The sequence below is a fragment of the Cnephaeus nilssonii genome (assembly GCF_951640355.1).
Source record: "Cnephaeus nilssonii genome assembly, chromosome: 13".
NCBI lineage: Eukaryota > Metazoa > Chordata > Mammalia > Chiroptera > Vespertilionidae > Cnephaeus > Cnephaeus nilssonii.
This window is the reverse complement of record NC_137084.1, coordinates 33,220,088-33,364,266: the sequence shown is the minus strand read 5'-3', so window position 1 is coordinate 33,364,266 and position 144,179 is coordinate 33,220,088. Positions and strand designations below refer to the sequence as shown.

General features: G+C 42.5%; 2 protein-coding genes across 3 annotated transcripts in view; one reads left to right on the top strand and one right to left on the bottom strand.

Moving 5' to 3' along the window:
- SPON1 (spondin 1) overlaps positions 1-48,206 on the top strand; it is a 261,366-nt gene extending 213,160 nt beyond the window's left edge. Inside the window, exons 7-16 of the mRNA XM_079787932.1 lie at positions 20,001-20,065; positions 30,919-31,120; positions 32,161-32,301; positions 32,679-32,754; positions 35,062-35,244; positions 41,752-41,922; positions 42,015-42,182; positions 43,030-43,194; positions 44,557-44,817; positions 46,510-48,206. Coding sequence (XP_079644058.1) covers positions 20,001-20,065; positions 30,919-31,120; positions 32,161-32,301; positions 32,679-32,754; positions 35,062-35,244; positions 41,752-41,922; positions 42,015-42,182; positions 43,030-43,194; positions 44,557-44,817; positions 46,510-46,673 — 1,596 coding nt within the window. The 3' untranslated portion in view covers positions 46,674-48,206. The remainder of the gene's footprint in view (positions 1-20,000; positions 20,066-30,918; positions 31,121-32,160; positions 32,302-32,678; positions 32,755-35,061; positions 35,245-41,751; positions 41,923-42,014; positions 42,183-43,029; positions 43,195-44,556; positions 44,818-46,509) is intronic.
- An 8,352-nt stretch (positions 48,207-56,558) lies between these two features.
- Positions 56,559-133,212, bottom strand: RRAS2 (RAS related 2). Of its 2 annotated transcripts, none has more exons than XM_079789474.1 (6): positions 132,801-133,212; positions 73,997-74,084; positions 72,400-72,502; positions 71,825-71,933; positions 60,171-60,289; positions 56,559-58,058 (listed from the first exon to the last, which is right to left on the bottom strand). In XM_079789474.1, exons 1-6 carry the CDS (start codon positions 132,906-132,908, stop codon positions 57,971-57,973), a joined length of 615 nt encoding a protein of 204 aa, XP_079645600.1. In that variant the 5' UTR covers positions 132,909-133,212; the 3' UTR covers positions 56,559-57,970. The 2 variants fall into 2 exon arrangements, with proteins under 2 accessions (XP_079645600.1, XP_079645601.1); XM_079789475.1 differs by lacking the exon at positions 132,801-133,212 and adding an exon at positions 132,246-132,709.
- Between the last annotated feature and the right edge of the window lie 10,967 nt (positions 133,213-144,179).

The window sequence follows — 144,179 nt, the reverse complement described above, 5'->3', positions numbered from 1 at the left end:
ACCTACCAACCTTCTGGTCACTCCCAGTCTTCACTTGCATATTTTGGGGTAGCATATTCTGTTACCCTTCACCTGCCACTGGACCTTTTATGGATCACAAAATAGCCAATTACAAGAGTTAAAGTTTTAAAAAAAAAAATCAGGTCCCTGGCTGGGTGGCTTAGTTGATTGGAGCATCATCCATCCACCAAAAGATTTTGGGTTTGATTCCCAGTCAGAGCACATGCCTAGATTGTGGGTTCAACCCCTGGTTGGGGCACATACAGGAGGCAACCAATCATTGTTTCTCTGCTCTCTTGTTCTCTCTCTCTCTCTCTCTCTCTCTCTCTCTCTCTTCCTTCCTCTCTCTAGAAATCAATAAAAGCATATCCTCAAATGAATTTTAAAAAAAAATCAGAGAGTCCACCACTGAGGCTCAACAGTTAGTTACAAATGATGGGCTCTTTCATCTGGCTCCAGCCTGGCAAGGAATCTGGTGGAAAAGAATTCTGAGTTTCATTTTCCTTATTTCTCTGAGCCACTTCTGGCAAGAACATTATAAGCAAATCAAGTTTTGATTAGTTGAAGCCTATTTGAGGGCTCTAGGAAATGCTGCTCATTCATTCATTTATTAAACAAACATTTATTCATTATCTTTCTTGTGCCAAATCCTGTGCTGAACAGTGGGGAGGAGGGATATAGAGATGAATATGACATAGTTGCCCACCTTGAGGCACTCACAGTGGGGGAGGGGAGGGGATACTTGATATGTAAGAGGGTAACCGCCGTTCATGACTCAAGTCAGCATAGGGTACCATGGAAGCACAGGGGAGGGGATACACTAAACTGAAGGCTCGAGCTGCATTCTGAAGGACCAGGAGGCATTATCTGGGTGAGAAATTGTTAAAAGGCACCTCAGGGAGATGGTGGTTTATGCAAATGTACAGAAGCTTAAAGAAAGCATATCTGGCTCAAGAACTGCAAGCAGTTCAGCAGGAAGGCAGGCACCCTAATGGTTGTGCTTAGACATCAAGGACCCTGGGCTCAGATTCTGACACTTGTGCTTTTAGCCCAGTGAGGGGAATGAACAGTTGGGTTTCTCTGAGCCTCAGTTTCCTCATCCATAAATTCCTCCTTATAGGACTGTAGGTATTCTGGCACATAGACCATACCAGCTACTTGGTAGCTGGTTTGGTGAGGAGGAGGAAGTTCAGGATGGTGGTGACGAGAATAAAGAGTACATCTACGTGGAGGCAGATATGGAGGCCAAAGAGTGGGTCCTTCATGTTCCATGCTAAAGACTTTGGACTTTATCCCTAAAGCCAAAGGAAGAATTTTAAGAAGTGGAGTGACCTTGACAAATGTATGCTGTAGAAAGATCCCCGTGAAGGTTTGGATTGGGGAGTGGGAGGGTGATAGTGGAGGCAGGAATGGAGTTAGGCGGGCTCTTGCACTAATATAAGGCAGGATGGGGCAGCCTCTCCAGAGTGCAGCTGATGGAAGTCGGAAGCTGGAAGCCATTCCTATGATTTTTCCAACTTCGGTAGTGACTTTCCCTAGGCCAGGCCACTCACTCACCGCAGGGCCCACCTACACAAAGGAATAGAGAGAATCCTGGCTCCTGTTATCATTGGGATTAAGCTGCATTGGTGACTCCATAAAAGTCACACTCAGGCACACTGAAGGGTCTGTTTTTCAGTTTAAAATGTAAAAAGTTACAGTGATTATCTGCGGGTGATATACAGGTTGTCGATATATTACTCTTTTTGGCCTATCTCTATTATCTGAATGTTCTACAGTGAACACATTTTTGTAATAAGGAAAAATCTACTGCAAAAATGTTTTGTAAAATAACAAAACTACACGTAGTTTGAATCAAAACAGCAATTCTTTTCTTACTACCAGAGTAAAGAAATGCTCAGTTGAATTACAAAATTGGGGGGGGGGGAATTGTCGATAGGCTCCAGCTTCAAACTTCTAAGCTATTTATTTCTCCCTTTTGCTTTGGGAGATGGTGCTGTGCCAACGAAGACAGGCTGGAGACATGTGAACAGCCTTGCGTTTGAAAAATCATAGTCGTCTTTATTGTTATAGCTTCAAGCATGGATTGTTTCCATGATTTATACTTCAGGAATCTTCAAGTGCAGGAAAATTGCCCAATAGTTAGAGATGATTGGATTGCTGATATTCTCTTCTTCAGGAAAATAAAATATCTCATCAGAGAGAAGCCCGAGTGACAACAACATCGTCACACTCGGCCTGGGTTGTAAAAGTAAGAAATTGCAGGAGAGCCCTGGGGTCAGTTTAGTGAAGTTCAATAGGAACTAGATAGGAGTCTAAGAACTGAGATTTTTTGGTAGTGTGCCCCAAAACATTGAGTCAGCATGCCCAAATTCAGCGTTGTGAATTCTCATTACATACACATTTATGCTTCATTAGGCCATCTTCCTATGAGGTGGGATCTTGATTAAAATTTTTAATTAAAAAAAAAGCAGTAATCTACACTAATAAAAGAGAAAGATGCAAATTGACCATACCTTTGTGACGCCTACCAGCCAATCAGGAGTGAGTATGCAAATCAACCCAACAAAGTTGGTGGGTTAATTTGCATATACATGCACCAAGCAGCCAGGGGCAGGGCAGGATGCAGGTGTTCCGCACCGCCCCAGCCACTCTGGGCCTCTGGGCAGTGTGGGAAGGTGGAAAGGCGGCTCTGGGCTGGAGCGAAGGCGGTGCCGGCAGCCACCCACGGGAAGGAAGGCCCATTCTTGCACGAATCTTCGTGCATTGGGCCTCTAACAATAATAATAATAATGAGAATAGTTCACATAATTTTATGGTTCCTAAGATGTTCCAACATTTAACCCTCACAACCCCATGACTGAACTTTAGTCCCATTTTAGAGAGGAAGAAAGTGAGGCTCAAAAAGCTGACTGACAGGCCTGAGGCCACACAGCTGGAGAGTGAAGAGACCAGGATTCAGACCAGCTCTTCAGACTCTAACAACCAAGACCTTTCACTCTCCCTTCTCACAATTGCTCTTTGTTATTTTACAGGATGGGGCAAAAGTAGGTTTACAGTTGTTTGTATTGAAAATAATACAATAATTAATAAATGATGATACAAGAAAAAACTGCATTTTGCATACTCACAGCTGAAACCCTTCTTTGCCCCACTCCGTATTTTCACTAAACACACTAATTGAAAGGGCGAATAGGGCCCATAGGAATTGTATTAGTTCTTGTTACTGTTATCATAAATTGAGTGGCTTAAGGAAACACAAATTAATTTTCTCACAGTTCTGGAGGTCAGCGTTTCCAAATGAGTTTTGCAGGCTAAAATCAAGATGTTGGCCAGGCTGATTCCCTCAGGGAGTTCCAGGATGCTTTCTGCTTCTTCCGGAATGTGGCTGCTGGCATTCTTTGGCTTGTGCCCACATCACTCCAATCTCTGCTTCCATCCTCAGTTGCCTTCTCATCTTCTGTAGTCAAATCTCCCTGTGCATCCCTGTACTAAAGATAGCTACATTTGAGGCCCACCCAGATAATCCGGGATAATCTCTCTGTCTCAAGATCCTTAATTTATCACATCTGCAAAGTCCTTTTGGACATAAAAGGTTCCATTCACAGGTTCCAGGAATTAGTATATGGATAACTTGCGGGCTGTTATTCAGCCTGCCACAGTAATATTTATCTCATTTAAATTCAGAGAATTTAAATGTAAAATTCTCTGAATTTAAATTTAGGCCATAGATCTTCTTAGTTTTCTATTTTTAACCTTTCACTTTTGAGGGCCTTGAGGCTTTAGTGCTTGCTTGCTGCTAGCTTTTAAGCCAATTTGACTCGTAACTCCTTTTGGAAGTAACTTACCTAAAACTTGGTCCTTCTACTGTCTTCAGAGATGGAGGCAGACCGCAGAGTTTTTCCAGGTTAGGAAAGAGCATGCAGAGAGGTGCATGTTTTACTGTTAGGCCTCTCCTGCCTGTGGCAATGTGTTGATCACTTACTATGTGTCAGCAACTGTTCAAGCATTCTACATTCATTCATAGCTCGTTTACATTTTGCCACAAGCCTGTATTGTAGATATCATTATCCCCATTTCACTGATGAGAACATCAAGGCTCAGAATTAAGTAACATGTCCAAGGTTACACAATTAAGCCACAGAGCCTCTCAAACCCAAGCTCTTAATACTATGCCGTTGCACTGGATAATTCCCAGACCTGAGTAAGGTATGGACTTCTTTTAAAGGGCATGTATAAGCTCACAAACCCCAGGGTTGAGTTGTACTTTTATCATATTATTATTTAAATATGTGCAAAGATAAGTAGATATTAACCCTTTATGCTTATAGCTCTCATCCTATATAATAAAGAGGTAATATGCAAATTGACCCTCAAGCCATAATGCCATCACAAGATGGCTGCCCTGCCCAGCCCCTCCCCTGGCCTCACTCCTGATCAGCCTCTCCCACCCCAATTGAGGGTGGGGTGGCTAGTCAACCCTCCCACCCCCCACGACCCCTCACCCAGGCCGGCCACGCCCCCATGCTTTCCCGGGGCTGGGGGTACCCCAGGTAGGCTGCAGGCACAGTGTTGGGCAGAGACAAAGGTCCTGGCTGTCCCTGGCCTAGAGGGTCCAGAAAACCTCAGCAGTGACCAAAGACCAAGACCGAATGGAAAGATCCCTGCCGGCACTTATGGCTCAAAATGCCAGGGGGAGGCAGAGCATCTTGAACCCTGGCATCTGCACACCAAGCCTTGGGGCACATCACGCTGGTGGCACTTGTGGATGAAAGGGGGAGATCAGGGAGCTGAAGTTTGGAGCTGGGAGGGGCCTAGAGTCTTCAGGAGCAGTCCGCCTGCCAAGGTTGCTGTGACCCCCCCCCCCCCCCCAGGCTTGGTCAAAGCTCCTGGTCAGCTCTGCCACTTGCCTTCCAGGTGTGGCTAGCCCTGAGCCGGCTGGCCTTGCGCTCAGAGAAGCAGCTGTCACTGGGCTCAGTTAAATAAGAGAAATCAAAGAGCCGAGAGTAAATATCCTCCCAGCCCCTTCCTATGCCCCAGGGCGAGGAGGGCTGGGGATGGGGGTAATGGAAAACGTCTGCTGCTTTGCGTTTTATAATGAAAAGATTCCTCCTATGTAGAGAGGAGAGCTGATTTGTTTCCTGCAACATCTGGCGTGTTCCCTGCCCCAGCCCTGAAGCCTGACAGCACCTAGCAAAGGTGTGTCCGCACAGCCATGTTGGCCTGGCTCCTGGAACATTAGGAGCAAGTTTGAGCAGCATTGATTTAATAATAAAAAAAAAGGTAAAGATTGAAAAACACCTCTTTGTACTCAAATGGCATTATAAAAAGCAGATTACAGCATCTGATTTTGTCTTCTGTGTTGATTTTGAGGCAGAGCACAGATAGGTTCATGGGAAAAGCAGAAAAAAACAAAAGGAAAGGGAGAGGATTCTGCCGTCCACAGCACTGAACGTTGTTTTTTGTTTTGTTATTTTTTTCTTCTGTTCTTCAAGTCAGTATATGCCATTTAAACCAATTTATGGTGTTAGGTAATGAGCTAATGCTTCCTCTGTTAAGAGCAAGCAGCAGTGCCTTTCATATGAGTCACATACATTTAATCCATTCAAATGGAGCATACTGAGTGGAGAGAATGGTATGTGTCATTATATAAAGAACTTGGCATTATGATGCTGTCTGGCTGAAGATCTTATTTATTTTGCAATTTAGAGAATGTAGACAAATCAGACATTGAAAATGAATGTGCATGTTTCAGTGCATGACTTTATTTTCATCCGTAACGACCAAACGACTAGTCACCATTGATGGGTCTCGCGGCACGGCTGGTCTGGTTGAGGCTGTGTGGCTCAGGCCAGGGCCGGGGAACCTGAGGCTACACCCACCCCCCTCCCCCTCCACCGGCGGGGCTTGACGGGGGTGGTCCAGCCAGGTCTTGGTGTCGCCCAATGGGGGTGGGGCTAGCCGGACACTTCTATTATAGAGAAAGGGCAAATAGCAATATTAAAATATTTCCTCTAATTAATTCCCTTTTAATGTGCATGAATTTCATGCACCGGGCCACTAGTATGACTCTAAAAGCAAAATATCAATAATAACAACACAAACAAAACTAAAAGCCTTTAAAATGCTCATTAGTAACATTGTTTTAATGTGGTGGGTGATACCGGGTCAATAAGTGACTGCTCACAACCTACATGCAACACTGACTGTCTGGACCCAGGTCCTTTGGAGTTTGGCAAACCTGTACACCAGGGTCCCCAAGTCACTTCTCCCACTCCTTTCCCAGCCGTGGACATCACAATGTCATTCAGGCTTTACCTGGTATAATAAGAATGCCATTGATTTGTTAACTCTGCCTCTCTTTTTTTTCCACTCACTGTAGCAGCTGGGTTCTCTGGGCAGCAGATTGAGTCAACATTAACTGCAGGAAGCTATCAGGGAATGAATGCTCTTGGGAACCACACCTGTGAAAAGGTGGGGGTGGAAGCAGAAACAGACAGATGGAGAAGTTGAGCTGGGTTGCAGGCCCAAAGAAAGCCTCTGCCTATCCAGTGGGTCCATCCCACTAGCCCACAATAAAGTTGTGCAGAGCAACAACAGGATGTAAACACAAATGTATCCTGGCCGCTGAAACTGCCTGGTGGTGCTTGCCTATGTGATCTTTGAGATCATCCATATTATACTTTTAATTGATTTTTAAAAATTATCATCTATATATAAAAGGCTAAGCAACCATCCGACCATTCAACCAGCTGGTAGGTGTGATGCACACTGACCATCAAGGGGCAAATGCTCAACACAGGAGCTGCTGAGCTGCAGTGACTTGGCAGCGGCAGTTCTTGGGTGACGCACCCCAGAGCCAGAGAGAAGGTAGCCTGATTCCAGGGTGCATCACTCAAGAACTGCCCTCTCACAATCCGGGACCCCTCAGGGGATGTCGGAGAGCCGGTTTCGGCCCAATCCCCATAGGCCAGGCCGAGGGAGCCCACCTGCCAGGGGGACCCCACTTACTCCACAGATGCCCTTCGAGCCGCGGCGCTGCCCCAGGTGCGGCCAGCCGTGGAGGGACCGTGGGAGGTTGGCTCCAGGGCATGTTCGGCTCGTCTCACCCAGTCCCACCCTGCCCACCACCTTCTAATTAATTTCCTTTCAATGTGCACAAATCCATGCACCAGGCCACTAGTAAAATATAAAATGTTTAAATTCCATAGAGAACTAAGAGACACTAACCATGAATTCACAGACCCCTGGAGTTCCTCAGACCTTACTCTGAGAAAGAAGAACATTAGGAGGCAGCTGGTTAGCTCTGCTGTGAATTACTATAAAAATCCTGTGATGTCTCCATGGTGTGAAAATCGCAACGTTTTACAAATGCTTTTTTGGGTGACAGTAATAATCATTTCCAAATCCTCTCTTAATTCACATGTAACATTTGGGAATAGGAACTTCCATTTATTGAACATTCATTCAATATATTTGGTCAAGCACCTACTATGAAACCGTCCGGTAGGAAAGAAACATTAAGTGAACAATAATGCAACATGATTGAGATCATAGGAAAGGATGGTTTGAGAGTAGGGGGCATCAAGAAGGTGTTACCAGATGCAGGAGGTGGGGAAAATGGGAAGATATTGGACAGAGGGTACAAAGTTTCAGTTAAGCAGGATGAGTAAGTCTGGAGACCTGATGTACAGCATTGTGAGTATAGTTAATAATAATGATTGTATATGGGAAATTTGCTAGGAGAGTAGATTTCACCACACACATAAAAAAGTCAACTATGTGGGGATCTCAATATGTTAATTAGCTTGGCTATAGTATCATTTTACTATATATATATATATCTATATATATATATATATATATAGATATATATATATATCAAAAAACCATGTTGTATACCTTAAATGTAGTAGTCCCCCGCTTATCCTTGTTTCACTTTCCACAGTTTCAATTACCATGTCAACCATGGTCCAAAAATGTTAAATAGAAAATTCCAGAAATAAACAATTCGTAAGTTTTCTATTGAATGCACTTTTGAGTAGTGTGATGAAATCTAGTGCCACCCCACTCCATCCCACCTGAGACATGAATTATCCCATTGCCAAGTATATCCACTCTATACACTCCCCACCAGCTAGTCGCTTAGTAATTATATAGGTTATCAGATCCACTGCCGTGGTATCTCAGTACTGTGTTCAAATAACCCTTATTTTACCTAATAATGGCCCCAAACTACTAGAGTAGTGATGTTGGCAGTTCTGATATGCCAAAGAGAAGCCGTAAAGTGCTTCCTTTAAGTGAAAAGTTGAGTATATACAATAAGATATTTTGAGAGAGAGCACATTCACATAACTTTTATTATAGTACTAAAGGCCCGGTGCACAAAATTCGTGCACGGGAGGGGGGGTTTCCCCTCAGCCCAGCCTGCACCCTCTCCAATCCGGGACCCCTCGTGGGCTGTCCGACTGCCGGTTTAGGCCCGATCCCCAGGGAGGATGAGCGACTTCCCCAAATTTACCCAGGGATCGGGCCTAAACCGGCAGTCGGACATCCCTCTCACAATCCGGGAATGCTGGCTCCTAACTGCTCACCTGCCTGCCTGCCTGCCTGATCACCCCTAACTGCCCCCCTGCCAGCCTGATCACCCCTAACCGCCTCTGCCTGCCAGCCTGATCACCCCCAACTGCCCCCCTGCTGGCCTGGTCGCCCCCAACTGCCCCCCTGCCATCCTGGTGGCCCCCAACTGTCCCCCCCACCGGCCTGGTCGCCCCACGTAGTCTGCTATTCAGTCGTTTGGTCATCCCTCACTAATCCCCCTGCCAGCCTTGTCGCCCCACGCAACCTGCTTTTCATTTGTTACTGTGATGGCATCCTGGACAATTTGCATATTCCTCTATTATTAGTATAGCTATTATTATAATTGTTCTTCTTATTGTTAATTATTGGTTAACCTCTTACTGTGCCTCATTTATAAATTAAGCATTATCATAGGTATATATGTATAGGAAAAAACATAGTGTACAAAGGGTTCAAAAGTATCCATGGTTTCAGACATCCACTGGGGGTCTTGGAACATATCCCCAGAGGATAATGGACAACTATATATAAATTTTTATTTAAAAAGAAGAAGAAGAAGTCAGCTTTTTAGAGGAGGAGTTGCTTAAGAAGAAAGAGATAAGGACATTCCAGGCAAAGGAACTCACAGCCTTGAGCCAACCTTGACATGACACTAAATGTAGGAGATTTAGGCTGAAAGGTAGGTTGGCAGAAGTGGGAGATCACAGTGAGAGAAGGCAGAGTGGAGTGATATAAATACATCTAAGTGATCATAGTTACCTTTTCATTACCATTCACCTTACATGGACCCTTTTTTGTTACATTATCTCATTCAACCTTCATGTGTTATTATTAACCCACAAGAGGACATATCCCACAAGAGCAGGGACTGTCAGCTTGTCCATGCCCCATGCCCAGTACAGTCTCTGACTGTACCCCTCCACAAAGGGAGCTCAATAAGAATGTTTTACACATGAGGAATCCTTTCAGCGAGGATGAGCGACTTCCCCAAATTTACATAGCACATAAGTGGCTGAGCCAAGATGTGAACTTCAGTCTGCCTTACTCCACCACGCTGCTCTTTAACTCCTGCTCCGTGGTGCCACAATAATAATGAGAAGGGGGTTTTCACGTCGGGGAACCTACTGTTACCATGGGAAGCCCAGCAGAGGCCAGCCGTGTATGTGTGATCTTAAATCCTTGGTAGGGACATCCCTTTAGTGACAGCCAGCAACACAGTTTCTCCTATTACCTCGATGATGATCTGAGTATATGGGGTCTCAGGAATGAGAAGAGTTAAGCTTTTGAAGCTTATCAAGTTGCTCCTTTGCATTTAAATAGCACATTTAAGAAAGCAGCCTTTCTGGAACCTTTTTGAAGCTGCGGTGCTGCACACCGTAGGGTCTGCTTATTTCTCCCCCATCCAGGTCATTTAGAGCTTCATTACTTAATAATTTGAAAGCTTTTTGTGAAAATCAGTGGATGAAGGGAGATGATGAAGTGAAATATTATATTTAAGGACCCAGCAAAACAGGCTGACAGTATGATACCTGGGCCAGAAGCTACTTAAGAGAGAAGGAGAGGGAGATCTTAGTGTACAAATAAGTTCTCATTTCCTTTTGAAATTGCTTTTATTTTAAAGATAATAAAGCCTTCCCTACTCTCTTCTCTGTCTCCACTCACTCCCAGGCCCTGTGGCTTTAACTACCACCTTTATGCTGATGACTTTCAAATGCATACCTCTAGCCTGACCTCTCTCTCCAACTCCAGCCTCAGATCTCCAACTGCCTACATAATACCTCCCCTTGGAGTCAGCATGGACCCTTTTTTGTTTGACACCCCACATCCAATCCATTAACAGATCTTGTTGCTTCTCCATTTAAAATAATGTCTTGACCCTGGTCGGTGTGGCTCAGTTGGTCGCAGTGGCGTCCGGTAATATATTGAAAGATCTCAGGTTCCATTCCCAGTCAGGGCACATGCCCAGGTTGTGGGGTCAATCCCCAGTTGGGGCACATGCAGGAGGCAGCCAGCCAGCTGATATCTCTCTCTCTCTCTCTCTCTCTCTCTCTCTCTCTCTCTCTCTCTCTCTCTCTTCCTCCCTCCCTCCCTGTCTCTGAAATAAATAAACATATCTTCGGGGGAGGGTAAGAAATAATAATAATGTCTTGTACCCAACATCACCTCACCCTCTCCATTCCTCTCTCCTGGTCCAGTCTCTACCTGACTGACCTCCCTGCTCCCCCTCGCCCTGTGACAGCATACTCCCCCACCCCTGCAGTCAGCAGAATCCGCTAAACGCGAGAGTCAGGCCACAGCCCTCCTGCTCACCAACCTTTCAGCAGCATCCCCATCCCAGAGCACTCGCAAAAAGTGCCCCTAAGGCCCCCTGGGAGGGCAGCCAAGGCCGGAGGCTTCCTCTAGCTTGTCATTAATTAATTGTTTAATTAACTAATCCATTATTCATCCCTTAATCATTCCCTGCATACCTCCCCCAAGCCAGGCCGGTGCTGGGGACACAGGGAGGATACAGCCCAGGCCCTGCTCTAACACTGGCTTCCGGGACTGGACAGGAGCTGTGGGGCGGGGAGACAGGGAAGAGGAGCGAGGACTGTGGAAGGCTGTGCCTTTAAGACCACCGGAGACGGACAAGATTGGGGTACTGCCCTTACAGGTTGCCTGGGGCACCTTCAGCCAGAGCCTCTCCAGGCTCCCGGGCTCCTTTGCAGCCAGGCCTGTTTGAAAGCAGACAGCCCCCGCTTCGCCCGCTCTCTCCTGGGTGATGGCAGAGTCTCGCCGGTCCTGGCCCCTTTCCTACTTCTCTGCCTGGCCCCGGCACTAATGCTTTTCTAATTGCTGGACATAGAGAAGGAGGTGGGGAGAAGGGCCTGGGAAGTCAGTCCTGGGGGGCGGGCGGGATGGGAGAGACGGACATGCCCCACTGACCTGTTCAGCTCCCTGCGTAACTCAGACGAGAGGTGGGCTTCCGCGAGCATTAGGAAGGACACATTGAAAATCCAGAAAATGAGGGTAAGCCCGGGATTGGCAGTTCGGTCACCGAAGGCTGAGCTAAATCGATGCCTGTGGCTAATAGAGGCGCAGGGAAGGACGGCCCTCTCGCTCAGGTCGTGGAGTGATGCCCGTGCTCAGAGCTCTCCGCCCGCCCCAGACCGACAGACAGCCGGGCGGAGGGCAGTGGGGCGCTCTGATGGGCCCTTTCCCTCGCGCTTCGGAAATGCCAAGCTGCTTTCACAAAAACTGTCTCTCGGGAAAATTGTTATCTACAAGCATTATGCAATTTCCCCATCAGAATTACAGGCTGTGTTGGGAAAGAAATTGAATTTGAAATGCTTCTGTGCAGCCGCATCACCTTCTTGTGGATCTGTGAATGGGTTTCAGATACCTTCTCCGGCTTCGAAATAGCTGATGAGACAGCGGCTTGTGACGGCAGCCGCTTCCCAGGGGACAAGGCGAGCTATGGGCACTTCCAAACAGCCAACCCCGGTTTCCGGGGGCCGACTCAGGAACTGGGAGCTCCAACCACGGTTCCTAAAGTGACCTCCGTGTCCTGTCCCTCATCCCTCCCTCTCCCACCTGCAGTCCCAGCAGAGTGTTCGGGCTGGCGCTCTCCTCCTGCTCGTCCAGTGCCCACCACCTCCACACCCAGGTCTCCCGTGTCACCTCACACAGCTCCAGCTCCACCCTAGGCTGAGGGGGTGCTGGTGGAATGGGACTCAGAGGACACCGGCCCCTTCCTCATCACAGCCTCTCATTCATTCAGCACACATTCATTGAGCATGCTCAGAGCATGGTTCTGAACTGATAGTACAGCAGTGAGCAAAACAGACCCTGTCTTCATGGAACCTTTATTCAGCAGGGGAGACAGATGACAAAAAGTAAATAAGTGGCCCGGCCGGCATGACTCAGCGGTTGAGCATCAACCTACGAACCAGGAGGTCAAGGTTCCATTCCTGGTCAGGGCACATTCCCCGGGTGGCAGGCTCGCTCCCCAGTGTGGGGTGTGCAAGAGGCAGCAGATCAATGATTCTCTCTCATCATTGATGTTTCTATCTCTCCCTCTCCTTTCCTCTCTGAAACCAACAAAAAATATTTTTAAAAAATAAATAAGCAAAATATATAGTACCTAGGACAGTGACAAGTGTTATAGAGAGAAGGTAGTGAAGTGATGGGGGGGGGCATGCTGGGGGGTCGGGAGGGGCTGGGAATTGCTGTTGTGAATAGTGTGGTCAGCAGAGGCTTCACTGAGAGGTGACATGTGAGCACACTGGAGGCGGCAGAGGAATGAGTGTTCTGACAGCGGGAGGACACATTCCTGACACGGGAACTGCCTGGCATGTTGAGGAAAAGCAGCAGGTCCAGGACGGCTGGAAACAGGGTGAGCGAAGGGAAGAGTCGTAAGGGATGGGGTTAGTGAGGTAACAGGGGACGGGGAGATCACGAAGGCCCCCACTTGCTGTGAGATGTGAGGCCATTGGAAGATTTTGACCGGAGGAATGGCATGGCCCCTGTGGAGCGCGAAGGAAGGTGAGGAAAGAGGCTGAGCGATCAGCCAGGTGGCAGCTGCCGTGAGTGACGATGCTGGGTTAGACCAGGATGGTGGCAGGGCAGGTGACGAAAAGCCATTGGCTCATAAAGACGTTTTAGAAGTGGAGTTGACAGGAAGTGCGGACGGATCAGATGTGTAATATGGGAGAAAGAAGCATCGAGGATGAGAAACTGGAAGGATGACTTTGCCATTTCGTGGAGGGGAAGGAGGGGGGCCAGGTTTGGGGAGGGGACGATCAGGAGTACGATTTTAGACACGTTGAGTTTGAGATGCCAATTGGACATCAGATGAAAACGTTTGACCGTTGATACAAGCCCGGAGTTCAGAGGCCGGGCGGAGGTAGAAGATTTACTTCAGTGGGCATCGGTGTACATTTAGCTAGTATTTCATGGCATGGGACAAGATGACATCCCCAAGGCAGTGTGGACAGAAAAGAGAAGAGGACCAAAGGCTTGAACCCAGGGCGCTTCAGTGTTTGGAGGAAGGCGAAGAAGGGCCATCAAAGGACACTGGGGAGGGGTGGCCAGTGAGGAGACAGCAAGCGCCAGAGCCAGGCAGACCGAGCTTCAGGCAGAGGGAGTGACCAGCTGTGTCAAGTGCTACGGAGGCATCATAGAAGCTAAGAGCTGGGCCGTGGAGAGCTCATTGGTGCCCTTGACCAGAGCAGGTTCAGAGGAGAGAGGTGAGTCTCAGTTACTTCATCTGAGAAATGGGACCATTCGCCTGCTTACTCCAGAGGGTGACAGCGGAAACCAATGAGACCAGGGGCAAGCTATAAAGCACCAAGAAATATGAGGTGTCTGTTTTTATTTATGACCCCATAAACCTAGAGGCTGTTGAAATGATGGGAGGGACCGTTGGGCACAATTGACTTTAAAGATGCTTATAGCTCCATTATCACCTCATAAAATGGCTCATTTCCTGCTGCTCATCCCCAGGACACTCACAGAGGGATGACTTTCCACTTCCCTTCGGAGGTGGAAGCCATCAGAATAAATGTTATGGGTGGTAAGTGGGCATTCTGGGAAAGGGTAGAAGAAAAAAAAAAAATGGGGCCAAACACTGCTCATTCGGGTCTTAACGCAGAATGATGGACGCTGCCCTCCCAGAGGAAACCTGGTGACCCTGCGCCTCCTGGGAGAAAACTGTCAGCCAGGGCAGCCACACTCTTGCTGGGGAAAACACACACACACACACACACAGCAAGCAAAATGGGGGAGGGATGAGAGGGAGATAGAGAAAAAGAATAGTCAGGCGAGGTGGGAAGAGCCTGAGTTGATTCCTGGTGATTTTCAACAAGCCATGTGACTTCTCTGAACCTCAGTTTCCTCATCTGCAAAATGGGATCATAGCTATTCCCCCAAAGGTTTTCATAGGAAACAAGCTGATAAATGCACCAAGACGCACGATGGGGCAGGGCTGTCGGTGCGCATGCACGGGTATCACTGCGCGTGCATTTGGTGTCATTGGGTTTCCCGGTCTTTGGTAGCCGACAGTTTCTCCCCAACTCAAGGCCCCTGTGCCTCCCCCCCCCCCCCCCCCCCTGCTTCAAACCCAGGGCAGCACTCCCGGTGACGGTATTGTGAACACGGACAGTCCTCCGAGTGTGGCTGCAATGTTCAGCTCTCAGATATGCTCTCACAGGCGCAGAGGCATGGGCCAGCGCTGGGCTGACCTTTCACCCGGACCCTGCACCGCAGCTTCCCCACTCCTAGCTGCCCTCTGCCTGGGTTCCCAGAGCCGTGGGTGTGGTCTCCCTAGGAACCCCGGCTGAGGTCTAAACTCTGCCATTGACTGAGTAACTAATTTGACCAAATAAATGCGTTTCTGAACATTAAAAAAGCATATGCCTACCTTGGAATGTGTTGTAAAGATTAAATAAGATACTATATGAATGTAATTAGCAAGGTGCCTCGCACAGAAAAACAATAGATCACTATTATTGTTGCTTCTCCCTGTTTCAATTGCTTTCCCTGTCTAATTATGGATTGTATCCATTTCTCTTGCTGGGGGGAGGAGGCAGGTAGGGTGGGGGGCTCAGACTGCAGGTGTGGGGCAGGACCTGCAATGGGGGGAGAGCTTGGCCTCAGTGCTTCCCGGAGCAAAGGGGCCTTGGATTGGAACAGGTGTGGTTCAGGACTAGAAGGTGAAGGCAGAAGGGCAGGACCCAGGACAATACCAGCAGAGGAGGAGGTGAGGAGCAAGGCAGGGAGGGCACGGGAGGGTCCGTGTGGGGTAAGGTTGGTTCAAACACCAGCCCCTGCCCTGACCCCCTCAGACTCACATTCTTGCTGTCTGCTCTGCTCAGTCTTGGCATCTCCTGACATCGATGTGATTTCTGCCTCCAACCAGTCCCAGCCTGTCTTCACTCCACACGAACCCTCCCTCCTCTGGCTCTGACCTCAGCCCCTGGCCTGTGTGGGGCCGTGTGATTCCGACTTGGTCCCAGTAACTAAGAAGTCTTGAGTACAGCTGTCACATCTTCCCAATATGTTTATCAAAAGCAAAATGAAAGCACGCGTCCCTGTGAAGATGGACACGAGTGACCTGTAGTTTTGGGGTGTTTTTTTTTTTTTAATTGGCATATCTCTGGAAAACTGCTAACGTCATGCAAATGAGGCATGAACTGTGAATGCCTTGAAACACTTTGTTTGAAAGGGGTCCTAGGAGAGATGTGTGAGGGCTCTAAGGATCGTTGAAAGATCCTTTCTGTGCCTTAGAGACTTGTGAAATGGCTTTGCATTTAAATCTGAAGTTTGGATTGCTTGCTCTGAATGTTAAATCCTCCGTTCTTTAAAATGTAAAACGCCTAGTGCCCCAGTGGCCCCATCCAGGGCGCACCGAGTCACGGAAACCTCCCGTCATTTGCTCCCTGAGTTTCCCGGTTCTCCTGAGGCTTTGTCGGTTTGGAGATGCAACTACATGCCCCACTTTCTGTGCTCAGGCCGTGCACATCGATTCCAATATCAGCGTGGCCAGAATGTAAATAAGAATGAGAACAGCAGCTAATATTTGTGCTGATAGAGGCACTGTATTAGCACATTATATGAATTGTGTTATTTAATCCCCCTGACAATCCAATGCAGTAGATACTCTTGTTAACCCCATTTCACAGGTGAGAAAACTAAGAGAGGTCAAGAGACTTGTCAAAGGACATAGAACTAGTAAATGGTGAAACCAGGATTTGAACTTGGGTATGACTCCTGCGCTTGGGCTCTCAGCCATACGACATGCCTGCCTTCTGGATGAGTCACCAGGCATCCTCAAACTACGGCCCGCGGGCCACATGCGGGTGTTTTGGCCGTTTTGTTTTTTTTTTACTTCAAAATAAGATATGTGCAGTGTGCATAGGAATTTGTTCATAGTTTTTTTTAAAACTATAGTCCAGCCCTCCAATGGTCTGAGGGACAGTGAACTGGCCCCCTGTTTAAAAAGTTTGAGGACCCCTGGATACTAACGAGAATTATAGTATCCAGGGTGCCAAGGTTGTGACGACATGGGCACATACACATTCTTGCTGGAGCATAAAATGATACAGACATTTGAGGACAAATTGGTAGACTCTGCCAAAATTTTCCATGTGCTTCATCTTTTATTAGTAATCATTCCTGGGAATCTATGACACAGGAACACTTGGATTTGTAAATACAGAAATACATGCACAAATGTTCATCATAGTATCATTTATGGCAACAGTTAAATATATGCCAATAATGTTGGTTAAAAAACATGCAAGAACATCCATGCTATGGAATTCTACACATATATAGAATACATGATGTGGCTTTGCTTTTTCAGAAATTCACTCATCACCCGTCCATAGCATTTAGATATGGCCATGAACACGCCAGGCACTCTCCAATCCTGTAAGACTTAGGTGCTGCCAGAGAATTTTGATGCAGCAACAAAAATATTTCGCTTTTAAAGTGAATGTTGCAGAACGCCCGTGCATTCTTGCTTCATTGGATGACACGAATGATCGCAAACAAGGAACAATAAGCAGTTGATCCTGCAGATGGTGTGGCACCACCAGATGAAACAAATTCCAGCAGCAAGCTGTTCTAATGCCCACACGCACGGACCCACCATCCTCCGGGCCTCCATAGCTCTGAAAACTAGACAGAATTTCATCACCATAAATAAACACTAATGATGGTTCCAAACAATTTTTGTTGAGTTATTCTGCAAAAAAACAAAATCAATATGTCATTAGTTAGGACTCAAAAACCAAGATTGAATTGCAATGCAAAGCCACTGTAACTCCACCCACACTGATTATTTTCTTTTTAGTAAAGCATTTCTTTGAGGGCAAAATGATCATCATCAGACAGTATCTCATCTCCTGGATTTCTTTCTTATTAGTCTTGACCAAGCTTACCATAATTTGAAGATCTTCTAAAATGCTGTAGCTACTGACATGGAAAGGTCCCCGTGATATAATATTTAAGGGGAAAATGTAAAAATCATGGTGCAGAATAAGATATCCAGTACGAAAGCTGTATCTAATGTATGCACACACACACACCTAGTTGCATATGCGTAGTAGAAGGCCTGGAATGATACACACCAAAGCTGTAACATTCTGGAGAAGGAGGCAGAAGGCAGGGTAGATGCTAAAGTGGAAAGAGCTCAACATTTACATTGTGTGCTTCTGTGGTGCTAATTTTGTCTACAATAAGCATGGATTATTCTGGAATTAAAAATCAAAAACCTATACCAGGAATTTAAAAATTATGGAAGCTGTGGGGAGCTGCTGCAGGGTTTAGGCAAGGAACGGATAGGTTGGGGGAGGGTGGGCTGGGGGAAAGCAAGAAGGTACAGGAGACTGAGAGACCAGTGAGGAGGCTGTGGAGGGGCTCACAGGCGGTGAACACAGTGGGTCTTGGGGCCGGACCGCCGTGAAGGGATGGGAGAAAGAGGAATGCTGGCAATGCCTGGTGTCTGGTTCAGGCAGCGGGTGGATGTGCCTTTAGCCCAGATGGCGCCGGCTGGAGGAGGAGCAGGGCTCCGGGGTCAGATGAAGAGTTCAGTGTGGGACGCGGAATATATGATGACCACAGGAAACCCAGGTCATGGGAGACCCAGCGCTGGCATTCGGGAGATAGGTTAGGTCTCACAAGTGACTTCATGATAAGCAGCTTCTCTCAGTTATTCAACAGGTATTTATTAGGAAAGAATCAGGGAGACATTCTCAACAAATCAGAATGTCTCTCATGAGAAGTGTAAACCTCTCAGGACTTAGACATGCTCTCCCTGAGGATGTGAATGTGGGGTGTTTATGCACCCAGTGAATCTTTCCTCTGATTAAAAGAGGGAACCCCAGGGAGGCCTGAGTTCAGGAGAGGCTGCAAGGTTCCCCGGGATGGCGGTGGGTGGGGTGCTTCTGTGGCTTGTCCCTCTAGCACCCAGGCCAACCTGGATCTGGCTGATCTCCTTCCTCTCAGGCCCACCACCCACCTACTCCTTCCTGGGCTGCAGGCAAGGCATCCAGACCAAAGGCCTTTTCTAATCTTTGGGCCTGATCCTGGAGACACCTCTGACCTCCTCCGAGTTTCCTCAGGGCTGTGGGATTTTCTGGGCAAGGTACCCAACTAAGAAGAAATCCGCCAACTCATTCCAAATATGTTCTAGGCAGCCCAGCTGGTGTGGCTCAGTGGTTGAGTGTCAACCTATGAACCAGGTGGTCATGGTTCGATTCCCAGTAAGGGCACATGCCCAGGTTGTGGGCTCTATCCCCAGTAGGGGGTGTGCAGGAGGCAGCCAATCAATGATTCCCTCTCATCATTGATGTTTCTATCTCTCTCTCCCTCTTCCTTCCTCTCTGAAATCAATAAAAATATATTTAAAAAAAATTACTGGGGCAGAGCCGTGAGCCAACCAAGCAAGTCTCTGCCCTCCTGGAACTCAGGGACCTGTTCAGTCAACAACAAAACTCTTGCTTCCCAGCTGATGACATTCTGGGCTTTTCGGTGTGTAATGGGCAGTGGTGTCTGAACACTGCTGAGCCCAGGCCAAAGGAAGGGGAGGTAGATCCAGAACCAGCTGAATCCATTCTGGGGAACGTCCCCAGCCAGAGCCAAATTTGGACTATGGAAGTATTAAGCCTTGAAAAGAGTGTGATACCCCCTCACTCCCAGTGTGTAATTGAAAATAAAAACCGAAACAAACCTTAGAGTTTAGCAAGATCAGCAAAGTTCTGATTTTCCCCCCACAATGATGACTTAATGCTTGCCTTCAAAATGTTAACTGTTAGGTTCTTCCCAAAAAAATATTTTAGGTTCCTACACTTTAAGGGTGCTCTACACACTGTCCAAAGCAAAATGGAGCATAATAACATGAGTGGCACAGGGGTGTGGGCCCCCAGCTTTATTCTGGCCGCCTCAACCCAAGGAGTCTAATCCAGTACCTGAGTCTCAACAGCAGGAAAGGCCTTGGGTGTGACAATCATTGGGGCTGGTTGTTGGCTGCGTTGCAGCTCCTGCTACAGTCCAGGCCCAGTCAGTATCTGGACAGAGCACACAGTCTTCCCTCCAGGCTAGACACAATATGGAAGTCTGGCCATCCAAGGAGGAGTCCAGGTCAGAGCCTGGCTCCAGAGGGGAAGAGATGGGCTGAGCTTCAAACCAAAGGTGTGGCTCAGTGGACCCATTGGTGCCCAGGACGCACCAGGCACACTGGACACTCAGCCCCACCTCCTGGGATTACTGGGGCCCCAGGGCTTGCCCACCCTGGGGCTGGATGGCCCCCACACCTGGGCAGGTAGAGCCTCAAAGGCAGGTAAGTGAGGGGCGGTAGACAGTGTGACCATGTCAAAGCCCTTATGTTCCCATGAGCCCAGCTCTCCTCACTAAGTGTCTGTGGTCCTCTTTTGCAGAGCGATGAGGTCCTCACCGTCATCAAAGCCAAAGCTCAGTGGCCAGCCTGGCAGCCTCTCAACGTGTAAGTAACAGACAGACCCTGGCTCTGCCCTGCCCTGGTCCTGGCCTTGTCCTCGGAGCCACCCACCTAACAGCCACCCATGCCAAGTGGGTCATTAAAGTCAGCAATACCTCTTAGATGGACAAACAGGTGCGGTGCACTGCCCATGGGTGGAGTATCACAGGTGCCCCTATCTTCTCAGGAATGCAGGCTTGGCCTCTGTTTCCTCCAATGGCTCTAACACCGCAGAGGACACAACTCAGAATAAGGGTTAACCAGGAGGTATTCACTTACGTTCTCAGCCTCAAATACGTGTGCTCACTCTAAGCAAATCTGCCTCATGGAAAGCCAGGTTTACCCCAGGTTCCACTCTCAGTCTCCATCTTTTTGTTCTATTCTGTCTCTTGGAGATTTCATTCTCCCATGCATTTGGTGACTACCGGTATGCTGATGGCTCCCAAAACTACCACTCCCCCAGGTAGGTATGTAGGTAGGAAGCTAAATCCATCCATCAATTTCTTGGACACTTCTCTGTGGGTGGCCCACATGGACCTTGAATTCATCATATCCAAAAGTGAGCCTGGCCGGTGTGGCTCAGTGGTCGAGCATCGACCTATGAAACAGGATGTCAAAGCACATGCCTGCGTTGTGGGCTCAGTCTCTAGTTGGGGGCGTGCAGGAGGCAGCTGATCAAGGATTCGCTCTCATCGGTGATGTTTCTATCTCTCTCTCCCTCTCCCTTCCTTTCTGAAATTAATAAAAATATTTTTTACAAAAAAACAAAATGGAACCCATCACTGATTCCTATTGATGTTTCCTTCTGAGTATCTCACAAATCAGTCCTCACCTGGCCATTCTCCCACTGTTAGTTTCTCACCTAGTCTACTCCAATTCTCCTCTCTTCTATGGTCTTGCCATCTGATCCCTCATCCACACAGTTACCAGAGTGATCTTTAAGAATTCAAATCTGATTTCCTGGCTTAGAATCCCTCCGTGACCTCCAGGATCAAGTCTGCTCTCCTCAGTTCACCTGTGAGACACAGCGAGCATCACACGCTTCAGCCCCTGCCTCCTTTTTTTTTTTTTTTCAGGGCCCATGTCTTATTGCTCCCCACTCTGCACCTCACTGCGGCCACTCTGAATCCCATGAAATTCTTTGAACAAAGCTTGATTTCATTTATCCTTTATGGGTGCAAGGCCTGGAGCAGACAAAGTTCCGAGTCAAGCAACAGAAAATGGTTTATGGGAATGGCTTGGCTAGCCCCTCTGTGGAGCAATCTGCTTCCACTAATGATGACATTGATGAAGATGGCAACAACATGGGGAGAGGGGGTGGGAAGTGTGTGAGATACTCAGTGGGAGAAAAGGCAAACACAAAATGGTAGGAAAGGAAGTACAAGGAAGACTCCAGCAGGAGCGGAGGGAAGAGGAGCACTCACTCACACATGACCAGCTGGTGGCAGGGAAGCTGTTGCCAGGCGCCTGGTGCCCACCTGTTTAACCACTCAGGAAACTAATGGCTCATCCCCTACTATGTGCCAGCCCTATACACAGTCCCCGCCCTTTGGAATGGCCAGCCAAGAGGGAGACAGACAATACACAGAGTTCTGCCACTCCAGGTCTGCTCTGCGCAAGTCCAAGTGGCACCATATGCACAGAATATGAATACTATAATGGCACTGTGGTAGCCCTGTGCGCTCCAGGGGATACGTGTCATGGTGAGGATATGAGTGGCTCTGGGAACCCAGAGATGGAGCACACACCAGCCCAGGTCGGAGAGAGGTCAGGAAGTCTTTGGGCCGGAGGCACCACGGGGCTGAGTCTGAAAGGCTGCTCCTTGCCCTGGAGTGACCCCGGTCTGGTGGGACTGAGGCCCTGAGTGGGGCCTGAAACCAGCTAACCACGGGCAGCCCAGCTGGCTGCAGTGGAGGCTTCTTCTAGCTTGCTGTGACCTCCACGCCTTGCTCTGGATCTCCTCTGAGGAAGTTGAGACCAGAGTAAGCTAGCCCTTAAACAACACGGGATAGGAGTGCCAACCCCTCGCACAGCTGATAGTCCACATATAACTTTTGACTCCCCCAAAAACTTACCTACTGATAGCCTTCTGTTGACCAGAAGCCTTACCATTAACATAACAGTCGATTGCCACATAGTTACATGCTTTATTTATTATACACCGTATTCTTACAATAAAGTAAGCTAGAAAAAAGAAACCGTTATGAAGAAAATCATCAGGAAGAGAAAATACATGTAGGACAGGACTGTATGTATTTACTGAAAAAAATTCCCCATATACAGGGTAAAAGTAGGCTTACAGTTGTGAGTACATGAAAAACTAAGCTTATTCCTGTATTATTGACTATTGTGTTATTTTCCATAGGAACAACTGTAAACCTACTTTGCCCCACCCTGTTAAGTGGACCCAGGCACTTGTTGTTCAAGGGTTGACTGTAGTTGAAAACCTGCCCAGGCTTGGAAGTGCCTTTCCGTCAAGAAGCAATAGCTGCAGTGCCTGCTGCCCTGTGCTCTCTACCAGTGAGCGGGCATTTGCCTGTCTCATGCTAGTCCCACCAAACAACACTGATGTGAATTCACAAAAGCCCTCAGCCCTCTTTGCATAAATCACATCAATCAGAAAAAAATGTCCACTCTGAATCCTGTTTGCTCAGGCTCTCTCCTCAGCTTCTCCCAGCCCCCAGGCTCCCAGAACCTAGATGTGAAGAGTTCCTCACCTCTGGTTCTCTGAACAAGCAGGGGCTCAAATACAGGAAGGGGCTGGAGCCATCTGGGCCACAGAATTTGTGGATGACAAATTACACCAGTTAGGAAACCTTACACCATTTTCCCTTAAGGAGCCTGGGTTTAGAAAGACATAAACTGTAAAGCAAGATGCTTCAGGAAGGAAAGAGGGAGGAGGGGAGAGAAGAAAGGAAGCAGAGAGAAATCCTTTTACCCTGAGCACCTACTATTTGCCAGATACCCTACGAGGCACTTACCTTCCTTATTCCACTTAATCCTTGGACTGCCCTAACTGGTTTGGCTCAGTGGATAGAGCGTCGGCCTGCGGACTGAGAGGTCCCAGGTTTGATTCCGGTCAAGGGCATGTACCTGGGTTGCGGGCACATCCCCAGTAGGAGGTGTGCAGGAGGCAGCTGATCGATGTTTCTCTCTCATCGATGTTTCTAACTCTCTCTCTGTAAAAAAACAACAAAACATATTTTTTTTTTTAAATCCTTGCACTGGGATGAGGACAACTATGTGATACCATATTCAATAAAAAAATTTTTTAAAAAAAGTCCTTGCATTATCCCCCATAATAAACCCCGTAAGGATTATGACCCTCACTTTTACTGATGATGGGACTAAGGCTCGGAGGTGGTATGACAGGTCCAATCTCAGCATCCAGCTCCATCAGCGGAGGAACTGGAATTCAAACAGTATCCAGCTGACTCCAGTGCCTACGCTCTTCACTACAATTAAGTAACCATTCATTATCCATTTCTTAATCAATCAAAACATATATGTCAATTGGACTTCTGAGCAGCATGAAATAGCAGTGTGACCACCAAATTGTCTTACTCCCACCAAAAACAAACAAAAAACAGTATGAACTTACACTTACCCTGTGTCCTATCAAGGATGACTGAGCCTGGCAGGTGTAGCTCAGTTAGTTGAGCATCATCCCGTGCACCAGGAGGTCTCAGTTCAATTCCTGGTCAAAGCACATGCCGGGTTGCAGGCTCCATCCCCAGTAGGAAGCATGCAGGAGGCAGCTGATCAATGTTTCTCTCTCATCAATGTTTCTATCTCTCTCTACCTCTGTCTGAAATCAATTTTTTTAAAACTTAAAAAGAAAAGGATGACTGAAACATTTAGTTACCTCAACAAACATTTTATGGGGGGGTCTCCAAAGGAAAGTCCTGTGAAAGGTCCTTAGGGACCCAGGGGTGAGCAGAGCAGAGGTTCTCATGGAGCTTACAGTTTAATGGGGGAGAGACATTCACCAATGATGACAGATGTGATGTGTCTGTGAAATAAAGACATAAGCTGCCATCAGAGTGTGTGATTGGAACCTCAACCCAGCCTGGGGGGAGGGGAGGGTCAAAGGAATCTTCCTTAAGGAAATGAGAATTGAGCTAAGAGTTCAGGAATCAATAGGAGTTAACTAGGTAAAGAAGCAAAGCAAGGGGAGAACATTCTAGAAAGTCTAGAGAGACCATTATGTGCAAAAGCCCTGAGCAGGGAGCAGAGCATAAAGTACTAACAGGGTATGGTATGACTATATCCATAAATCAAAGATGAGTTTGGTGTGGGGCCAACCCACGCAACATTAGGGATTTTGATTTTTACATTATGAGTAATGGGAAATCATTGAAGGGTTTTGAGCGGAATGACATGATCAGATTTAGGTGAAAGCAATAACAACACTCTGGCTCCAATATGAAAAGGGTAAGAGTAGATGAGGTGACACCAGTGAGGAGGCTGTTGCAGAGGTTCAGGGAGAATTAATAGTGACTTTGACTAGGGTGGTGGTAGTGGAGATGGAGAGGCGCAGAGACCTGAGAGATTGACAGGCCATGGCGATCAGTTAGGTAAGGAGGATGAGAGAGGCAGACAGGTCAAGATGCATAATTAATGAGTTGGTGGGGCCTCTCATAAGATGTGGAACATCAGATGACGTTCAATGGGAAGATCGTGAGTTCGGTTCTGGATGGGATGTGTTGGAAATGGCTTCAAGATATCCAGTTGGAGGCGATCCGTACACAGTTAACTGCGGAGCTCTGAAGGTCCTGGGGAGTATACACTGAGTCAACAAGGAATGGGAGACAGCGACATGGTTTGGATGAGAGAGAGCTTGAGACTAAGTCAAGGACTTTAGAGTGAGACCCAAGGAGCTCCAACATTTAATGCTGAGGAGGACTCACCTGCAAAGGAAACAGGAAAGGAATAGGCAAGAAATTGGGAGAGGAAGCTTGGTGTCAGGGAGGCCATGTGAAGAAAGCATTTGAGGAGAGAGTGGTCAGCCTGCGTCCAGTGCAGATGAGAAATCAAGTGAGATTAGAGCTGCAAAATGCCCATTGGGTTTATCCACATAAAGATCCATTGGTGACCTCATTGGGACTCCTTTCTGCAGAGTGAAGGGGGGAGAGGTAAACAGCCTGGAACAGGGCGAAATGTGCACAGGAAACGAGGTTATGGAGTCAGTGAGTACAGACAGTCAGTGACGCTTGCTGTGAAAGAAGAGACTGGGCAGGAGCTCCAAGGGGATGAAAGAATCAATGGACCTTTTTTCTTCTTTGCTTTTCTTTCTTCCTTTCTTTCTTTTTTAAGATTGGAGAGACTTTTGAAAAATTGGAAAAAAATATTTGTGGACCCTTCACCCATCCCTCAGACGTCCTAAGACCCCAGTGAAACAGAATTAATTGATGGCAAACACTCAGACCTCCCCAACACCCAAACCCTCTCCGCTCTGGGCTATCAGCTTGTGAAGGGACAGCTACTTTCCTTTGATATTACCCAATACATACCCATGGTCCCCTTCCCCCTTCCACATCTCATTAGGAAGTCAAATGAGAAGCCTCCACGCAGCCAAGTTTTGTTTTGCAGACACAGCCCTGCCCCTCCTCACCGAGCCCGCTCGATTGAGGTTAATGGGATTCCAGCCTCCCTCGGGCCAGTGGAAAGCCAGGGTGACCTACTTTGCCAGGTCCTGCCCGTGGAAACTGACTTGTTTTTCAATGATCTTCATCTTTATCCACAGGACCACTTCTCAAAGGACAGCCACGAATGAACAAATTAGCTGCTGACTTGTTTAGCTCAATAAATCAAGCTGTGGCTCCCACAGCCCAGAGCGCAGGTAGAGACAGGAAAGACAAATTCTCAACGAAACCCACATCCGTCACTAGTTCCTCTGGCACCGGCATAGAAAATGCCCAAGGTTCCTGCAAATCAATTCTGAGGGTCCACCACCCAGTTCCTCTGGTCTAGTCCGGATGCCAGGAATTACTGAGACTTTTAAAAAGAAATTTCAGTTCTTAAAAAAATAAAATAGTAGAGATTTTATTTTAAAGAATTTATGTTCCTTTTCACATAATGAGTCCCCTTAACTATTCCGGCCACCCTGTTTTAATTAACATTTGATTAGACAACGTCCGTGTTTTAGAGACAGATGGTGAGGCGAGTGTATTGGAGACACGGTCACCCTCACCAGAAATCCGGCCTCTGGAGTTCTGTGCCCCATAATCACCCAAGCCATAAGGTCAGAGGTATCTTTCTCCAGGGCTGAAGGCACAGCACCCTCCCTGCTCCCTATAGCACTTGCTCAGACCCATTGATGTCCTCAGGATTGTAAAGGAAGACTGGGCTAGAGGATCTAATCAGCCAGATGGACCCGGAGTCCTCGATGCCTCCAGGTTATATACAGTTTTCCAAGTCAGGAAACCTTCCTCCATGCACCCAGGATTTCAGCCTAGAGCATGGATAGAGCGCCCTCTAGTGGCATTATTGAGTTTCTGCAACACCAAAAGCTCGCTATTGGGGATTATTTGAAATACATGAGGAGACAGAACTCATCCTATGAGTGACCTGAGTCACCAGTGACCTGAATCCCATAAAATTCTTGATTGCCTCTTTTCTTTTGTGGTGTTTTTGGAAGTTCTGTTTTGAAATGTTTCCTCTTATCTTTTGAGATTGTGCTATTTTCTTATGGATTTGGATTAGCTCTGGAGATGCAATAGATATTAACATTTGTCAGTCACACTAGTGGGAGACCTTTTGGCCAACATGTTATTATTTATCTCTAATTCAGTACTGCTGTTTTCATGACACAGATGTTTTTAGTTGGTGTCTAATTTAATTAGTTACCTCTGTGATTGCTTTTACTGTTGCAAAGCTGAAAAATTAACTTTTCTCTAACAGAGTCTAACAGATCAGAAAACTTGACATTTTTTTCTCTGCTCTGGTTGTTTTATGTTTAACACTGTGTGTGTGATATTAGATGTGACTATGATATTTTTTAATTGCAATTAAGTTAGCCGAACCCCACTTGTTGTGCAATCTTTTCTTGCCCCCTAATTTTGAATAAGTCTTCTCTAAAGTTCATGGGAACTCCAGTCTGTGCCACTAATTTATATTTATTTCTTATCCTGAATATTACATCATTTTAATTATCATGCTTTAGAACATATTCAGTATATGATATGACCACATCTTGGCTAGAAAGCTGATTAAAATTTAAATCCCACATAGAAAACTGAAACCAATATGGGGAAATGTGGCATATAAGAAAGCATGAGTAAGAATTTTAATTATGCTTTGGACAAATTAAAGAACTCCAGTCATATCTAGCATTTCCTAAGGAAAATTTACGTATATTTTTATCCATTTCATTATTTTAAATAGCATTTTTATTATCGAAGTAATAAATACGTTGAGGTGATTTTTAAATTAAATTTGAAGGTCAAAGGAAGTACAAGAGCTTCACATTCACTTCTTAGATTAATCCATTTATTTCAACAACTATTTGAGGAGAATCCACTGCACGCCGAGTCCTAAGCCAGGCACTGGGATATAGCGTTGCCCAAGACAAAAATGGCCCCTCCTCTCTAGGAGCCCAGGAGGGAAGGTGGAAATCAAACAAGACGCTCCATGGAAACACTGAGTTCACCATGCTCTGAGAAGGGGCACTGGGGTCCTTAGCAATTGAGGGGAAGTCAGGAAGCACGTCCCGCAGGACACAGCATGTAAGCTAGCGGTCGGTCAGGGGGTGAATTTCCCAGTCAAGGGTGCAAGAAAGGGCGTAACCGAAGATTAGAACATCACTCCTAGGCCCGTATAGATTCAAATGCACCATGTTACCCAACCTGAGGGCAGGTGTGTGTGCAGGGATCGGTTGCTGCCCGTTTCCTGCCTCCTGAAATGCGTACCAAGGGTTATAGGACCCCTCACTCAGATTGCAGATGGGGCCAAAACGCATTTGCAGAGAACAGTTTGCGTAAGTCCTTATCAAACCCAAGGTTCTCAGATGGTGGCACCCATCACTGGGCAGTGTAGCCAGCGGGTGTTGGGTGGGGTTGGTTTGGTTTCTCCAGCTCTGGATTCCTCAGTAGAGCTGCTTTTGTCCCCTTGGGTTATCATGGCGAAGAGTGTGACCAGTGGGGTACGAGACATGAGCCACTAACCTGACCCAAAGCCACCTGCTTAGGGAGACGCGAAGGTAATAGGTGGAGAGGTTGGTCTCTCTGGCAATGGAGGAGGAAGGCTGCTCTCCAAGGCACTGCTGGGCTCCAGGGGCCAAGGGTCAGGAAGGGCTGGGGCGAACAGAAGCCCCCCCCCCCCCAGATGCCAGTGTTCTCTGTCGGCCACTTCATGGAAGGCAGGCCCCAAACTGTGTCCTCTTAGTCCCTAGGTGAGCAATGCTGCAGCTCCCCAGGCTGCAGGTCTTCCAGAAACCAGGTCTTTAAGGAAGCTGCTAAAACCACTGACCTGCCTGCGAGGACACGCGGGCATGGGGGAGGAAACGGGCATTGTGAGAACAGCCCCTGGGCTGAGTACTGTGAGCACATTATCTCCCTGAGCACTCCTAGTCACCCACGTGGGGATCCCCATGTTATAGATTTGGACACTGAGGCACAGGAAGGTTTGGAAATGTGTCCAAGGATACGCAGCTACGAGAGGCAGTGCCAGGATGCACCTGGGCTTCCCTCTCTGCAATGCCCCTTGTTTGATCCCATCTGGCCTGCCGGGGCCCAAGGCGTCCAGTGCCGTGGCGCCTGACCAGGCGGGAGTCCATGCTTTCCGGGGACAGGTGAGGGCAGCCAGAAGCAGCTGGTCCCCACAGAGGGACACAGGGACTCCCAAACAGCTGAGGTGGCCCAGCTGCCAGCTGGACTGAGCAGACGAGCTGGTCCCCAGCCGAGGATTCCCCGCTGCTCCCTGCAGCACTTGCTCAGACCCCTTGGGGGTGCGGCGGAGCGGCCTTCCAACCCCGGCCGCTGTTGTCGCTCAGTTCACGAACCTCCAGACGCTTTGCTTTCTTCTCTACGAAGCAATATAATCATGCTGACCCCGCAGGATTGTCCTGGGGGTAGGGAAATAAAATAGCGCAGGTCTGCCACGCAGGGTGTGTGCCGACTGACTCTAATCCTGCGCCAGGCCCCTCGGTGGGCCGCCTCCCTGATCTCTACAGCCCTGGCCACTCCTAAGACTCCTTGGCAGCACGAGGAGACGGGTTGAAGAATTGCCACCTGTAGCTCAGGGGTTGTCAGCCAGAGGCCCTGGCTCCGTAGCCGGTCCCTGCTGGCCGACTGGAGAACACGGCTATGAGTCGGTGCCCGGGCGGGGCCATGGCAGCAGCAGGATCTGATGTAGATCTCCGCACAGGGAGGAAGGGGCAGGGTGCAGGGCTCAGAAATGGATGATGAAAAGGATGCCTACCTTGTATGGACTTGGGCTGCGGTCTCCGGTCTACCACTTCACTTGGTGACTTTGGACAAATTACATAACCCTTCTGAGCCTAGGTTTCCACATCCACAAATTGGAGTCGGGTACCCTGTTCTGAGGATTCAGTGAGAATTGTATAAGAAAGGGCTTCGGGCATTGTTAGCCAGTTTTTATTGGTAAAGCTCATCTCACATCCAGCACAGCTGGGCTCACATGTAGCACAAAGTATTTGTTCATTCATTTATCCAGAAACATTTACAGAGCATCTACTCCGTGCCAGGCACTGTTTACAGGAACTGGAATTAAAGCCATGAAGAAGGCAGACAAAAGCCCTCCTTTCCCAGTCAATAACAGCAAAACAAATAAAGTAACAGTAAGCGCTGTGTACACACTAAAAGTGGATAGGCCCTAGCCGGATCGGCTCAGTGGATAGAGGATTGGCCTGCGGACTGAAGGGTCCCAGGTTCGATTCTGGTCAAGGGCACGGGCTCTGGCCAGGGCGCGTGCAGGAGGCAACCAATCGATGTGTTTCTCTCACATCGATATTTCTCTCTGTCTTTCCCTCTCTCTAAAAATCAATGGAAAAATATCCTCGAGTGAGGATTTTTTTAAAAAAGATAAGATGGCAGCATATGGTTCTCTCTACGTGTGGCCAAAGGATAAAGTCAGGAGAGAGAATGGTGTAAACCACTCATGGCCAAAGGCACGGGGAGACCGAGAATCCGCCTTCCTCCTTTACACCGAGCATGTCAAACTCAAAGGCTAACACGGGCCAAATAAACAAGGTTTAAGTTTATGTGGGCCACAAAAACACAAAAGCTTCAATTTTCATAGAAACGTAGGTTTATTTCCATAGAGACATGCCAAATACAAAGGGCTGAAGTAAATGAGTAATCGTTAACATAAAATAATAAAACATTTTAATAAAAATTAATATTTTTTCTTGAACATTAACTTATCAGACACTGAATAACTGCACAAATTAGTAAGTGTAGCGCAAATAAACCAATTTTTCTTGTTCTCCAAAAGCGAAATATTTCCTGTTGCACACACCAAGCAAGTCAGTACAAGACTAATGATGTGGCAATTGGCTGCTAAAATATTCGCTGCTAGTATTAGTGGAGAGAAATGGTGCGCCTGCGCATAAGGCATGTAAGGGAAATGAATGCAACACGATTATAGTAATCAGTCATTAGCCAATGTTGAGGTTCGTTATTAATAATTATGTATAACAGGATATTGTAAAAATTAAGTTACAAAATTTTTATTAAAACGTTTCTTACATACCATTATACTGGCTGGGCCGCAAAATTATTCGCCGTGGGCCACATGCAGGAGTTTGACATGCTTGCTTTACATGGTCCTGCCAGATGTCCCTCAGAGTGCGCACCCCTGGCCCCCCTAATGTAATGGCCTCTGTGTTTGCTTTCCAGGAGAGCAGCACCCTCGGCTGAGTTTTCCGTGGACAGGACACGCCACTTAATGTCCTTCCTGACCATGATGGGCCCCAGCCCGGACTGGAACGTGGGCCTGTCTGCCGAGGACCTGTGCACCAAGGAGTGCGGCTGGGTGCAGAAGGTGGTGCAGGACCTGATCCCTTGGGACGCGGGCACTGACAGCGGGGTGACCTATGAGGTAGGTGTGTGCCTGGAGTGGTGAGTGACAAACCTTGCCCACCTCTGTCCTGGCGTCCTGGACACAGAGGTGAATCTGGCCCAGGCAGGGCCCTAGACGAACTCACAGTGTGGCAGGGGAGGCCAGCATGGTCTCATCACCACATCCTCACACACAGTCTGATTTGGACTCTGGACAGTGCCCATGCAGCCGGTCAGGAGGGCACAGAGAGGGGATCTGCTAAAAAGCTGCTCATGGGGGAGCAAGGGAACAGCAGGTGAAAGGCACTGCATGGAGGAAGCGGGGAGGGAGGAGGAAGAGGGGGAGAGAGGGAAGAAAGTGGGAACTGGACCATATGCCAAAGGTTTCTGGACAGCCAGGCTAAGGAGTTTGGCATCTCTCCTGAATGCCAATATTTCTCAGATATGGTCAATATACCAACAACATCAAAATGGAGCCATCAGAAAACCAGTGGTAGAACAATCGAGAACAGGTGATGGTGACTATAGTTTATGGGATAAATCCGGCCTACCACCTCATTTGAAAATAAAATATTTGAACCCAGCCTCACATATTCAGTTACATGTTGTCTGGGGCTGTTTTCTCACTATAACAGCTGAGTTCAGTCCTTGCGACAGACACGGTTTGGCCCACAAAGCCTAAAATATCTACCATCTGACCCTCTGCAGACAAAGGTTTGCCAACGCCTGGGCTAGTAGGAAGAGCTCTGGATTCAGGCCAGCCCAGCTCAGCCATTTCCGAGCTGTGGTGACCTCTCTGAAATTTGGCTTCTTCATCTGTGCATAATCCCACCGTGTACGTGGGAGAATCTGAAAGTACAGACCTACAAATTTCCATGCACAACACATGGCGTGAATAGAATTCCATAATATAAATAGTAGTTAAACTTGTTAAATTCCTATCAAGGATTTTGTTCTGATCATATTACAATCAAATTGCTTTGCGAGCAAACAAAAAAAATTTTTTTTGCTTTTGTGGTTCTTAACCAATTCTATTTCCCACTCTGTGTCTGTTTTTTGTTGTTGTTTTCCCCGTTGCAGTCACCCAACAGGCCCACAATTCCCCAGGAGAAAATCCGGCCCCTGACCAGTCTGGACCATCCTCAGAGTCCTTTTTACGATCCAGAGGGCGGGTCCATCGCTCAAGTAGCCAGAGTTGTCATCGAGAGAATCGCCCGGAAGGTACTGGGTTAGAGCTCACCCGGGCATAGACCTTTCCCACCAAGGGTTCGAGGAGACAGTCCCCCTTTCTGCCCTAGAATCATGGGGTCCCTGGCATATTCCGGGATGTAGGATTCCTGGGCCTCCCAAGGTTTCTAATATACAAATTACTCAAGTTTCATGAGGAGTCCCACAATCAATTAGTAATATCTGCCCCGGGTCAGGAATTGGAAGCTGTGACTTTATTGCCATTTTTTTTTCCCAGTCAGACTGTAAATGTTGGCCCAGAACTCCGCCTTGTATACACAGGGTGGGCATTATATTTTACATCCTCCTTCATCTTCACCCCGCCCGTTCCGTTCTTTAATGTGAGCCTTCTGAGTAAAGCTCTCTTGCAGGGGGAACAATGCAATATCGTACCGGACAACGTGGATGATATAGTAGCAGACCTGGCTCCGGAAGAGAAAGATGAAGGTATGTTGTTTCCCTTTGTTGCCCGTGGCAACATAAATTGGCACCATCTTTTGGGAAAGCAATTTGCTCACATGCTTTAAAAGCCACAAATGATTGTATCCTTTGACTTGGTCATCTCATCTTTGAGGATTTCTGCTTGAGAGATATAATCCAAAGCAAGGCCAAGACTAAGCACAAAGATTCAGGGAATTGGTGAAGGTGTGATACTAGAATATGCATTCAACAGCATCAGGCCTTTAAAATGATCGTGCAAATGGCATTTGCATAGGCTTCACAGTACTCACGTCACTCTCTGCTTTGATTCTCATACTGGCCTGTGAGGCAGACATGGGTGATTCCACACCCCCAGCAAGAAGAGTGAGGCCCAGATCCCACAATCAGGAGGGAGTGGCAGAGCCGTAGCCGCAGCTCAAGTTTTCTCATGGGATCTCACTTACCTTTCTATCACAGTTTCCTCACCTGTAAAATGGGGATAATAACAGAACTTGCCTCAGAGAGAGTTGTTAAGTCTCCAATGGGATAAAACATGTTTGGTTCTTAGAATGACGTTGGCTCATAATAGGTGCTCAGTGAACATCGGCTGCTCTTATTCTTATCATGACACCCGAGTATGTATCATGATCACTGGGAAGATGGAGCAGTAACACAAAAAAAACCTGTGCTTCCCCACATTGCCTGTGATATGCCCACACCTGTGTGGAAACAATGTCTGCCATGGTGAGGGAAATGAAAAGACGTTAATTTGTTGAGGGGAAGGGATAGTAGAAGAATCTTTACTTGTTATTAGGTTATTTAGCTACCCGTGGAATCCTAATATATAAAAACTCAGGGTCCATAACATCCAAAACAACCAAAGATTCGACTGACCAGAGGTCAGTCCTGTAGTCAGTGCTGGGTTGGCCTGGAGACCCAGCACTGACTGCTGCTGCTGCAGGCACGGTGACCCAGCACTGACTGCCAAGGGGGCTGCGGATCAGGCCCGGAGAGAGGCCTGGAGAGAGAAGCAGGGTCTGATCCGTAGCCTCCATGGCAGCTGTTGATCAGCCCTTGCCCCTCTCTCTCTGGGCCTGGCCAGCAGGTATGCCTCTCCTTTTCTCCGGGCCTCCACCTCTCTGATCAGGCGTGGAGATAGGCCCGGAGATGCTGATTGGCATAGAAACCAACCAATCAGAACCATATCTGAGTGAACTGTGAGGAGCCAATGGCAGCCTAAGAGGCGGAGCTTTTGATGCTGTCATAGAAACCAACCAATCAGAACCAAATCTGGGTGAAGTGCAAGGAGTCAATGGCTGCCTAGGAGACAGAGCTTTTGACGCTGACTGGCATACAAACTAACCAATCAGAACCTAATCTGAGTGAACTGTGAAGGCAGAACCTAAGATAGGGGCTGAGGAGGGGTTTTACGGGCAACAGCTGTTTAGTGTAAGGTGTAAGAAGGCGGTTCAATTTTTTAATGACCGGTTTGGCAGTATAGTGCATAAGGCTGGCTGTCAGTCCAGATATAGGGATTATGTATTTTTGTCTGCCAAGAGCATCTCCTCCTGCTGAAAAAGGCTTTTCTCTCCCATTTAATCCTATTCTATATAATCTATCTATACTAATAAAAGGCTAATATGCTAATTAGACCGGGTCGACCAGCCATCTTCTGGACATCCGACTTTTTTCCGGACAAAGCCATGGTGGCAGGGGCCAAGGCAGAGGCAGTTAGGGGAGATCAGGCCAACAGGGGAGGGTAGTTGGGGGTGAGATCAGGCCAGCAGGGGAGGCCAGTTGGGGGCGAGATCAGGCTGGCAGGGGAGGGCCGTTGGGGCGAGATCAGGCCAGCAGGGGAGGGCAGTTAGGGACGATCAGGCAGGCAGGCAGGCAGGCAGAGAGGTTAGGGGCAATCAGGCAGGCAGGCAGGCAGAGGCAGTTAGGAGTGATCAGGCAGGCAGGCAGGTGAGCGGTTAGGAGCCAGCGGTCCCAGAATGTGAGAGGAGTGTCCGACTGCCGGTTTAGGCCCGATCCTTGTGGGATCGGACCTAAACTGGCAGTCGGACATCCCCCAAGGGGTCCCTGATTGGAGAGGGTGCAGGCTGGGCTGAGGGGACCCCCCCCCATACACAAATTTCATGCACCAGGCCACTAGTGCTAAAATAAAGGTTTTAAAGGGAAGGGACTGGCTTGCTCCCATCCCAGGAGTACCAGGCTCACAGAGGCCAGCCAGGCAGCAGGGATTTTGTTGTCTCCCAATGAGCTTGTCTGGGGAGAGAGCCAGTCTCGGCAGCCACAGGCTCCCAGGGAAAACCTGTCACCTACTCTTCCCAGATGACACCCCGGAAACCTGCATCTACTCCAACTGGTCCCCGTGGTCCGCCTGCAGCTCCTCCACCTGCGACAAAGGCAAGAGGATGCGGCAGCGCATGCTGAAGGCACAGCTAGACCTCAGTGTCCCCTGCCCCGACACCCAGGACTTCCAGCCCTGCATGGGCCCGGGCTGCAGCGATGAAGGTGAGGAGGCAACCCAGGCCAGCAGGTGGCGGGCTGAAGCTCAGGAGAAAACAATTCTGCCTGGTGATGCCAGCCCCTCATATCTACTCAGGCCAGGTCCATAGTGGGGCACCAGGACCCTGACTGCAGTTGTCAGTGGGGTCCACCTAGGGCAGTTCCCCATCTCCAACAGTGTCTCCAGGCCTCTGAACACCGAACAAGTTTTATGACATCAAATGAATTCTTGAGATTGACTGACCACCTGCCTCCTTCCCCAGCCACAGAAGAAAATACACAAGTTACTGAAGAGCTAGCAAACATCTCATGACAAATTACATATAACAAGCAGCCTGTTCTGGGCCTTAACTCCAGCCTATTTTAAAGAAGCAGATGAACAGGTTGGGCAAGATTGCATCTAGATCCATGGCCCTGATTCTGGGTCAGGACCCTCTTGCTCTCTGTCCTGCCTGAGCCTGAGGCAGAGCACTGGCTTCCTTGTGTCAGGGCCTGGGCGGGGGGGTGATTGCAGGAATTCTCTCTCTCTCTCTCTCTCTCTCTCTCTCTCTCTCTCTCTCTAACTGCTCAAAGGTCAAGCTAGAACTATGAGCTTGCGCCCCCTATGTCAGGATGGCTCAGGCTTCCAGATGGCGCTAAACTGATTGCTGTGCAAAGGTCAGCTGCCTCCTTTCCAGAATACGATTCCTCTCTCTGTCTGGGCAGATCTATACTCGGTGCTCTGTGATTTTAACCATCCAGAGGGGCAGTGAGGCAGTGGGAAGGGATAAGACTGAGCTGGTTTATGGAGGAAGAAAACTACTTCCAAGCTGAGGATGGCTGAAGAAAGCTTACCCCACTGCACGTCATTCACTAGCTGGCTCCTCCTGGGGGACAGTCTTAAGCACCTCTCCTGGCTGCACTTCCACGGTGGTCTCTTGTCAACTGTGCCCATGATAAGACTCTTCAGAGAGGAGTGAATTTTAGGATATGCTTTTCTATTTCTGCAAGTATGCCTGCTCTTTGTACCTGGGGTCCATGTTCCCAGAGGCTACTTGATCCAAAGTCAAATAAGGTTCTCTTGTGCCCACATCAGGCTCCCCTCTGCGCTGGTTATTTGGGGAGCATTTAGAGTAGGAAGGAAGCAAGGACCCCTTTGCACATTTGGGAGTCATTATATGACCTCATGAGTGTACATTTTATTGTGCAACCACGATAAAATAATCTTAGAGTTTCTTCCTAATTATCGGAGCCAGCCCTTTATCCCAGGCCTTATCGTCTCTGCCCACTTCCAGGAACCACTAGAAGGGTCCTTAGCAAACGAAGATCTGGTCGTGTCACTCCTTAGCTGAAAACTCTGTGGCTCCTTATTGCCCAGTGTGCAAACTCCTCCGCTTAATTTACTGGCAAAATAGTTCTGCAGAGAACCAAGGTGGAGGCCTGGTGAAAATGAGCACTTGGACACTCACCCAACGCAGTGAACATTGTACTGCGATACTGAAAGCACGTTGTCAGTTAAGGCACCCGAGAAAGTCTCGGGGACGCCTCTCGACTCCAACCTCTTCCTCTCACAAGACGCTCGGGTTGGTGGTGAGGGTATTCTTCCTGATCAGGGTAACGTCTTGCCAGGTTATGGGCAGCCTGAATTGGGGCTTGCCAAGACCCGAACCTCCACCCATATCACACCGGAACATAATGATCTTATTTGGTTATACATGCACCCCTAGTTAGCTTTGTCCCTGGATCTAACGTGGGTTCCAGCTATGATTACTTGCTGCACCACCAGTATCGTGTAGCTACACTGTCCAAAGATTAAATGACAATGTGTGGGCACCACACATGTGCAGGTGGCAGCCTGTGGCCATGTGCAGGCTGGCCTCACACTCTGACTTCAGTCTTCCTTTCCAGCTTCATCTCCCTATACCACACACATATACACTCTCTGCAGGGTGTTTGCATTAGCTCTTCCCTGTGCCTGAAATGCAAATATCCATTTCCCATCCAAGTTCACTCAGATGTGCCCTCTTGTGTGAAATCTTCCCCAGAACTCCCAGAAGGGGTAACTTTCCCCCTCTTCTATGCGCCCCAATTCCCTGGGCTTACCTCTGTCATCATATTTTCAATGCCCGGAATTATTGTCAGCCTCTCTCTCTCTCTCTCTCTCTCTCTCTCTCTCTCTCTCTCTCTCTCTCTCTCCTCTCTCTCACCCTGCTCTCTCTCCCTCTCTCTTTTTTTCTCTCTCCCAAGTAGAACAAGATCCATATCTTACATGTGTTTTTAACCTCAGAGTATTCACCTAATTATTTAGTGTCTTCAGTGACATGAATAAACGGATAGATGATAGAGGGATAACTTCATTTTCCTCTTTTTTAAACAAGCACGCACACACACACCTGTTTCCAACTGGAGCAGCATACCACCACCACCACCTTGGAAACAGGACCACAAGCCATGCTGAGAGGTTGGATATCTTTTTCACCAACATCCTGAGTGTCTCCTACAGGACCATGGTCTTTGCTAACACCCACTCTTGGGAACAAAGCCGTATGCCGTCCAGAATATCAACGAGGCTGGCTACATTGCCTTCCTCATTCTTCCTCTGTGTCCCCCTCTCCTGACACACACAGACATTCTCTCTCAATTCCCCCCCCCCCCCCCAACCATTTGCTCCCCATTAGTAGCTGAGATCTTCTCTTCTTTGTTACCAACCTCAACTGAGGCTTTGAGGTGCCTGCGGCCACTTAATATAATCTGCTCTTTGGGTACAAATCAGCCCTCAGGTCCTATGTCTCAAGGCCAGTCACGCTCACCCCTTCAATAACAAAATTCTCTCATCTGTTTTTCTAGACTGGGAACTGACAGCTTACACAGTATCTCAGAATATCTATCTAATAAAAAGGGAATATGCTAATTGACCGTCACACCTTCAAAGATGGTGGCACCCACAGCCAATAAGGAGGGAATATGCTAATTGACTGCCACGCCCTCAAAGATGGCAGCGCCCACAGCCACAAGATGGCAGCGCCCAGTCCCCTCAGCCCAGCCAGGGCATCAGGCACACAGCACAGCCAGGCCCGCCCCCAGGTGGGTCCAGCTGCTCCACGTGCCAGCCTCCAGAGTCCCCCAGTCCCCTCAGCCCCCCAGCCACCCAGGGCCAGCCTGAGGTGCAGGCAAGCCTCGGATGGCGGCTGCCCAGCCACCCAGGGCCAGCCTGAGAGATGACTAAATGACTGAACAAGCATGCTGCTTGGGGTGGCCAGGCCAGCAGAGGGGTTAGTGAGGGACAACCAAACAACTGAACAGCAGGCTGCATGGGGCAACCAGGCCAGCAGGGGGGCCGTGAGAGGTGACCAGGCTGGCAAGGGGGGCAGTTGGGGGCAACCATGCCAGCAGGGGGGGCTGTTGGGGGCAACCAGGCCATCAAGGGGGGCAATTGGGGGCAACCAGGCCAGCAGGGGTGACAGTTGGAAGTGATTAAGCTGGCAGAGGGGGGGGGGGCAGTGAGGGGTGACTAGGCCAGCAGGGGGGGGCAGTTGAGGGTGACCAGGCCAGTGGGGGGAGCAGTTAGGGGTGACCAGGCTGGCACACAGAGGCAGTGAGGGGTGATCAGGCTGGCAGGGGGGCGGGGCAGTTAGGGGCAACCAGGCAGGCAGGCAGGTGAGCGATTAGGAGCCAGCAATCTAGTGTTGTGAGAGGGATGTCTGACTGCCAGTCTAGACATCCCCCAAGGGGTCCCGGATTGGAGAGGGTGCAGGCTGGGCTGAGGGGACCCTCCCCATGCACAAATTTCATGCACCGGGCCTCTAGTGTATATATAATTGCTTCCCAGAGCTGTCCAATGGAACTTTCTGTCACAATGAAAATATTCTATATCTGCACTATCCAATATGGTAGCCACTAGGCACGCCTGCCTAGTCAGCACTAAAAATGTGGTCAGTTACTGAAGAAGTGAATTTTAAATTATATTTAATGGTCTTGTCTGGCCAGTGTTGCTCAGTGGTTGAGTGTTGACCCATGAACCAGGAGGTCATGGTTCGATTCCCAGTCCAGGCACACGCTTGATTCCAGTAGAGGATGTGCGGAAGGCATCCCCCGGATGATTCTCTCTCATCATCAATGTTTCTATCTCTCCCTCTCCCTTCTACTCTGAAATCAATAAACACATATATTTTTAAAAATTGTATTTAATGGTCTTAAATGTATGATATATCCTGGACCATACAAGTGGATTACTACTTATATTAAATTACATGTAGATTAAATTATATTTTACCACACATGCATTATATATATACTAGAGGCCCGGTGCACGAAATTCGTGCATGGCAGGGGGGTGGGTCCCCTCAACCCAGCCTGCACCCTCTCCAATCCGGGACCCCTTGGGGGATGTCTGACTGCTGGTCTAGACCGGCAGTCGGACATCCCTCTCACAATCCTGGACCGCTGGCTCCTAATTGCTCACCTGCCTGTATGCCCTGTTGCCCCTAACTGCCCCCCCCCCTGCCGGCCTGATCACCCCTCACTGCCTCTGCATGCCAGCCTGGTCACCCCTAACTGCCCCCCGCTGCCAGCCAGGTCGCCCCCGACTGCCTCCTCCCTGCTGGCCTGGTCCCTCCTAAATGCACCCTGCCCCCCCCACCCCCACCCCCGCTGGCTTGGTTACCCCTAACTGCCCCTCCCCACTGGCTTGGTCACCCCCAACTACTCCCCTGTGCTGGCCTAGTCACCCCTAACTGCCCCCCCCTGCCGGTCTGGTCACCCCAACTGCCCCCCCTGCTGGCCTGGTTGCCCCTCATGGCCCCCCTGCTGACCTGGTTGCCCCACACAGCCTGCTTGTTCAGTCGTTTGGTCAACCCTCACTAACCCCCCTGCCGGCCTGGTCACCTCACGTAGCCTGCTTGTTCAGTTGTTTGGCCATCCCTCGGGCCAGCCCTGGGTGGCTAGGCAGCCAACATCCGAGGCTTGCCTGCGCCTCGGGCCGGCCCTGGGTGGCTGGGGGGCTGAGTGAATTGGGGACTCCAAAGGCAGGCGCGAGGAGTGGCGTGACCCGCCTGGGGGCAGGCCCTGCTGTGCTGTGCGCCTGCTGCCCCAGTGGGGCTGAGGGGACTGGGTGCCGCCATCTTGTGGCTGTGGGTGCAGCCATCTTTGAAGTTGTGGCAGTCAATCAGGATATTCCCTCTTTATTGGTTGTGGGAGCCGCCATCTTTGTGAGGGTGTGATGGTCAGTTAGCATATTCCCTCTTTCTTAGATAGGATATATATATGTGTGTGTGTATATATATGACTGCACATGAATTTTGTGCGCTGGGCCTCTAGTGTGTGTATACACACACACACACACACATACACACACACACACAAGAGGCCCAGCGCACAAAATTCATGTGCAGTCATGGTCCCTAGGCCTGGCCTGCGATCAGGGCCATCTTCCCCAGCTGCCTGCAGCTGGCCTTGCCCCCCGCCGCCACCCACCCCAAGTTCCCCATTCGCCTTCGGGTGATTGGAGTCTGCTGGCCGCAGGAGGAACCAAGAGGTCAGCTGTTCCAACCCCTCGCCGGCCCCGCCCCTGCCGTGGGTTGCCCTCTGTGTGTGGGGTGACTGGTGGGTCAGGGGCCTTGGCCTGGCACCACCTACATCCCCCGTCACCTACCCCCGGTTCCCTGTTTGCCATTGGGCGATCAGAGCCTGCCGGTCGGGGAAAGGGACCAAGAGGCGGTCAGTGCACCTCATAGTGACTGGTCGAGCAGTGTTCTGGTCGTTCTGCCATTAGGGTCAATTTGCATATTACCCTTTTATTATATAGGATAGAGGCCTGGTGCATGGGTGGGGGCTGGCCCGCCTGCCCCAATGGGGGCCCTGTATTGGGGTGGGGGTCCCTATTGGGGAGTGGGGCCAGGCAGGGCAAGGGGCCATAGGTGGTTTGCAGGTTGACCATGCCCCCAATTGGGGTGGGGGTCCCCACTGGGGGGTGGGGACACCCAGGGCAAGGGGCCATGGGTGGTTTGCAGGCCAGCCTCGACCACGATTGAGGTGGGGTTCCCTGCTGGGCAAGGGGCAGCAGTGGTTCTGGTCTCTGGTCGTTCTGGTCATTCCACCGTTTTGGTCGCTGGGCTTTTAATATAAAAGATCTCTCTCTCTCTCTCTCTCTCTCTCTCTCTCTCTCTCTCTTTATATATATATATAAAGAGAGAGAGATCATATATATATATATATATATATATATATATATATATATATAGTCATCCTTCTATCATCCAAGTGTCTTTCATATGCATTATCGTGGGGTAAGGAGTAATCCTCACTGAGTGCCCCATGTACCTGGAAAAGGGCATTTCATTTACTCTTAGAGACATTTCTGGTTTTAAAATGTAGATCTTTTATGTTCCCTTACATCCTCAATTGCCTAACTCCCCTTTGAAAGCCAGCCTGTTCCTTCTGATTCCTGCCCTTAAGGAGTTGGGTCCCGCCGGTCGTGTCTGGCGCACCCCCTGGCGCACGGCGCTGGGGCTGCAGCGTCCGCTCTGTGTGTTGCAGAAGGGTCCACCTGCACCATGTCCGAGTGGATCACCTGGTCGCCCTGCAGCATCTCCTGTGGCATGGGCGTGCGGTCCCGGGAGAGGTACGTGAAGCAGTTCCCGGAGGACGGCTCCGTGTGCACGCTGCCCACGGAGGAGACCGAGAAGTGCACGGTCAACGAGGAGTGCTGTGAGTGCAGGGACGCTGGGCGGGCGGGGCGGGGTGGGGCGGGGGCCGGCTCCCGAGGCAACTGATGACTCCGAGGCCACTGGACTCCCCAGCTTCCAGCAGCTGCCTGATGACCGAGTGGGGTGAGTGGGACGAGTGCAGCGCCACCTGCGGGATGGGCATGAAGAAGCGGCACCGCATGGTCAAGATGAGCCCGGCGGACGGCTCCATGTGCAAAGCCGAGACCTCTCAGGCAGAGAAGTGCATGATGCCGGAGTGCCGTGAGTGGGCGTGGGAGGTGGGGCAGGGGAGGGAGACAGGGACAGGATGGGGGACCACAGCACCCCCTACTATCACCTCCATCAAGGTCGGCGGTTGGGTAGGTTCCGTTCCACTGTCCTTGCTGGGCTCTGCTAGGATCAAGATGAAGGCCATAGCTGTGTGGACATCAACCAGACCCAGAGAGAGTGGCCTCCTTTGAGGGACACTCTGCGCAATGCTGGGGTGGCAAATTGGTGACTTTTGGATAGAATTCACCTGCAGCATGTTTATAGGGGCCCAGAGTATCTTTGTGAGGGTAACGGTACATTCAGGTGGCATGTGCATCCCCCAGGCCATCCTAGGCCTCCCCACGCCTGTACATTGGATTTGCCTGGCCCCATAAAACACTACACCCTTGCTCTGTGCACAGATGCACATAGGCTCACACATCAGTACACATATGTACACGTGCACAGAGTACATACACATTCTAGGGGTTTCAGCACATGTCCAAAAATGCAACACTGCATCTAACTTTTAGTGTATGGTTCCTGGGGTGTGTGGAATGTTTCTGTCTCTAATAAGACCCTACTCAGGCCCTCAGTGGTGTTTCAAGTGGGGACTTGTATATTCTTATTACTTGTGTATTCAATATCACGTGATGTCACGTCAGCCTCCAGCAGGGCCAGCGGAGTTGAAGGAATCTGCTGAGCCACTTCTTGCCCCCGGGGTTCACTTGAGTGTCTGAATCTATCAGTCAGTTTCACCTTACTTCACGGACAAGAGTGGGGACAGGGAGTGGGGGCCCAGGGATCAAAGGAAGCAAAGGGGGCTTATTCTCCGTGGCAAACCTGGCTCTCCGCCTAGACACCATCCCGTGCTTGCTGTCCCCGTGGTCCGAGTGGAGCGACTGCAGTGTGACCTGTGGGAAGGGCATGCGGACCCGCCAGCGGATGCTCAAGTCTCTGGCCGAGCTCGGGGACTGCAATGAGGAGCTGGAGCAGGTGGAGAAGTGCATGCTGCCCGAATGCCGTAAGTCCGGGCGCTCCCGCACGCCCGCCGTTAACCAGCCCTGTGCCGGATCACACTGCTAGGTCAAAATGTCTAACCGTTTGCTGGGGAGGGAGAAAGAGCTTGGATTTGGACCTCTGTGTTAGCAAAGTGGTTTTTGTTCTTAATCCTAAACCCGAGGATATTTTTTCATTGATATTTTAGAGAGTGGAAGGAGAGGGAGAAAGAGAGAAACATCGATGTGAGAGAAACACATCGATTAGTTGCCTCCTGCATGTGCCCCAACTAGGCCGGGGATCGAGCCTGCAACCCAGGTATGTGCCCTTGACCGGAATTGAACCCTGGACCCTTCAGTTCGCGGGCCAACACTCTATCCACTGAGCTGAACCAGCCAGGGCTCTGTGTTAGCAAAGTAATTTAAATAAGCGTCCATAGACCCAAGGATGGCTTCCGTTTTGGAAGCGTGGCAGTTAACTGGTTAAACTCTCAGTCATGCTCCCTCTCCTCATTGGTAATGAGGATCCCACATCCATCTACAAAGCACACAAACTGCAAGTTGCTGTGCCATCTAAACGGGAGACTTCGATGAAAAACGCTTTGCACAAGGCTCAGTAAACCTTACTTCTTAGTTCTTTTCCTCCCCACCCCCATCCCTAATTAGCAGCTGTCTAACCAATGGATATTCAAGCTTTTTACTTTATTCCTCTTCCCTCTGACCATTTATTTGTCCATGACCAGAGGGTGGACATGGAGTCAGTGACTCCTGTACCCTTGCAGCCTTGGTAAGAAAAACAAGTCAAGCTCTCAAAAGCTCAGTGCCCACCCCATCTCCTCCCAAATCTGCGATCAGCTGTATGCATTACTCGGGGACTAATCCTGAGGGGAGAGAGCCTGCTTTTCTGGCTACTTTTCCAGGACAGCTTCTCTTTTAGGTGTTGGAAAGGCAGGCACACTTGGCTGCGATCTGATTTTTGGCTTCCTCTGAAATGCACTTGCAGTCGTCTTTTATGCTCCCTCTCCCTTATTAGTCAGGCTGCTTGCCCAGATTCAGATCTATGCCAGAAGCTCACAGAGCAAAGCAAGAGGCTCTGTACACATCTACAAAGTCTCCCCCCACCCCCAAAGCCTTCTTGAGTCCCAGAGAGGCCATAAAATGTAGGTTATGACCTGGGCACCAATCCTGCCCCTCCTGCTTACCAACCATATGGGCTGGATGAAGTTAGTCCGCCTCTTGGGGCCTCAGTTTCCTCTTCTGTGAAGTGGGATAACAGCACCTGCTCTGCATGGCTCATAGGCTTGATTTGAGATGTTCCAAGGAGAGTGTAAGTGACCGTATCTTGTTTCAGACAGGGGATGCACTCATGCCCTTCTGTGTCTTGCCAGCCATTGATTGTGAGCTCACCGAGTGGTCCCAGTGGTCGGAATGTAACAAGTCATGCGGGAAAGGCCACATGATTCGAACCCGGATGATCCAAATGGAGCCTCAGTTTGGAGGTGCACCCTGCCCAGAGACTGTGCAGCGAAAAAAGTGCCGCCTCCGGAAATGCCGAAATCCATCCTTCCAGAAGCTGCGCTGGAGAGAGGCCCGAGAGAGCCGGAGGAGTGAGCAGATGAGGGAAGAGTCTGATGGGGAGCAGTTCCCAGGTACTGCTCCCACGTGTGAGGCTGGAGTTCGGGGAGATGAAGCGGGGGAAATGCAAGGGGGTCTTGAAGAGCTTATAGACATTTGCCAGTTAGAGCAGGAATAGTAATTGCAAAGGCACAGAGATACCAAAGACCATGGTATGCTCAAGCAAAAAATGGGATGCAGATGGAGCAGAGTACAAGGGGAGCAGCAGGAAACCCGGCTGGAGCGGTGGGGACCAGATCAGGGAAGGTCTAGTGGCCCGCTGAGGATTGGAGACTTGGTTCTGTAGGTGCAGGTTTTAAGCCAGAGTGACTTTCACAGACACCTTGAGTGGGGAGGAGGCACGAAGGCCGGTTATTAAGTTTTGTCTGTAGCCTGGGAGAGAGATTATGTGCCCCTCCTCCAGCATAACTTGAGGGAGTTTTAGGACTTAAAAAATCTCCCCATCTGAGGCTACACTGCTGAATAAGCTTATCCCAGCCAAGACTGCAAAACCATCAGTAAGTTCATGAAACAATGAGATGGGAAGATCCATGGTTCAGTCTTGGGTACAGGCCAATGGGTGGTCTTTGGATTCCCTAGAGTGAGTGAGGAAGGTGCCTGCATAAATGTGAAGTTAAGGGTATGTCGTTACACTAGTTTTTAAAAGCACAGCTCACATTACCCTTTTCTTCTCTCTTCCTTAAGGCATTCCATCTAGGGCGATGAGAAATGCACATACAAGGAGCTACCTGACAGTTCATGATCTTTCTGATAGCAAGCTGCTTGCATGCCAAAATGCTGTCTGTTGCACATAGCAGTCGGCTGGCTAGTCAACGCTCATTTAAACCCGACCACGTGCCAGGCAGACACTATGCCATGTTCTTCTCCTCCATGAAACTTAGCATAGTATTGAAGGATCATAAACGTGACTGGTTCTACAAAGCAGTCATATGGAGAAAGCCAAGGAAACTTAAAAAAAAAAAAAAAAAGATCTAACCTTATATCTGGGGTTCAGGGAAATTTTCTTTGGGAAGGGCACATTTATGTAGGAAGAATAATAAATTACACTTGCGTTTACTTAGTATTTGGGAAGGGGGCTAAATACTTGGGGAGCAAAGCATAAGAGAGAGAAGTGATTAATTGCAACCTGCATCGTTGCTGCATCCACAAGCCACCCCAAACAGTAGCTACTTAGAAGTCATGTATTAACATGTTTCTGTGCTCAGTGACTTGGGCTCGATCAGCTGGATGCACCTACTGTGGTCCAGCTTCAGCTTCTTCATGTGGTTACTGTCAGTGGCTGGCTCAACTGGGGCTGGAAGGTCTACACCGGCCTCGCCTGTATTTCTGGGGCCTCAGATAGGGGGCTGGGGCCTCTCCACAGGATCTCTCCATCAGTCTCCCCAGGCTTTCTTATGTGGCGGTGGGAGGGTCCCCGGCAGTTTTTTTTCAAGCCATTGGCAAGTCATATAATCAAGCCCCGATTCAAGAGGTAGAGAAGCAGACAGCCCCGTGATGGGGGAGGAGCTGCAAAGTATTTGCAGTCTATCACCTATGAACTATCAGTTGCTAATAGGGACACTAACCATTATTTCATTCAACAACTCATTACATACATGAGCAGAGGAGAAGCCCAGACAACTAGATGAGAGAGCTGCTTGCTAGAATTCAGCGCCCCTGTTCTGCCCCAATGCCTGCGGGCCTAACCAGGCTTCTCTTGCTTTCAGGCTGTAGGATGCGCCCGTGGACAGCCTGGTCGGAATGCACCAAACTGTGCGGAGGGGGGATTCAGGAACGCTACATGACTGTCAAGAAGAGGTTCAAAAGCTCCCAGTTTACCAGCTGCAAAGACAAGAAGGAGATCAGAGCCTGCAACGTTCACCCTTGTTAACAAGGGTCCAAGTATCCAGGGCCCCGCTCTAGATGCCAGAGTCACCGGTGGCTGGATTGTTTGTTTGCTTGTTTGTTTAAGGCAATTTAAATTGTGTTCGCTAGTTGTCATTTCCGCAGTGTCATTCGCCCAGTGGTCTTGTGGATGCCAGGGACATCCTTTCTGTATACTTCTTGGTGGGCACAGGTGAGTAGGGCTCCCTCACCCTCAGCGGGTCCTCCTCCAGCACGAATGTGTCGGCCACCCTGTACCCAACGGAAATGTGTTCCCCTGGAGCATCCATCCGGGAGCAGGGCAGAGACCTGGCCTCCAGGAAGAGGCAACTGTGTCTGGAAATGACCCTGTGCCTCAGTCCCAGGGTGCAGCAGGAAATACACCCCTCAGATAAAGAGAGCAGATCCCCTCATTCTCTCTGGCCCGCCCTCTCTTGCAAGAAGCTATGGTTTGCTCATCTCTTTTCCCTTAGTGGAGCATTAGGTCCCTTGTTGAGTCTCCTCGGTCATCAATAGTTCTTGAGGAAGACGGAGACGGTAGACAGGAAGAGGAGCATTGACGTTGGATGGCTTTCTTCTTTCACTGAGAAATTCTTAATACATTTCTCTTTCCTTAATACTGGTTCCTGATACCCCAAAGGAAATGATGGCAGATTTATTTGAATGTAAGGTTGCCGGTTCTTATACCTGATGCACAGGGTCACTAAGTCTAGAAAGAATTTTTGCCTTTTGTTTTTTGCCATGATTCTCCTAGGAAGCCAGCCTTATGACGTTTCCAGTACTAGATCCTCACCAGAACCAAGGCCCAGGCAGCAAAAGGGGCCTCACTAGCAGTCCCAAACCTGGGTTTTTAAAAATTTGCCAACATGCATCTAGACCTTTATGTTTTCAAACCAGTTCTAACATATTTTACTTATGCAAAACATTTTGCTAAGTCTTCCCACAACCCACCACGCCATTCTTCAATAAAAACACCATCTCTGTATTTTAAAGGTTTTTTATTATAAAATTTTATATGTAGAGTTTTTCTTTCTTCTGTAGACAGAAAAGGTGTTGCTAAGACATTTAGAAGATAGAAATCTAGGGAGAAGAGAATATGACAGAATCAAGCTGGGCAAGAAAATCTGCTGGGAAGTTAAGCCTAGGTCAGCACTCCACCCTGGGACTCTGGTCCTAGACATACCCATAGGGAAGGCTGTGGTTCTCCATCCCCTCCCCAGCACTCATCAGCACCAAATTCAGGGAGACTTGACTACCAAGGATTAGTGTAAACTGACATTTTGTTGAGTTGAGTCCATTGGCAGTTCTTATTCATTTATTAAAATTCATTTCGTTTCTGTTGGTCTTTTTCATTATGCTTTATCCAAATATGTATCACGGATGAGATGCATACAATGCTTTGAATACACTATTTTAAGAATTTACATTAAACACATCAGGATATTTTCAAACACAACATATATATGCTATAGCCCTGAGTCTGTATTATTTTCTTTAACCCAAGAGGGACTGTTCAATAAAAAACTCATTTGGGTCTGTCTTTTGTGTTTTTACACTAATGAAGTGTTCAGAAGGTTGGGTCTGTTTACAGTTGTTATCCACCTCAATCCTATTCAGCTAAGGATGCGGATTTTGCTTCCTCATTCTGGAGGAGCCATTATTGTCACATCTTTGAGTTCCTGGAGCTTTGTTTCCAACATCACCCTTTAATGAACTGCTTTCTCCCCCTACAAAGGAAGGTAAGATAAATAAGAGGCTTAGCCCTAGCTGGTTTGGCTCAGTAGATAGACTGTCGGCCCATGGACTGAAGGGTCTTGGTTTAATTCTGCCCAAGGACATATACCCCAGTTACAGGCCTGATCCCTGGCCCTGGTCGGGGCACATGCAGGAAGCAACCAATTGATGCATCTCTCACATTGATGTTTCTCTCTTTGTCTCTCCCCCTCCCTTCCACTCTCTCTAAAATTGGAAAAATATCCTTAGGATTAACAAAAAAAGAAAGAAGAGGTTTAATTTTCATTTGAACAAAAATAAAAGTAGATACACCATCTGCTCACTTTGGCAATATTACTCTTAGCTATATAGAGGCATGCTTACTCTCAACCCATGAAAGTCAAAGTTCCTTTAAGGTGGTGATTCCTACGTAACTCAAAGGACAAGCCACCCCAGTGTCTCATGTTATTTGGTCCCTATTGGGTACACTTTTAATCCTAATTTTGGAGCGTTAAAACCAGGTAATTGGTTAATGGCTGAGAATGGGTAACATCTTCCTTGTTACATAAGTGTTATTTCTTTTGCTTACAAGGGGGAATTTATAAGAAGCGCCAAATCTCTTTTTTACCAAAGTCCTGTTAGGTGATTTATAGTTTTTCTGGCTAACCAGTCATTTTGGAAATAAAGACTTTTTACTACAAAAATGAAATTTGTTTGGACTTGCACTTGAGATAGTAAACAGGTCATAAGACACCCAGCAAACCTTGCCATATAAAGAGAAGCTGTAATTGTTGTTTATATAGTTTTATCAATGCCAAACCAGCTTTAATCAAACTTATATCCACATTTTCAGATTACAATACGCTCAGAGAGATAGTCCCTAGCCAGACACTGGGTCATCCATCTGTCACCTTGCCAATGCATTATTTGAAGGAAAACTTGTAGCAAATGAGAAAAAAGCCTGGGCTTCTTCAGACCCAACATTGAAAAAAATTAAAGACTTTGTGCTGTTTTTAATGTGAACTTTGTGTATTAAACATGTTTCAGGCATACTCAAGTCTGTGTACTTCTTCCAGGAAGTAAGGGCACATTACACATTCTCACATGAAACTTAGTCCAGGTGAAGTCCGTGGCCAAAATGTCAACACACAAAAATTCTCCATGTCACGGTGTTCCTGTGACATAACAAATAGTCCACACTTTTCAGGCAAGTTTAAAGGAGTTCAATATAAAGTGTACTAGGACATACAGTCAGTTCCTTTTGTCCCAGAGTTAAATGGTTATATCTTAAAGGAATGGGTATTGTTGTCCAAACAAGACTGCCTATACATATTTAATCCCTAATTACAACACAGAATCAAGGAAGACACAGGCATTCCACTATTAATTATTTGATACCACTAACTTTAATAACAGAATGATTTGTTTTGTTCTTTACATTGCCCAAAGTCAAGAATGAATGAAAATAAAATAGTCTTTTGGAAAACGAGTGAGATGCTCTAACAAACTATAAATATCAGCGGAATGCAAATGAGCATGAAGCTAAGTCTTCATTTTAAATCTTTTGAAATCTATGAGCGCAAGATCTGTACTAAAATGTCAGATTTAAATAATGACATCCTGCTTTAGACACCCTGTCGGTTCAGGTTTTATACACTCCGCTGTAGGGCAGAGGCAGAAGTCGCATGATTGTTGAGCAAGAGAAACCTGGGTTCAAACACCCCTGAGCCCGAGAAGCCGCGAGAGGTGGGGCTAGTTATTTGACCTTTTCTGGTCTCAGGCTTTCATACAAGCTTTCTTACATTAAAGGATTCTATCCCACCTCCACGATGTAGCCAATTCTCATCTTGAGAGCAAGTCCTGGTGGTATCCTGACATAGGAGCCATGGAAAGCCAGTTTTACCCTCCAGTCCTCACTTCTTTATAAACCAGTACATGCCCACTTTGTGTTGAAGCTGGCTTGAGTTCCATGCCTGTCACTTATAACTGAAAATGCCCTCACAAATAAAGTACACACGCAATACTTTGACCCAGGTGATCATCAGAGAGAAATGCAATTTCAGACTTTCCACTTAACATTCATGTCATAATGTAAGCTAGCATTCATTAACATTTACTCAGCGTGCTCTAAATACTCAGATTATGTTCTTAACTACTTCCTGGCTTTAGAATTGATTGGTAAGAGTTTTCATATTTTAAGCAGTCGTGTATGTTTAAAGAGTTCTCTTTTATTTCAAATAACTTTAAGTATTAGCAGAAGGGAAAAGGGCAAACATATTCAAGACTACTGACTCCGTTACGATAGTAGTGTCCCTATTTTTTCCTAGTATTAGCATGCCACGCCCACTGTGCGATCCTAACCTGGAATTTACTAGCCTGTCTGGGAAGCCAGAGGGCCACTTGTGAAAAACACCTGCCTCTCCAGCTCCCTCACCTACCACGTTAGTGCTGCTCACAGCGAGATCTGCAGCCTGAGGACGCCCACAGCTGTTCGTTACCATCCTGAGATGCAGAAACCGAAAGCAAGCACTTAGAAGATTTTATAACAATTTGACATTGCACGATTTCCAAGAGATGATTACTTTATAGTCTCATTCATTTTATTACATTTAGCAAAAGTATCAGTCCACAGGAGTAAAAATGAAAAAGTTCAAAAACTGGCTCTTTGCCTCAGACAGTCAGGGAAGGGCTGCGCAATGCCACCCTCACTCGCCAGTCGGAAGAGGACGCCAGGATGCAAACCCTGGGCTTTTCAATCTTTCAAATGCTTAAGCATCTACATAGTGATATCCACCTGCAGGCTTGTATGCCTACATTATCTACAGTTAAGTATGCTGCACTGGCTCTGTTTCTTAATCCTCTAACACCTACCCTATGGAGCAAGATAACTGCCCCATTGCCCACAGAATTTCTGAGAAGAGGAACTCATGCTTACTTCCTCCACTTCCTTGTCCTCCAATCACACCTCATCATCCTATACCCTGGCTCCCACAACCAGTGACGGAAACAAATCTCTCAAAGTCCTCAGCAACCTCTGACGCTCACTGCTTGCTACCTCTTCCTCGCTGGTCCTTGTACGCCTTTCACCACCCCCTAGTCATCTTCAAAAATATGTCTCCTGGCTATTTCTCCAGGTCTGATGGTTTCTCATGGCTTTTGTTGCTTCTTAATCTTCTACCCCCAATGTTCATTTCCCCACAAAATTTCTACCCTTGGAACTTCTCTCAGACAAACTCTATTTCCATTCCCACCTCTTCGATCATTGGTTCATACTAAATTCCAAATCTGCACTTCTAGTCCTAGCCTCTTCTTTTGAGTTCCACTCCCCATTCTCAAATGCCTCCTGGACTAACCTTGGGTATAACTGGCACAATCACCATATATTTCTATCACTAGAGGGCTGCCTATGCTCCTTATTCATTCATCAGATAGTTTTCTGCGCATGCCAGGAAACCTGAACACAGCAGTAAACACAGTAGACATGGTTCTGCCCTCACAGAGCTTGTGACCCTATGGTGCAGGTCAGGCAAAACACACAAAATAACCACAGATGCTAAGTGTCATTAAGTAAACACAAGGCAGTGTGATACTAGAATAGGTGGTCAAGAGGGCTCTTTGAGGATGTGGCATGTAAGCCAAGAGCAAAAGGATAAAAAGAGCTCATTGAAGTGGTTGAGTGAAGCAACTGATTTGGAAAACACATGGTGTGTTCCAGAGGGCAACAAAGTTAATCAACCTGAATATAAGTGAGAAGCAGGAAGATGACAGTTCCTTGTAGCCTATGGTAAGAAATTTAGATATTAGACCAAGAGCATTGGGATGATGACAAAATGGAAATAAACTACTTGAGAGTCCATTGTAGTAACCTGGCTGTGAGATAAGGGGCTTAGACAAAAGTGGCAGAACAAATGGAAAGAGGACAGATTCCATGATTCCAATAGCTTTACCTGGCAACCCTTCCTTCAGTCCACACTTCTCTGTTGTTCATACCTCCACCAGATTAGATCTAGGCACCCCTTGTTTAGAACCCTTGGCAATTTTCCATTATAGACAGAAGGACCATCCTATTTGAAGTCCTCCACAACCCACGCTGAGTCTACTTTATCAGTATGTTTTTCTCACTACACTTAAAATCCTTTTAGGTTAAGGTTCCAATCCCAGAATACACCTTGCCATTCTGCCAACTCTGTGCCTTGGCCCAGGCTTGCCCCCAGTCTTTCCACCTCCTTTCCCCACCTCAAATCCTACCAGTCCACAAAGCTCCAGCTAAAACACCACTTCTAATTAAGAAGCCCCCCAGATTTTCCAGGAAGCATCTATTCTGAACTTGACAACTTTTTGCACTCTTATAATCTGTCTTAACAGCCGCCCCCCCCCCTTTTTTAAATATATTTTATTGATTTTTTTACAGAGAGGACAGGAGAGGGAGAGTTAGAAACATCGATGAGAGAGAAACATCAATCAGCTGCCTCCTGCAAACCCCCTACTGGGGATGTGCCCGCAACCAAGGTACATGCCCTTGACCGGAATCGAACCTGGGACCCTTCAGTCCGCAGGCCGATGCTCTATCCACTGAGCCAAACCAGTTAGGGCCCAACATTTTTTTTCTTTTCTATTTTTGTCCCTCTTAATCTTCTCCACTAGATATTGAATAATTTGTAGGAAGAAAAAGCTCCAATGCATCCATTTCCCTAAAAACACCTAGTAAAGTCTTGTATAAAGAAATCTTACACTGAAATACCCTTTTTCTAAAAAGTACTTTGAAACTTTATAAACAGTCACTGGTTAAATATTCGTAAGTGGTGAAGTGATATTGAGAGCGACTACTTTACTTTCAACTCCTATTTACCTGCCAGTCACCTGTTCAATGGGAACATTATGGATAGGAATGGAAAAAGAAGTAAAGTGGTAATCAAAGTTAGAAGAGGAACAAGCAAGACCTTAAGTATATACAAACTTGTCACATCAAATTTTAAAAGTCAAATGATAAAGGAACCAATGTATATTATAAAACTTGAAAGCCCCAAATTTAACCCTTTGCACTCCCTTGCTTTTTTCTCGATTCCTTTATTCTAATGCTAACAGTGTCGAGTCACACTCGACATCCTAGTGCAAAAGGTTAAAGAATCATCCATTGAAGATGTATGTCAATAAGGCATAATGTCCAACTCTAAAATATTATAAATCCTTAAACAATATAGGGAGAAAATTCCCAAGACAGAAATTCATGACTGTCAATTCAGGAAATCCTGTTTGAAAGAATTTACAAATATATAAAGAAACCTAAAAGATTCTAAAGTTAGAAATGTAACCTCAAATGCTAAGTGTGCTCAAGGGAGCAGGTTTGGCAAACCATGGCCCGCAGACCAAATCCAGTCTGCCACCTGCTTTTTGTACAGATGGTTTTTATAAGCTTAAATGAATTTTAAAAATTCAAAAGATTAATACTTCATGACATATGGAAATGATATGAAATACGAATTTCAGTGTCCACAAATAGTTTTATTGGAACATAGCCACATTCATTCAGTTTATGGCTGCTTCAGTGATACAATGGTAGAGACTATATGGCCCACAATGCCCAAGATGATATTTACTATCTGGCCCTTTACCGAAAAAGTTTGCCAACCCCTCAGCTATAGAGAAAAGATTTCAAGTCAGAGTAAGAGAGCTGCAAGGCACCTCTGACTATATGAGGGAAATCAACAGAGACTTCAGCTTCCAACCTCAGAATAACCAGGAACAGGATTTACCCTCCTACCTTAGACAATCAGAAAGCTGGTGTAAAAAATGTGAAACAATTTTTTTCAGGCATTATATACCAAGCAGCATAGGACTACAATCCCTGATGGAAGAGCAATAAATAGATAAGCCTTATAATTGCCCTGACTCTGCCTAGAAGGCAAACTCCAGACTACAGAGGGATGGGAATTCTAAACAGGGCACAAATGTGTCCCTGACCTGTAAGGACAGGCACTGGAGATCAGGGAGTTTGAGGAAGCTGAAAGTTGCAGGACCAAGTTCTGGAAAGGAGAGAGCTACACAGAAATGCATAGAGTCAATGAGTCTTCACTGAATATTAAGATATACATGTACTAGTATAAAGTGAAACTCCAGTTAGCTGGACAAAGAATGGCCCAGGAACTATGAATAGAATGGTCCCCAGAGTTCACATGGGGCTGCAAATTGTTTCAGTTCCCACTGGCCATATTGGAGAGTTCACACTAATTACTCAGTGAATTCAGTAGAGACCCCAAATGGGCCACACCTATTAGTGGAACTAAACTATCCTGGGAAAAAGCTACTTGAGACAGCATGAAGCTTAAAAACAAGCCTTAAAAGGATCAAACTGAACTGCAAGTCAATTAACCAACTACCAGAACAAAGGCCCAACAAAATCTAGGCATCCAACAACATAAAATACACAATGTCCAGCATTCAATCAAAACTTAGTAGACATGCAAAAAAGCAAGGAAATGTGACCCACAACTAGAGAAAAATCAGTCAATAGAACAGATGCAAAAATTATAGAGATGATAGATAGGATCAGCTATTTATAACTATGTTCAAATATTCAAAGCAGCAAGAGAAAGTTATTTTAGTGACTGTTTTCTCAAATCTCTCAAGGAGGATACACAGCTAGTACCATTCTAGATGCACAGAAGTGAATGTATTACATGCAACAGTTAAGGGGCATTAGACTCAATTCTGGGAACCAAATTGAGAGAGGCTAGGTAAGAGAAATACATAAACATTATGAGGAGAGAAACAGAAGATAGAAAAAAGAACCAAACAGCCCTGACTGGTATAGCTCAGTAGGTTGGGCATCGCCCCATGCACCAGAGGTTGCTGTGGTTTGATTCCAGTAAAAGACACATGCCCAGATTGCAGGCTTGAACCTGGTAGGGGGTGTGCAGGAGGCAGCCGATTAATGTTGTGCTCTTGCATCAATATATATATATATATATCTCCCTCCCTCCCTCCCTCTATTGAAAAATCAATAATCTATTCTTTAAAAAAAAAAAAAAAAAAAGCCTGGCCAGTGTTTCTCAGTGGTTCAGCATTTGACCTATGAACCAGGAGGTCATGATTTGATCCCTGGTCAGGGCACATACCTGGGGTTACGGGCTCGATCCCCAGTAGGGGGTGTGCAAGAGAAGGCTAATCAGTGATTCTCTCTCATCATTGATGTTTCTGTCTCTCTCTCCCTCTCCCTTCCTCTCTGAAATCAATAAAAATATACATTTTTTAAAAAGAACCAAACAGAACTTCTAGATAAGAAAATAAAGAATAAAATGAAAAATTCATTGGATGGGATTAATAGCAGACTAAACATTTGCAGAAGAAAGGGTTAGGGAACTTCAAGATGTAGCAATAAAATTTATCCCAAGTGAAACACAAAGAAAAGAAGTAGTAAACTGAGATAACAAAACTTAATTTCTAGGCTGCTCTGCTACAAATCATCTACTCAGAATAAAATGCAAGGATTCCCATTAAGTCTGCATATTACGTAGACAGTCTCTTGCTATCTGAAGTTACCCATAAGTAAAAAAAACTTTCCCAACTGAAAGTGCTGACAAGAGTAAATGTGGTATCTTCCTGGGTAATAATTTTAATTAACATTCAAATAAATGCATGTGCTTTCGCTTCAATGTTTGAAGCGTCATCCTCAGATGTAGTCCTCTCTCCCGTACAGTTGAGGTACCTGTCAGGGGCACATCACAGAAAAAGTTTAAAAAACACCGACTTAAGGAACTACTCAAAAAATCCTAAGAACAAGCCATTTCACTTCAAGTTCACCTACTAAATGACCAACATTGACTTTTAGATTCAAAACCTAAAGGCACTGTTGGGAAGAGGCTTCGAGCTACTAAAGTTAGTTTCCTCCAACGTTCACTCCTTCAAGAAACCACCGAGCCCTGGCCGGCTTGGCTCAGTGGATAGAGCGTCAGCCTGCGGACTGAGGGATCCCGAGTTCGATACCGGTCAAGGGCACGTGCCTGGGTTGTGGGCTTGATCCCCAGTGGGGGGCATGCAGGAGGCAGCCGATCAATGATTCTCTCTCATCATTGATGTTTCTATCTCTCTCTCCTTCTCCCTTCCTCTCTGAAATCAATAAAGAAATATATTTAAAAAAAAAAAGAAAGAAATCACTGAAATAACAAGTCATCAAGCGGCATCTTGTGATAACAGATCAATTTTAATTCCAGCACCTGAAACTATACAAGGGTACGCTTTATAAACCTCCTGGGACTGTTGTACACATTCAATAAAGTGACAACTGTGCAATACCACTTAGTATCTCAAAATCAGGAACAGACTTTTGAATTGTTTAAACACAATCCACAGAATTAAAAACGAAATCAGAAGCCACCCACAGTTATAGTAATTGTCCATTTAAACGTTTACAGGTACTACCGGACACATAGTCAATATCTAGCGGGATGGTGAGGGTGATTTCAGATCCTCATCCTGTTGTACTCTCCTGGGCAGGTTTCTCGGGTAGCTATGTGACTGGCCAAAGATTGCCACAACCAGGACCAGAAGAGCAAGTCAAGTTCCACCACAGTTCCTGTAGTTTTCACTTTTTTTTCTTTGTCAGTTAAAAGTGAACAGTGAGAATTAAATACTTATCTTTACATATACACAAGGTATGCTGTGAAAGCATAGTTGCTTACAAACATATAAAAATACTTGTTAACTAGTTTGATAAGAAAATAATGTATAAAAGTATATAGCAAAAACATTAATCATCTCTGACCCTGGAAAGATCAATTCCTTATTTTATATTACAACAAAAACAGTTTTAGTTTTTTTGAACCCCCTTATCCAGAAATACTTACAAAGGAAGACACACATAAATTCTTTATTTTTACTCTGAACATGGTTGTGAAGAGAGTGAAATTAGAAAACCAAGACCATTGAAATGCCTAAGTCCAGAATGAGTCCAAATATTTGGCCACACGGAATATTATCATCTTTAAGAGCAGGAGTAATAATAAAGGCTTTTAAAGCAGTTTTTAATTTATAAATACAATAGGCATTTTGGTATTTTGGCCACTGGAAAACGAAGGCTGTAGCATCAGTAAAGGTCTGAGATATCTCACTTTTGAGGATTCGCTTCAGTGTATTTAAGGTAACGAAAGGTGACATAAAAAGTTTTAGAGATAGGCAAAAATTCACATTTTAAAAAAACAACTCCCTATGTTTCTATTTAGATTAACAGTAGGCAATATGATTCCAGACGTTAAAAGTTATTTCAAAACCCATGATTTCGGCTTGGCAAACAGCTTAGGTTCCAAATCTGATTCATCCCTATTAAAATGTAAGCCCTTAAAAAAGAATGTGTCTGTTTACGCAGTTATATCTTTTGAAATAATCAGAAAACTTTGAAGCAGCCTTAGTGTTTCCTTTCCATCTGTCTTGAAACGACCATGGGGTCAGCCTCACAGAAGTAGTCAGCCAGCTTCTTGGTCAGAGGCCACCACCGTGATCACTTGTCTAAGGCTAGAAAGGTACCATTGTGACGTCACCGTAAGGAGAGAAGGTGAGGGCTTTCCTGGCAGTTGGTAGCTATAACTCAAGGGATTCTTAGAAAATGACACAATGGCAGCCTTTCTTGTCTTTTTCTTTCCGCGTTGGTTCTGGTGAAGGAGGACATTCCTGCTCTTGAAATTTCCTGTAAGACAGAAAAATCTACATGTAAATCTATAAAATCTACATATGCCTTCTTGGTAATATATTATTACAAAGGCAGGTTATTTTTTGATAAATCTAGTGTATGTGCATATGCTTTTCAATGCTAAATTTCACCTAGGAAGCAAAGCAAAACTTGGGGGGAGGAGTGCCCACAAATGCTTTAGTACCAGCATAACAGGCTGTCCAAGCTTCTTCATTAATGGGTAAGATGCTGAACTCAGTGCCTCTAAATTCTCTTCCCAAATTAAAGTTCCATGACCCTAAGGTATACTTAAAATAAGTATGCATCACTACAGCACAATATAAAATTACCCTTATGAGGTATTTATCCATGTTCTTATCCATGTCCTACCACCTACTAGCTACAAGTCAGTATTAGACAAGTTAGCTGACCTCTCTGAACCTCCATGTTTTAGAAGGGAATAATAAAAACCCACCTTTTACAGTTGCTATGAAGATTAAAGAAGATCGTATTATGCTTACTTATTGTTTTACTCCTCACCGAGGATATTTTTTCATTGACTTTTAACGAGTTGAAGGGTGGGGAAGAGAGAAAGAGACATCAATGTGAGATCGATACATCGATTGGCTGCCTCCTGCACGCACCCCAACTGGGGCCACGGATTGAGCCTGCAACCGAAGTATGTGCCCTTGACCAGAATTGAATCCAAGACCTTTCAGTCCGAGGGCTGGCACGCTAACCACTGAGCAAAACCAGTTAGGGCTGTGTAGTGTTTATATGCCTAACAGTACCTAGCATTAGAAAGCCTGCCCTACCCTCTCCTCACTCCTGAGGGATGGATGGATATAGACAGATTCTGAGGATCAAATCCAAAGACAAAATATTTCAAAAAGGCAGTAAAAATGATTTTAAGAAGGACTAGTTCATCTCTGTATATGTTACAATACACATGACATAAAATTTACCAACTTATCCATTTTTAAGTGTACAGTTCAATGGCATTTAAAAATATTCACGTTATGTAACTATCACCACCATCCATCTCCAGAACTCTTTCCTCTCCCAAATCTAGACTCTGTATTCATTAAAAAATAACAGGCCTCAGATTTTTAACAAACTAGTAAAAAATATAATCTTTACCTCACCGCCCGCCCTCCACAGAGAACACTCAGGCAAGGGCTAAACATTACAAGAAGTTCAGATGTTAAGTCAGCTTACTAGTAGATACACAATTAACATGAGCCCACTCCACAGACCTGTCAAACTATCTAACTAGCAGAGAACCCAGTAGATCTAGAGAGCAGAGGGTGTGGTAGGGGCCAGCCACAGACTCAAAATAACCAAATCAAACCCTGCTCAAGAAAGCACCTCAATCTCTTCTCACACACAAACATATACAGAAACTCCAGTGGACTTCACCCATCACCTCAAGCTTCCTGGAACCCATTAACACTTTCTGAACCACAGGGGCCTCCTAGGCCAGTTAACAGAAAGACTCTTTGTAGTCTGGATTACTCTCCGTGACCCATGGGGACACTCAATATCTATCACTTGCTTATTACTCTTTGCTGGGAGGAGCTGGGTAAGAAGCAAAGCTAAGAGCACAGTCTGGACTCAGAGCTGTGGATTCAAGTCCCAGTTCTGCCATTTAATATGCCCAAGCTTTGAACGAGTTAGTTAACCTCTCTGTACCTGTCTCCCCATCTGAAAGTGGGAATAAATGAAAGTATTTGACTTACAGGTTGTGGTGAGGATTAAATATAATAACACACATAAAGCACTTAACCCAGCATCTGCCAGAAACTACCCTTAAATGTCAGCTGCCGTCATCGCTATCCTCACACCATCACCTTGGGAAATTGCATAGATTCTTTTCAAAATTCCTATGTGGACTCTCTACTTCAATTAAATTAGGGTTTATATGTAGGAAGTACCTAGAATATAAAATGGACTTAATTAAAATTTTTAGCACGTGTATTAATCCCCAAATCAGAATCATTTCTACATACAATTTCCTTTCTTACTAAAAAACATTTAATGGTCCCCCTGTTAACGGTTTTGAAAAGCACAGTGTGATTACCTGTCAAATTCAGTAAATTAAAACAAATTTCTAGAATGTATCTTGCTTACCTTATAACCCGGACAAGTTCATGGAAAGCTTGATCTACATTCATCCTAATCTTTGCAGATGCCTCCATATAAGTAACCTTCAGCTGTCGTGCTAACTGCTGTCCTTCTTCCTGTGTTACCTGAAATTCCAAGAGTAGTGTATGAGGTACAGTATTAACAGTGAGATCCACTCCATCTAACCCTCAGCCACGGCTGCATTGCTAATCCACCCAGAGGCCAAGCTGGTCTGTCACAAAAGGACTTAACAGCTCAGCACACACTGAAGCCCAGCTCTGCAGAACTCAGGAGCACACACCTGTGACAGGAGCATGACTTCAGTCTAGAGGTTACTCAAAAAGTATTAAACACAACAGTGATAAATCTGGGAAGGTAAAGGCCAAGATGCTATGAGAATCTGTAACCCTGTCCGGCTGGTCAGGGAAAGCTGCCCTGAGGAAGTGACATTTAAGAACTAAATAAAAAATACGGAGCTAGCTGGAGGTGGGGTGAGGAGGTATCCCTGACAAAGGAAAGAGCACCCTTGAGCAAGGGCCACAGTGGGGAATGTGCTTTCCAAGTTCCAGGAACTGAAAGAAGCCAAGAATGGCTGGATACAGCAAACCAAGAAAGAAAACGACAAGAGGTGAGCGATGGGGAGGAGGACGGGGGTCTTTTTCACTTCTGCACTTCCCTGTACCGGTACATAGGAGATGCTCCACAAATATGTGGAAAAAATGAACAATGAATAGGACCACGAGCCTTTACAATGCCTTTCTTACATTAGGAGGCAAAGGAAGGCAGACAAGGAAGGGTGCCAGAGCTGATGACAGAAAACGGCAGGCCAGAATAAGAAAACATTAACTGAACTAAGTAAATACCTTATGTATTTTAAATGTGAAAGGTCAGACCAGTGATATTTGCCTAAAATTATTAAATCATATTACATTTACATTTATATAGTGGGGCTGAAAAGGTATGTTTTTGAAAAAAGACTTCATTGCTGTCACTATCACAAAAGTAAACACTTGTAGAAAAGTTAGAAAAAAGATATGGGAAAAAAGAAAAGATTAGAAGCCTGTCACCCATAGAGAACCACATTCTTCTCCTTTTTCAATGATATACCTTTTTCTCTACAAAAATAAGATCATAACTTCTATGTATTTGTGTTACACCCTGGAAACACACTAACCTCATTTATCTAGGTGTTCTTTGGTAATAGTCTTTCTACATAAACAGCTTATGTCATTTGCTAATAAAAAGTTTTATTGCTTCCTTTCTGACGTGGATGCCTTTTCTTTTTTTTTTTTCTGGTCTTAGCTCACTGCCTAGAACCGCCAGTACAATGACATCTGTGGTGTGAGGGGTACTTCTGACTTGTTTCTGATCTTAGTGACAAAGCATTTGGTCTTTCACCATTACATGTGCTATTTGTTGCAGGTAGGGTTTTATGTACCTACTAGAGGCCTGGTGCACGAAATTTGTGCACTGGCAGGGTGTTCCTCAGCCCAGCCTGAACCCTCTCCAATATGGGACATCCCTCTCACAATCCGGGACTGCTGGCTCCTAACCACTTGCCTGCCTGCCTGATTGCTCCTAACCGCTTCTGCCTGCCAGCCTGATCACCCCCTAACCACTCCCCTGCCAGCCCAGTCACCCCCAACTGCCCTCCCCTGCCGACCTGGTTGCCCCCAACTGCCCTCCCTTGCCAGCCCGATCACCCCCAAATGCCCTCTGCTGCTGGCCTGTTTGCCCCCAACTGCCCTCCCCTGCAGGCCTGATCACCCACAACTGCCCTCCCCTGCCAGCCATCTTGTGACAATGTGGGGGCGGCCATCTTGTGATGACGTGAGGGCATCGCGCGAGGGCCACCCAGGCTTTTATTAGTATAGATAACAGCAGAGATTTCAGCATCCCTCTCTCAATAATTGATTGAGCAAGGAGAAAGAAAATCAGTAATGACATAGATGGCCTGAACCACACTATCAAAACACCTTATGCTAATTGACATGAGAGGTCCTTCGTCATCAGGCTAACCAAGGTCCTCACTATTCCATTTGCAAAGTGTTTTCATCAGGAATGGATGTTGGATTTTGTCAAATGTTGTTTTCTGTGTCTACTGAGATCATATGATTTTTTTCTTTTTTAGTTTGTTGATATGGTAAATTATATTAATTCATTTCCACATGTCAAACCAATACTGCATCCCCCACTTAAGGGATGATGTATTGTCCTTTCCACATATTGTTGAATTCTATTTGTTAAAAAAATCTCCATTTTACATCTATGTTCATGAGAGATGTTGGATTGTAGTTTTCTTACATCTTTGTCTGGTTTTAGTATCAGAACAATGCTGCTTCATATGATGAGTGGGATAGAATTCCCTCTTCTTCAATTTTCTGGAACAGTTTCAGCAAAATTGGTTCTATATAATTCATTAACCCTTTGCACTCGCTTGCTTTTTTCTCGATTCCTTTATTCTAATGCTAACCATGTCGAGTCACACTCGACATCAGAGTGCAAAAGGTTAAAGATCCCATCTAGGTTTGTTGTTTTGTTTGAGGGAAGGTTCTTACAACAAATTAAATTTATTTTATCAATACAGTACTGTTCAGATTTTTTTTTTTGAGTGAGCTTTGGTAATTTGCGCCTTCCAAGGAATATGTCTATTTCATCTAACATGTATAAAATTATTAGTTTATTAGTATAAAGTTGTTTATAGTATTTCTTCATTATTTCTTAAATATTTATATATTTATAAGATCTGAAGTGATGGTATCTTTCCCATTACTGATGTTGATAATTTGTGTCTTTTACCATTCTAGCCATATTTGTCACTGACCTTCTAAAATTCAGTTTGGGGTTTGTTTGTTTTTTTCCTGTGTTTTCTATTTTTTATTTCATTGCTTTCCATTCTTAGCTTTATTGTTTCCATTCTTCTGATTAGTATGACTTTAACTTACTCTTTTTCTTTTAGTTTTTAAGGTAGAAGTCATTGCATTGAGACCTTTCTTTCCTAATAAAAGCATTTAGTCCCATAAACTTCTTTATATACTTCTGCAGTAGCTCCCACAAATTTTGATATGTTGTTTTAATTTTCGTTCAGTTTACAAAGCTTTGTAATTTCCCTTTGGTTGGTTTTGTTTTTTTTTGTATCAAGGATTAGAAGTATGTAGTTTCCCCATATTTAGAGATTACCTAGATTTCTTTTTTTATTGATTTCCAATTTAATTTCACTATGGAATTAAAACAAAACATATGTTGTCTCATTAGAAATCCTTTCAATTTATTGAGATTTGTTCTATGATCCACTCTCATTTCAAAAGAATGTGCATTCTGCTACTGTTAGGTGAAGTGTTCATTAAATGTAAATTAGGATAAGTTGTTTGATAGTGGTGTTCAAGCCATCTATATATATCACTATTGATTTTCTTTCTGCATCCTCGGTCAATGATTGAGAGAGGGGTGCTGAAATTTCTGACTATTAGTATAAATATGTCCATTTCTCTTTGTAGTTCTTTCAATTTTTGCTTCAAGAATTTTGAAGCTGCTATTAGGTACATGAATATTTACCTAATAGCAGGATTGTTATGTTCTCTTGATGATTAACCTCTTTATCATTATGACACAATCCTCTTTATTCCTGGTAATATTCTTTGCCATGAAATCTACTTTGATATTTATAGAGCCATTTCAACTAATTTTTTTAAATGTTTTTATTGATTTTTTATAAAGAAGGGAGAGGGAGGGAGGGAGGGAGGGAGGGGAGAGAGAGAGAGAGAGAGAGAGAGAGAGAGAGAGAGAGAGAGAGAGAGAGAGAGAGAGAAACATCAATGTGAGAAAGAAACATCGATCAACTAATTCCCGCACGCACCCCAACCAGGGAACAAACCTGCAACTCGTATGTATGCCCTGACCAGGAATTGAACTGGCGACTTTTTGGTGCACAGGATGATGCTCAACCAACTGAGCCACACCGACCAGGGCCAAATGTTTTTTCATTAGTGTCACCATGGTATATTTTAGCCCAACCTTTTATTTTTAACCTACTTGTGTCTTCACATTTAAAGTAGACTTCTGGTAGTGTCTTGCTTTGTTTATCCAATCTGACAATATCTGCCTTTCAATTGAGGTGTTCACACTATTTACATTTAATGTTATTGTTGACATAGTTGTATCACCTTGAAATTTGTTTCCTGTCCATCCTATTTGTTCTTTGTCCTACTTTTCCTTTTTCTGCCTTGTTGTGGATTAACTATATTTTTTTAGTGATTCCATATTATTTCCTATGTTGATTAATGAACTGTATACTTATTATGGTATTTTAATGATTGTTTTAGAGTCTATAATACACATTTTCTTTCACTCATCGCAATCTAATTCAAATGTCATGATACCACTTCATGTGTAGTTTTAAGAACCTTATTACAAAATGAGTATGTTTCTCCCTTCTGCCCTTTTTTATTACCTTTTACCTCACAATACATTGTTATTATTCTTGCTTTAAACATCCAATTATGTTTTAAAGAGATTTAAATAACAATAAAAGTAATTTACATTTGCCTACATAATTACCATTTTTGGTACTCTTCATTTCTTTGTATAGATCCAGATTTCCATTTGGTATAATTTCTCCTTTTACATTTCTTATAATGCAGGTCTGCTGGTAATGAATTCTTTCACCTTTTGTATACCTGGGAAAAGTCTTTTTTTCACCTTAATTTTTGAAATGAATGTTTAGTGGGTATTGAATTCTAGGCAACAGTTTTTTCTTACAGCACTTCAAAGGTGTTGGGCCACTCCAGTCTGGTTTGCATTGTTTCCCAGGAGAAACTATGACGACTGGTCACATCTTTATCTTTACTCCTCTTGTCATTTTTCAGATTCTCTCTTTATCACGAGTTTTAAACAATTTCATGATAATATGCCTTGTTGTCATTTTCTTCATACTTCTTGTGCTCACGGTTTGCTGAGCTTCTTAGATATACAAGTTTATGGTTTTCATCAAATTTAGAATTTTTTCATCCTTTATTTCTACTGTTAATCACAGTCATTGTAAATCTAATTTCTGGAAGTTCTATTTTGATCTTCATATATCTTCCATGTCTATAGTTAACATATTCAGTCTTTTCTCTAGTTTCTTTAACATAGGAATATGTTTTAATATCTGTATTCACTAATTCTGTGTCATTTCTGGGTCTGTTTCTATTCATTATTTTTTTTCCTATTATGAGTCATATTTTCCTGCTTCTTTACATGCCTAGTAATTTTTGAGTGAATGGTTGGATATTGGACTTTGATCTACTAAGTTCTGGATAGTTTGTATTCCTACAAATGTTTTGAGCCTTCTTTTGAGATTCAGTTATTTGGGAAGTTTGATCTTTTTTTGTTATACAGTGTTAGAACAGCATTTAGTCTACGGCTAATTCTGCCCTACAAGTGAAACAAAACACCATTCAATACTCCAAGAATTATAAGGTTTTCCACTCGGGCCAATTATATTATGAATTATTTCTGACCCTATCTGACCTCAAGGCATTGTTCTCTCTAATCTTGTCAGGTAGTTTGTTCTCCCAATTTAATAAATTCCATTCCCAAAATTCAGCAACCTCAATGAAATACCATTAGGTTATTACATTAATGCATATACATCTAACAAGTACTTCATAACACTTTATACCCTGCTGTGTTCCAAAAGGGTGGCAGGCTGGTTTCAAGTTTATGTAATTTTTAAATTTACCCTTTCTCTCTTCAAAATAGCATATGTACCATAAGACATATGGTTATGAAATATAAACCAATCAAATCAAGCAATCAATTAACAAGTAAGGAAACCAAGTAAGAAAGTTTCATGAAGCCAAGAATTTAGAAAGAATATTTTTTTTAAATGTCCTTTAAGAAAAAAAACTGACATGGTAAATTCCTTCCTATAAAAATACCCCCATGTTGTCACAAATTCTGTTTCTTCTCTCTGGGAGAGACCTCCCAACTCTATACCCTTAATTTGTTTCTTACTAATACTTTAAGACTGAAGCAATCAGCAATTTCTCCTTAGTGTTGATGTTGTTTTAGAACAGCCTGCCAGGACTCTTGTCACACCCTGCCGTGGCTGTGATAAGTGTTAACACACTATACTACACTATAATTTTTGGTTTAGGTTTGTTGCTCTCCTGCCATTGTGTTCTCTGTAGCTAGGGAATAAGGATTCCTGAGTCTAGAAGAGTGCAAAGTAGTTAACTAAATAAACATATGTTAATGAATATGACCAATCAAGTAAGTACACCTGGAAATAAAAGAAGGATGGTATAGGGAGAAAAATAAAAATAAATATTTGAGACAAGTTCATCTCAATAACTTACTTTACTAATATAAATTTGACTGGGAAGGAAAATACGTGTCCTTAAGAATTTTCTATTTGTCTTTCTGCTCAATTATTCTTCAAAAAGGTAGTTTGCCTTATCCCCCCTGCATAATGTAATTCAGCTAGAGGGGAACAGCAAATGACCTGTCTTTATAGACAGTAAGAAAATTAACAAATTAATGGTCTAGATGATAAAACAATCCAACTGCTAAGACTGTGTCTGTGCTTAATTTATTTATTTTTAAAGCATGGTCTCACACCACTATCTTTCAGGAATTAAGGTCAGCTAAGTTTGTACAACCACATTTCTGGTCAAGAACGCTCTAACCACAAAAAAAGTTGCTGTCAAGGTCACTGGTGTAGCCTAATTTTAACTAAATGGAAACGGCATTGCTACACCACCAACACAAAGAAAATGAACATCACATGAAACAAAGCGAAGACACAGTACTGTGAAGCCAGAAATTGACAGAAGCTTGAAGGCTCACAAACAAGGCTTTCTTAGAGGTTCCTCAGAGAGTTTTATAAAGATGCCAAATACCCAGCCTTATCCCCTGCATATTCTGATTTGGTAGGTCTGAGCTCTATCTAGAAATGTTTTGTTTTAAACAACTGAAGTGAATCTGATGCAACCTCCAGGGAGATTATTCCAAGGCACAATGTATAGTAGCAGAAATCCACAATAATATGAACTTATGTAATATTGTATATTTCCAAATAGAGAAGAGTAAAATGGGAATGATGAGAGCAACTTCATTAAAACAAACTGGGTTTAAATGGAACAGACCATAGCACTTGTAATACTTATTTAGGGATGTGTGTAGTTAATGAATAACCTAAGTTTACAGAAGCAAAACTTGTTTTTCAAACCTATTACGTAGAAAGAGTCATTATATTAATACCACATCTTGATTTGTTGATGCTGATTCATTCATTCAGCAAATATTTACTGAGTGCATCTTTGTTCTATGTGCTAAGGATAAAGCATGAACAAAACCAACAGGTGGAAATTGAGAGGCCCTCAATGCACGTACATCAAGTCAATAGTTGACATACCTTTGAGATGCAGTCAAGGCGCGAACAGGTAAGGTAGAAGACCCTTGCTCTATTGTTAGAGGGGGATGGGTTCTTTTTCCTGGGAGGTGGCAGGGGCACACTGTGGTGCAGGTACTGACAAACAGGAGGAGTCAGCACATTTAGGTATCTATCATTATAAGTGTAATGAGTTCCTTTGTATGTTTTTTTATAAATATTTAAAAAATTTTGTTATGTATTTTTTTAGAGAGAGGAAGGGTGAGGGGGAGAGAGAGAAACAATCAGCAGCCTCCTGCATGCCCCTCACTGGGAATTGACGCAGGCCACTAGCAATTAAACACTTAACAAAGTGGCAAGGAAAGGGACAAGATAAGGCAAGTCAGGGAGGAAAAAAGGGGCTCACAACAGTGCACCCTAGACAGAGCTGTCTGAAGGACAAGGAACTTGAAATCGTAGGCTCATAAAGCCCATAGCCCGAGACCACATACTGCTGTATTAAGTTTCAGCATCAATGTGCTGTCATATTTACCTACTCTTACATTTTAGCAAGAGCAAGCCAATCAGTTACCTATGTGTTCTCCCTGCACTTTTGACAGGAAAAACAAAATGATCAATGCTTCTGTAAGGGACCAGGTATGTGGTAATGCTAAATAACCATTCAAATTCTATAAATCTCTTTTTATAAACTTCAGTGATTTTGTTTTTTCCTACTGCTCTGTTGTCAGTGTCTGGAAAAAGAGTTCAATAAATTTTGAATAGATGAAAGAACAAGTCTACGAAGATACAGAAGCCAAAGGAAGCAGGCGAAGCTTCTTCTGGCTAATCTCCCCTCCCTGATGGGTTTAGCTCAGGGGCCAGTGGCAGGAAGCCCAAGGCTGAGCACACACTCAGAACATGGGGAACTGGCATTTGCTATCAAAGAGAAAATAGGCTAGAAGGTAGAGAGAAAGTCCAAAGGATCGAGTCTAAGACAAAAGGCAAAAATGAATGAGCTAGGTCAACAACTATGAGCAAGTCTGACTGGTTACTGACTAAGAACCTGGAGATGACCAAAATGTAAGCATTTCTAAAGGGGGGGGTGGGGGGGTGGATTTCCTAGGGCCTGTCCAGGCTCAGTTGGTAGAGCAATTAAGGGTGCCAAGACATTACAGAACATCACCTTTAATTGTGAAGAAACTTCAAAAATATAACATTTCCATTTCAAATGTAGTTGAGTATGGCCCTCAAGGCTGGGAGGCATGTTTGTCCTTGTACATCCCTGGGCCCTAAGACACCCTAGAAAGGTAAGATGGGGAGGAGCCAACAAAGGCCACTGCAGAGGAGAGGGGAAGGGGAGGGAATGGTGTCCCAGAGCTAAGTAAACAGTGTTTCAAAAAGGAGAATGTGAGCAACTGTGTCAAATGTCACTGACATCTGTGCAAATGGTGACCTTGACTGGGGCACTGCATGCCAGAAGTCAGTGCCAGCAAGAATGGCAGGAAAGAAAGCAGAGGGAGCAAGTGTACAATGCTTTTAAGGAGTTTTGCTATTGAGGGAGAAGCAAAAAAGTATTTCGAGAGAAGTGTCAGATTAAGAACAAGTATTTGCTATAATTCCTTTTTGTTTTAAAGATTGTAGTATGCTGTATGCTAATGGGAATGACCACGTAGGAGAGAAATGGGGCAACTCGAATGAAACAATTACTGGAGCGGTGCCCATGAGCTGGTGAGAAGGAAAGGAACCCGGTGCTACGGGAGGGGCTGGTCATACAGAGGTGAAGAGTTTATCCATGTAAGTGGGGGAAGGGAGAATTGATGGGATACATGTGCACTGAGGTTAGTTCATGTGGAGGTCAGAACATGCAGAAACTTCTCAGTGAAACAGAAAAATATCACTCATACAAACTGACAGGAAGGGGAAGAAAGTGTTGTAAGTTTAAGAATGAGAAAGTAGATATCAAGCTATATTACCAAGCAACGATTCTCAAAACTGCCTGTTACTGGCACAAGAACAGACATATAGACTAATGGAACAGAACAGAGAACCCAGAAATTGACCCAAGCCATTATGTTCAATTAATATTTGACAAAGGAGGCAAGAGTATACAATGGAGTCAAGACAGTCTCTTCAATAATTGGTGTTGGGAAAACTGGACAGATACATGCAAAAAAAATGAAACTAGGCCACCAACCTACACCATACACAAAAATAAACTCAAAATGGACAAAGGACTTAAACATAAGACAGGAAACCATAAAAATCTTAAGAGGAATCCAGCCCTAACCGGTTTGGCTTAGTGGATACAGCGTTGGCCTTCGGACTAAAGGGTCCCAGGTTCGATTCCGGTCAAGGGCACGTACCTTGGTTGCGGGCACATCCCCAGTGGGAGGTGTGCAGGAGGCAGCTGATCGATGTTTCTCTCTCATTGATGTTTCTATCTCTCTATCCCTCTCCCTTCCTCTCTGTAAAAAATCAATAAAATATATTAAAAAAAAAAAAAAGAGGAATCCACAGGCAGCAAAATCTCAGACATATACTGAAGCAATATCTTCACTAATACAGTGCCTAGGGCAATGGAAACTAATGAGAAAATAATCAAATGGGACTACATCAAAATAAAAAGCTTCTGCACAGTCAACAAAACAACAAAAAAGCCCATTACATGGGAGAACATATTTGCCAATGTTATCTCCAATAAGGGTTTAATCTCCAACATTTACAGGGAACTCATACAACTTAACAAAATGAAGATAAACAACCCAAACAAAAAATAGGCAACGGACCTAAATAGATACTTTTTAAAGTATATATATATTTTTATTGATTTTGGAGAGGAAGGGAGAGGGAGAGAGAGTTAGAAACATCAATGATGAGAGAGGATCATTGATCGGATGCCTCCTGCACGCCCCCTACTGGGGATTGAGGCCACAACCCCAGGCATGTGCCCTTGGCCAGAATCGAACCTGGGACCCTTCAGTCCGCAGGCCGACGCTCTATCCACTGAGCCAAACCGGCTAGGGCCCTAAATAGATACTCTTTGAAAGAGGACATACAGAAGGCCAAGAGATATGAAAACATACTCAAAGTCACTAATCATCTGAGAAATGCAAATCAAAACAACAATGAGGTACCATCTCACACCTGTCAGAATGGCTATCATCAACAAATGACAAGTGCTGGAGAGGATGCAGAGAAAAGGGAACCCTCGTGCACTGCTGGTGGGAATGCAGACTGGTGCAGCCACTGTGGAGAACAGTATGTTTCCTCAAAAAACTAAAAATGGAACTCCCATTTGACCCAGTGATCCCACTTCTAGGAATATATCCCAAGAAACTAGAAACACCAATCAGAAAGGATATATGCACCCCTATGTTCATAGCAGCACAATTTAGCATAGCTAAGATTTGGAAACAGCCTAAGTGCCCATCAGCAGATGAGTGGATTAAAAAACTGGTATGTCTACACAATGGAATACTGAGCTGCTGTAAAAAAGGAAGGCACTCCTACCATTTGCAACAGTATGGATGGACCTGGAGAGCATTATGCTAAGTGAAATAAGTCAGTCAGAGAAAGATAAATATCACATGATCTCACTCATTTGTGGAATAGAATGAACAACATAAGCTGATGAACAAAAACAGATCCAGAAACAGAGAAGCATCAATCAGACTGTCAAACCTCAGAGGGAAGGCATGGGAGGGTGGGGATAAGGGGGAGAGATCAACCAAAGGACTTGTATGCATGCATATAAGCATAACCAATGGACACAGACACCAGGGGGGTGAGGTCATGAGCGGGGGGTATTTGGGGGGCCAGGGGGGATAAGGACACATATGTAATACCTTAATCAATAAAGACAATTAAAAAAAAAAGATTTGGTCACTAATGCAACTTAGAAAAAAAATCAAATCCTGCCATTTAAATCAAATCTATTCTCTACATGAAAGTAATTTAGCACTAATAATGGGTAAATTGGGCCTTTGGGGGTAACTTTAAGATTGTCTAACTAAATTAGAGTTTTGGATGTTACCCAAGAAATTATAACATGTGAACTGGAGCTGGTACAAATATTTGCAGGTTTATACAGTCCACTAAAGTTCTGCGCAAAAAATGTGGAAATGTAATTTCCCCAAATCTACTACCTTTTTATTTCTTACCTATTGTGACTTCTACTAGTATAAAGAGTGTGCTGTGTCAAACAGCACAGTTTTTTTTTATCATGGCACTTTCAATTGTTGCATTAAATACATTCACTCACTTACATAGAAACAACTGGTTTTCCCAATGCAAAACTCCTTCTCACCTGTCTCTGATGATCCAGATCTGCTTTGTTACCGATTAAAATCATTGGGAACTCATCACGATCCTTTACTCTGAGAATCTGTCTTTGAAACTTATAGATTTCTTCAAAACTAAAAAAAGAAAAACAATTAAACAATTTGGCCAAGAAGCAGCATATGTCCCATGTCCCATTTAATACTCTATTTCTTTTTCTTTCTAAAAACCAGAAAATCCAAATCCAATAAAACAGTGGTCTAGACCAGTGGTCGGCAAACTCATTAGTCAACAGAGCCAAATATCAACAGTACAACGATTGAAATTTCTTTTGAGAGCCAAATTTTTTAAACTTAAACTTCTTCTAACGCCACTTCTTCAAAATAGACTCGCCCAGGCCGTGGTATTTTGTGGAAGAGCCACACTCAAGAGGCCAAAGAGCCACATGTAGCTCACGAGCCGCAGTTTGCCGACCACGGGTCTAGACCAGCGGTCGCCAACCCTTTGGACCTCACGAACCACGCACCAGTGGTCCACAAACCACTGGTTGGTGACTGCTGTTCTAGAGGGAAGCGAGATCTCCATTTGAATATTGGTACAAACCTGCCTCTATCTGTGACTGAAAAGACCAACAGGAAACCCTCGCCAGTCCGCATATACTGTTCTCTCATAGCTCCAAACTCTTCTTGTCCTGCTGTATCTAGAACTAAAGAAAAAGCAACAACTGTAACTGTGTCCGTGTTTTCAATGTATAAACGGCCTCCCACAAAGGCAGGTCCAATTAATATGAGTCCTTCAGAGCATGTCATACTTAGTGTGATAAAGAAATGGAATCCTTCTCCTCTTCGTACTTTATTCTCAATACGAAAGACAAATATATTCTAATGGCAGCCAGTTTCAGAATTACCTTCATCAGCACAGGTTGATTTTGTAGTTAGAATATATTAGCATACCAATTATACAAGGTTAAAAATATCAAATACATCTAGGCATTTGGAGTCAGATAACCTCTGAATTCATTTGAATGTTTATCTCCTCCATGGAAAGAACTGGAAAAGACACCTATAAATTCAAAAGGAAACTCTGCTTTACACCCCAAATACCCCAAATACCATACTTCAAGTGCAGGTGCCAATGCTTTTCTCCAGCTCTGTGAAAGGACTGTACTAGTCAAAGGGACAGGGCTTTCTTTTGTGCAGAGGTGAAGTGTTAGCCAAGCAAAAAACAGTATTTGCTAAAGCCTTTGTGCTATAAATTCTAAGCAAGTTAACAATTACTGAAGCTCTTCTTTATTTACTTCACCTAGTTTAAGCTTCACCAAAAGGCAGTACAAGAAAAAGAAAATCCTTGGATGTTCTAAATTAAAATTACAGCAGCCAGAGAGAGAGAGACAGACATCTGCTAATAGCTGTGGACCAGGACTGACAAACGACTGCTCATATTCCCGTGTATCTGCTGGGATTTAGGGTTAATTTCCAGGTGGCTATTTCCACGATTATCCAAAAGAGAGAACAGCTGTGTGCCACAGAATGCCAGGAGCCCCCACTTCTTATTTACACATGAATTTTTTAATCTGCTGTCCACCGCTAATCCACGGGAGCTGACGCCTCTTCCATGGACTCTTTGGGCCTATCCCAGAACTAGCCCGCTTCACTTTCTCCCATCCCCTTGGTCTATAGGCAATGGAAATCCTTTTCAGAATGACTTACATCCTTCTCCCCCACACGTAATGTATTAACCGCTTGCAAAACTCTGGATGATGTGCTATCTTTCCCCGCCAGCCATGCTGTTGGTAGCGTAGGCTCCATGCCCCAAGACTGGCCTTTTTTTTTTCTCTCTTTTCTAGCAATGGCCTAATAAAGCCTTTTTAGGCCATGGAAGCTAAAATTTTTTTACTAAAACTAGGAAGAGCTGAAACCTCACATGTTTTTCCCAAATAGCCCAATAAACACAACTTCAAGTTATAATGCTATAGGACTAGTTTCCCCAGAACAAGATCAATCCAGGTGCTGTTTTACCTTACATTTACTGAGGAATATTTAAATTACCCAATGTGCAGATTTATCAATTAAAACTTAAAAAAGACAGGCTTATGTGTAAGATTATCTAATATTTCTATTGTATTTAACCTAGAAAAACATCAGAGCTTAGTTTTTAAAAATAGGATATGTGAACTATCAAGTAAAGGAAGATTACTTACTATCTAGCCGGGCCGCTCTGTCATCTATCACGCACTGCTTTGTGTAGGAATCCTCGATGGTTGGATCATAATCCGTCACAAAATAGGACTGTAAGAAAAATTACCTTGTTTTAAAATTCATGTCTGCCTAAGCAAGTACCAATGTAACTTTATCAAATCCCACATATCCAGAATTAATCAAAATATTTTCATTGTATTAAGGCTTATCTCTACTACGTCAATTCCCCATTAAACGAAGCAGCTTTCAAATGGAGAAAAAAAAATTAAGTATCTGGCCGAAACCGGTTTGGCTCAGTGGATAGAGCGTTGGCCTGCGGACTGAAAGGTCCCAGGTTCGATTCCGGTCAAGGGCATGTACATTGGTTGCGGGCACCTCCCCGGTAGGGGGTGTGCAGGAGGCAGCTGGTCGATGTTTCTCTCTCATCGATGTTTCTAGCTCTCTATCCCTCTCCCTTCCTCTCTGTGAAAAATCAATAAAATATATTTTTTTAAAAAAATTAAGTATCTGAATTTTCATATCTGAAATATGCAAGAAGACTATAAAACATCTGCAGGTTGGTTTCATAATTAACTTATATATACACCTAAGAATCTAGCTATCAAGAAAAACTAAGAAAACACAATAAATTAAAATTCAGGTCTATTTGCAACCTGATGGTAAGCAAAGAACAAAGTAATTTGAAACAAACAAAAAAAGAACAAAGTAGTTTGAAACAAACGGCAACAACAAAGAGAGAGGCCTGGAAGATTGCAGGTCCCGCTTCTTTTCTCATGCCTTGTCTTTGTCTTTTCACCAGCCTTGTATCCTAATATATAAAAACCCTGGGTTGTAATTGCTTCCGCTGCAGGCGCGGTGCTCCAGCACGGACTGCTGAGGGGGCTGCAAATCAGGGCCAGAGAGAGGCCTGAAGAGAGAAGCAGGGACTGATCTGTTGCCTCTGTGGTAGCTTTTGATCAGTACTTACTTGCCTCTCTCTTTCTCTCCCAGTCCGGCCAGCAGTCAGGCCTCCATTTCTCTGCAGGCCTCCAGTGGGGCTGCTAATCAGCCCCACCTTTCTGATCAGGCCCCGTTGATAGGCCCAGAGACGCTGACTGGCATAGGAACTGACCAATCAAAACAGAATCTGGGTGCTATGAGGAGCGAATGGCTGCCTAGGAGGTGGAGCTTTTGACATTGATTGACATAGGAACCGACAAATCAGAACCAAGTGTGGGTGCTGTGAAGAACCAATGGTTGCCTAGGAGGTGGAGCTTTTGACGTTGATTGGCATAGGAATTGACCAATCAGAACCAAATCTGGATGCTGTAAAGAACCAATGGCTGTCTAGGAGGCGGAGCTTTTGACATTGACTGGCATAGGAACCAACCAATCAGAACCAAATGTGGGTGCTGTGAAGAACCAATGGCTATCTAAGAGGCGGAGCTCTTGACGCTGACTGGCATAGGAACCAACCAATCAGAACCAAATGTGGGTGCTGTGAAAAACCAAAAGCTGTCTAGGAGGTGGAGCTTCTGACTGACTGGCATAGAAACCGACCAATCAGAACCAAATCTGGTTGCTGTGAGGAGCCAATGGCTGTCTAGGAGGCAGAGTTTGTTGTTTTTTTTTAATATATATTTTATTGATTTTTACAGAGAGGAAGGGAGAGGGATAGAGAGTTAGAAGCATCGATCAGCTGCCTCCTGCACACCCACTACTGGGGATGTGCCCAAAACCAAGGTACATGCCCTTGACTGGAATCGAACTTGGGAGCCTTCAGTCTGCAAGCCAACGCTCTATCCACTGAGCCAAACCGGTAAAGGCGAGGCAGAACTTTTGACGCTGACTGGCATAGAATCCAACTGATCAGAACCAAATTGGCTAGCAGAGGAGGGCCGTTGGGGGCAATATCAGGCCTGCAGGGGAGGGCAGATGGGGGCGAGATCAGGCCAGCAGGGGAGAGGCCTTGGGGGCAAGATAAGGCCAGCAGGGGAGGGCAGTTGGGGATGATCAGGCAGGCAGAGGCAGTTGGGGGTGAGATCAGGCTGGCAAGGGAGGGCAGTTGGGGGCAACCAGGCTGGCAGGGGAGGCAGTTGGGGGCGAGATCAGGACGGCAGGAGAGGGCAGTTAGGGGTAATCAGGCAGGCAGAGAGGTTAGGGGAGATCAGGCAGGCAGGCAGAGGGGTTAGGGGCAATCAGGCATGGAGGCAGAGGCAGTTAGGAGCGATCAGGCAGGCAGGTAGGTGAGCAGTTAGGAGCCAGCGGTCCCAGATTGCGAAAGGGATGTCCGACTGCCGGTTTAGGCCCGATCCCCAGCAGTCGGACATCCCCCCCACCCAAGCAATCCCCAATTGGAGAGGGTGCAGGCTGGGCTGAGGGGAACCCCCCCCTCCCCACCCTGTGCACAAATTTCATGCACCGGGCCACTAGTATTATCATAAGAAACATGACTTCAGGATTCTTTCATTTATAAGGATCTCAACTTATTCTTTTACCAATATTCTTGTTGTTATCTTAATTTCAATTTCCCTCTTCCGTTAGCAAAGCCTCCCAATTGTTATCCTCTGAAATCATCACCAGCAGAAAGCACAGTTCAGGTAGCACTCAGAAGGGAAGCATCTTAGTGAACCAATTAAGTGTCTGTATTATATTTCACAGTTTTTTAAAAAATGTTTTTAACAAGGAAACAACAGCAACCACAAGAATCTGAGAGAGACTTAGTTCCCCATTCTTACAGAAGAGCACTAACTAGGACACTGACATCACCCTGTTCTGCTATCTCCTTCACTCCCCTCCCACTGGCTCATTTCAAAATCTGAGGGAATGACTTGGAAGAAGGCAGTTTAATGCTAAGAACCAATGCCAGTGGTGTTCAGCCATTGTTCAGGCAAAGGTTCTTGGCAGCAGGACCTGCTTGGCTCCAGGGACACCACATTCTTAAGTGACAGCCCTGGGCATGGTGACCTATGCAAACTCCAAAAAGCTACGCAGACACAGGCACTCTGCACAGGATAGTAAAGAAACCCCTGGTTTGAGGAGAGGGGGGTAGAAAGGGTGAGAACAATGATCTGCTTGCTACCATGACTTTACATATTTATTTCGTTTTTGAGGGATACTTTCCACAGTTATATTTTAGGATTAACTTTAATCATAGAATTCAGTATACATAACCTCCCCATTTGATGGTTTCACTTAAATGCATAATTTATTAAACAAAATCTGTAAAAGAAACATTTACCAACAGGAGCAGCTTGGAGTAGAAAGCCATTTCCATCACTACCCCATTCCCCATTTAAAATAAACAGATATTAAAAACAATCCTGAACTCACTTCTTGGCACCCACACCTCTTCAGAAAGTAAATACAACTGGCAACAATCTTCTTTGTACCGACTACTCTAAACAACTTAAAACTGCAGTCTTTCGCCAAGCAAGTTGGATAAAGCACGCTGTTTATATATTTTTAAGATTAGTTTCCTGAAACATGTTTCTCCACAGCAATCTGATACCTCTTGCCATGCTTTCATCTCATAAACCTGAATTTCACTGAGTATTCCCAGTTTATGCCTAAATGTGCTAAAATGTGCCCACTGTCCTTCCCACTTTGTCTGAAAACATAATGAACAAATATTAACTACTAGAGGCCCGGTGCACGACATTCGTGCACTTGGGGGGGGGGTTCCCCTCAGCCCAGCCTGCACCTTCTTACAGTCTGAGACCCCTCTGGGGATGCCTGCCTGCCAGCAGTGAAACGACCGGTCGCTATGATGCGCACTGACCACCAGGGGGCAGACGCTGAACGGGCCTAAGCCGGCAGGCGGACATCCCCCAGGGGTCCTTAGCACTGCTGCAGAAACAGGAGAGGTTCCCACCACTGCCGCTATGCTGGTCAGCCATGAGCCCAGCTTCTGGCTAAGCAGCACTCCCCCTGTGGGAGCGCACTGACCACCAGGGGGCAGCTCCTGCGTTGAGCATCTGCCCCCTGGTGGTCAGTGCACATCATAGCAACCAGTCATTCCACTCTTTAGTCTATTTGCATGTTAGCCTTTTATTACATAGGATACTTTTCAAATGTCCAGGTCATGCATAACAGCTAGAGTTCTTTCAATGCGATGGGTTCTTTTTGCATTGTGAAACCAAATTAAAACATTAACACTTATAGGAGACTTGTAGTTTAAGCAACTTTGAGGGCCATTAAAATAAATGTAGTGGCTGTGGAATTTTCATGTTTTCTTTGGATGTCTTAGTTCTTGAAACAATCTTAATGTTGTAAAAAGTTTGCCACTTTACTAACACTGGCAAGCACTTATTCCATTCATATTAATTTTTAAGACAAATTAATTTTGGAATTTCTGGATATTTAGGTCCACATTTCATCTACATTGTGTCCTGTTTTCAAAAGTTGTCTGTAGAGCCCATCGTCTTCTTACTATATGTAGATTTTAAAGAGTCATCCTTACTGAAAAGCATCTTCTTGCCTCATGGAACACTGTTAGGTCAAGGTCTCAAGATCTAGGCAAGACAGAGCTTTGGATATAAATACTGTTTCCTTTCCTTGCTGCAAGTAAATCAAACTACCTTGTGACAACTATGCCTCATTCTTGAATAAAGCACCCCAAGTGGCGAGCCCCTTGAGTTCAGTAACAACATCACTCTGGACATGGCTGTCACAAAATCAAAGACCCTCTTTCCCTTTCATAATTCTAATAAGCCACAGCTCAGACTAGGCCTAAAATGGGCATTCATCATGTGCAGGTAACAAACATAATCATCACCTCCCACCATAAAGACATAACATTTTTGTTGTTTAAACGTGGGTACCAGATATTTGATCACCAACAAGAAATCAGGCTCTGGTGAGGGCCAGTCCTGGATTGAAGTCTAACTCTATTTGCTAGCTGTGGAACCTGAGGCAAATGACTTTACCTTTCTAACCTTTAGCATCTATAAAATTGGGAAGCAACAAAACCTGGTGGAATAGGTAAAATGAAGTAATGCATATAAAGTGCCAAGGAATGCTGATGGTTTATAAACATTAACCATAACAATCATTGTATTATTTTTGTCACATGGTTAGACGGTATGAACTACTGTTTTTATTCCAGTCTAAAGACTTGCTAATCCCAGGAACAGCTGTAATAATTCCAACCCTAGTTATACCACAAACCAACCATGGGACTTGGTATTCAAAATGTTGTGAATCAAAAATAAAAGCTACCCCCACCCCATCTGGGATTCTGGAAATATTTTCTGGATCTGAGCTGTAACTGCACAAATATATACTTATGCAAATATTCATCAAGCTGTACATTTAAGGTATGTGTACTTTTTTGCACGATACAAATTATACCTTTCTAAATTACATAAATTAATGGTTGGATTAAATGGTGCCTTTGTTGCTTCTATGATTCAGTACTTTGTTTACACAGTATGCAAAGCCTTCTAGTTTGATCTGTGCTGTTCACCATTCAGACTTATTTTTCACTACTTGAAATCCTTCAGCCAATTGCTCTTGCTCTCATTCATTTGCTCAACAATTATTTATGGAGCATCACAGGGACGAAGTCCCTACTTTCAGAGCCCACTGCTTTTTGCACAACATGCAGTAATTGTGCTGTGATTAGAGAAGAGGAGAATAAGGAGTGTTAAATGTATTGGCCAAAGAACAGAAACAGCATGAAATGCCAATACCATGCTTGTTCAGAAGGCAACAAAATATAAGGGGTTAATACTCCAGTGCCTAATGCACAGGAAGTATGTATACATTCACCTATAAACACAGAGCCCCTGCAATTTGCCGGAGAAGAAAACAGTCTGTCTACTGAAGTTGAAATGTTACCTACCACAGTCCAGAAAGGATATTCTGTAGCAGAAAGCAAGGAAAACCCAAGTACGGTATTGCACTGTGGAAGACAGTAGAGGTTCAGGCAAGGGCAGGAAACAATTGGACTAAAGAGTTCAGAAGAACACAGTGAAGGGGAAGAAAGGAGGGGGGAGGGAGGAAATATGTGTTTTCTTGGTATCACAGGAAAGGATGCATGGAGAAGGATCCTAGCCAGAAAGAAAGGGAATGCTCCTTCCAAAGGGCAGGATGCCTTCCAGGTTGTAAGAAGGGCAAATGGACCTAAGTCTCTTCAAGGATGTTAGGAGGTGAGGAACAAAGTGAGGATCAGGGGAGCTAGCCCATTCAGACAGGAGTTCTATTTCCCCTGATAAAATCTGGGGCAGCCCTAAGTGTTAATGCTGTGATAGCAGGAACATTCGATTATATGCCACTAGATTGCTTGGCCAACTCACTATCTTCCCATTCAAAGAAGCTGCCTTAGGGAAGAAAAGAAGGGGGAAGGGAAGGAATGAGAATGATACTTCTGCATTCAGTGGGCAAGAGGGACAACCCACTTTCTCCTGCCGCCAAGCTACTGATGAGAGAGTAGTTCCCAACCACTGCCACAGAGCGGTGCCTAGTCTATGTACTGGGACAGGTAGTTAGAGACTGGGAACTCAGTAAAGCCACCACACTGGTTAAGTTTACTACCCTTGTATTTAAAAAGGACAGAAGGCGCCCTAGCTGGCTCAGTGGATAGAGCGTCAGCCTGCAAACTGAAGGCTCCCAGGTTCGATTCCAGCCAAGGGCACGTGCCTGGGTTGCAGGCTCGATCCCCAGTAGGGGACATGCAGGAGGCGGCCGACCAATGATTCTCTCTCATCACTGATGTTTCTCTCTCATCACTGTTTCTCTCTCATCACTGTTTCTCTCTCATCACTGATGTTTCTCTCTCTCTCTCTCTCTCCCCTTTTCCCTTCCTCTCTGAAGTCAATAAATAAATATATTTTAAAAAATAAATAAAATAAAAAGGATAAAAGGCTAGACCTACCAGGCCACTGATGAGTTTAAAGAAATGACAGAGCATTTCTGAGCACACCACCATTCTCAGGAAAGTCCTGGAGTCCTCTAGAAACATGGGGTGCAGAGAGGGGAGGGGAAAAGGAGAGAGCAGGGGGAGGAAAGAGTTGAAACCATATAGAAAAGCATTGATAACTACCGAATCTGGGTAATGTGTATATGAGAGTATTGTACTATTCTCTCTACTTTTGCATATATTTGCCAATTTTCATATGAAGTTTATTTTTTTAATCTGGTGGCAGCACCTAAGTACTATAGAAAGGGTCAAATCAAGGGACGAAAGGATGCTTTTCAACTGAGCTTTCACCTCATTGTATTCAAAACCAAATTGCCTAGAAGCCTAAATTTTTTTTCTTGGTCAGAATATTTTCCAGTTCTCTTTAATTTTTTACTTTTACCATCCATCCTTTCCCCCACTCCAACAATATAAACTCCAGGGGGCACAGATTTCTGTCAGAGGTAACGTGACTTCCCTAGCACTTAAAACAGCAAATCACTGGCAGATCCAGCACTAAAATCAAAGTTTGCAGGCTCTTTGGCCAAAGCTCCTTCTGCTTCATTTATTCTGCCTTTCTAAAGTTAAATGACTTAAACTCATCTCCATTCCCTCCTCCATTACTTCCATTTAAAAAAAAAAAAAAAAGGAAGTATCTTGAATCACAAGAAGAGCAGTCATCCTTTATTTAGCATTTAACATGTGGTAAGCAGTTTACACCACTACATTTTATTATGTGATACATACAATATTTTCCTAATTAATTTTTACAACAAGGCTGTCTGTGGCTCCTTCAGAGAGCTGGAGTGGGAGAGCAGGAGGGGTTGAAAAGGCTGCACCTGAAACTTGATGTCCATGCTTCCTCATGAGGGCCTTGGGTTTCCTAGAAGAGTCCCTGTGTGGGACCCTCCCTGTGCATTCCCGGGACTTAAATGAGGCCTCGCTGTGTACACCTTTCACTCTCAGCCCTTGGGGTTTCGATGGGTACCTCTCCTGGTCTACATCATCTTCCAGGTGGCCATGCACAGCGCCCCTTTTCAGAAGGCTTTAAGCTGGTTCCATCCAGAAGCTCTGGAAAACACTGCTGTTTCTTGAAGTTCAGATGTCTTACTACAGGGTGGGGCAAGAGCAGGTTTACAGATTCTCATAGGGAAAGTAATGCAATAATCTATAGATATAAAAGCCTAAGCGACCGTTCAACCAGTAGCTATGATGCACACTGACCACAAGAGGGCAGACGCAGAACGCACAGGCATGGAAACATGGAACAGACCGATGAATCTCAGAGGGAAGAGGGAGGGGGAGGGCGGGAAGAGATTAACCAAAGATCTTATATTTCTCGGCCTGGCCTGTGGGAATCGGGCCAAAACCGGCAGTCTGAGATCCCCCGAGGGATCCCAGATTGCAAGAGGGCACAGGCCAGGCCGAGGGACCGCACTGGTGCACAAATCCATGCACCAGGTCTGTAGTTAATAAATAATAATACAAGAATAAATCTTTATGTGTTCACAACTGTAAACCTACTCTTGCCCCACCCTGCACAACCCTCTTTTTTTCCTCTCCGCTCTGCTATTGATTCACATTTGAATCCTCATTCTCCCCAAACAAGAGGATACATGTCAAGTTCTCAGAATAATTCTGTGAGTGCCTTCCCCATCATCTGGCTTCAATGAAGGGGATATAAGAAAAGCATCATCTCCTCTGCTATGTGCAATGGTGGGAAAGGACAAAAAGCACACCACATACTAACAGCTCTTTCCTAAAATTTTCATCTCAGACCCCTTAACTCTCCACACTTTTATTTCCTGGAGATAAGGTATGGGCTAAATGTGCAAAACAAATTTAGGGTCATATTCCACGCATGTTCTTGGAATATGAGGGTGACTTGGCAACTATTTCTTTATTCTCAGCCTTTGGGGCTTCAAGAGAAACTAAAAAAGGTTAGAGTTCTAGTGAAAATCCAGTTATATGCGTCCAAGTAGATTTGATGTATCCAAGGTCTATCTTATACTTCTTTTTTTTAAAATATATTTTATTGATTTTTTACAGAGAGGAAGGGAGACGGATAGAGAGTTAGAAACATCGATGAGAGAGAAACATCGATCAGCTGCCTCCTGCACACTCCCTACTGGGGATGTGCCTGCAACCAAGGTACATGCCCTTGACCAGAATCGAACCTGGGACCCTTCAATCCGTAGGCCGTGATACTCTATCCACTGAGCCAAACCGGTTAGGGCTATCTCATACTTCTTGGAACTTCCTTGCAAAGGAGTTAAGCAATGTACATTGTACCCAGACCCTCAAAATACTGACTGTTGGAAAACCCAATATTATAAAGCTCGCAACAGGGAGTTAAGGATTAATTTCCCAGAGCACAGGAAGGACCTGGTTAGCCATCAGTGGCCTCTATTTGCTAAAACAAGAGCAGCACAAATTCCTCTGGTAACACTCGAGAAGACTGCAGCAACCTCAGGCAGCTGGGAGCCAGAGCCCGGCTCTTCCTGGTGTCACTTCTTAACAGCAGCTGTCAAGTCACAGAGAACCTTTGTTCCCTGCAATACCCTCTCTTATTTTTATGTCAAATGTTTCCAATGTGCTTAATATTCCTTCACTCAAATACTTTTTTTTCCTGACTGAAATTAGTATTTCATTTAATCTAACATGTATAATTAATTACAGAGATCTCCATAATGTATCCTCCAGAACTCAAATGCAGAATAATAAAAGCTACACTAAGCCCAGTAATCCTTTTAGTTTCTTTTTAGCAAAACTCAGGCCTTCATGTGACTTCTGGGCAATCTCGGCGATATGTACACCTCATGTAGAAAGTATTTGGTTGCAAATCAATGGGCCTGGTATGCAGCAAGCAAAAGTACAGTACAAAGTCAACTTACCAACTAGTCCTGGTACAAAAGTTTGTTTCTAAGTCAGTTATTTGGTACTCATTTCCCCAGAGAATAATCTGTGTTTAGGTCCATAAGCCAGACCACAATAACTACCATTGAAATATGGTGCTGAGCCAGTATTAACCCTGAGTCCAAACCTCTGAAGCAGCGTCATTTGGCCCTAAAAAGAAATGGGAAGAGGACTTCATTTCCTTTCCCAGAGTACAGAGCCAGCCCTAAGCTACACTTATAAGGATGAAAAGCTTGTCTTTGGGGCATCCCTTGTGCACCCCAACCTCCTCATTATGTCCCAACTGTCCACGACATTCTTACTCGACCATTAGCCTATTGTGAAAACATTCAAGGTACAAAACCACTTACCTCTCTCCCCACTGTTCCACTCTCAAATTAAAACTAACAGTTCCCTCAAGAGAGCTGATCTCACCAGAGACCCAGGGTGGAAAATTATCAGTCCAAATTAGAGCACGCTGCAGTCTGAGAAAGCTCACCCCAGCCCTCCATGTGACACTTGCTATTCTAAAAAGCAACATTCAAAACCAAAATGAATCTTTAGTAACATTTTCAGCACAGGTAAGAAATGAAAAGAAACACTTCAGACTGTGAAGGGAAAATTATTCAGAGGACTCAACCACCATTTCATGTCGGCTCCCCAAAGGGAGCTTCAGGTTATTCTTCAAAGCTTTTGTTCTTTCAAAAGAAAAGAAGAAAAGAAAGGTTTGCCTCTTTCCCCTCCCTCCACAATACTACAAAAATTGTTAGTTCATAATACCAGCAGAGATATTTTGAAAACTGTCAACATGAGGAAACAGAACCTGCCATGGCTGCAGCCACTATTCCTATATATAGCCATTTGTAGGTAAGAAAATACATCACTGCATATTCATCCTTCGGAGTTGGTATTTAGAAACCAGTAAGCAACAATAAGCCAGTGGTCTCTATCATGCAGCATGAAGTTTATTTTCCTTGCCTGACCTTAATAGTTATTAGTTTGCTTTCATCTCCCAATTATTAGTCTTATTACAACATGTAACACAAAGCCTATATGTTTTAAGAATAAGAAAACAATTTTTTCAAAGCATAATGATAATTGGCACAGAGTAATATATAAACAGAGTCTATGTTTGATATGTAGATATTCAATAAACATCTCAAGCCGTTCCCATGGGAAATTTGAGTAAATCCCATGACATTCCTTTTTTCACACCAAGGCACAAGTCTTTTTTGTGTTGTGTCTTTCGGCTCTTGCCTTGACGTGAACTTTGCACTCCTAGGGAATTTCCACATCCAACCCATCCTTTCCATCCGGTACCATTACCTTAGTTAAGTTAGCCTTCCTTACCTCCACCTCACGTGGACCACAGATGCTTCAACAATATAATGCTGGCCTCTGCGGGACCCTTTAGATGAAAACATGGACCCTGACCTCTATGGGTACACAACGTCCAGGCTTAACCTGGGTCCTATCTGTGTATCCTTCCTCTCCATATCAGGGTGCTTCCCCACACTGGAGTCCCCTAGGTCCTCTCTGCAGGCTCAGCCCAACCACACAGACCTCAGGGCCAATACCTACTTCAGGCAGGAAGCAATTTCAATCATTACAAGCCAAAATTCAGAGCCTCACCATTGTTAGCTTTGTTATTCGTCTGACCTTGGCAATGCTGATAACTGCTTCTATTTTATTCCCAAACCTCAATATCACCACTTCTCCTCCCTCTTCTCAAGGATTTTTCCAATCAACAGGTGTTCCAGCTCTTATAATTTGGTTTCTTCGACTCTGAACCCTTATGCTGATAATCTACAAACACAGGTCATTCCTAGAACCAGGGCCTCATTGTTTTTGTTTGTATGTTCATTCGTGTTGTAACATGTATCAGTATTTCAATTCTCATTCCTTTCTATGAGATGCTACCATATGGATATACCATACTATATTTATCCATTCACTGGGTGATGGACATTTGAGGGTGGTTTTTGTGTTTTGTTCTGTTTTCATTTTGGCTATTAACAGTGCTGTTATGAAGATTCATGTACACCCCTTTGTGTAAGCATGTTTTCATTTTCTTTGGATATATACCTAGAAGTGGAATTGCTGGATCACATGGTAAGACCATGTTTAGCTTTCTGGGGAACTTCCAGAGTTTTCCAAAGGGCTGTACCATTTTACATCCCCATCAGCAGTGTTTGAGGATTTCTCACTACCCTCACCAAAACTTGTTACTAATATCTGTCTTTTTTACCCTAGCCATCCTACTGAGTGTAAAGTAATATCTCTTTGCAGTTTTGATTGGCATTTCCCTAATGGGTTGTTGGTCATCTTTTCACATGCTTATTGGCCATTTTACACCTTCTTTGGAGAAATGTCTGTTCAAATCTTTGCCCACTTTCAAGTTGGGTTGTCTTTTTATTGTTGAGTGTGAGAATTCTTCATATATCCTATATACAAATCCCTTCAGATACATGATTTGCAAATATCTTCTCCACAGTCATTATTTTAAAGTTTTCCTGACACAAGTTAGTACACAGTTCCTAAATCTCAGCCCTGAGCCAAAGTCCTATTGCCCACAAACAATCTGCCATAATTCCATCTTCCATATACTCAAATTTGTGGGTAACGTTTGTTCCTGTACTTCACCAAGCAGTTGTACTATCCACCCACTATGTGGTGGATCTGCTATTCTGACCACTTGCCTAAAACAAAACACCACTGTTATACCCACTCCTCTAATATCCATTCACCCCCTACCTCAACCCTGAACTTTCCCCATCACACTTCACTCCTCCACCCATATCATGCCCTAGCACAGTTCACTTGTGCCAGTATGTGGAATCACCCTACTTAATCAAATCTAAAAAATGCCATCAATTGTCAGACCACTATTATTTTATGTGCCAAGAAAGAAAAAAAGCCAAAACAATTAGGACTTGTCTTCGATTCTGAAGCATTTCAATGTCAGAGATACTAAAATGTAGGGGGGGAATGTGTTTCTTAGAATCAATGATGTACAGTAGTTCTAAACAATTCACTTTGTCAGGATGGTATTACTATTCCTATTTTACAATGAGATTATTGAAGCTCAGTGTTTAAATGACCTACCAAAGGTCAAAAGTCAGTAGACTGGTGGAACTGGAATCCAAATTCAAGTCTGACTCCAAAACAATACTGCTTCCATTATACTTTCTTTAACCTTCCATTCTATATAATAAAGAGGTAATATGCAAATTGACCCTCACAAGATGGTAACGCCATCACAAGATGGCTGCGCCCACAGCGGAGGCAGGATTCCCGTAACACAAAATGGCTGCACCCACAGTGGAGGCGGGGTTTCTGTAATGAGCTGTAACGAGCGATCAGCAGAGACCTGAGGCTGCGTGGCGCCGGGCCGGGGCAGAGGGCCTGAGACCGTGTCCCCCACATGGCGGGGCTTGACAGAGGACCTCAGGCCGCACCCCCTGCCCAGCGGGGCTTGACAGGGGACCTCAGGCCGTGCCCCCACCTGGCAGAGCTTGACAAGGGACCTCAAGGCGCCCCCCCCTCCCCGGTGCCAGGGGACCTCAGGCCATGCCCCCGGCCGCGGAGCCGGGCCGGGGGACCTGAGGCTGCGCCCCCCCACCCGGCGGGACTTGATGGGGGTGGGGCCGGCCAGATCCAATAGGGGTGGCGCCGGCCAGGTCTCGTGAAATTTTGAGGTGTGCGTGGGTGGGCAGAGACTTGACTCTGGGTCCCGCGGCGTGCCCCAGACTCTGACAGGAGGAAGATTTTCATACACACTTTACTAATTTTCTTTCATCTCTGCCACTTCTATTATAAAGGGCAAACAGCAATATTAAAATATTTCCTCTAATTCCCTTTTAATGTGGACAAATTTCATGCACCGGGCCACTAGTATTAACATAAAAGCATATAGCATACACCAGTTTAAAAGAAAAATCCTGTTACTCTTAAAATAAGTTATTTTTTAAATTATAAAACTGCCACTGCTAAATAAAAAGACAAAAGCAATTTCATTCAAAGTGAAAACACTCCATTTCTACATTATGAATAAAGGTCTACCCTGGCCAGTGTGGCTCAATTGGTTGGGCATCATCCCACGCACCAAAAGGTTTCAGTTCAATTCCAGTCAAGGCACATGCTGGAGTTGCGGGCTCAATCCCTAGTGGGGATCATGCAAGAGGAAGCTGATCAATGTTTCACTCTCCTGTCGATGTCTCTCTCTCTCTCCCTCTCCCTCTCCCTCTGACTTCCATTCAGAAAATAAGTGGAAAGGAGAAAATAAATAAATAAAGGTCTAAGCATGGCATTATAAAAATATGTACAGAAATATTCTCTTTAACCTAACAATTTTATTTCTAGAAATTTATCCTACCAATACATCTGTGCCTATAAGAAATGACATGTGTAATTCATTATGCAACTGTTTTTAATTTAAAAGACTGGAAACAATGTTAACTGTCCTTCAGTAAATGAGTGGTTAAATTATGAAACATTCATTCAATATGAATGAAGCCATTAAAAAAAAAAAAAGACTTCCTGTACTAACAGAGTAATCTACAAGATACGTTGTTAAATAAATACACACAGTTTACGTATTTCCTTTATGTGTATAAAATATCTCTGGAAAGACATACAAGAAACTAACCTTAATTACCTGTGGAAAGAACTGGGTTGCTGGGAGACCTGAGTGGGAGGAAAATATTTTTGTAGGTTTTGAAAGCTGAAACATGTGAATGAAAGAGGGAACCGAGGGGAAAGACCTACACAGATTAAATATAAACTCTTTAGTAATAAAAGCAGAGAACAGCATGAGGAAATGTAGGTTCTAGTCCCAGCTCTACAACTGAGTGCTCCTAGGTGAGTCACCCTCTTTCTTGGCTTTGGCTGTACAGAGGAATTTTCTCCTATGAACCCTGAAAGGAAATAAAACATACTCAAGAACTAAAAAGGGGCTCCTGGTGGCCATCTGGACTCAAATAATTTAAAAAAAAAAAAAAAAAAAAAAAGCAGAACCTAGCAGCCATTTCTGCACAGTGGCCTCCAACACAAACTGCACTTCACAGAGGATGCCTCTGTGCTGAACTGCCTGCCTTTGGACTGCTAGGCTACCTGGCTCAATGCTGCTGTTCTGCCTGCCTGCACTGTTTCTGCCACCTGAGCCAGCCCTTATAAAGGAGTTCCAGGAGTCCTATTACAACCAATAGGACTGAAGTTTTCTGCACACTCTGACCAATCAGAGCGGCTCTAAGCTGCCCAATCAGGGACCAGGGGCAGGACTTCTGTTGCTATAAGCCAGCTCCTTTTGGCATTTGAATTGGTGCCCACTACCATCTTTAAGATCTCTTAAAAGACTCTACCTCTCTAATTTTATTGTGACATATTTAGCTCCTACAGTGTGTCAAACATAATGTGTAGGCACTCGCAAGAATTTCTTTAAGTTTGTGGTATAAAGAAAAGAATATCAGATTTTAAGACAGGAAGGGTTGATGAAAGCCCTAGCTCCTACTTCCTAGCTATAAAATTTGCATCAAATCACATCACTGATATCAAGTTCTATTACCTGTAAAGTTGAGTTGGTAGCCACTTTCACAAGTTTGTCACAAGGAGCAAATAAGATACATGAAAATTTTCTGAAATTTTTACAGCATCATATAAAATGTAAATTATTAATATACGTAGATTCCCCTTCAAGTATTATGAAGTGTAAGAAAAAGCATGGATTTTGGAGTCAGTCAAACCTGGATATCTCACTTAAATATCTTAACCTCTTAAATATCAATTTCCTGACCTATAAGATGGCCATAATGATTCTTATTTACAGCCTATTGTGAAGATTAAGTGACAGTGTAAAATAAAGTACCCAGTACACAGTTTAGCTCAAAATGGGCATTTGCAAATTGGTTCCCTTCCTTTCCAAACTTAGAAACAAAGGCTGCCCCATAAGCAGGTAGCTGACCAACTCACTTCCAGCTGTAACTTTTGCTTCCCCGAGCCTGGATACTCCCTTTTCCGTTTTCTTTCCCTCTATACACTGCTACCTATGAATATCCTAGACCCCATTTTCACTTCTCACCTCTTCTGGAGCAGTGATGGTCCGTAGAAGCAAAACTAGAAGTAAAGGAAATAGCCCACATTCTTCCACATGAATCTCCTTCCTTAGGTTCACTCACTAACCCACTCAACCTATAAATGCTAACTGAGCACCTATGTTGAGTCAGGAGCTGAGGATGGAATCCCACCTCTCACTGGGCTTGCGGTTTTTTGGAGGACTGACCATCAACAAATAAACATAATATATCAGAGGTGATGTGAACTCTGAAGAAAAATAAAGGGGGTTGTCAGCACAGGAGCTAGAGGGAAAGATATGGCAAACAATGGCCACGGAAGGCTCCACTGACAATGTGGCACTTGAGGAGAGAATCCAAGGTCAACTGAGGGAGAGAGCCATGTTGTTATGTAAAGGAAGATCATTCTGGGCAAAGTGAACATGAAGTTAAAGACAGCAAGGTAAAAGTGTGGGTGACACACTGAGGAACGGCAAGGAGGCCAGTGCAGCCACAACAGAACAAGCAGTAAAATGTTATCAGGGAGGCAGGCAGAGGGCCTTATAGGCCATGGAAGGACTTTGGATAATAGGAAATGAAAACCACTAGAGTTTAATATTCTAATCTTCTACATTGGCTGCTGCTTTCCTTTCCCAGTCTTGCCATGCGATGGACAGAAAGGGTTCTCATACTTCCTTTCACAGAGATTAGCCAAGATCCTTCCCACAGAGGCAATCAAAGCGATATATATATACACATTGCTCACCACTGCTTTCAATCCCCCTTAAGATATTGTGGCAAGAGATTTCCACTGATTCAAGGAGGAAAAAAATTAAAATATTTTAAACTGTACTTAGGAAAATGTAGGTCAATTATACTTAAAATTATTTCAATAATACATTTTGAAATGTGCTTGTTTTGTAAGAATGTAAGTATAAATTAAGGAAATTAACACTGTTAACTACCAAAGTTACATATACACATAATGCACACACACATCAAGCTGTTCAGGCAGCTTTGTTCGTTATTGTGAAAAACTACTAATAACCTAAATGTCCGTAACAGATAATGATTAAATGAATATGCTATATGCATAAAAGATTAGTAAACAACCATTGAAGAGATGAAATAAGTTTCTATGTATGGATTTCAAGAGTATCCGTGACATACAGGGTGGGGCAAAAGTAGGTTTATAGTTGTTTGTATGGAAAATACAATAATCCTATCTAAGAAAAAGGTAATATGCAAATTAACTGTCACTCCGTCACAAATATGTCGGTGCCCATAGCCACAATATGGCGGTGGCACCCAGTCTTCTCAGCCCCGCTGGAGTCTCCCAGTGCTGGGGGGGCAGCCGCTGAGAGTGGGCAGCGTGAGCGGCCTGACGGAATGCTTGCTTCATCACTGCGGCGACAAGGCAAGCATTCCACCCCAGCCGCGGAGGGCCTCTGGGCAGCGGGCACGGAGAGGCTGTGGGGGGAGGGGGGTGGACGCTTGCGTCATCGCCCCAGCAACGACGCAAGCGTTCCGCACCCGGCCGCGGAAGGGCAGAGGGCACGGAGCGGCCAGGCCCCGCAGAGAGCTACTGGCGCACGAGAGCTATGCGCGCAGGGCTACTAGTTACTAAATAATAATACAAGAATAAACTTTCACATACAACTATAAACCTCCTTTTGCCTCACCCTATATTAAGTTCATTCATTCAACAAATATATTTAAGTGCTTACTACTCAGGAGCTGGAATATAGTCCTGAATGAGAATAAAACTGACATAGTTCTAGCACTTCTGGACCTTATATTTTAGCAGAGGAGACAATACCTACACAAGCAGAATAAAGATAATAATGTTTGAAATAAGCACTACCAAAAACCCAAAACAGACCAATGTGGATGGAGAATGAGTGGAGGTAAGGGGCTTCTTGTTTTAGAAAATTACATTATTTAGAAAATACATTTATTTAGACCCATATTATAGTTATGGGTCTAAAACACAACTAAATTTTAAAAACAATCCAATTTTATTTAGCCTATATCACTGTTCTTTTATCCTAGTAACAATAAGAACTAAATTCCTCCTGACCTTCATCTCAAAATTGGAGAAAAGGAGAGAATGCTCTCACCAGAGCTTCTCTCCCAACCACATGCCAGAAGGCCAGGCCGGTACTTCTCAGAAAGTGGCTCTGTCTATTCACACCAAGGACCAACCTTCTTTCTTCTAATTATTTAACCTCATTTATCCACCCAGCAATTCTCAGTGGTTCCCATAAAATCCCTCCTTGTGGCATATAAATGAAAATCAGACACTAGATCACTGGATAAATTTAAACTCTTTCAAGTAGAGACAAACATGATTCATATCAAAGGGAACCATATAAACATTCATCTTAGAAAAATACCCATGTATGTAGGTTTAAAAATTCAACAACTAAGTGGCATATGTTCACAGAGTTTAAGACTTTGCTCACACCATTTAAAGTCACAAATTATAGCTTGTCTATATGAGTACAGACTAATTTCACAGTAAAAGAATGCCACATCAATTGCAAACCACATGAAGAGAAAGTAAACATGCAACTAAATTCTGAATCACATTTATATGCATATTGTCAGAGTCTATAACTATTATTCCATTTAGTAAAAGTACTTTTACAGTGCTCATTAGCAAATTCAGAAAGCAGTTTACTAACTTTAGTGGGTTGAACTGTGGCACCCAAAAAGATATGTCTAACTCTTAACCGCTGCTACCCACGAATTTGACCTTATTTAAAAAGAGGATCCTTGTGAATGCAGTTAATTTAAGGATCTCCAGATGAGATCATCCTGGACTTAAATCCAATGACTGTGTTATAAGAGAAAAGAGTGGTAGATTTGAGACACAGAGAAGACTGGAGGGGGGGGGTGGGGCGCGCGCATATGAAGCCGGAGGCAGGGATGGGAGTGAAAGCCAACGAATCAATGAATGCATGGGCTGCCAACAATCATCAGAAACTGAGAGACACATGGAACCGATTCTCCCTCAGAGCCTCCAGAGAGAACCAACCCTCTCAACAACTCGATTCCGGGGTTCTGGCCTCCAGAATTGTGGGAGAAAAAAATGCTGTTGTTTAAAGCTCTGAAGTTTGTGGTAATTTGTTACAGCAGACCTAGGAAATGAACATGCTCACCTATAAAATTTGAACTCCTCATTCTTCTAATTATTTTCCGCAGTTAATAAGCCCAAAAAGAGTGTATGACAAAACAGAATTTTTGTTCTTCTCACAAGCTATTGGAACTCAAATACTGACCAGTCTTCACAATACCAGCACTACAATTTATTGCAAAGGTAATTCATAGATACATGAAGTGAGTTTCATTCTTTGAACTAGAGAGATTCAGTTAGTCAACAAAACAAAAAGTAAAAAAGGGTAAATGGATTTAAATTGGTTCTAAGATTCTAGTAGTTTTTGGAAATAAGTCAAAATCATTATTTGTTTTAAAATATAACAAATCTCAAGGCTTTAACTGTTTAATAAGTTAATTTTATTTTTTAGGTTTTTTTTTCTTATCATAAAATAATACATCTCATCACAGAAAATAGAAAATTGTAAGAAAAATATTTTCAAGCCCACCTTTAAAAATATTTTTTTTATTGATTTCAGAGAGGAAGGGAAGAGGGAGAAAGTTAGAAACATCAATAATGAGAGAGAATCGTTGATCAGCTGCCTCCTGCACACCCCCTACAGGGCTCGAGCCCACAACCCAGGCATGTGCCCTGACCGAGAATCGAACTGTGACCTCCTGGTTCATAGGTCTCCCTCCACTCAACCACTAAGCCACATCAGCCAGGCTCAAGCTCACCTTTAAAATCAAAGCCTCTCTTCACAATTTAACTTAAAATGTAAAATTAGGCATGTATTTTCTACCCTTGGAGCTGAATAACCCTTTCTTAAATTGCTCAAATAAAGCCCATCATTAAAGGCCTCTGTTTACAATCAAGTTTATATATGGCAGTTACACAACCATAAAATTGAGAGTCTACAATGGAAATTATGATCTAATTTTAACATAAGCCTTATAATTGAAACACACAAATGGGAACTACAAGGAGAGGTTTATTGTCATGGGGGTTTCCAACAAGGTGCTTTCCCTTGATCATTTTGGGTCCTAAACTGTTCTGGTCTCTAATCATAATTTACATATCAACTAAGCCCTCAATTTTAGAAATATTTTTAAGTGCAGAAAAGCAACAGATGATGATCAAAATATTTTTTTTAAATTATTCAAGTTTTAGACTAATGATCTCCTACATTTCCCTTTCATTTTATGGTCTCAAAAAATAAGTATCAAATAGACAGAACAAGAATTAGGTAAAGAGGAACATCTAACAGCTAACAGCTGCCACATAATAAAGGTTGAAGCACTAAGAAATTTTAAAAACTTGAAAAATTTTGCCGAAACAAATCCCTAAATGTAGGCACATTTCTTCACGTTTTAAACAGTGATAGTTTGTTAAAAGCAAATATTTCACTAACTCCGGGTACATATTTACATTGTTCTGCCATTTAAACATTTATTCAAAATTGCATAGCATCTCTATTGCACATAATGACATCCTTTCAAAGAATACCATATGGGGAGGAGGTGGCACAGAAAGTAGTAACTTTACAGTGGAGAAACCAAACACTACCTCACTCAGATGATCAAGGTCAACATCCACAGTCATATCATGCTAGTTTTGTGCTCTTGATGTGATGTGATGAAAATGGCATTTGACCTCTGTGGTCTTCCTCCTAAAATCCATAATCCCAGTCCAGTCATGAGAAAAACAGACAGAGTCCAATAGAGGGGCATTCTACGAATACCTGACAAGTATTCCTTAAAACGGCCAGGGCCACCAAAAACAAGAAAGTCAGCCAAGAGGAGCCGAAGGAGACAGGACAACTAAATACAATGTGGTATCACGATGAGATCCCAGAACAGAAGAATATTAGGTAAACATTATGGAAACCTGGATAAGTAGGGACTTTAGTAAATAATAATGCACCAATACTATAGTTAATGGTTCATTAATTAGAACAAATGTACCATACAATGTCACATGTTAATAATAAGGAAACTGGGTACCAAGTATACGGAAACTGTTTTATCTATATATCTAAAACTCGCAACATAAAGTGTATTAAAACAATTTACATGCCCCGGCAGGGTGACTCAGATGGTTGGAGCATCGTCTTGTACATCAAGAAGATTGTGGATTCAATTCCCAGTCAGGACACATACCTAGGTTGCAAGTTCAATCCCCAGTCAGAGCATGTACTCCTGATGGATTTTTCTCTCTCACATCAATGTTTCTTTCTTTCTCTCTCTCTCTCCCCCTTCCTCTCTTTAAAAAAATCAATAAAAACATATCCTCAGGTGAGAATTAAACAAACAAAAGCAACTTACATGGCAGTCATTTCTAATTAAGGGGGTCTTAGATAAGACTTTTCTAAACACCCACCTGTAACTTAAGGAAAACAACTACAGCCACTAAGCAGTTTCTTCTAGCACTAAGATTACATCTAGATTCACAAGAATGATAATTATGGTACTCAGGAGCAAGATAAAGGGAGACTAGATCTTCTCTATCTTTTCAAGCAAACATTTGATTTATTGTGATAAGGTTGCGCAAACCCAGCCTCATAATCACAGAGCTATCTATAATAATAAAAGTGTAATATGCAAATTGACCGAATGGCCAAACAGCAGAATGACCATCTGGACGACCACCCTATGACACACACTGGCACCAGGTCAGCCAAGGCGGGTGCGATGCGATTGGTGGAGGGCCCACCATTGCCCCACAATTGCCCCGCAGAGGGAGGCCCAGGCCATCAGCCGGGGGGGGGGGGGGGGGGGGGCGATCCATGGGGAGGAGCTCTGTGATCACCCCAAAGAGGGAGGCCCAGGCCACACTCTGTGAGGTAATCAATCAGGGGGCTCCACAGAACCAGGGAACCGAGGGTGTGTGGCAATGGACACGGGCAGCACCAGGTAAGGCGGGTGCAGGCGGTGGGGGGTGGGGCCGCAAGGCAGCTGGGGCCACAAGGCCTACCCTTGCACGAATTTCATGCATCGGGCCTCTAGTCTGTGTATATATAAAAGGCTAATATGCTAAGTGTCCATCCAGGTAATGACGTCATATAGCAATGCCTGGCTTCCTCTCCCTAGCGACTAGCATCCTTGCAGTTTCTTCCGCCCATGAACACGATTTGCTTTATAGCCAAATGGAAACATTTTACACTTTAACCAAATGTCTGTGAAGAATTTTCCCATGCCTCATCTCATTTGATCCTCACAGAAGTCCTGGAGAAGGCTTGGTGGCATCCTATTTTCTTTTCGTCAGCCGGAAAACGGGAGATTTAGAAAGCTTAGAAACTTGACCCGACTGAAAAGAAGAAATGATGGACCTTGAAAATGACTTCAGGTTTTCTCACTGTGCATAGTATAGTCAAACACTGCTGCAGTTAAATGTTTTACCCTTTGTTCTCCCTTCGTGATCTACAATAATAATCTGCTTCATGTTGGTATTTACTGCTGTGTGGCTGACAATTACCTGAAAGAGAAGTTGAGGTGCTTCACTGGGCCGGAAAAAGGTCAGCTACACCAGAAAGCAGGTCTAATTAAGCAAGTTTATTCTACATATATAAAAGGCTTAAGTTGACTCATGCATCCTCAATACATATAAAGCTCTCGCTGGCACCAATTGCATGCATGTATTTCCATCTGTCACTGTCGATTATGAATTTGGTTGCCACTTTTATTACAGAGAAAGGGTGAATAGCGATATTAAAATATTTCTTCTAATTTCCTTTCAATATGCACACATTCATGCACCAGGCCACTAGTTTATAAATAAAATTGATAATTTTAAACTAATAAAAATAACAACGAATAGCAATTCAGAAGAAAATTCTTATAAAGCAGAAGCCTTGAGCAGATAGTCTGGCCTTTCTTCCATCACTATAGACTAAACACTATGTCCCTAAACACATTTACACCTGTTCCTCATTTACATAATGTAAGTGACTATGGCACAGTGCAATAACCAAAGGATGCTCAAAAACATAATAGCATATCATAAATGAGAATACAGCATTCCTCCCTTTCACTTCTCTGGCATCTGCTAAATGCAACAAATTCAGGTAAAGAAATGCTTTGTCTGTGAGGGGTGCATCAATCAAAAGAGAAAGAGAACCAATCAAAAGAGAAAGAGAGAAGGGGTACAAAGAAGGGGAAGTAAAAGTAGCATTTAACTACCTATCAGCATTTACCAAGCCCTGTTTTTCTATGCCTCACCCTGCAAAAGTGTCTTGATGAAACTCTCATTTCAACTTATACTTACTGAGATGATCCTAAAAACTGTTACACTGTAATTCAGCAAAAGCAGGGCTCTAAATGCAAATCAGACCCTGGAGATAACAAAAATAAATGAATATCAGTTCTTGCTCTCAAGGAGTCTACTCACTGTCATGTAGGAGGCCAGAGAAAAAAAGGAATACCATCTTCTGTTGACTCTAGGATGCCATCAATTGGAAGATGATTCTAATTACAAAGATATTAAAATAAGAAAAATTTTCAAGATGTCTTAGATTAGATAAGATACTATAGTTTCCAAGTGGCTAAGTACTAGAGTAGGTTTAGCATAAGTGACTATGGGAGCACAGATGTGAAGGTCCTACTGTTTGACTTTGCTCTCTCAATAGGTATTTAAGGGGGTAAGAGGATGAAGCAATTCCACAGGTTTAATCCTTTAAGTCAATTGGAAATAAAATTCAAAATTTACATATCTTGCCAGGAACAAATTTATTTACAAAATGTAATACAGACCTGTAAGATGCAGAATATCTTTATTAATAAAAAAATTTTTAAGCCAACATAAATTCATAATGGCATTTCACTAATTCCTTTGGGGGGAAAAAAATCACAGGTAATTTCTTTACTTCTAAAAAATGTAGCTTTTAATCAACAAGAAACTTAGAAGATGAGAGGACTTATCAGTTTTTCCTCTTGATCTTCCTCTACAAAACAAATCACAGCAAAACTTTTAAGTGTACAAAGGGGACAATCATAAAATAAACTACATTTACGTCATTTTCAGAGATAGCAGGAAGAACAAAGCAATCATTTTCATGTTTTTCCCTTCGGTTAGTACGAAAGCTCTACTTTTAGCACAGGAAAGCCTTGTCTTTGCAAACTTAAGGCCACACACATAAAACTTAGAGAACGATTTGTTGAACGAATGAATCACTACCCCAATAAATTTCATTTGGACATTCACTTCTTTTAACACTAGAGTACCCAAGGATGAGGTGGCACCTGTTCGGTTAGGTGCACTTATAAGAAAAGCAAAACCCTTCTTTTAAAAAAATATATGTATGTATATATTTAAAAATATATTTTATTGATTTTTTACAGAGAGGAAGGGAGAAGGATAGAGAGCTAGAAACATCAACGATGAGAGAGAATCATTGATCGGCTGCCTCCTGCACGCACCCTACCAGTGGTTGAGCCTGCAACCCAGGCATGTGCCCTTGACAGGAATTGAACCTGGGACCCTTTAGTCCACAGGCCAATGCTCTATCCACTGAGCCAAACCAGCTAGGGCGCAAAACCCTTCTTTTACAGCAGAACTCCTGTACCCAGTCAGGTGGGGTGCTCATGTGGTCTCCTAGGACAAGCTTTCCTGCTGTGGTCACTCCAGCAGGAAGCCCAGCTTAGCTGGGCCGTGAAGCAGCTAAGACAGAAGAAATGTTTCCCAATGAAGACAGACAGTATACAGTAAAGATCACCCAAACACAGACATTTTATTCATTCTTTCAAAACGCCTTCAGAGAAACATATATCGGCCCAACTTGAGTCACACTTATTGACTTGACAACAATATCTCCATAGTTTTACTATGTGCCAGGCACTAAGTGCTTTACACATATCAATTCATTGAAACGTCTCAATTAGTCCATGAAGTAGGTAGATACTTTTATTATTGTCTCCATCTTACAGCTGAGGGAATGGAGACATCGCAGGTTAAGTAATTTGCCCAAAGCTACACGGCAATCAGGGGTGGAATGGAGATTGAATACAAGCAGTCTGGTTAGATTCTGTGTCCCAAACCACTAAATCATTACACTGTGCGTTACCTTCAGAAAACAAAATAAATGTATTGTCTCTAAAATGTCCAGACCTCAAATCCTTCTCCCCACTCAGTCAATCCTGACACTTGACTACAAGCTGGCAAGCAGGTGGTTTCCTAGGTATGTGAATATGGTCTGTATTACAATGAACGTAGACATAAACTATCCAGACTCCCTTCTGTCTTCTAAGAGTACAGATAACTTCAAGATTACCATACATAATGAAGGACTTCTTTAAAGTATCATCATAATATCTCATACTCAATGCTCAACTGAAAAAAAAGGCCATGATTCTACCCACCCAAAAGATTTATGGTAGAGAGATATAAATATCACTTTTATTTTTCTGAGTACAAAACAATTGTGTGATCAAAACAACAGAAACTTGCATGATAAACTAGCAAAAGCAGATGTAAAAGAATTTAACATGACAAGATAAAAGGGGGTTAATGCCATTCTTCCCACAGATCTCTTATAAAGGTACTCACAAGTAAACTGTCAGCCTAAAAGAAAAACAGAATTTATCCGAAAAATGATAAAATAAGGTTACGAAAAAACTAAATAACTAATTCTAAATATGCTACTTATTTACAATGAACTTAATCACTATAAAAATGTTTAAAGAATAAGGAGTGGTTCGCCAAAAAAGTCAGTGTGAGAATATAAAGATGAGTTCAATAAAGATCTTCCTACACAGTTTGTTTATTTAGTTGTAACACTGCCCACCCACAAAAAGCCACATTCATTTGAGGTCATTTTACCTCTTGCTATTTCCTTTGCAGTGAGTCTGCAAAGTTGTGATGCATGGTATGATCCTATTCACTGAACAGAAAGCAGTTGAGTGAAACACAAGCAACCAAACCTCTGGTACCCTGAAAACCACACGGGAGCAAGATCTTTTTTCCCATGTCCTAACAGATTATTTTACAGCAGTTTTCTTAAGCAGCAATACACCTAGAGTGACTGCACGTTTGTCTAGAGTCACATGCTCGCTACCATAAAGTAAAAGGTCAATTGACACTGAGACTGTAAATTAATCAAGTCAAAAATGTTAAATAGACTTCTTTAAGCAACTCCCATTTACTAGATGATCATTTAGCCAATTTTAATCTATAAACAAAATAAAAGAAGTAGGAAGTTTTTCCTATAGCAACTCATGAGTATTTCAAAGTTAAACCTCAGGTTGGCCCAGAGATTCCCCTTAATCAATTTTTTGCTGCTTTCAGAAAGGTGTATAAAACATTAGCTAAGAATGGCTGAAGATAAAAAAGCACAGGGAAGGAACTTTAATGAAAGGTATTAAAAATACTGCCAGTTTATATAAAAGAGCCTAAGTTGGCAATAATAAAAATACCAAATACTTTAAATGTATTTTAAAATTCATTTTTCAAGACCCTGACAACCAGTGGTAAAAAGAAGTATGATGTAACAGATGGGAAAACTTTGGAAATGTGAATTAACCTTCGTAGTAACGTAAGCAACATAATGACTGTAAATGAGTCAATATTTTAAAACCTTTGAGAATGTCCATACCATTTCTCCTTCTATTAGCCTGCCTGTTGGCAGCAAATTTTAGGTTTTCTAAATAAATTTCCCTTCATGGAAGGGTGGCAGGATGGTGCAGGGAATTCTACAAGGATGGTATTAAAGTCCCTCATTCTTATGTTTACTCTTTAAAATAATCATAACGTGTCAAAATAGCTGAAAAACCTGCACAGGGTGAGGTGGAGCCACAATCTGTTGTTGTGTGTTATTTCCGCCCTGTCTTACGCACTGCTAGTGCACATTTGTTTGATCATTCAAGAGTGAGTGGGAGTAGGGCAAGCAAGGGGCTCTCTCTCCACTAAGACTACATTAACCCACCACCTGCGACCACTTCAGCCTGTTTGGAGGGATCCTTCTTAATGAGGAAAGTCTCAGATTTAGCTCCCTTTCCACCAACAACCCCTCAGCTTGCTGCTGGCCCAAAGTTCAGTCTCTAATTGAAATTCTGACTCATTCCTGAACTTCTGCCTTTTCTGTGTTTTCTTATGTATAAGTACTCCCTAGTCTCATTTGAGTTCACCCTTACTTAGGGATAGAACAATTAGAAAGCCTGCATAGTCCTAGGACCAATAAAAGAGGAAAAATTAAGAAACAAAAGAACCTTGCCACACATACATAAAAACCAGGTCCAGAGCTGTAAAAACTAGTTCTACCACAGTTTCAGGGGCAGGTAGTTCCACTATTACACAAATTCTTGCAAAGAACAGAAAAGGAGGAAATACCCCCGAACTCAGAACCAGTATAACCTAGATACCAAAACTAAACAAGAACATTATGAAAAATGAAAATCATAGGCCAACTTAAATAACATAGATGCAAAAAAATTAAAAGTACATAAATAAATATTAGCAAACAGAATTCAACAACACATTAACAAGAATATACATTTTGACCAGTGTATTCCAGGAATTCAGGAATACAAAGATACATTAAATCTTTTTGAAAAATTACAGTATTAACTCACCATATGAACAGATTAAAGGGAAAACAATATGATCCCAAGATATAGGAAAAACATGAGAAAATCACATTTACTTCAAAAAGTAATAGCAGTGGGACTAAAAGGGAACCAAAAGCCTATAGCAAACAACTTTTTTTTTTAACAGTGAAACTCTTTAATATAACAAACAAGAGCTCTGTCCAGTTTGCTCAATGGTTAGAGTGTCTGCCTGCAGACCAAAGGGTCTCAGGTTTGATTCCCAGTCAAGGGCACCTACCTCGCTTGCAGTTTCAATCCCCAGCCCCAGACTGGGCACATGCAGGAGGCAACCCATTCAATATGTCTCTCTCACATTGATGCCTCTCTCTCACATCGATGCCTCTCTTTCTCTTCCTCTCTCCCCCCACTTCGCTTCCTCCCTCCCTCCCACCTCCTTCCCTCCTGCTCGCTCTCTAAAAAAGACCAATGGGAAAAAATATCCTTGGGTGATGATTAATAAAATAAAATAAAGAACAGAAAGAACATTTATTACTATGTTTATTCAACATTATAATGGAGATCCTAACCAATGCAATAAGACAAGAAAACAAAATTATATAAGAATTGAAAATAAATTATTTGATGATATAGTTATCTACACAGAAAGCCCTATACTGAATATACAAATTATTGGGCGAGTTTTGCAAGGTGTCCGGATTTTTTAAAAATCTACATAACCCCCCCCCCCAAAAAAAAGCCATTAAAAAAATTAAGTCAAATAGAAGATACCATTTATAACAGCAACAGCAAATATATGGTAACTAGGAGCAAATCTAATAAAATATATTTTATACCTATATGGAAAGAAACTATAAAACTGTAAACAAAGGCCAAAGGGAAAAGGGGGAGAGATATATATTAATGAAAAAGCACTCAATGTTCATGGATAACATTAACAAAATGTCATTTTCCCTTATTTGATACAACTTAAAATAAAAAAGCTATTGGGTTTTTCATAGAATTTGACAAGCTGATTCTAAAATTTATAAGCAAGATAAATACCCAAGAAATTCTTTACAAGAGTAAGCTCCATGAGAATTTTTTATTTTGTTCAGTGCTATTTTCCTAGCACCTACACAGGTCCTGGCATATAATAGTAGTAGTTATGAAATAAATATTTAATAAAATTTTTGTTGAATGTATCAGTAAAGCTATCCTAGCCATTTATTAAATTAATAGAGTGGAACTGACACAGAAATAGGCAACAAGATTAATGGGAACAGAAAGCCTAGAAAAACAAATCCACATATATGAAATTTGATATACAAAGAAGCAGAATAGGGGAAGAATAGACTAGTCAATAAATGATGCTGGAACAATTGCTTATGCATGTAGGAAAATGTGAAATTGAGAGGAGGGAATTATAAAGGACCTATATAAATCTATAAATACAGAATGCATTATCTCTAAAACCGCCCTAGAGAAGTCTAACAAATTTTGATTTCCTAAATATTTAGATGCTATTCTAATTGAGGCAATATATAGTACCTTCATGGAACAAACAGCAATGCTTAATAATACAAATACTTACTAAATATTAGCTATTATTACATGTGAACTGTCAAACTCACCTTGTTGTGAAGCCTTGTTTCAACCACTTCCTAGCTCTGTGACCTTAGAGAGGTTACTTGACTTCTCTGAGCTTCACTTTACTCACCTACAAAATGAGCCTACACTAAGACTTACTGCCTCAAAGAGTAATTGTCTGGTGGGGTTTTTTAATCCTTTTAGTTTTATTTTATAATGCCATTAAGTTTGTAGATTAATTTTTAGAGTTAAGAACTTGAATCTTCAAGACTATAGTATGCTTTTCTGTTTATTTAAAATATGCTGTGACACATGATAGCATTTTTAGGATTCCTGTGCTGTTTATACAAGGGGTCTTTTCTTCCACTGTATCTTTCTATTTGGTTTATAAAATGCTAATTTTTGCATAAAATACTACTGTCCAATTATAGAATGGAGTGGGAGTTGGGGAAGGAGCAACAATTGATGCCATTTTGAGGGAATATTAAGTTTAGAATCTCACTAGGCTTCTCTCATTTACTTCCTCAAATTTAAGACTTTCTGTCTGGGAATATTATAGAAAATCATTCAGCAAAACATTGACATATTAGAAGATAGAGAATTTAGTTTTCTTTCCTTGAATAGCACTAAAAATGACCTCATTCTCCCATGGCATAACCCCCAAAAAAGTAGTGAAGGCTTCAACAGAATATGTACCTATATGAAAATCTGAATGCTTTATTTTTCATAAAAACAGAAATAAGTGACAGCTTAAAACTACATTCACTAGAATGTTACGTAGCTTCTAAAATGCTACTATATAATTTCTAACATTCCATATATTAAATGACTGTGCCAGTATGACATTGTTAACTATTTTACATGATGCTTAAGTTTTCTTTTAAATAAAAAGTTACAGCACATATTAGATTAAATTCAACCACACCAATTGTTGTGATATTAAAACTATTTCAGGGAACATATGCTTTCAATTGCTAATAAAATTTTGGAAAATTAAAATTATGAAGTTTCACTGATTCTGACATTTTTAAAGCTTACCAATGATTTTTTAAAAATCTAACTAATAAAAGAGTAAATGCTAATTGACCATACCTTCGTGATGCCCACCAGCCAATCAGGAGTGAGTATGCAAATTAACCCAACAAAGATGGTGAGTTAATTTGCACGTGCAGGCGCCAAGCGGCCGCGGGCGGGACGCTTGCATCGTCACATGGCAATGACGCAGGCGTTCCGCACCACCCCAGCCACTCCGGGCCTCTGGGCAGTGTGGGAAGGCAGAAAGGCGGCTCCGGGCTGGAGCAAAGGCAATGCCAACAGCAGGGGAAGGAAGGCCCCTTCTTGCACGAATCTTTGTGCATCGGGCCTCTAGTTAATAATAATGGATAAAAGTTCTCCTATACCTTTATTCTAACTGACATGACACTATCAGAAGTCCAATTCAATTTAGGACATAGTTTCCAGTAAGAGCAAAACATCCTCTACTGGAATGTTAGTGGTGGGAAGGTGGGGACACTTCAAGCAGCCAAGCAGCTGAAACTCATGCCATTTCTTAAATCATTTACACATTAAACAGAAAAAAAGACAAACATTGCAAATCTATTAAGGGTATGATTTTACTATTCAGTTCTGCTGTGTAACTAGGCATTCACTTGTTAAAAAACAACTCAAATGAAACAGAAAGAGCATAAACTAATTAAACCAAATTAAATCAAAACAACAGGGGTGTTTTAGGAGATAATACACATGCACAAAGTTTTTATGCTAACATCTTTTTAACAAATTTCATTACAGAAGATATTATGGTTAAAATACCACTGAGTATACTCAAAGTGACATGTAAAAATAAAATAGCTGAGTAGAGGGTGGTGAAACCTCAAAACAAGTGCTATAATCACCACCAAAAATGCAAAATAAAGGAAGTTGTCTTCAGAGTGAAGAGGGGAAAAAAATCTCATTCTATCTACTAGGTGGCAAGTCCTTGAGGTGGGAATCAGTTCCAGGGTCCAGCAATTTTCAACCTTTTTCATCTCATGGCACACATAAACTAATTACTAAAATTCATCGGCACACCAAAAAATATTTTGCTGATCTGACAAAATAAATAGGTGTAATTTGATTTACAAAAGAGTCACAGTATTTACCTACCCTTTTTGCTCCAATGTGACTTTTTAAAAAATCAGGTGCCTAAACTTGTATATAAGATTTTCTGCATAAAGAATTTACCAATCAGACACAACCTTATATGCAATGTAACCAGTAAGATACAACTCTATTATATAATCTACATAGTTATGGTTCAAGACAGGGCATTCACACCAATCACCTATTGTTGTGTTGGCCATTGTCTTTTTTTTATATAATCTAAGGGAAAAAGGTATTGCATGTTTTAAAAATTCTTGTGGCACACCGGCTGAAAATCACTGCTATTGCCTTCCTAAGTGTTTAAAGAACAAATACAATGTGTCATTACTAACAGTAAAAAAGGCAAGTAGTGTTACATTAGCTTCAGAAGCATGTTTATTTGTACTAGCAAAACTGTCTTTTAATTTGCACTAATCAACTAAGCAAACTAAGTTTGCATTGCTTCAGTATACAAACGTGTACACACACACACACACACACACACACACACACACACACACACATTATCGAAAGCAGTGGTCGTCAACCAGTGGTCCGAACGGTTGGCGACTGCTGATCTAAAAGACCCCAGAAGGATGTGGGAATTTAAAGGAATTAAAATTTCACTTCAGGAGAATAACTAGTTATCTTATTAATTCTCACTTGATTTCATTTGAAAGTCAAGTTATCAGTAAAACTGCTGCTAGAATTGTGACAATACCAATTCATACAACATAATCCACACAACATAAATTCCCTTCTACTTAACAAGTTTCTAAATGCTATAGGGAAAAAGAAAATGTGCAGTACATAATTTTAATCTCTTCCAATCAACTCTTCATAGATTTAGATATACTTCTTATCCACAACCACAACTCATCAGAGAAAAAATTTCATAGATGAAAACTTTACTCTCCCACACACTGTAGATAATGAAAAAATAGATGTAGCTCCTTAAAACTCATTGTAAAATAAACTAAAACAAAATAATCATGCTAAAAATTTAGTAGCTTCACTAGAAAAAAGTTTCAAGATTTCTTTTTAAATAAAATCCAACAATGTGGTGCTTAAAAAACATAGCTAACAATATGAGGGTGAGCCAAAAAATGCATCAAATTGAGTCAACAAAGAAAAGCAAGTATGAAAACATCATTACCAAATATGGTAAAGTTTACTTGGCAAGAGCTATAGTGATCATCTAAAATGCCATTATGCAATAAATGGAAACATTATTTAGGCAACAAAAGGATAAATCAATGCAAAAACTATTAGAAATACTGTAAGTAAAACATGCATGTAGTAAAAAAATACACCACTGAAAGGCTATAAATAAAATTAATCAAGATTCAAAGTCCACATATCAAATTTTATATTTCAACTGAGGCAGATTCACAACAAAATGAAGATTTCTGGGTCTGGCCAGTGTGGCTCAGAGGTTGAGTATTGGCCCATGAACCAAGAGGTCACCGGTTTCATTCCAGTTAGTACACATGCCCAGGTTGTGGGCTTGACACCCCCCCCCCCCCGCAGTAGGTGGCGCACAGGAGGCAGCCAAACGATGTTTCTCTCTCATCATGTTTCCATCACTCTCCCTCTATATCTAAAAAAAAAAAAAAAAAAAACCTAATAAAAAAGCATATTTAAAAAAAAAAAAGGATTGGGCTTTGAGAGCCTTCATTTACATGGATGCCTTCTTTTCTCATTCTAAATAAATATTCATCTGTGTACATAATTCTGTTTTCTTTTTTTTAAAGAGGGTCCCCAATATCACATAAACGCTAGGTCCCTTAACACTTGGATATGTCCCTGCACTAAAGACAACAAATGTATCTTCCTAGTGTCTAAAAATTCCAGATCCCTGGCTATAATGCCAAAAACAAGACAAAACAAAAAAACAGAAATCAACACAGTTAAATTTCAAATATATATTATACTAAACCACTCCTATGAGAAAAAAATCTTTTAATATAGAAAATTAAAACAGGAATTTAACGAATATCAAAATGAGTAGTGCAATATTTACAGGTGAAATCATAACTTTGAATGTGCTCATCAAAAGAGAAAAACAAAGCAATAAATTACAAAATTTTGGAAAACTATTAAATCCAAAGGAAAACAGAACATACTAATTGGTAGCAGCATTCACAATTTAAGAGCTGGTACCTGTACTGGGAGTGGGTGGCAGGGCCTTCTAGAAAATCTAAGTGAGTAACACAAACCGAGGAGAGGGAGGCTTTGATCATCTAAGATTCCTTGAAAAGTATGCTATTGACATGTAGTAACACTCAAAAAAATGTTCAGATGATACTTAGTTATTTATTCAAAGGGAAAAGTCTACAGCAAAAATAAGATAATCATACACAGCTATATAATAAAGTTGGGAAGTTTAATGGAAGCAATATTTTTACACTAAAATTTATAAAGGAAAAACATATGATTATACACACAGCTGAAATCTCAAGAAATAGAAAACTAAATCAACAGAAGATAAAATGGACAAAATTGTCTAAAAACTATCAACATTCATATCTGAATTAATGACAACAATAGTAAATTCTGATTTTTAAATAATATAAAATTTAAAATTCTTCAAGAATGTAAAGAAGAACACATTACCTACAAGACAAATATGGTTTTGATCACAGGTTTTATGTACCCAGAAAATGGGAACAAGAAGCACAACACCCATACAATACAACTTAATAAAACAAAAAAGAAACAATGTTAGCATATGCATGTCCTAGATGTGGAAGAAGAATTCAGCATTAAGAAATAAAATTCATTTTAAGTGTATTGTTACATGAGTTTAGACAAATGTATATGTGAAAACTATGTAACCATTACCAAAAGCAAGATATAGAACAATCAATTAAATCAATTAAAAAAGAAATCACACACACAATAATGCCAAGAAATGTTCTATATCATACAAGGAAAATTGCAACAAGAAAAATAAGAACTCAAACTTCCCTGTATATCATAACAATGCAAACCAAACAACTTTATGGAGTATTTTACATCAACTAACAAATTTATTTACAACTGTTTTCTAATTATAAAACAATGGCCATTGTAGAAAATTTATCTATATATATAAAAGCCTAAGCGACCAAAGGACCAGTAGACCAGTTGTTATAATGCGCACTGACCACCACGGGGCAGACACTCAATGCAGGAGCTGTCCCCTAGTGGTCAGTGCGCTACCACAGCCAACCCCCCGCATCGGCCCAGATCATCGGCCAGGCTGAAGGACCCTACCCATGCAGGAATTCATGCACTGGGCCTCTAATATATTTCTAAAATCATTTTTATAGGCTGCATCGATCTCTGTTAAGTCCACTAGAACAATGACCTATATTTTAATCACTGGCCTCTAGCACAATTAGAGCATGTCACTATTATAAATCATGCCATGATAAATATCTTCATGTAAAGAGCTTTATGGTTCTTACTCATTTCCTTAGTAAAATCCCTGGAGGTATACTTATGAAGTCAAAGGATAAAGCTACGCTATTGATAAATACAAACTGTATTGTAAAAAGCTGTATCAGTTGTATTCCCTTAAGAGTGATCTCAGCCCGGCCGGTGTGCCTCAGTGGTTGAGCGTCAACCCATGAACCATTGTCACCAGGGTTGGATTCAGGGTTGGGGCACATGCCCGAGTTGTGGGCTCAGTCCTCAGTAGGGGGAGTGCAGGAGGCAGCCGATCAGAATCTCTTTCATCATTGATGTTTCTATCTTTCTCTCCCTCTTCCTTCTTCTCTCTGAAAGCAGTAAAAACATATATTTTAAAAAATTTTAAGAGTGATCTCAGCAGCACTGGCATGTTAAATTCCTTTTAGAATACATTACACGTTCATTGACAAATCCAGACACAAAATTAATTAAAACCATCCACAGATATTTACTCTTACCTTTCCCCCCATGCACATATAAGTAAATCTGTATTGTATATCCAGTTTTATAATCTGCTTTCTCCCCCGCCACTTAATGAGCATTTCCTTCTTACTCAATAGTCTCTTAAGATTAATTTTAATGAAATGGACTATTACTTGTTTATTATTATTGACCATATAGGCTATTTTCAAAATTATATTGTAAGTAACACTGTCACAAATTTTTATATGTAAATCTTTGCACATATAGCAAATTACTTCATCAGAAAAAATTCCTTGAAAAATAACTACTGGGTCTGAGTATATGAAATGTAAGGCTTAATTCAGCTTGTTGGTTTACAATTTCAGTAGCAGTGTGAGTGTACCCATATCTCCATACCTTTACAACCTTTTATCAATTGATAATTTTTAATGGTTTTTTGTTTTATTTTTTGCTACTCAGTGAGGGGTAACAATTTAAAATATTTATAGTATTTTGTGTTTTAACTGTCTTCTCACCCTGTTTCCATTTTTCTTTTAAGGTATAAGAATTGCTTGTATCAGCAAATTTTAAAAAATATATGCAATTCTGATAAGCCTGTAATGTAATCTATGAAATTACTAATGGGTAAAACTTTTTTTTTAACCGATTTTAAGAAAAGAGAGAGAGACAGAAAGAAACATCGATTTGCTATTCCACTTATTTATGCATTCATTGGTTGCTTTTTATACGTGCCATGACTGGGGATCTAACCCTCAACCTTGACCTATTGAGACAACACTCTAACCAACTGAGCCACCTCCCCAGGGCTTCGGTAAAACTTTTTTAAAAAGCATCTATGTACACTTAGATTATTTTGCCTCCTATTTCTAGCTGAGATTCCCATCAAGTTCTTACTTGTTTCTAAAAAGTCTCCTACATCCATAATCATATGCATATAAATATCCTTTCTACCATTGTAAGGAGGGTGGGGGGGAAGGGGAGGTATTATACCTACCCAGCTTTTAATCCTTCAGTTGTGCTCTAGATTCAATCTCCTCCCATCTTCTTAAAGGTACCTGCTATTAAAGGTCCCTTCTCTAGTATTTTTCCTATTGTGCCAGATCTTTAACCTCAGCATATAAACAAGAAACTTCCTTTTTTAAATTTGAAAACGTTCAAATGCACACTCAAGCTTTTGCCTTCCTTCTTTCTCACCCATCAATATTTCTCTTGCCTTCCCATTCAGTGTAATCTGGCTTCTATTCACACCATTCTACAGATACTGCTCTCTGTAATCTATTCATTGCCTAATCCAATTTTAACTTTTCACACGGTTCTCAACTTCAGTTCTCCAGTGGCTTCTCTTCAGTCATCTTGGTCCTTTTCTTCTTCCCTCTTTCTTTTCAATGGCAGCCTTTCCGAGTTACATCTTGAGTCAAATGGGTAAGCCTCATCTACGCAAACAATCTTCAAGAATCTAGTATTACTTTAGACTCCCAAATGTATCTCTCCACCAAGACTTCTTTCCTACTCCACTCTTCTAGTTACAAATAGAGATAATACCTGCCTTCACATAGCTGCCCCTGAAGCATCTCAAACTCAATAGGTACAGAACTAAACTCATTAAGTTCAATGACATTATGACTGGCAATGTGAATCAAGAAGCATAAAAATATTAATTCATTTTTTAGCTAATAATCTAAAGAGAAATAAGAAAACAAAAAAACTTTGGATAAAAATAATAATTACAACATTATTTAATATAACCAAAAAAGAAAACTTTAGAAGGACTTTTCCTTCTGGGAAGATGGAGTATACACACTTTCACTATTCCTCCCGCTAAGCAAAAATCTCCTTGATACTCATTATACAGTTGACCCTTGAACAACACAGGATTAAATTGCACAGGTCCACTTATACATGGAGTTTTTCAATAAATATGTATATTACTGTAAATGTAGTTTATCTTCCTTATCATTGTTAAAACATTTCTCTAGCTTACTTTATTGTAAGAATACAGTACATAATACATATAACATACAAAATATGTGTCAATCAACAGGTTATCAATGAGGCTTCCAGTCAACAGTAGATTATTAGTAGTTAAGTTTTCGAAGAATCAAAAGTTATATGCAGAATTTCTACTGCATGGTGTTGGTGCCACAACCCCATGTTGGTCAAGGGTCAACCGCATGTAAAACAAACATAAGAATCTGAGTGTTGGAGAGAATGCAGTCAGGCTAATGCTCTGGAACTCAAGGAACAATACCCTGGTAAGTTCCCCAGGTTTTCTTTTTACCTTTAAAATCCCCGAATTGGCCCTAGCTGGTTTGAATCAGTGGATATAGCATTGACCTGTGGACTGAAGGGTCCCGGGTTCGATTCCAGTCAAGGGCACATGCCCAGGTTGCAGGCTCGATCCCCAGTAGGGGGCAGGAGGCAGCCAATCAATGATTCTCTCTCATCATTGATGTTTCTATTTCTCTCTCCCTGTCCCTTCCTCTCTGAAATCAATAATATAGTGTGTGTGTGTGTGTGTGTGTGTGTGTGTGTGTGTGTATTTTTTTTTTTTTAAATCCCAGAATTGGAGCTAAAAACGCCTGCGACCTGGAACTGCTAACAGGCACAAACAGAAAGAACTCCAGCCAAAGTGTGCTCTCTCTGGCCAAGGGACCAGGAAAAGGGCAGCCCAGAAAGATGGAAAACGTAGACAATAACCAACTCCACCTCCACCAGCAAAGGCCCAGGAAGCCTAGAAAATTCCACACTCAAGGCTATAAAGAGGCATCCCCAATACCCCATTGGGATGGGGTCAGAAGAGCCCAAGGACTTTAACCCCCACCAGCCAGTAATGAACCTCTCTCTCCCAACAGCATCAATGGAGATCACGAAGGGAGCCTGGACTTCTACTCCCAACCCAATAGTTATAAGGAGTGTCCTCCCACCTCAGATTTCAGTGAAGACTGAGTGGGGAATCTGGACATAAAGCTCCCCTGGCAGTAATGAGGCAGCACCTCTACCTCCCTTCTCTTGCCAGAGCATTATCAAAGAGTCAGTTAAAACAGATGGTTTGAGTAAGATCCAGAGCCTCAGAATAAAATACGAAAATGTGCAAGTTACAATAGAAAATCCAAGAACCAGGAAGATCTCAAACCGAATGACCAAAAAAAGAAAAAACCTATGATGCATAGATACCAACAGAGATGACAGAGATGTAAGAATCATCGGATGAAGACATTAAAGCAGTCTTGTAAAATGTTTCAGCAATTACATGCACACTTGAAATAAATGGGGAAAAAACTCAGCAAAAATATCAAAGTCTCAACAAACAAATATGCTTATAAAGAAGCAAACTGAGCCGAAACCGGTTTGGCTCAGTGTATAGAGCGTCGGCCTGCGGACTGAAAAGTCCCAGGTTCGATTCCGGTCAAGGGCATGTACTTTGGTTGCGGGCACATCCCCAGTAGGGGTTGTGCAAGAGGCAGCTGATCGATGTTTCTAACTCTCTATCCCTCTCTCTTCCTCTCTGTAAAAAATCAATAAAATATATTTTTAAAAAAAGAAGCAAACTGAAACTTAAAACCAAAAAATAGAGCCCTGGATGGTGTGGCTCAGTTGGTTGGGCATTGTCCCATGTACCCAGGGTTGCTGGTTTGATTCCCAATCAGGGCACATGCTCAGGTTACAGGCTTGAACCCTGGTGGGGGGCGTGCCAGAGGCAGCTGACTGATGTTATGCTTCTAATCTATGTTTTTCTCTTCTCCCTTCCTCTCTCTCTAAAAATCAATAAACTATTCTTTTTAAAAAACTAAAAAAAAAACAGAATAAGCGAAACAAAAAGCTCAGAGAATGATCTCAACAGCAGAATGGAAGGGAAGAAGAAATAATCAATGGACTGCAATATAAAACAACAAAAACTACCCAATCTGTAAAAACAGAAACAGACTTAAAAAAACAATGAACAGAGACTCAAGGCCCTGTGGGACTCTGACAGAAGATCTAACATTCATATTATCAGAGTACAGTGGGGCTGAAAAAGTACTTGAAGACATAATAGCTAAAAAATTTCCTAGAGTTGGCAAGACAGAAGCCTACACATTCAAGAAGCTGAGCAAAACTAACAAGGAAAAAAAACACAAAGAAATCCACACCAAGACACATCATAATTAAACTTCTAAAAATTAAAGACAAAGAAATAATCTTGAAGGCAGACCGAGAAAAACACCTTACTTCTAGAGGAAAAGCAATGAGAACGACAGCAGATTTCTTATTAGAAGCCATGGAGACCAGAAGTGGCATAATTTTTCAGGTGCTGAGCAAAGAGAACTATCAACCCAGAATCCTATACTCCACCCCCAAAAATAGCCTTCAGGAATGAAGATAAAGGAAATATAAGAGAATTTGTCACCAGTGAATTTACTGTAAAAGAATGGCTAAAGAAGTTCTCTAAACAGAAAGAAAATAATAAAAGAAGAAACTCTGGGAAGGAAGGACGAACACAGCAAAAATATGGATAAATATGAAGGGCTTTCCTTTTTTTCGAATGTCTAAAGTATGCTTGACAATTGAAGCAAAAATTATAATAACGTCTGATGTGGTTCTATATGTCTGTAGAGGAAATACTTAAAATAATTCTATTATAAACGGAGAGTAAAGGAGCGTAACAGGAGGTAACAAATTCATACTTCACTCAAACTAGTAAAACGACAATACCAGTAAACTGTGATGATAGAGAGAGGTGGTAATAGTACTTGTGAGATTCTAGCTTTTTTTGTGGGTGCTCTAGGTATAATATGCTAAAAACCCACAAGTACTACTGCCATCTCCGTTATATTCGTGAGGAAATTAAGGCTCAGAGTTGCAAAAATATGTAGATAATAATAACAAGTAGTGAATACGAGACTCAACCCCATAGTCATCTGGCTCCAAACCCCTTTTGTTTGTTTTTTACTGCATTTAAAAAGTGGTTCTTGGAATTAAAACTTCAAAAATGTGGACAGAGAAAAATATTTTCTGACTAACCTCTAACTGAAATTTAGCATTTTCTTCAATAAACCACTGTAGCAATACCTGTGACTGTTTCCAATAGAAATCACAGATACTTCATGTAACTGGTTGCAGATAATTCAAAATAGTACTTACACTCAACACAAGTTAAATAGGAAGACTTTTGTTTTTAGTATTTTGGTAACTGTATTTAAAGTAATCGGTCTCCTTTTATAATCCTATGAATTTTATTTTATTTTATACATTTAAAAGGCAGTATTCTGAAATCCATAGGCTTCACCGAACTGCCAAAAAGAGTCCTGTATACAAAAAAAAAAAAAAAATTTTTTTTAATTATCTTCTATAAAACACGTTTTAATAGACCACAGCTTCCATTTGCCACTGGGAATTGGAAGAATGGCTGTGCTTTTGAGAAGACACCAGAGAAAGAAAACCTGCAACAATAAACAATTTTAGAAGCAAAACACTTACAAGTTCTCAAAAATCAATACAAGAGTCTAGTCCTTAGATGACATTCAGAATCCATCCAAAAACACCAGGGGACCCCCAATTTGTACCATGAGTTAACTAACTCATAGGTAATCCCCCGCAAAAGGAGATAACTCAAACATCTAAAATAAAAAACAAGAGTGGCGCACTCTCTCTCCCCCCAGATCACACCTCCTGGAACCACCTTTCCAAGTGTACTTTCCTAAGCTCTAACGGCCCTTCGTTTGCTCTGTAACTTGTTTCTTTGTCTTTAATTTTTAGAAGTTTAATTATGATGTGCCTTGGTGTGGATTTCTTTGGGTTTTTTCCTTGTTAGTTTCTTCCACTGCTCACTTTTACTATCTCTATAACTTTCTAAATAAACTTTATATTATAATTTGAGTTCCTGGCTCTGAATTCTTTATTTGCCAAACTCAAGAACTGAGGTCCAACTTCACTGGTAACAATTGGTGCTGTTTTACCACCAACATCACAGGTACAAACACATCAGGCCCCTGAACACCTCAAAAGATTTTTCTCTTCTTTTAGAAGAAAAATTGTAAAGTAATTAGACCTATTTGATATGCTTAAATTACACAGAAAGCTTTGACGACTAAGAAAATAATTAGGTTGTATTTGTATGTATATATTATTATTTATGGATGTTCTAGAGATTATATTAAAAACCAAGGGTCTGCAAAGTCCTGATACAATGCTCACTTGTAATTCTTGTTATCTTAAAATGTTATGATATAAAAAAGCAAAATTCTCTGTCAAATGCATTATAAGATCTAAAACTGTGTCATAAAAAAAGAAAATTAATACACCTTCCCCAACCTTCTACCTGTACCCACGCACTTCTTCTTAAGCACACATTAGGCTCTATAAATCCAAAGATGCCCTTAAACCATGTTTGCAATAAATTTCTTTACTGGGGAAATTAGCAACATGTAAGTGTACATTCACATTAAGGAACACAGAATTCCTTTTCGCTCTCCCATCTAACCTCTCCAAAAATCAGAAGTACCCAAATAAAGGCAAAGCTTTGATATAAACAACATTTTTTCTAATACTCTGATCATTCAAACTTGTAAATAAAATTCCTTTCATTCATAAAGCAACCAAAAAGGTAGCACATTTTTAAATAACTAAATAATCCTAACCCCCCCCCCACACACACACACACACAAATCAACTCCTGATGAAAATGTTCTCAGTCCAAACTTATATTACAAATGAGTTAATTTTATGACCAAAAAAATGTCAACAGTATAGCACAGATCATGGGTCTAATATATGATATTCCAGATTTTCTTTTAATCCTTACTCATACCTCCCTAAAACCACATTATGTGAGCATTCATTTTGTATGACTACAAACAGTATTAAGAATTTTGTGCTGGGAAAAGTTAAAGGTATCACTTCTTCATACAGGAAATGTAAGGCAAAATTAATCATCAGTTCCTGTAACCACCAAGATGAAATCAGATACTGTGCTCTGGAGAAATCTTTAGAAACTGTATAGTGATTTTAAAGCAAATCACAATGCACACACTTCTATACACACATTCACACAAAGCAGTTTTACTCACAAACTCAAATATGAACTTTTTACTGTAGTAAGTATTGTACTCAAGTTTTATTTGTTTGAATACACTGAGGGGGAAAAAACAGTTTCCCACCCTGGAGGAAAACCCCTAAAGAATACACTTGTGTCGCATCAACCAAGTCAAGATACCTTGAACACTAAAATGAGAGCTAAAAGTTTCCAGTCAATTCAGAGTACATTTTTGTTAACTATATCTCAGAAAATGTTACGAAGAAAAAAATTAAGAATATGTATACCTCCCTCCCAATTTAGGAAATAAAACATTAACAATATGATTCTAGGCCCTTATATGTCCCTCAACAATATATTCCACCTCCCCACCCCAAGAGGTAAACAATACCTAAATTTGGTGTTTGTCATTCTCAGGCATTTATACAACAGTGATTATTTGTAGAATGGATACCTCAGTCTTATTAGGTACATTTTAGAGAGAAAGATGCCATTATTAATCTTTGGCCCCACTCTAACCTTCATCAATCACCATAATTAACAGTTTTCATAGAAACGTATCAGGTCAGCAAGTGTTTCTGACGAAACTTCACTTACTCTTCCCTCTCTTCCCCCCTCCCCTATTCAGTGCTCCAGAATTTTATTCATTAAATGAGTATGTATCTCTTTTTCAGTCTCCCTCTACTTAAGTGTTGACATTTTTGTCCCATTTTAACATTCATAATTCTGTAGTAAAAAGAAACTCTATTTTAAGAGTCAGGAAACCAACATAAATCCTAGCTTCACTGTTTACTTGCCATAGGACCTCGGGTAAATCACTTCTTCCCAAGCCTCCATTTCCTCATGTACAGAATGGAAATAACGATGACCATGACAATGTCATACTGCCTTTCAATCATAAAGGTTTGTTGCTGGTACAGAAGGAAATCATGTACACAAAAGGTCCCTGAAAACTAAAGTATACACAAATGTAAATCATAGAATTAAATGCTAGTTATTATAAAAATGCTTTTTAAAAAGTTAAAATATGCCCAAATTAATTTTCTACAATTTATTTTTAACCTAATGCTTCTACTACAGAACTTAAAATTATTAACAATGTTGAAATAACCCTTTACTCTGTTTATAATGAAAAAATTCTACAATTAAATAATGTGCTCTAAATTCAACACTAATTCAAGATTCTCACTTTAGAAACTCTATAAAACCCTCCAAAAGAAAATATACATAAATCATGTTATTCAAGGTAATAAACACTATTGGACTGAATTGTGTTTTTTTCTTCTCTTCTTTGTTTTAAACAATTTAGAAAACGCTAAGGAATTACAGGATTTACTTAATGACTGTTGAGGGGATGAGTGCCCACTCCCATCCCTACCCCATCAAAAGGGAAGAATACCACTCTGTCTTCCAGCTTGGGAAGAGGCATTATCTAGATGTGAAAAATATCTTGGCCCAAGTCAAAGTAAGGATAGTTCTCTTACAAGCCAAAGCAATGAAACATTTTTATGTTGTACAAAACGAAGTATAAAGACAGCCTTTTAAAAACCTTATGAAAAAAATGTTAAATAAAATATAACAATCTAAATCATTTTTTAAAACACAAACTCATGTGCCATAGGACTTTAGAATCTGAAAGGACCTTAGATTAAAATCTATTTCAGCCCCTTCGTTTTATAAATGAAGAAACCAAAGTCAAGAAAACATAGACACTTTACTAAATAGAGAAAATGTATTAACTGAGGGCTTTTGCCCCTAAAGAAAATATTAGTATGATGCAAGCATTCTTTGAGGGCATTAAAAAACATTCTCTGCACAAAATGCTAACTGGAGACAGCAAATGTAACAATAAAGAAGGAAACTAAGAAATAAGGAAGGGAGAACAGAGAGGAGTTAAAGGAAGAGAAAGATATCCAACCCCAAAGGCTGGAAAATAACTAGCTATTAATCTGGTTTTAGTATCTCTACCCACAAGATATATATTAATTACAGAGGGAACAATTACTAATTGTCCAGTGGTTAACTACATTACCAGATTCTACATGATCAGCAATAGGAAAAATGTACATGCCCTCCGTAACATGATGTACTGGAGACTTTTCTTTTGTGCTATTTCTGCCAAAACTACACGATTTGATTCTAATGGAAAGAAAACATCAGATGATGGCCTGGCCACTGTGGCTCAGCGGCTAGAGTGTCAGCCCGTTCCTGGTCAAGGGCACATACCTGGGTAGCAGATTCGTTCCCAGCCCGGTTGGGGCGCAAGCAGGAAGCAACTAATCAATGTCTATGTCTCTGTCTCTGTCTCTCTCTCTCTTTCTCACCCCCCATCTCACCCCCCTTCTTCCATTCTCTAAAAATCAACGAAAAGAATGTCCTCCAGTGAGGATTAACAACTACAAAAAAATTCAGACAACCCAAGTTGTGGGATATTTTTACAAATAACTTTACGACTAAAAAGACAAGAAAAATAAGTGCAACATGCAATCCTGGAATGGATTCTGGACCAAAAATATTTTTTCTCTTTTGTTATAAAGGACATTATTGTAACAATTGGTAAAGTTTGGATTAAGTTAGATTATAGTTGAAAAATGTACTAAGGTTATATAAAAGGCTCTTTTTTGATATTCAAGAATTAAACACTAAAGCAGCATCACTTCCACAGCTTACTCTCAAAAGGTTCAGGGAAAAACATGCAGAGCATACTATGGAAGCACATGGGAGGGGCACCTAGTCCAATCTGGATATTCCCTCAGAAAGGCTTGTTGGAAATGAAGAGCCTTATTTACATCTAGAAAGAAGAGTAAGAGTTAGTCAGCTAAAAGGGGATACTGGCTAAAGGATGACACAGCTTCAGAAGAGTCACCGATGTGTATTCACACAGACTGTGACTAAGTGTGATCACACTGCCTTTCTCCAGTACACTGCGTGAGAGACAGAATTACTAATAGGTACGGGGCAGGATTCTGGGGGCTGCCAGATGGGGAAGAGAAGCAGCCATCACAACAGGAGTGCTGAGAAATGGGTCACAGGGAGGCAGGAGGGAGGAAAAAGGGAGGCAAAGGGACACTTTCAGGGAAACTTCATTCCCTCTTCAATCCCAGCTCTCCTAGTTTTTTCAACTAAATGGAAAATGTTCCATGAACCTAACCATTTTTAAAAAAGAAAAAAAAAAGAAAAAACAACTTGGCCCTGGCCAGATGTCCAATGGTTAGAGCGTCACCTTCCTGCTATGCCAAGGTTGCAGGGTCAGGGCACATACAAGAATCAACCAATGAATGTGTAAACAAGTGGAATAACAAAACGATGTTTCTCGCTCTCTCTCCCTGCCTCTCTCTCTCTAAAATCAATTTTTTTAAAAAATGCTTTCAAAAGAAAAATTTAGGCAAAGACTTCATTATTAAGGTAGATAGATAAATATATTAATAAATAAGTTTACAAAATAAAATATGCTTGGGGGCGGCACGGTAATATATCCCTCTGGCATTTTGTAATCAGAAAATAGGGACTCAAGTCCCATCTGAGTCATATTGTGGGATCCTGAGCAATTTATTTAAACTCTCAGCCTCACTTTCCCTATCAGTAAAAAAGATATAATTGTAAAGATCAAATAAGGCAATGCTCATAAAGATTTTACCATGGTGTCTAAGAAAATGCTCAATATACATTAGTCATTACTGATTCAAAATATTCTTCAGGGGTCTATGTTCCTTAGTAAAATAACAGAACTTGAAACCCTTAGTATTATAATTCAGTTACTATATATATATATATATAGGATAGGAAAATTAATTGAAGTCCAACCACCTTATCAAAACACAAACTAAAGCCCTGGCCAGGTGGCTCAGTTGGTTGGAGCATAGTCCTATCCTATCCTCCCTTATCCATCCTCCCTTTCTCCCTCCCTAAAAATCAATAAAAACATATTATCAGGTGAGGTCTTTTAAAAAGCACAAACTAAAGTCTACCTATACAAGCTCTATAATCACACTATTATAGCTTTTCACCTTAGAATTCTATTGAAATCAATTAATACAAACTCTAGGTTAAATAAGAAATTAGAATATGCCAGTTTCTACCCAGATACCAGCTAGTTACCTGGGGATATTAAGTTTGGTGCCTTTTTCAATGTTAACTTGTATAAATATTTCAAAACTGCAACTTTAATTCACAACAAAAAAAAGTATAAATATTACAAAGTTTAAATCTATTAACATAATCCATTTTAGCATCATTCTGAATAAATAGCTATTGATGGGGATAAAAGTAAAGTCATTAAAGTAATTACTAGGATCCACTTTAATAGAATATTACAAGGGTTTCCATTAAAGAAAAAAAAAAAGAATGTGGGGTATTTTGTGACAGGCCACTAAGACAGCTGGAACAAAGCTGTTGGAGCAACAGCTGTGTACTATGTACTGTTTGTCTAAAACCACAAACTAAAGTAACCCATGTCAGACAACTTCATTTGACTAACCAGCAGAGTGAATGGCTCCTTCCTGAAACTGCTACAAAGAAATCTAACCAACTACATAATTTGCAATGATTTGAGAAAGGAGGAAAACTGAACAATACATGCCTGTGTCTTTAAATGTAAAATTAAAACTGAGAATCACAAGTCTATAACAGAAGTAAAAGTTTTCCACACTATTTTAACTTGCTAAAATTATGACCATGGAACTAAAGAAATAACCCCCAAACCCAACATTTGATGAAGTCTGAATTATTAATTTGCAACTTCACCAATTCCTACTCCATTCTTAACTTTCAACTGAATGAAAAGTGCTTTACCATAAAATACTGCAGTGGTTAAGAAAATTTTAACATTAAGTAACTTGATAATTTAAAAGTAACTAATTCAAACCAAGTGGATGGCATGGAAATTCCATGCTAATATCTGAAAATAATAAATTTATATAGTACTCAATTAAACTACTATGACCATTCATGTAAATGTCTACACGTCATTAAATTATCAGATCTACACCTTTATTTTACTTTTTTATTCCCCAAACCCACAAGTCCTTTCTAACCTTAAGTTCACTCCTTCCTCAGTTTAAAGTACCTGCATAAGGTGAATTTCCCTACCTTACTTTAATTGACACATCTCCAGAGGCAAAAGGGACCAAATTACAAATTTAAGTCACATATCTTTTCCACAAGAATTCTGAAACTTAATGTTGCATTTATCACAAATCTTCCTTTGCAGTTTAACTTGATTACTTGCTTACTGCTCTTTCCCTTTCAGCTAACAAATTACTAACTGTTGTGATCAACCACATGTCATCATTTAACTAAAAACAAGACATTAAGAGAGAACCCACTAGGAAATAAAACAAAAGTAATATATCATTAGACCTTACTATTTTAGGCTGTTTTACATTTCCTAAATCAGGATTTTCAGAGAGATTAAAATGGGACTATCTTCTCTAAAGACTATTTTGAATAAAACGGAATGCTATGGATCCAACTGCTAAAACTTTGAAAACTCAACATTCAAATGTGCACATGCCACATACACATAACCTTTTAATTACAGAGAAACTATAAAATCCAGTTCTTTGTCCTCTTTAGTAACTAGCTGCTATGGAACCATAACAAATACAACTCCTCATTCCAAAGACCTTTTTTTTTTTTTTTTAATTTACTATGTCTTGTTCAAGACCTAACACTTGCCGGGCTGGCATGGCTCAGTGGTTGAACATCAGCCTATGAACCAGGAGGTCACAGTTCAATTCCCTCTCAGGGACACATGCCCAGGTTACGGGCTCGATCCCCAGCAGGGAGTTGCAGGAGGCAGCCGATCAATGATTCTCTCTCATCATTGATGTTTCTCTCTCTCTCCCTTCCTATCTGAAATCAATAAAAATATATGTATATATTTAAAAATAATAAAAATTTGAATAATACAATCAACAACTTCCATTTCAATAGATTTCTGTTAAACTTTGCACCATATATGACATAAATAAATATTCATTCTTCTCTCATGTTCTTGGAATATTTACAAAAATCAATTAAAAATTCTTAATTATCCAAAACATAGAGAATTTACAGGTCATATTCTTTGACAATAGCTTTGTAAAGCCAGAAATCTTTAAAAGAATCAATTCAATCCCTCACCAAGTTTAAATTACTCAAATTAAGAAGATATTCAAACTCAAATTAAAATTATCTAAAAATTGATAAAAAGCACAAGACTTCTTATCAAAGAAAACAATGCAAAATCAGTTTTGTCATGCCTTTCTAAAAGTCATGAAGGACACTAGACTTTGTGATGATGGTAACAGAAGAAAAACATTCTGTCCTCTCTAGAATTCCTTTAAAATATATTTAAAAATATAAATTATAGCATATATCTATAGCACTACAGTAAGAGATGGCAATCAATCTCATTTCTTTTTAAAGGAGAAAGCAACAACAAAAGTTTATATATGAAATCATGAAATACTTCCACATACTATGCAATATAAAATAACCATACTTAAAATTACACTTACACACACACACTCTCTGAAGGATTCCTTTTGCTTCTAGACCATTCCAAATTTTACACCTACAAGAAAAGCCTTTACCTTAATCTGCATTTTACAGCTTAACATTCTCTATCTCTCTCTATCTCGATCTCCTCTCACCCATAACTCTCCCACTTGTCTCAGTGCAGAAAGCTAAGACTTGAAGGATTAATAAACTCGAAAACTATCCCTTTTAACTATCTCAAATTTATATCTCTCAGCCAAAAACCCAAATGTGGCTGAATGTCTTAGCAGATTTAACAGAATTTTACATCTGCTGAAATCCTGCTACTCCAAAAATTGAAGCTTCCTATATATCAACTTGCAGTTTGGCATCAAAAAGAATAGAAATCTCAGTGGCCTGCAATAATTCTAAGGGATGACCAGTTCTTTACTTTCAACACCAAGAACAGCTAAGATTACCGGCCAGTGTGGCTCAGTGGTTGAGCACTGATCTATGAACCAGGAGGTCACAGTTTGATTCCTGGTCAGGGCACATGCCCGGGTTGCAGGCTTAATACCCAGTAGAGGGCATGCAGGAAAAAGCTGATCAATAATTCTCTCTCATCATTGATGTTTCTCTCTCCCTCCCTCTCCTTTCCTCTATGAAACCAATAAAAATATATTTTAAAAAAGGAACAGCTAAGATAAATTTAAAAAAACATATTCTGACACATAAGAAAAAAAGATCAATAATACAGAAAGCAAATTTGACAAATTCTCCTAAAATGGATACTGTCTTACCTTTTTCATTAGTTAATTTAAGCCAATATGGTATAAATACTTCAGAGAATCAATGCACAAGTAATAGGCATTTCACAAGATAATAGAGAAAATGAATACAAAAATGGAGAGGAAAACTTTCCCTGAGAGTGTTTCATTGTTTCCCAGGGAAAGTTAGTGAACAGAGAAAAACTTCTAGTTCCTTATTAATGTTTCCATTTCCAATGATAAGAGAAGGCTATAAGTATACAAGTAGAAAACCAGTTATTCCTGCAGAATAGAAACTTGAGACCAGCCAGACAAAGGTAAAGCCACGAACGGTAAATAAAGTGGTACCTCCACTGTTTTAATACAATAATGTTGGGACCCAATAATTTTATATCCAGCCAAATAATTATTTAGCATGTAAAAGTAAATACAGTCTTAGAAATCTTCTCAGTAAAACATACTTGAAAGTGTTCTCTGAATCACAATTCATTATAAAAACTAGCTGTTGACGAGGACTGCTTAAAAGCATGAAACCAGTTAGAATGATAGAATTGGCAAAAGCAATAACCCTAAATGAGGAAGGGATTCATACTACTGAGTTGTTGTTTGTTTGTTTTTTACTATTATAATAACAAAATAAAATGCAAAAGACAAAAAAGCAATCTTTTAAAAATAATTCAATCACACACTTTTGGTTGCTTTAAATAAGGACACAAAATTTATGAAAGAGCAAACATAACTGCTAAACTCCTCATTCTCTGTAACTGGAAACACTATTATTCTGATTTTCTAATTAAGTGTTTAAGACTATGAATAGTTTTAATAATTTATGAAGACCAGATCTTATTAGCATAACTGAGTAAAACAAACCCTGCTTATTACTATTACCCAAAGCAGCATCAGAGATCTTTGATCACTCATTCAAGGTGATATCAGCCAGGTTTCTCTCCTGTGGTTATGATTTCCCCTTAGTAACTAGTAATATTTTATGGGCAGATAGATACTCTAGCTACTCAAACTTTCAGCCACTAGGGTTTTTGTTTTTGTTTTTTCATACATTTTTATTGATTTCAGAGAGGAAGGGAGGAGAAATAGAAACATCAATGATGAGAGATAATTACTGATCCGCTGCCTCCTGCACCCTACTGGGGATCGAGCCCACAACCTGGGCATATGCCCTGACAGGGAATCAAACCATGACCTCCTGGTTCATAGGTCTACGCTCAACCACTGAGCCAGGCCAACTAGTCTCAGCCACTAGTTTTTACATCCGCTTATGATGCATACTGTTATAATTGCCAAATGACTTTCTAATTCCATTTCCTCTATGCTCATTAGTCAGAATTCTACCTTAAATTCCCTTCCTCCTCCATTTACTTATCACTATGGAGTCATAGATCCTTACTTTATTTATGGGCAATAATCAATTACTATCATTATTTATTTTGATGCTGATATATTGTCCCAGAGTTGACCAATGGGAGTTCTTACAGATTGGCTGTATGTCTCTGACATTCCACCATCATTTCATTTTTTAAGCACTTCTTACTTTATGGCACTACAAGATGCTCCAAGCTCATCTTCTATTTTTCCCTGCCTCAGCCCTGGGATCAGTCATTTCACCACGTTTCCTCTTAGTAAAGCCTGGTACTCAGAAACCAAGGTCTGGCTCTATCTGTTTTCCCTGCTAATGGAGTGCCCATTGTTTCTCAGCCCTCTCAGCAGACAGAGTTGGCAAAAAGATATATAGATGTGTGTATGTATATCCACACACATCTATTTCTATATCTATCTACCCATGTACATTTTCAGCCATGAGTTCATGCTAACATCTTCAATTCCAATCAAACATCAGAGTTCATTCTAGGCCTCCCCCTTCTCACATTTATAATTCTTTCTCCAACAGTGAGAAAATGTGGCTTCCATTTTCCAGAATTATATTTATTTATTTGCTTAATCCAAGTATAGAAAACTGTTTCAAAATTGCAAACCCATGCTTCTGTGACCAAAAAAAGAAAAGCCTTTAACTAGATAGGGTTCAAACCGTTTGTTTGGAGGAGGGATCTTGTTTTTGTTTTTTGTTTGTTTTTTTGTGTGTGTGTTGTTGTTTTGGTCCTCATCCTAAGGACATAGTCCAAATCCAGGTTCAAAAGTTACTTAGTTGTCCCCCTGACACACACACTTCAGTGTGGGTATGTTGCTCATTTGAAAAAAGGTTTGGTTCACTTGTTTCTGTATGTAGTCTACCTTAGGGTGTGTTTTTCTTCATCACTTGATTTTGTTGGTGTTTGCTATTTATATACTGAATATGTAAACATGGTTCCAAAAGTCAGAAAGGTATCCTCAGGAGGGCTGCCACTCCCATTCCCACCTACCTCCTATGGGTAACCAATCTCAGTAATTTCTCCTTCCTATACTGTTTCTGTCCCAATAAACAAATATATATGTATTTTATTTCCCCTCCTTTTTTACACAAAAGGTAGTATACTATACATACAGTAGATCCTTTTTTTCACTGAACAATATATCCTGGAAAGTACTCCACATCAGTTCATAGAGACTTTTCCCATTCTTTACATAGCAGCATATAATGTTCCACTGGGTGAATGTATCATATCTTATTCAGCCCCTCTCCTATCCTGTAGGTTGCTTATAATTATTTTTAATACAAACAATGCTGTGACCTCATGCATGTGTATTTTAATACTGTTGGAAGTGTATCTTCATGTAATTCCTAAATTTGGGGTGACTGAGTCAAAAGGTAAGCACACATATAGTCAAATCAAAATGTACCCTATGTCTCCTGATATAATGCACTGAGTAGAAACCATCATTTCTGTGTTATTCCTGCCTCCAAAATGCATAACCTGAATCGAACCATAAAGAACCAACCTCAAATTGAGGGAACTCTGCAAACAACTAACCTGTATTCTTCAAAAATATCAGTTATAAAACACAAAGACTAAAGAACTGTTCCAAATGTAAAGACATGGAAACAAAGTACTGTATAATCTGAGATTTTCTTTTGCTATAAACGTCATTTGGGGGACATTTTGCAAAATTTGAAAAAAGATCTGCATATTTGATTAGCAATATATAATCTAGTTTCTGATTTTGGTTATATACTATGTTTACATAAGTAAATGTCCCTATTTTTAGGAAATCTGCATGGAGGTATTTAAAAATAACGGCACTGTCTTCAACTTACACTCTACTTATTCATAATAAAAGCTGTGTATATATAGAGAGGGAAGGATGAAACAGATATGGTAAAACGTTAGCTTTGAGAAAATATGGGTAAAGTTTTTTGGTTTTTTTTTTAAGCAACACTGGGTGTGATTTTGACAGTTGTATACCTATTTCTAGTACTGAACATTTGTTACTTGTAAACAAAGCTCTACCTAGGGAAAAAAAAAATCACCATATGAGGGGACAAGATAAGTTGGTTTGCAATATTAAGCTAATATATACAAACAACAAATTCTGTGACTATAAAAGTTTTAATTAAAGTAAGACAATGCTATTTACTGCTATGTAACCAATAAACAATCACATTGCTTTCATAAATCACTAAAAATAAAACAAAATTTACAAGGTAACAAGAAACTCAGTCTAATTATATCCCCATTAGCACAATTTAACAACTTATATTTCTTTGCTTCTTTCAGAACCATACCAAAAATATGTGAATAAGTATATAAATCTTTGTCTTTTTCATAAAAGCCTGAGAGACATTTCTCTTTGTAAAACAGAAATCAGAGGCCTACCAAGGACATTACTTTAAACTAAAATTCAATCCCAAACACAGACTCAGTGGCTCAACCCAAAGTAATTCAAGATCAAGGCCTTTCAAGAAGATTCAATGACTATTAACGCCACACTGTCTACGAATAGAGAGAAAGTCTTTTACTCTTTAGCACTTTTCAGGAGGGCACAGTAGAATAGCGTACAGGTACTTCTATTTTTCCATACCCAAAAAAAAAAAATGTTCATGTAGTATCATCACAAAGTCTGTTTCAATTTTAAGAGATCAATTTTATTTTGAAAAGGGAACTTTTAATAAATTAAAAAGAAAACAGTACTGGTTTTAAAAAAGTCTCTTTCTCTACCCTCCCCCACTTTTAAAGTTAGCATGTATTTTCCTAGGTGAATTAAACAGACTACTTTCATTTCAAAACTTGGGAAAGACCCAGGACACTTCAACAACACAGATGGATTAAAAACACCTTCCCAGTAGTTAGCTGCCTGTCAAAAGCAGGGTTCTTGAACTACTCAGCAGACATGTCCCCACTACACTCCTGCAACTTCTCCATCACAGGAGGACACACACACACAAAAACACAGATTAGAATAAGAAAAATCGTAGGTTAGAATTTCCTTGTTTCCCCTCTGACAAAAGTAGTCAACCTCTATTAAGAAGACAGTGTTGCACCCTAAACGGTTTGGCTCAGTGGATAGAGCGTCAGCTTGCAGATTCAAGGGTCCCAGGTTTGATTCCGTCAAGGGCATGTACCTTGGTTGCGGGCACATACCCAGTGGGGAGAGTGCAGGCAGCAGCTGATCGATGTTTCTAACTCTCTATCCCTCTCCCTTCCTCTCTGTAAAAAATCAATAAAATATATATTTTTTTAAAAACTAAGTTGTTAAAAAAAAAGAAGAAGAAGAAGACAGTGTTGCCCTGGCCGGTGAAGCTCACTTGGTGTGCCAGAGAGGTTGCCGGTTTGAGGTTGCCAACTTGATTCCAGGTCAGGGCACAAGAGTTGCACACGTGTGCGTGTCTGTGTGTGTGTGTGTGTGTGTGTGTGTGTGTGTGTGTGTGTGTGTGTGTGTGTTGAGGGAGGAGGGAGAAGGCTGCCAATTGATGTTTCTCTCTCCTCTCCCTTGCTCTCTCTAAAATCAATAAAAACATTTTAAAAAAAAAAAAGGAAGAAGACAGTGTTCTTCCTTGAGTACCTAGCATTTGTATCTAGTAATTGCCAGCAGAATCACTTCAACTGTTACCAAAATGAGGAAATCTCTCCACCATGGGGAGAGATGTCTTATTTTTCAATGCTAAGAATTCATTTGTAAATTACTCTGAAAATATAAAACAGTAATTGCACTCTAAAAATAAGTCTACAGTATGGTTTCAAATTCACAGATAAAAATAATTTTAAGTGATTTATAATTGCAGGATGTCTTCAAGATGTAGCAAGAGAACAGCAATCCGGGAATCTACACCTTCACACACGGATCAATTGAGAACACAAATACATGAGTCTTGAAGTCTCTTTTAGGATCTGTCCCAGGAAAGAGCCATGAAAAGCATTCAGTAAAAGACAAACTTTAGGTAAAAAGCAATGTCTGAGTCAGGTCCAGACTAACAGATTGTAAGACTAAAACTCAGTATATGAGAAATCAGCTACCCCCAACATAGCTCAAAATCCGACAAACTGCTGAATAAAAGGTTGCTAAACGAAGATCAGAAACTGGGAAATTCCTCTCTAATTCTGGAAAACATGTTTGGTCTCTTCTCAAAGTTGCTAGATTAGCATTAACTCAAAACCCCAATGACTCCTCCATTACTTCCCAAAATTAACCCCCAAGTAATAAAAAGAATTTCCCCAACTCAAAATGGGATCAACATTTATCACCTAAATAACCACAAAAAGTGAGGAGGGGATTAGGAGGTTGGGTGGGAAGGGGGAGGAGAGGGTTGAAGACTTAAGAGACCAGATCATGTGTCAAGGAAAAAATGAACAAATTACAAATTTTGTTTTGGAGGAACAAGATACAGAAGTAACAGCAAATAAAACCAGGTAACAATTATTTACTTACTCTGTAGATGGCACTGTGCTAAATGATTTGCATGTTTTATATCATTTTCTCCCAGAAGTCCTATAGGTACTACTGTTGGTTCCCTTTTCATATAGAGAAACAGGCTTGGAGAACCTAAGGATCTTGACCCAAAACACACAGCTAGTTAACTGAGTAAGAAAGGACCTTGAATTTGAAAGATGCAGAGATTTGTTCGACCAAACTCGATATTTAATGAAGAAACTGAAGCTTGAAAAGATTAGGGAGATTAAGATATCCCTTAGTTTTACCTGAGTAGGGAGGCCTAGAACCCAGATATTAAATGTTCTCTCCACTTCACTTTGTACAATGTTAAGATCATTTTTTGGCTGGAGTTTACTAACCATTTGGGTATTCTATTGACCAACAGAACCTAAAACTTTTTCCAAAAAAACTATAAACAGCAGCCCTAGCTGGTTTGGGTCAGTGGATAGAGCGTTGGCCCGAGGACTGAAGAATACCAGGTTGATTCTGGTCAAGGCACATGCTGGGTTGCAGGCTCCATCCCCAGTAGAGGGCGTGCAGGAGGCACCGGGTCAATGATTCTCTCTCTCCCTCCCTCTCCCTGAAATCAATAAGAATATATTTTTTTAAAAAAACAACACACAACTATCAACAACAGAAAGGTCACATACACACATATATTCTTAATAACATAAAATTTTACATTTTTACCACATTTATATTCATTTTTAAAGAGGAAAATGCACCTAAATTAAGTAATTATTGCCTTAATTTCCTAATTTTGCACCTCTTCATATGCCTAGAAAGCAACAAGTAAATCTAAAGTTAAAGTCAGGGCTAAAGGCAAAGTTGTTTTTAACTTCTCCACTCCAAAATTTATTATATTTTTTCTGCTCAAGATTATAAAAGAAAAAATATATATATTGAACCTTATAAAAAAAGTTTTTTAATCTCATGAGTCTTAAAAAATAAATAAAACCAATTTATGCCATCCTGATCTCCTCCGAAGAGAACTGACTTCCGCTTGTTAAGATTATTATCCTTCCGCCGTCTCTTCTCCCTCCAATTACTACTGCTAGACAATCACAGCAGAATGAATTTTAATTTCCCAGGAGTCAGACAATAAATAGTAGCTCTATTAAGTAAAGATGATAGTCATGTTTGCTCCACAATCTATCAATAATCTTATGCCTGTAGCTTTACTGTGTACTAGACAGTGTTCTCATCTCTTGACATATAGTAATTCATTTAATTTTTGCAAGAGTGGTACTTCATACTTCCTATTTCCCCAGTTTACAGAAGGGGAAACTGACATACAGACAGGTTAAGTAAAATTTGCCTAAGATTACACAGAGCTAACACTCTATCCAGGTGGCCCTGGCTGGAGTTGGTTAGAGCATCGTCCTGTATACCAAAAGGTGACAGGTTTGATTCTGGTAAGGCACATACACAGGTCAAAATGAAACACTCTATCCTGGTGGCCTGGCTCCTGACTCTCCAGAAGGTCTCCTCAAAATCAGAAGCCATGTTTCTCCCTTTCACTGGCCCCAAGTCACCTATCACACTCCCCTCCCTGACTGCCTCCTCTCTCAAAGCTAGCATGACTTCCCATACTCACACAAGACATGTTCTCTCTCCCCACTATCAACCGTACGTTGTACTTTTATCAAAGTACCAATAGACTTTGCCCTGATTCTGGATTCCCTTTGCATTTAAATGTATTACAGAACTGTACACAAACTTACATTAACCATCATTAACCGAAGTACATACTACATGCCAGATACAATGCTAAGAAGGTTCCCATAACTTAAAGAATGTGATCAGACCCGTTTTACTGAAGATAAAACTGAGGCTTGGAGAAGCTAAATACATATTTTGGCCATGTTCTCACAGTGAATAAGTAACATAGCAAGACCAGGCATTCAAGTCTATGACTCAAAGCGCACACTATTTCTCTATAAATGCATGTCTTCCTCAAGCATACATGGCTCCTCTATTTCTTTTCTATCATCTAGAGCACCTAGGTATATTCCTATTCATAAAGGAGACATTGCTTTAACAAATGAATTCTAGAAAATCATTAGAAAGCCAGCAATTCCACTTTCCTAATGGTTTCTAATACTATTTCCAAAAACAAAAGGTCCAATTCCTTAATTAAGTAATTCATTTACATTCAGATTCAAATACATTCAGAACCCAAGATTACTCTCACTCCAGGACAACTCCCACAACTCCCCTCCCTCCCCAATTAACGGCAGCCCCCAATTTCTTTGGGCGTTAGCTATAAATTGTTCTGCTTTGCCACCAGTTACTGCAAGTCTCTCTTAGCCCTAGGGAAACGGCAACATGACGGCGTCCCCGATCCTGCAGCCTGCTCAACTTACACCAATCTCACCTCGTGAGTGTAATTTTTTAACCCACTAATGAGCATACTGCAAATGCTCATTACATAAACATCTTCTCTTCCTGGATACAAAGGTTTCAGCAGCAGTCTTTAACACCTTGAAGTAGCATAACGTCAATTACTGCTCATTTAGTCAAGGTGAAAGGTAACAATCACATTCATGTTTCAGTACTCTGTATGTTCACGCCACTATTGATAACAAACGGGTGAAACGTAAGCCAGAAATAAATATTTCACCAAAGAAAGAATCTTAACAGTACTCCTTGATAGACCAAGAATATCTTTGTTACTTGTTATAACGGGGTACCTTCGTTCTCTCCCAGCTTAAGCCACACCTTTTAGGTTGACAAAAGCTGAGAGAGATAACTGGGTTTCTCTCTCTCTCTCTCTCTCTCTCTCTCTCTCTCTCTCTCTCTCTCTCTCTCTCTCTCTCTCTCTCATCGCCAAAAAAAGATCAGTCGAACCTCTCACCAGAGCAAATCGCAAGAATGAAGAATTCCACCTCCCTTTTCTTTTCCATCCCTTACTCTCCGCCTTCAGCCACCAGAGAGGGTTGGGGGTGGGGGCGACGGTGGTTGGAACGGACACAGAACGCTCCGCTCGACTCGGCCGGTCACCTCCTCGTCTGGCCCATCCCAAACTTCACCTTGGCACGGCCGGGAGGAGGAAGGCACCAGGAATTCCTAGGAAATGGTCTCACCCGTATCGAAGGACATTCTTAACTTCCTCGCAGCCACCATTTCCCTGGGGCCTTATCCCACACTCCCACCCGGGCACCTTACCTACGGGAAGACTTCAAACGGAAAGCACACGCGCACACAAAGAGCAGCACACTGCTCGCAGCGGGCAGCTCCGGCTCGGCGGGCGCAGAGGAGCCCGGAGACCACGCGGAACCACGGCCAAGTTGCCACCGCGATCGCACCCGACGGGGCGGGAGACGGCCGGGCAGCTGGGCACGCAACGCGCCGGGCTCCATCCAGCCCCGCGCCCGACGCCCCGGTGCTCCGGGCAGGAAGCCCGGCGCGGCGGCGGCGCTGCCTCCCCGCAGGGCTCGGGCCCCTGCCGGAGCGATAAGGTGGATCGGCGCTTCCTACCCGCCCAGCTCCGCCCTCCCGGCCGCATTCCTGAGAAGCCCGACTCCCGGGACGCGAGCAGGGCGCCGGGCACACAGGAGCGCAGCGCGGCGGCCGCGGGGTAGGAGGACTGGACCGGCCCCGCGTCCCCCCCGCCCGCGCGGCGCCTCCGGGGCGGGGTCGCGGCGGCCGCCCCGCCACAGGTACGAGAGCCCCTGCCCGCCAACCCCCCCGCCGCCCCCGGGGGGGCCCCGCTCCAGGCACCTGGATGAACTGGATGGTGAGCGCCGACTTGCCCACGCCGCCCCCGCCGACCACCACGAGCCGGTACTTCTCCTGGCCGGAGCCGTCCCGCCAGCCGGCCGCGGCCATGGGGACGCCGCCGAGCCCAGCCCGGCCACGCCGAGCCGCCGCCCGCCCTAGGCCCGGCTCCGGGGACGTGTGCGGCCGGCGGGCTGCGGGCGAGCGGGCGGGCGGGCGGGGGTCCCGGGCGCCCGGAGCTGCTGGGAAGGCCGGTGCGGGCGGCAGCGCGGCGCCCCGGCTGGCCGAGTCCCGCCCGAGGCGCGGAGGAGCGGGGTGACCGCAGAGGCTGGGGGCAGCAGCGACCGATGGGGCGCGCGAGTCCACACGTCTCCGCAGCGCCTGCCGAGCCAGCCTCCAGCGCCGCTACAAATGGCCGTCTGGGGGCCGGGCTGCTGGGCTGGTGCTGCATATGCATGAGGGGGCGGGGCGGGCGGGCGGGGCGGGGCGGGGCCGCGCGAGATTCCGGAGCTGAGACCTCCACGGCTGCCCTTGTTGAGTGTGTGTGTGCGTGAGCATGAGAGAGGGTGTCAAGTGGGAATGGGAAGAAGACAATAGATAGTATGTGACCGTAATTCCGTATGTCAGGGATTATATGGATGAGAAAAAAAAAAAACAGTATGTGAAGGCATGTGTGAAAAATAGAGCTGTTGTGATCTTAACTCAGTTTGTAGGCGAGTAAATATCCTGTGTGAAGAGTACAGATGATGACATGATTGAAGAACAGAATGTGTCAGTGATGGAGGATCAGAGCTGTGTCACAGGAATTGTGTCTGCTGAACTTGTGGTGGTGACAGTGTGTGAGGACTGTGACCGAGACTGAGCGTGGGGAATAATAAGTCACAGTGATTGAGCGTGCTTGGGCAAGAGTGAATATGACAGATTTTGTGTGTGTCGGGAGAGTGTCTTAGTGTCTGTGTCTATATGTGGGAAATATATAGTAATGTAGCTGAGGGGTATGGGTGTGAGAGATTAGTGTGTACTTATTTGCACACTACATACCAGGCACTGTGCTGGAGATCCTTTTCGTGAACAAAACAACGTCCCTGCCCTCGGGGAACTTGGAGTCCAATGGGAGAGACAGCCAGGACAACAGGCAAAGTAACTACTAGGCACCGGTGGCATGTGCACCCATAGGAAAAGCACTCACCCCAGCGCTGGGTAATCAGGGAAAGCGCCCTAAAAGACCTGAATACTGAATGATATAGGCAAACAAATAATTGAAATAAAAGTATTCCAGGGAAAGGAAACCACATATGCAAAAGTCAGAGCTAGGAAGGTAAGAATTGTGTCACATGATTGTAAATGTATTGGGAGTTTGCATACCACTGATTGTGAATGAAAAGGGATTATCTATGTGTATGGCAGCTTATCAGAATGTAGCAGGAATCACAGCTCGATGTAGAGGTGGTATAAGTTAGTAGAGATGGGTTCTGGGGCCAGACTGGATTCGAACCCTAGCTCTTTCAATAATGGTGTGATACTGGGAACTTATTTAACCTGTGTAAATAAGAAGGCTAAGACTACCTACCTTGAGGTGTTATGTGTGTTGTTGTTGTTGTTGTTGTTTTAATAAAAATCAAATGAGTTAATACAACAGCGTCTGACATTTTGGCATTTATGGCAGTTTTGGAACATGACTACAAGTTCGTTGGACATAACCTAGTGACTCTCTTGGAACCAGTAGAATGCAGCAGAAGAGATGCTGTTATCACTTCCAAGACTAGGTCAAAAGAGGCCATGCAGCTTCCACCTGTTCTCTTGGAATTCTTGCTCTAGGAGAAACACAGTCAGAAGTTTGGCTACGCTGAGACTGTCATGCTAGAGACGCCACAAGTAAACATGTCAGTCAAAGGGCCAGCTGAGCTCCTAGCTGATGGCCAGCATCAATTGCCAGCCATGTGAGACATCTTGGACACCCAGCTCTGCCCAGCCTTTGGACTGCAGCCCCTGCTGGCATTTGACTGACTGCAACTGCATGACAGATTCCAAGCAAGAGCCACCCAGGCTAGCCATTCCTGACCTACAAAATCATGAGCAAAATAAAATAGTAAACTGTTGTACTTTTTAAAACTTTTTACTGTGGAATAATTTCTATATATAAAGAATGAAGAACACCCATACACCTTTACCTAAATTCAACTATTGTGAGCATTTTACCTCTATTATTCTCCCCTCTCTATCGATTTTTCTCTTATTCTCCCTCTCTTTATAGATATGTATGACTCATAAAATGAATTTTGTAGCTACTTAAGGCTAAGTTACAGACATTATGGACCTTTACCCCTAAGTGCTTCAGTGTGTATATCCAAAGAATAGGGATATTATTTCACACAACCACAGTACATTTATCAACTTTAGTACATTTAACATTCATATGAAAACATTTGTATAATCTAACCCTTATATTCCAATTTTGTCAGTTGACTCAATAATGTGCTTTAGAACAGGATCCAGTCTAGAATCAGACCTTGCATCGGTTGTCAGATTTCTTTAGCTTTTTTTAAGTGTGGCACAAAATGGTTGTTTTAAGATCTATTTTTTGAGGAAGTGGGAGGATATTTGTTACACAGCAGCTGTAGCTAGAAAAACCTCCATGACAGATATTACTATCAATGTGAAAAGGAGAAAAGGGAGAAAGAAAAGAAAGAGGAACCCATGTCAAAGAAGAGCTGAGAAAGGGCCAGTTATGCTTCCCACAAATGCCTCTTAGTGTCTACCTAGGCCTGAAATTCCCCATTATTTTTCAGGACCAAGAAGATAACCTAAGAGTTGTCCTTACACTCCTTCCCTTCTAAAGTACAATCAAAATCGTTGTCTCCTTTCAAAAAGCTCTGGTAATCAGAAAAGCTTACCAAAGATCAAAAATATCCGAAAGAAAGTTATTCCCTGAGGGGGGGGTGGGAAATAGCGATACTAGCACAGCTATTTAGACTGGGGGAATCAAGCATAGGCCCTAAAACAATTGCAATGAGGTCCTCAGCATTCTGTGACTCAGCATGTGGCAGAGGAGCACTCAGGGGTACTGAGCCTGATGATAGTTGACCAGGAAAAGAAAATGAGGAGCATCTATATATATAAAAGCCTAAGCGATCATTTATGGCAGTTTTGAAACATGACTACAAGTTCGTTGGACATAACCTAGTGACTCTCTTGGAACCAGTAGAATGCAGCAGAAGAGATGCTGTTATCACTTCCAAGACTAGGTCAAAAGAGGCCATGCAGCTTCCACCTGTTCTCTTGGAATTCTTGCTCTAGGAGAAACACAGTCAGAAGTTTGGCTACCCTGAGACTGCCATGCTAGAGACGCATGGAAAAGAAAATGAGGAGCATCTATATATATAAAAGCCTAAGCGATCATTCGACTGGTAGTTATGATGCGCACTGACCACCAGGGTGGCCAACGCATGGAATCGTGCACCAGTGGGGTCCCTCGGCCTGGCCTGCAGGGATCAGGCCAAAACCGGCAGTCTGACATCCCCTGAGGGGTCCCGGATTGCGAGAGGGCGCAGGCCAGGCCGAGAGACCAAACCAGTGCATGAATCCATGCATCAGGCCTCTAGTACAGTAATAAATACAAGCTGGCAAGCACTATGTGTCAGTGACTAGAGTTTTCAGGGAGACACCTATTTTCAGTAGACTCTATTTCAGTAACCTATTTCCTGGGTTCCTTCTCGGCCTGAGTCCTCACCAAGATGTTCTTTCCTCCCTAACCTGCACCACTACGATCCTTGAATACAGGACAATCCCAACACTGAAACCAAGCAAATAAACCCATCCTGTAGAAAACATGGGTTAGTTAGCTCCCAGGAATCCATTTCTCCTTGCTTTCAAATAGTATCTCCAATTTCTCCTCTGTAGTTTGGGAGTGACTGACACCCACCCCTAGCTCCAGGAGTTCACTCAGATTCATTTAAGATTACCAGTCTCCACTAGCCAGAGTAATTAGCTAAAGGATGGGCATGTGACTAAGTCAGGTCAATCAGAGCAGATTCAACTGCAGAATCAACTACAATGAAATACCACTTCACACCCACTAGGATGACTATCATAAAAAAGTCAGATAGATAATAACAAGTGTTGAAAAGGATGTGGAGAAACTGGAACCCTCATACACTGTTGACAGAAATATAAAGGTTGCTGCTGCTTTGGAAAACAGTCTGGGATTTCCTCAAAAGTTAAACATAGAGTTACCATACAACCCAGAAATTTTATCCCTAAGTATTTACTCAAGATAAATGAAAATATATGTCCATATAAAAATGTACATGCAAATTTATAACAGCATTATTCATAATAACCAAAAAGGGGGAAAACCAATTATTTGTGAACTGATGAATGGATAAACAGAATGTGGCATATTCATATAATTGAATATTATTTGGCAATAAAAAGGGAAGAAGTACTGAAACATACTACAATATGGATGAACCTTGAAAATAAGCTAAAAGAAAAAGCCAGTCACAAAAGACCAAATATTGTGTGATCTAGGGTAAGAAAATCTATAGAGACAGAAAATAGATTAGTGGTTGCCAGCGCTAAGGGGGAAATGCTGAGTAACTGATAACAGGTATGGGGTTTCTTTTTGGAGATATGAAAATGTTCTGAAATTAGATAGTTGTGATGGTTGCAACTATCTAATTGCATTGACTTATACACTTTTAAAGTGAATTTTATGGTATAAGAATTAAATCTCAATAAAGCTATGAGGAGAAAATATTCAATTGCAGCGTTTTATTTGAGCTATCACAAAAATGTCTTTTTACTTCAAGATGTCCCTCATATCAATTCTATTTCTTTATTGTTGTTGTTGTTGTTGTTGTTTTTTACTCCAAGTCAACTGTTCAGCAAGCAAATTGCCCATATGCTCAATTCCACCTAAGCATGCTATTCCAAAATGCTGTCTTCCCCTTAGAAAATAGCCCAAAAGCCTATAGCAAAAAGAAACTCCCCTGCAAAAATGAATCACAAAGACATAGAAGAATATGGGAGAGAAACAACTAGTTGTCATTCAAGACGATTAAAGATTAACTTTTATCTTAATCTGAAAAGTTTCATTCTCAAGTAGAGGGATAATAGGTGAGTACATAAATCTTCATGAAAAGAATGACCTAGAAACTTGGGAAGAACAATAGAGATCATCCCCCTTACTTTACCAAAAGAAATTCTGTGACTAGGGAAGGCATTTCTTTCCCAATGTTACCTAACAGGTTGATAGCAGGATATAGGTCTTCTGACTGCCTGCTATGAGCACTTTTCCTCATACCAAGCCAGGTGTTGTCCAGAACCCCTCAGAGAATCACAGCACAGAGACAGTGCAATGCTGTCAATCAAGAGGCTGTTGAATGCATCATTTTTACTTAAGTTGAGCAATTGTCTGGCTAAGGAGTTGTCAATAGATTTCAACAGGCAGATTTAGGGCCAGATTTGACCAACAGATATGTTTTGGCCCACAATTCAATTTTAAAAAATTGAATTGGTTGCCAATATTTAAAAGTAGGATATTTTGCCCTGGCCGGTGTACTCAGTGGTTAGAGCATCAGCCTGTGGACTGAAGGTTCACAGATCCAATTCTAAGTTAAGGGCATATACCTGGGTTGTAGGTTGGATCCCCAGCCCAGTCCAGGCGCCTGCGGGAGGCAACCAATCAATGTGTCTCACATCAATGTGTCTCCCTCTCTTTCTACTCCTCCCTCCTTCCCTTATACTCTCTTTAAAAATCAATGGAAAAAATATCCTCCAGAGAGGATTAACAACAGCAACAACAACAAAAAAAAGTGGGATATTTTATAAACAAATCTGAATTTCTTACTCTTCCTAAAAAAAAAAATTAAAAAAAAATTAAGTGAAACATCTAGCAACACCGGGCCAGCATTATCTATGACAACACAACTGGCTGAAGGTAAGTACAGAGTACCCTTGAAAAAAGGTGTAGATGCTCCTATTCTACAGAGTCACCAGCACTCTTGCATCACACCCCATCCATTTGATGTTGCCTGCCTGGCTTTTGTGAGCTTTAAGAATTTGCAAATCCTACTACTATATGCCAATGTTTTCCACCTAGGATGCCCATCTAAATCCCCTGTAGTGTCCTAAAATGAAGGACCTGGGCTCCATCCCACAGTTCATAAATAAGAATCTTTGAGGTTGCAGACAAAAAATCTGAATTTGTATATTTAAATATCTGAAGTTACTCTGAGACACCTCCATAATCGAGAACTCTTGGAGAAGAGTAGATTTATTCATGTCCACTCTTTCTTTCAGGACAAACAATGACCTTCTCTTCTGGAATGTTGGTTACTCATCATCTCTAAAAATCACCATTGCCCAAATACCATCCTTGGCCCATCCCAGAGAAAGGATCTGGGAGTGGAATGGGAAGGGAGGTGCTGAAACCAAGATTCCCCTGACCTCATCTATAGCTGAGTCAGACAGGGCCCAGGCCTGGTGACAGAAAAGGGCCAAACCCCCAAATCAGAGAGCATTCGATCCTTATCATGGTTGATGGAAGAGCACCATCTGCTTATTTCCTTAAAGGGCCACTGTTTCTAATATGAATGAATGGCTGGTGGAGAATGAAAGAGCCTAGCAGGAGCTGCATGCATCTGAGATGAGATAGACGCACAAATCTATTCCTTGTTTAAAGATCATGCTGCTAAGAATAGAAATTGAAACACACACTCAAGCGTGTGCGCACACCCCCCTGAGGAAGGCCACTGCAGGGCTGGAGAAATCCACAGCTTAGCAGAGATCATCTGAGAGTCACAGAGCAGAAAAACCACCCTAAGATCTTTGCCACTATAACGCTCATTTTACTGATGAGGAAGCAAAGGCCCAGATAGACAGGAGCAGTCCCAGCATTGCCTAGACTAGAGATAGAGCAGAAGAATGACTGGAATTCAGATCCTATCTCCTAGCTTGGGCCTCAACATGGTGCACTGTCTTGGAAGCCCAAGCGCCCAGAAGGCTGAGCAGGGCCAAAGCTACACAACCCTTCTCAGGCATGTCTGCCAAGAAGACTCAAGCAAGGATGTCCACCAGAGAGCATTTTGTAAAATAATGAAAATTTTAAAACTACCTAAACACTCAATAATAGGGACTTGATTAAGTAGATGATGCTATAGCCATGATATGAAATACTATGTGGCCATTAAAAATAATTTTTATTTCTACCAGAACACGAGAAGAGTGGGGTACAACACATTAGCATTTACCATGAGCCTGGCACTGTGATAATCACTTAAAACCTATTATCCAATTTAATCCGCAAATCAACCATCTGAAGTGGGTTCTGTTATGATTTGTATTTTACAAAAACACTGCAGCGCAGAGATGTCATAGCTAGTTAATGGCAGAGTGCATATTTGAATCCAGAAGGTCTAAGCTTTTGTACTTGACCACCATGTATACATTAAAAATAAAAATGACTGGCAGGATATTCAGCTATCCTAGGTCATGAGATTACAGGTGAGGGTTTTTTCTGCTTTCAGTTTCTCTGTACATATTCCTCCATCTTACTTTTTTTTTTTTTAATTTCCATTTTCTCCTACCTCCAATCCCTGATAATCTCTAATCTACTTTCTATCTCTATGAACTTTCCCATTCTGGACATTTTATGTAAGTGGAATCATACAATATTTGTCCTTTCATGTCTGGTTTATTTCACTTAGCATAATGTTTCAAGGTTCCTTGATGTTGTTGCACATATTCACGTGAAATTGTATTCCATTGTAAGGATATACTATGATTTATTTATCCATTCATCTATTGATGATCATTTGGATTATTTCCACCCTTTGGCTATTGTGAATAATGCTGTTATGAATATTTGTGTACAAGTACCTGAGTTCCTGTTTTCAAATCTTTTGGTTAAATGCCTAGGAGTAGAATTGCTGGGTCAAATGATAATTCTGTTTAACATTTTGAGGAACTACCAAATTGTTTTTCATAATAGCTAGACCATTTTATATTCCCACAACAATGTGCAAGAGTTCTAACTTCTCCACATCTTCATAAACACTTGTAATTTTCCTTTTTTTATTATAGCTATCCTAGGTGTGAAGTGGTGTGTCATTATAGTTTTGATTTGCATTTTCCTAATGACTAATAATGTAGAGCATATTTTTATATGCTTATTTTCAATTCATATATCTTCTTTGGAGAAATGTCTATTCAAGTCCTTTGGCTATTTTTTTGTTTGGGTTGCTTATCTTTTTGTTGTTGAGTTGTAGGAGTTCTTCATATATTTTGGATATTAAGCCCTTCTCATATATATGATTTGCAAATATATTCTCCCATTCTGCTTCACTCTCTTGATAGTGTTCTTGGATGCACAAAGTTTTAATTTTAATGAAGTCCAATTTTTTATTAATTTTAAATCAGAAAAATTAAAAAAAATTATGTTTATGAACAATTTTTAATGATATGGGTACAACAGAAGCCAAAACTATACATATATGTTGTAGCTATATAAAGCAGTTGTACACATATGACCTATGTAAAAATAAGTGGTAGTTAGACAATCTGGGAGGATTAAGTATTCCAGGAAGACTGAGAAACAGGTCAATGCAGAGAGAATAGCTATGTTGTCCTCTGTCACTCAGGTTGAACTGAGTAACGGCTGCTTTGTCTCTTTCTTCCCTGCAGCAGCTTTCCAGAAAGAGGCACGCCTGCTGCTCTAAAGGGACTGAGCCCTGAACATTGAGCTTCCGGTAGCACCCGGGCCTGGTTTGTAGAGCTTCAAACCCGTCTGGCTGTGAATAACTCAGAAAAGACCAAAAGAGTGGAATAGAGAAGAGAGAAGTCCTTTTTTGTCTTTCAAATGATAAGCCTACAAAACAGAAGGGAACTTCAAAACGCAGCCATATGGATTTAGGGTAGACAGCTGGTAGAACCCGATAATAAGGCATGGCAGACAGCTCCCAGGAAGCTTTTAGAATGCCGTGGTTTCTAGGTCCCATTCCTGCCCCCACAGAGTTACACTGTTTCAGGAAAGAACTGAAGGGAAATGCTCTGTGATTGCAGTCTTCCCTCCTGTGCCCCATGGGGCATGGGATACCTCTGTCTCTCGCAGGTGCAACACCAGTGGTCTGGTGAGGACAAACAAGGTTTTCTTCAGGGGCCACTGGGAGCCCTGTAGAGAAAGTTTGAGACATGGCGTCCTAAATGTTAGATGGGGAAGGGGCCTGAGAAACCTTCTACTCCACCTCCCTAAATTAGTCAATGTTGGGGCATTAGGGGATTCCATAGATAGCCCTCTTCCTCACCCAAGTCTGAACCAATTGAGAAATCAGACCTAGAAAACCAGCAGATGCAGATCAAAATGTCAGCTATATTACTGATAAGAGCTAGACTGGAGGGTATGACTTAGATCTGAGGTCAAATGGTCTTGCTTACACTGTTCCCAGAATACATTTACCACTGAGTTACAGGCAGGGCTGGAAAAACTGCAGGCCTCATCTTATGGGGATCTGTCTCCATAAAACTTAGAGCACATAGTGGAACACAAAATAACTGCCCCTGTGGGTCACACCGGCTCCCCCTCCTACCTCTCCACACACACACACACACACACACACACACACACAAATAAAAAATAAAAAAAAAAAACACAGAGGGAGGAGCTAAACTGAGCATGCCCAGATCATCCTTCCAAACTCATTAATTAGATAACTCATACATTCTCCACAGAGAAGAATGAATAAGAGGTTGGGAGAGAGGCTAGGAGTCTTACGCTAGTGATTTTCACATTTTAGTGATCTGAAAGAACATGAATCACCTGGAGGGCTTATTACAACACAGATTGTTGGTTTCCACCCCAGAACCCTGATTCAGTAGGTGTGGACTGCGGTCTGATAAATTGTGTTTTTTAACAAATTCTCTAGTGATGTTGATGTTGCTGCTGATGTTATCCTGCGACCACACTTCGAGAACTAACGGTCAAAAAGAATCTCTTCCCTTGGAAACGTAAGGAGGAATAAGTGTTCTCCTTGACAGTAAGGAATAGCTTGGTTGCCAGTGGCAGAAATTCCACTCAAACTGAAATGAAAAGAATGTATTGGTTCATGTAACTAAATGATACCGCTGTTGGTCTAACTTCAAGCAGGACTAGACTCAGATGGTATCTTCAGAACTCTTTCACTCTCTGTATCTCTCAGATGTGTTTGTTCCATATGACTTTAGTCTTAACCTGGGTTTCCCCTGGCTTTTGTTGGCAAGATAGCTCCACTTACATTCTTTCCCCTAACCCGGTATTTCTCAAACTTCAGCATGAATCAGAATCACAGAGAGGGTTTGTTAAAACACAGACTGCTGGGCCTCAACCCAGGAGTTTCTGATTCAGTAGGTTTGGGGTAAAACTCAAGAATTGAGAATTCTAACAAATTCCCAGGTGATAGCAAAAGAGTGAAGAATGGATGCTGGGAAGAGACAAACAACAGATGTTCACTATTCTTTTTTTTTTTTTTTAATATGTATTTTATTGATTTTTTTACAGAGAGGAAGGGAGAGGGAGAGAGAGTTAGAAACATCGATGAGAGAGAATCATCCATCACCTGCCTCCTGCATGCCCCCTACTGGGGATGTGCCCCCAACCAAGGTACATGCCCTTGACCGGAATCGAACCTGGGACCCTTCAGTCCGCAGGCGGACGCTCCATCCACTGAGCCACACCGGTTAGGACAGATGTTCACTATTCTTACTTTTGTAGATCAAGGAACTGAAAAGTTGAGTGGCTGCTCTGTTTTATACCATTTACAAGATAAAAATGTTCCCAAAGGGCATGTTGACACAATAGAAAGAGCATGGGTTTTTAAAGAGAATCTGAGGTCAAATCCCATTCCCACCAGTGACAAACTGAGTGGCTTAGGGCAGATCACTAAACCTCTTTGCTCCTCCCTTTAGTGTTTTAAAGTGAGAATCACTGCAGTACCTACTCTCAGGGTGGGGTGAGGGTATGAGGACTTACTGGAACGTGGTAGGGTTAGAGAAGAATTAAATAGATGGGAGCTTTAAATTATTTTAAAAGTCAATGTGAATTATAATATACATAAAAATTAAAACTATAGAGTTACTATTTTTTGTTTTATGAGTACTATTTTTCACCTAGACAATTGGCAAGATCAAATATGTGAGAACACTATGAAACAAAAATCCAGGGAAACAGATACCTTGGTTCATTGCCAGTGGGGTGCAGCCCATATCCTAGACCCTATCAATGTATTCAGGAACCCAGTACCCCAAGAAATTCATCTCTTTGCCTGAGAGATTTTTCTGAACTGTGGAAGTCCATTCTGGCCACCAGCAGGCTAGGCCAGGCCAGAGAGTTAACACCTACTGCCCGTA

Excerpts from the sequence above, each read along its gene's own strand:
- RRAS2 (XM_079789474.1), bottom strand. The coding sequence starts at position 132,908 with ATGGCCGCGGCCGGCTGGCGGGACGGCTCCGGCCAGGAGAAGTACCGG. Across the intron at positions 60,290-71,824 it reads ATCTGGATCATCAGAGACAG|GTAACACAGGAAGAAGGACA; the intron begins GTGAGAAGGAGT and ends TTGGAATTTCAG. Across the intron at positions 58,059-60,170 it reads GAACTTGTCCGGGTTATAAG|GAAATTTCAAGAGCAGGAAT; the intron begins GTAAGCAAGATA and ends TCTGTCTTACAG.